Source organism: Gavia stellata, chromosome 6, assembly GCF_030936135.1.
Source record: "Gavia stellata isolate bGavSte3 chromosome 6, bGavSte3.hap2, whole genome shotgun sequence".
Taxonomy (NCBI): Eukaryota; Metazoa; Chordata; class Aves; order Gaviiformes; family Gaviidae; genus Gavia; species Gavia stellata.
Window position 1 is genome coordinate 2,270,745 of NC_082599.1, and position 143,204 is coordinate 2,413,948.

The 143,204-nt window shown below is 44.3% G+C and overlaps 3 protein-coding genes across 3 annotated transcripts; 2 read left to right on the forward strand and 1 right to left on the reverse strand.

Moving 5' to 3' along the window:
* The first annotated feature begins 24,501 nt into the window (after nt 1–24,501).
* Nucleotides 24,502–53,541, forward strand: ALS2CL (ALS2 C-terminal like). Its single transcript, XM_009806789.2, has 25 exons — nt 24,502–24,610; nt 25,501–25,693; nt 27,542–27,607; nt 28,464–28,629; nt 29,085–29,213; nt 29,538–29,657; nt 31,458–31,534; nt 31,940–32,006; nt 32,713–32,909; nt 35,358–35,423; nt 36,223–36,321; nt 38,074–38,232; nt 38,538–38,649; nt 40,168–40,245; nt 41,745–41,872; nt 43,005–43,178; nt 43,761–43,854; nt 44,436–44,593; nt 46,137–46,205; nt 47,233–47,406; nt 49,026–49,068; nt 49,786–49,847; nt 50,952–51,101; nt 52,097–52,193; nt 52,485–53,541. Exons 1-25 carry the CDS (start codon nt 24,505–24,507, stop codon nt 52,554–52,556), a joined length of 2,856 nt encoding a protein of 951 aa, XP_009805091.2. The 5' UTR covers nt 24,502–24,504; the 3' UTR covers nt 52,557–53,541.
* Nucleotides 53,542–56,262: 2,721 nt separating this feature from the next.
* On the reverse strand, nt 56,263–62,732 carry JMJD4 (jumonji domain containing 4). Its single transcript, XM_009806788.2, has 6 exons — nt 62,442–62,732; nt 61,633–61,798; nt 59,312–59,437; nt 58,325–58,592; nt 57,457–57,603; nt 56,263–56,582 (listed from the first exon to the last, which is right to left on the reverse strand). Exons 1-6 carry the CDS (start codon nt 62,704–62,706, stop codon nt 56,271–56,273), a joined length of 1,284 nt encoding a protein of 427 aa, XP_009805090.2. The 5' UTR covers nt 62,707–62,732; the 3' UTR covers nt 56,263–56,270.
* A 1,083-nt stretch (nt 62,733–63,815) lies between these two features.
* On the forward strand, nt 63,816–93,986 carry SNAP47 (synaptosome associated protein 47). Its single transcript, XM_059818714.1, has 5 exons — nt 63,816–63,820; nt 72,103–72,658; nt 78,171–78,655; nt 82,610–82,740; nt 93,437–93,986. Exons 2-5 carry the CDS (start codon nt 72,162–72,164, stop codon nt 93,581–93,583), a joined length of 1,260 nt encoding a protein of 419 aa, XP_059674697.1. The 5' UTR covers nt 63,816–63,820; nt 72,103–72,161; the 3' UTR covers nt 93,584–93,986.
* The last annotated feature ends 49,218 nt before the right edge of the window (nt 93,987–143,204 follow it).

Here is a 143,204-nt window from a genome sequence, read left to right on the forward strand (position 1 = left end):
CCTCATTTCCTCTAGTTCAGCCAAAATGTTAACTTTTGAGGTGATGTTCCTCACCCACAACTCAGTTTCAGAGCTTTCCCCCGAGGATGACTACATGTTCCCATGGCCCTAGCTCCTACAGCAAGGCTGGGATGAACGTTTAACTTGGGCAGGTACATCAGGATCACCTGGATCACGCCTGGTCCTTCTCTTCTTTCCCTGAGCCTTTGATGTGGGGCACTTGTTGGACACACAGGATCACCTGGATCACTCCTGGTCCTTCTCTTCTTTCCCTGAGCCTTTGATGTGGGGCACTTGTTGGACACACAGTACTGAGCTAGAAAATGCTGGGCTGTGACTTTGGCCCTCTGCACTGTGTCAAGCCCTCTTTGCGGCTTAAAGCAGCCCTTGAGTGCTGACTGTCCTCAGCAGCAACTATTGGCATTTTAAAAGCACCTTCCTTCTACTGCTGGGCCTGCAGAAAGCAACAAGCATCTCCCAAAGAAGCCTCTAACTCCTTGGAACCACCTTAAATTCCCTGCTGTCTGCCCTACCTGTCCTCCTGGGGAAAAAAACCCACGATTTCGGGACAGCCCTGACCATCCCCCCCCCCAGTCTGTAAAGCAAATTGCTCCTTACCTCGATTAACTGTGCCATGGCAGCTCTCGAGCAGGACAAGAAGAGGGAGGAAGACCTCACCCAGGAGAGAGGATGCTGCAAGGGTGGATCCCACGCCATCTTCTCTTCCCAGTGTATCTCCGACTTCTGCGCTGTAGCCCAAAGCAGGGGAGGTTATGAATAACCCAGCCAGCTCTCAGCAGTGTTCAGCATTTACCAGAAGCGATCGCATGCTGTCCTGGCCCTTCTTTACTGCCTTCCTTTCTAACCCAGCAGTCGCAGAGCTCATGCCGGGGAGTCATTAATTAATTAGACTGGTGTCGCTTACAGAGTGCTCTGCTGCTCCCAGCTTCGTGAAGGAGGGGACGCAAGGAGCAAAGTAGCACTCAGAGCTCTTGCTGATCCCCCAGAGGAAGGCGATTCACTCATTAAGACCCTGGCTTTGCTTTTCTTTTACAGCTGCCTGACTGATTCCAGCTCTCTTGCTCTTGTTTTTCTCCTGGCCTGTTGAGAGAATTCTCTTCCCCTAATGAAAAAGGGCTGTAAGCCAAGCTGATGCATCATCAGCATCATAGCTACCCTACGCTAGCAGAGTTCAGTGTTACTAGAGATGAGTATTTGACATCTCGGGATTTTAAAAGCATCTTTCACCCCTGAATGATCTTGTGGATGTGTTGCTACAGCCTGCAACTTCACCTGGAGTTGAGCTCTGAAGGGAGCTGAAGGCAACTGGGAAGAGCATGAGCATAGCAAGTTGTAGAAGCTAAAGCTGCAGGGCCACCATCTCCAGCTCAGCTCTGCTCAAGGGGCTCAAGAAAATTATCTGAATGAGATGGGTAGGGAAAACACAACCTGAGGGGTTTGAGGGGGCAGGGGACTCTCGGCCAGACTGTCCTTCCACCAAGGAGCAAACAAAACCTTGGGCCACAGAGTGAAAAAGAGAGTCAGAAGGAGAGTGACTGGATGAACCAGGTTTACTATATTATCCCATACTCATAATTTCTTTTAGTATTCTTTACTGGGAGAAGCCTGGGATTTTAAGCAAGAAAACAAGCAATGAGATCCAGGAGGATGTAGTCACTTCTGCTACTGTGTTCTAGCACTTTTAGACAACTAAGCGCAGCTTCAGGAAAAATAGCTCCATAGCAAATTAATATTTTACGAGCTCAAATAGGCAGGCCAGCTTTAAGGTTTGCATTACTGATTAGATTGTGAAGATTAGAGGAGGGTGGAATGATGCCAGCGTGTACATTGCCTTGGAAGAAAAGCAGCCCTTTGGTTCTCTGCTGCGTTTGAGCTCGCTGCAGATTTATATGGTGACTGTTAGCCACTGCGTTCCTGTGCATGAGATGATGGGAAACTGTGTGCTCGGAAAATGGGTATAAGAATTGGGTGCGGTGGAAAGGGAAGGCAGGATGCTGTGTTACGAGGTCTCATCAGCAGACAACAGACGGTGGCAGCATTGAGGCAGGGAATTATGCATCTGTCTCAGAAGTTGTGCAGCTTGGTCCTCCTTTCCCCGATGAAAATCCAGTCTGGGATTCTGAGATCCCAAGCAGTGTTTCACTGAGCTGGTTGTAATGTTTTTCAGCTTGATTTTTTTTTTTTTTTTTTTTTAAGGAAATGGGGTTTTTGGAGCTGATACTTTGCTCCTCTCCTCCTCCCTTCACCCTACCTTCCCTCCTCTGGGTTTCTAAAACTTTGTTGTTGTCTTAATTCAGCTGAAATCGGCCAAGGGATAAAGGTCTGGGAGGTACTGAGTTTCTGTGCATTTCATTTAAAAAGTATGCCAGTGAGTAAAAAGTTGAATCGGTTATAGGCCCATGGAAGGAACAAGGACCGTATGTGGACAATTCTTGCTGGACACCAGAGGATCCATGCTGGGCAGAGATGCTATGGCCAACCAAGCTGTGGGGAGCTTCGGTTTGTGCCTGCATCTTGCCAGACACCAGCGGATGCAACCGCAGGGCATTAACCCATAGCAAACTGGGCTGCCAGTCCTGCTGCTTATGGGACTGCTTCCTTTTAGAAAGCATTGTCTAAGGACTAGTCTGCTGAAGAGGAGCTTGTGGAATTGCACCTCCTGCGCCCTGGCTCAAGCCCTAAGCCTCTGGGTTGCTATTTCCAAAATGCAGTTTATTATTAGTGCCTTGCCCATGGGCCGGAGTTCAACGCTGCTCCCATCCTTTTATTTGTCAGTTCTCAAGAGGTGTAGTTTTTTGGTGGTTTATTTTGTTTTTTAATGCACTGAACAAGTTAGATTGTGACTTTCCTGTAGCTGGTGGGGAGTTATCTCCTCTCTCTGTGCTCATGAACCAGGCCTGCCGTGGCATCAAACCACTGCTGGAAAAAGTTTGTGCCAAGAGCTATGCAAAAATAGCCCAAACAAACCTCATCTTTTTTTTTTTTTTTTCCCCCTAGCCTCCAGATTTCTTATTCTATATATGGGTCATTGAAGTGGAATGCCTCCTTTCGTTTTCAGGGGAAAAAAAAATATGTGGATTTCTGCAGACTCCAGACCTTTCAGCACTTCGTAACTTTATTTCAGCTTCTTTCCTTGGGACAACTTGAAAATACTTGGAGTAGGTCTGAGCAGAATCGCCTGGTGGGATTTTAAACGATAAGATTTCATGTCAGCCTTCTATTCCTTTGAGCTTTCAGAGTTGTGGGGGTTTTTTTTGTTGGTTTTTTTTTTAATTTTCTTTCATACAAGGAGAACAAACAAACTTTTTATACGCAAGCATCTACTTCGAATTTGATGACCTGACCCCTCAAGCTGAATATTTTGTAGACAGAAAAAAAAAAAAAGTGTTGCAAAACTTCTGAATTTAGCAACAGTGAGGAAGCGGGCTTTGCAGAGAGAGAGGAAATAGTTGTCTTTTCCCATATACAGCCCTACCAGCAATGACCCTTCACCGGATAAAGTTACTCACAGCCCCAGTGCACATGCTGTTATGTACTCACCGATTAGTGGATGACCACCAATCTCTGAGTGAAACCACAGGCGCTGTTAAACTTGTCAGCTTCCTATTTATAGCTTGTGCCTTTTGCATCCTCTTGGGAAATAAATGAAATGTGGCTCTTGCTAAACATGTCACCTCGCCAATCACTGCGGCGCTGGCGTTGCTGCTACGCAAAAGCACGACAAAGCTGTTCAGGAATAAGTTGCGGTCCTGAACCGTGTGAGTTTGTTCAGCACGGCAGCAAAAGCCCCAGGGGTCAAACCACTGAAAGGGATGTGGCTCTTGCCTGCCTCATCTTCTCCCCCACCTTGGGGCTTCTTTGCTGTCTGTCTGCATTTGGGCTGATGGGCAAATGGACGAAGAGCCACAGGAGACTCGAGGTCTGGCCTGCCTGGAAATGCACCGAGCAGGTAAGAAGAGAGCAGGGAAGTCTCCTTGCTTTATTCTGGCTTTATTGATGTCGACATCCATCAAGTAGCTAGGATTTCTTAACAGCAATTTCTAACACAAACATCTTTTGTGAGAAGGCTCCTGAAGAGAGAAGTTGTGTGTACCGCGCGTGCTCACTTACATGTTGCAAAACTTTGCAGGCACTGTTGACGGAAATCCGAAACAGGACTGGTGGGTGACTTTTGTGCGTGTCACAGCTCTGTTACGCTGCTCATTCTACTGGGGGCATGTTGATTCCTTTCGTCCATGTGCTTCGAAGCACCTTGAAGCTGCGGTGATGGGCACTGTGCAGGGTTACAGCGTTTAGAGGGAAATGCCCCTTTGCCATGCAGAATACATGTTCCTGAATGAGTGGGAAGAAGGGATTTAGGGGAAGGTGGAGGGTCTTCTTTCCTGCCCAAGTGTGGGATTATCTCTGTTCAACCACCCCAGAGCCCCCATGCCCTCCAGCAATCAGTTCCAGGCTTTCTCTTCTCTCCTCGCTCTTCCCCTAGAGCAGAGAGGTCCCAAGCCCATGTACTTCCCTGCTCTCCCGGGTGTTTGGAGGTTTCCAGGGAGACCAGTCTCCCGGTTCCCCATCACCCTTCAGACCAACCATGAGCAAAGAGGAGGCAGCCCCAGGGCAGGGGAGGAGAGCTGGGAGCCAGGAGAGTGGAGAAGCCCGGAAAAGGGAGGAATAGATCTTCTTAAATGCCTTTAGCTGCAGCGTAATCCCCAGAGCATCATGAAATGTTTTTCCCTTCATCTTCGCAGCTCCTCTTTAGGTATTTGAAGGTTGCCCTCAGTCCCTGCAGACTGTGGCTAGGAAAGCTCCTTTGTGGAAGTGCGGAGGCTGCATTTGTTTTCAGCCGGCTCAGTCATAACTTGCCTGCCCTGTGCACCGCAGAAGCACGACAAGCTTCCCCACAGAGCTGAAGGCAAACTCGGGAACACCGTGAATGCTTGCCTACGGGGAGCGGCAGCCGTATCACCCATCCACGGCTGCTGTTTCCCTTTAAATTCTCTAAAAGCCATTCAAGTATTGAGTTGCTTGCTGAAACGTTAATGTGGAGACTGGCCAAGCGATGGCAGCCTGCCAGGGGTTTCCATGTCTACCAAGAATGTTCTGCAGTGCACCTTGGGAGAGGAACAGTACTTCCTCGATATTTTTTTTTTTTTTCTTTCCCCTCCCCTTAAAGTGAGTAAATAAAGCAGCTGAAAAGTTAGAGCAGGCAGCTTTCATCACCAGCTCCTCTTTCCATTCACATGGCTACATATCCTGGCTGACAGCTCAACGCATGGTAAGAGGGGCTTTTTGCTCAGGTGGTGTTCGGCTGCCAGGAGATGCTACTAAACTGCTGTTGAAGTGGTCTTGTGGGAGACTGTGGTCCTATTGCAAAAGATTTGGTTTTGTGACATGATGGGGGTGACAGCTCTGGAAACGGCATGGTGTTCAGTGTGTGACAGTGTCTTTCTCCAAAGTTTATTGCTTGGGTATTTTGTAGGGTTAGGAAAGGATGCATCCATGTTTAAGATGCAAGATGGTTTGGGAGGCTGTGAATTCAGCAAAATCCTACCATCTCTGCCTCCATAAAACAGGAATGCTGATCGTTTCCTGGCTGCATAGAGGCAAATATTCACAAAACCCCTCCTGGTGCTGATAGGGCGTGTGCCACAGGAGCAGGATATAATGGTGCGATTCACCGCAATCCTGTGGGACAAGGTGCCTTTTTTTCTCCGGCACCATGTCTCCGGGCAGTTGGACTTATTACGTAGCTGACGTGCCTCGCGGTTGCAGGTGGCTTCCAGCCCAGTGGGACAGGGCCTTGCTGTCCCCATTTAGCTGCTGAAGGGAGAAGTTGGATATGGCCAATGTGGTGCCATGGGAAGGTCAATCCAAGGCCAGGAGAGGGCCACCGATCTCATGTGGCCACAGAATGAAGGTCACCTCCTCCTGGTTGTCTCTGTCTCCAGGGTCCGTGTTGCAGTGACTTGTCATTGCTCTTACAGGAAAGGTGGGTTGCTGATGGGCTGTCTCGTCTATGCTGCTATCTCAATGGGGAATTTGGGAACTGGGAGGGGCAGAAATGGGGGGAAGACTGGGTCAAGACTTGCGCCACTCTTCAGAGTTGCTCATGTGCTGGCTGGCCATCGTCATCTTCTCCCACACTGCCTGTGTTTGAGTGTTTGAGGAGAGCCTTTGCCAGCCCTCTCAAATCAAATGGTGGCTTTCTCAGGAGGTACGCATAAACCCCATCTGGGTGATGTGGGGGGGGACTGGTCCTGCCCAGAAAAATGTCTCATGCATTAAGAAATAAAATCTAGTTAATTTCTGCTCTCCATCCTCCTTCAGTGAGTCTCTCGTCTATCTGTAGCTCTGCACCCTTGCTCCTCTTTCATGTCTCCATGTGGCAGATACCTCTGGCTATCGGATGCCTCTGATCCACCGACTGGATGCATCTGACATAGCTTGCCAAGGAGTGGGAAGAAGGAAGAAGCCCATTGCAGCTGGGGTTGTGCCACCCTACTCAGAGCGTTTGGAGGAGCCCTGGTAAAAGTCACTGTCCTCCTGCAGTCAAGCGCTATAGACCTCTGTGCCATTCCCCAGCTGGGCTGTTCTGCAGCCCAAAAGACTCATGCAATTAAGTACTTGCTTATCTCACTGGTACCACTTCTCTGCTCCAACTCAGACAAATTTTTATGTCATTTTCAGAGCTGGAAGGGTTGTGACCATTCTGCTACCATGAAAGAGCAATACAACACTCTCTTATTATTCCACAGTTTTCTGGAAACTTACCCATCCAACTAACTACGGAAGGGCTCATAGCTTCAGATAACTTTGCAGAGAGGAAGAAGCTGTTCTGACCTGAAAGATGACAGCTTGGTGCTGACACAGGAAAGTGGGGGGCTTTTGTCTGTTTTCCTGTTTTCTGGCTTTCTGCATGTATAGCAGCTCCTGTGGAATTAGGACTGACTGCCAGAGGCTAGTGTTTGCTTTCTTCTTTAGCAAGGCCTTTAGTTAGACAAGCTACCACAGAGCAATAAATAGTTTGGATTCATGAGTCATGTTTCATTCTTGTAAGTAAGTGGGCATCATGGATTTATTTAAAAAAGGCTTCTTTGTTTCTGTGTGTGTTGTTACAGAAAAGTAATGCTCAAGTAGAGTCCCTATGCCTCTCTTGGACTGGCCAGCTGTCACTGTTGAAGATAGAAATACCACTCTTTAGAGCAGCTATCTGTTTTGCTCTGTGGAGTGAGAATTAGAATTGCTTTACTGAGCAGTAAGCACATTAGTCATGTAATGCCATGTGGTATGGTGTCCCAAGTGAGCTTGTGTCTTTGGACTTGATGTGGGGCTGGGTGTGATTGCAGAGGTGCTTGGTATCTTCCCAAAGTGTCTGTAAACCATCTGGGCTTTCCAAAGTTCTGAGAGTAATGTAGCACCCTGACCTTTGGATGGCAGCTACGGCCAGATGGAAGGGCATCCTGACTGGCTCCTCTGCCCTCAGGGTAGAGGCAAGTACCACAGGTCATACGGAAGGGGGGACACCTTGAAATGGTGACCATCCCCACCATGACCATCTAGTTTTCCTGCCTTGGCAGCCTAATCTTCTGTGCTGTGTGGGACAGGGGAAGGATGGGACCAGTTAGTGCAGCGCATGATGCACAGTTTCAGCACCACCTCATTGCAGCTGGAGTTTGTCCAACAGGCTAAGGAACTGGTACAGCTTGACTAACAGGCACAAGGAGACATGTAACTCTTGGGTACTTCTTGGTCCTTGGATCAGGACCAATGTTTTGTCCCTTATGCTAACGGCCAGTGTGCTCCTGTCTGGTTTTGTCCCTTTCCAGCTCTTCCTTACTCTGAAGACAACCAGGTGCTACCTGGTGAAGGCCATCAGCCAACAGCTACTGCCTGTCCAGGGTCTTGTCAATGCCTTTTGGATGACCTTGCACTTCTACCAATTAAAGAAGTCATAGCAAGTCCCTGCCGGTGGTGGACCTTCGTCAATACTGGTGCTAAGAACTGGATCTGCCGTAGACCCGGCACTACGTGGATGTGTAATTAGGGACAGTACCAGGACCAACTCTAGTGTTAACAGAGGAGAGCGCAGGTGGGGTGGACTTGCTGAAGGTCATGTAAACAGCTAGGGAAATGGTATTTAGGTTATCTGGCTGCTCAGCTAAGGCTGAAATGTCTAGACTGTGCATACTTCCAGGGATTAACTCTAGACTCTTCAAGCTGAGAGCCTGTGTGGGGTCAATACTGTGACATTTAGTTTGCATCTGAGCTCTCTGTCTAGCAGACACTGAGACAGGAGGTTGTAGGAAGAGTCAGTCTGTTAACTTTGCACGGGGCTTTCCTACATAAGGAAATGAATGTGGTAAGGCAAGATGTTGAGTACATATCAATATATTTTTCATGCTTTCTCTCCTTATGCTTGTTCTGTGCCTGTCCTTCTCCTGGCCACTCTTGTGTTGCAGTCTGTCCCTAGTCTTCTCTGATTGTCATCTCTGTCTCTCGTGGACAGGAATACAGATGCAGACAGAGGACTATATGCAGTGCACATTACCTGAATTCTTCTGTGCATCCTGACAAGAGTCTGGAGAATTTCTGAAAGTGTTTGATTTCTATACTGGTTTACTGCTGAATGGTTGCTCAGATGTAGAAAACATTTCTGTACCCGCTGTTGATCCCAGTTTTTTCTTCCTTGTTTTCTAATCAATCCTGCCTTGCATGCCTCTCTTACCCTTTAGGGAAAAGCCTTGTGTTGCTTCAGTGAAAAGAACCGGGACAAGTTTGATTATCAAGAAGGTTGTGAAACTTCTTTTGCATGAGAGATGAATAATTGCACACTTGGCTCCTGTTTCCATGCATAGTTTCTCAATGGCATGCACAAAAACCGTGCTTCTGGGCTTGCAAGGCACACGAGTTAAAGAGTACGTGCTTGGATCAGACATCCACCTCTATGTTAGAGTCCCCTGAGTGAGTGAATTTGAGTAGTCCAGTTTGTTGCTCCTGTCTGGGGTGGGTGCTGTGTCAGATCCTTAGCTGGCTAAAGCATAACACATCCAACGAGGTCCCAGAACTATGACTGCCCTATTCCCTGCCAAAGCCTCAGACGGTCCTGCGGCATGCCTGCAGTAAGGCAGCAGAAATATCGGGTTGATGCTCACTGGGATTATAGGCCTGGTGCCATCTTAGATTTGCATTGCCTCCTCCATCTCCCAACTCAGTCCTCTTTTACATGACACCGATGTGCATCTGAAACATCTTGGGATGTCTTGGGGTAAATGAAACTGCTGAGTTTTTAAAACAACCTTTTAGAAGGGAAAAAAAAGCTATATGATACTGGGATTTATGCTAGGAGGAACTATCTTTTGTTGGGGAAAACAAAAATAGCTTATTCTTCTCACATCTTCAAACAGCCTCTACCCAGGGGTAAGCAGGAGCTGAGGTTTCATTGAGTGATGCTGTGGGAATGGGAGGCTGCAGGCTGTTTGCTGCTGCTCTGGGGCATGCTTCAGCAACCCCGTATTGGAGCTGGTATAGTCAAGGGTATTCTTTTAAGTGAGTGAGTCATAAAACAGCTATTTCCAGAATGGTTGGTTCTTGTAACATAGGGTGGTATTGCCCTGGTGATAGAAAGATGTGCTGGCCAACAGAGCTGACTCAGCATCACTGGCCCCAGAACTCAAGAATTTGCCTGGGACCTGGTTTCAGCAGAGGAAGCTGGACTATATATAGGCTTTTGTTAACAAAATGAAACAAAAACTGCTTGATGGAAAAGACAGCGTGTTTCAGGGAAGCTGTATTTGGAGAAAATTGCAAGAGTGGTGAGACACTGGAACAGGTTGCCCAGAGAAGTTGTAGATACCTCATCATCAGAAGTGTTCAAAGTCAGGTCAGGAGGGGCTTTGAGCAATCTGATCTAGCAAAAGATGTTCCAAGGGGTTGGACTAGATGATCTTTAAAGGTCCATTCCAACCCAAACCATTCTATGATTCTACAAGTTTCATAAGTGTCTCATAAGTTACAAATTGGGGTGAGATTTGTGGAGGATCCCATTCCCACGGCTAAAAACCCTAAGCAGTAAGAGTAAGGTGAACTCCTTCTCTCAGAGTTTTCTTGATCAAATCTAGTTTGGTATTTCTAGAGGGGTAAATGGTTTTAATTGTCATAGGTGGTTGAATGCCGATTTGCTGTGCTGTCTATTTAAGGGCAGACCTCTTGGAGACGGCATGTTTATCAGTTCCATTGCACTGCAACTGCCTCTCCCCCATCCCTTGAGTGAATGTTTCTAGTGACGGTGTTAAGCCCAGCTTTAAACCATGCTCCCCAGAGTGACACATGCAAGCACGGGAAACAAAGATTTAAAACTGAGGTCAAGCAGGAGAGCAAAATATAAAGCCTGAACTGCCTGATACTGCTTTCTGTAGACAAACGAATGTTAGTAGCATCCCCTAAGCTCCTGGCTAGAAATGATATCACGTGCTCTGTGTTTAAGATCTGTGGCTGCAGATAGCCAGCGACAATTTCATTAATAACGATCTGGTCAGATAATGGGAGAGAGACCTAGAGCTGATAGGATAGATTTCTAAAGACTTCCATGGAAAACTGCTGTGTTTATTTAATACTGTTCGTAGAAGCAGCTTAGTTCAGACAAAACTCCAGGCGTAGACCCCTTTTTTCAAAAAGAAAAGCTCCATCTGTCAATGTGTCCCTGATTTTTTTTTGTTTGTTTTTTTTTTTTGTTCTGTTTCTTTTTTACAACTAAAAGTCTCTTGGATCTACTTTATTTTTTTAATTCAAGTCCTGAAACCAGCAAGTTCCCAAGATCAAAAAAGGACTTTCTGTCTTCAGGTTGATCAGGACTAAAACTTGCCAATCTGCAAAATATGTCTTTGGGTATGTTTTTTCCCTTACTTTTCCCCCCCGAATCAAAGCAGGATGGGGAAGCAATTGCAGTATTACATTTACAAGATGAGAAGCATGTCTCATACACAACCTTAGATGCTCTTGAAATATCTGCGTCCTCATCGCTGTCCTGTCTACTGCGGAAATGTCCTGGACTGCAGAGCACTATTGACACTTACCCTGTATCAGTCTTTACCTTAAGAAACACTAACGTCTATACAATGTAGGTGATGGAACAAGCTGTGTCTCACTCTCCATATCCAGCCCAAACCTAATCTGGTCCTAAAGGCTGGATGTAGAGATGTCTGCAGTGTGTTGAAGGCTCCCATCATGGATGCAGCAGAGTCAGAGTGGTCCTAGCTCTAGGTTGGCTCAGTGGTCGCTCAAGTAGCAGCAAATCACTGTCATTTTTGGCCCAGATTTTTAAAGCAAAACATCAATTCATGCTGTAACCTGTGGCAATCCGGCAGCTGCTGCACAATCAGCTGAGCTGTCCATGCAATGGGGACAGGTTATCTGATGGCAGGAAATATCCTGGTCTGGAAGGTGGAGGTCTTATCTCAGTTGAGGACAGCGTGTAGGGGGCAGGAATGTGAAGAGGAAGATAAAGAAAATCCTGGCTGTCTGGCCTGTTGTTGGAGGCATCCTAAGAAGCAAGGATGATGAGGGCTGGGGAGAAGTGGGAGAAGAGAAAAAGCAGCAAATGAGTAGGAGCATACTGAGAACTGGGTTGCACAGATCATGACTTGCGTTGTCCACATCCAGTAAGGATGTCTCAGATCTGAAATGCAGAGGTGCAGACATCAGGACTTGGGGCTTCTGCTGCTGCTCTTTGGGGTTAAGGCTGAGAAGCAACTTGGAGGTCTCAGACTGAATATGACATTTGTGCAAATTCTGAGAATTTTGGGAAAACTAGCTGAGTGACTGGAAACAGAATTCTGCTGAGTAAACACAAGCAAAAGTAAAAGAGGTGTCCCAAACCAGACTGTTACACCCCTCCGTGTCAGCAGAGTTTCACCACAGCTTTACCAGACTGGAGTTAAAAAGAATAATGGGGGAAAAACATGAATCCAAAGCACGCACAACAAAACACTTGAGCAAAACTGTACAGAAACAAGCCACAAAGCTGAGCTTGAGGCCCAGACCCAAATGCACTCAGTGGGTTGAACCAGAAGACCTTAGATGTAAGGTGGGCTCTCCAGCGTCCATCTCCCCTGGCTGGAGCAGAGCTCCTGGGCCTTTCACGCCGTGCCACAGGGGAGCCGGAGATCCCCAAACCTTCGTGCTCAACGGGGAAAGGCTCAGCACTGGGACCTCTGAAACCCTCCCTGCTTTCTGGTGGGTAGGAACTATCATAAGGTCTGCCAGGGAGCAATCTCCATCCATACAGTGTCTGGAGGCTGGAAAGTCCTCCTGGGCTCGAGCACCTATGCAAAGACTTTGAAAGGACTTGAGGCGCCTGTCTGCCATCTAGTCCCTTGTGGGTGAAGCACTTCCTCAGGATGTGGAAAATCTGATTTCATTCCAAATTTTGGACTGGAAGAAAAAGGTACGTAGTAGCACTGAAGTCCTGATCGCTAGCTCTTTGACTTCACAGCTTACAGAGCAGGTAGGAGGCTGGCAGTGAGCTCATTGCTCACTCATCCTTTCCATTCCCCGGCTGCATCCTTCCCTGTTATTGTTCCCCGCTGCATACAAGGATTGCTGCTCTGAGGGTTGCTGCTCTGCCTGCCCGTGTGGTGTAAACCATTGTGTTGAGGCAGACAGTGAGTTATGGGCACATCCCGCTCTGAAAAGGCCCCAGGAGTCTGGGAAAATGGGAAGGAAGTCAACACCATAGAAGAATGTCTACGAACAAAAGGTGATTGAGGCACCTCTTGTCTCCTGTTACACCCTGAGCATCCTCGCTATAGAAACCGACTTGTCCTGATCCCTCAACCCGCAGTAAGTTCCAGTAGTTTGTAAAACTCCTTGAAATCATATAGCCGGGGAGGAGGCGAGCTGCTGAGTTGTAACATGTCGGAGTGGCTGGGAAAGAATAGGGCTTTGTTAGTGCTCTTCAGCACGCTCTGAAGCAGAAGGGGAGGGCACGGGGCTTTTGTCAGGCGGCATATCTACTTTTTCTGATGTGGAGAGTGAGTGCACAGTGGCGGCTGCTGCTTTGACAAACGCTTATGGGGATTTGCTGTAATTACGGATTGATCGGGAAAATGTTTTCGTGTTTTAGGAGGTGGGGTGGGGGCTGAGCTCAAATAGATGGGCTGGGGAGGACTCTGGGTCCTCCTCATAGATGGACATGGGGGTTTTGTGTTGGGTTTGGTTTTTTTTTTTTTTTTTAGAAGGAGGGGAAATAGTTACTGCTGGCTGAGGTGTAGCAGAGGACAGACTTTGCATGCATCACGTGCAGGCTGTCACACGCTCTCAGCAGCAGGCTCTGAATAGAAGGAAATGTCCCGTTTCCCAGGGTTTTCCGTCTGTGAGCTACAGCAAGCGCAGAAGTCGCATGAGGAGAGAGACTGGCAGAACAAGGAGAAAAAACACAGGAGCTTCGTTTGGCAAACTGCTGTGGGAATGCACTGTAGGTGAAAAGGGATAAGAGCTGAGAAACGCCACTGTGCAAAGAAAAACCCATCCTGTCCTTTTCCCTTTCAGTTTCCTGTATTTTAATTTTCCCCAACACATGAGCTGCAAGAGCATAGATCATAAAATACCTTGTCCTTTTAAAAAGGCAAAACCCAAGCAATTGCTTTAGAAACCCTATTTGCACAGGTTTCGTAACTGTCTCTCGGGGCTCTGTGGGTGTCTCATCTAATGAACAGGCCCAGATCTGTGTTTCAGCAAACGAGGCGGCTGGACGTGGGAGGGCGAGGTGGGAGGGGAGAGCGGCGGCTCTGGGAGCACCGAGTATTTCAGGACTCAGAAGCTCCAAGGAGCTGCTGCCGTAGCAGTTACCACGGGGGAATTTTAATTGGCCGCCTTATGCAAGGTACGTTGCTCTACACGCTGGTTATTTTTGGGTTTCATGACCAGTGCTCGATGGTTGGTTGTTTTCCCGTTGATCCTGAGGCTCAGTTTTATGTTTAGACATGTGCTGTAAGAGGGGTGTAAGATCAGCCTTAACAGGCTGAAGGGACTGTTGAAGGTAATGTGCTGTGAGTAAAAGTCCTGAGGCAGAGTAAAGTTTGGGGGTGTTTTCTACAGGTAGAAATTTTACCTGTGCAAGCAACCACAGGTGCGGTGTGCATTTTCCTGGAGTATAAAATGTACTTTCATGCACCCCTGTGCTTCATCTAGACAACACATTGGCCTTGCATAAAGAAGGTACATTGTCTTTAAGGTATTTAATTCCCAGTATGGTCCAGATTAAATCCTCCGCTTGCTCTCGCCTTGTGTTTTCCAGAAAGGGATGCTGGAGAAGCATGTGCACACGTGGTCCCTCGCCTGCAGGCAGCTGCCTGATCCTGCGTGTGTTCGGGCTTGCTCCTGTTTTGAGGGAGTGATTTTCCACCCGTGCCAGGCAAGCAGGCAGCCTCACCTGGCAATACAAGCCTGATGAAGTAAGGCTGGAAACCGTGTGTTCATGCTGGGGTTGCACAGCTTGCCTGGCAGAGTAAAGAAACCAATACCCAATTAATTAGTCAGGGCGAGAGAGGCTGATAAGTTCCCCTGGGTTTCTGCAAGGGAGGGAAGTGGTCAGAAGCTTGCAGGTGTCTTTCTTAGGTGTTAAGTGAAAAGTCTGGGTCAAAGGCCCAATTATAGGGGAACAGCAACACGCTTAAGACTTTTTAAAAGTAACAAACAGCTACGTGTTTAGAGCCAGAAGAGGAGGAGCTGCAGTTCACAGGAGGGACTGTTTTTAAACTTTAGCTTAGTTTAATTTGGACCAGAACCAAAGCTGTGTCTCTCTGTGGAAATTTCCTATGGCCTGGAAGCTTCCTGGACCTTGCGGCTGCTCCCTGAACTTGGTAGTTTCATTACTGCCACTGCAATGGCTTCAATTCCCAATGAGCTGCAAGACAAGATTTTTGAGGCTCTGCAAGGAAACCAGGCAGAATTGTCTATGAAGACCTTGCCTTCAATTTAGTAATGCATTTTGGAGGCAAACAATGTCAGCAAGCTCAAGAGGGGTAAGATAAATTCAGGAACAATAGGTCCATAGGCAGATACTAGGAATAGGGTTGCACCCTTTCAGAACTCTAATGCAACAGTTGGTTGTTGGGGGAATACAAGAGGAACAGACCTCAGAAAGTGGCCAAGCTTATGTTTGTTCTCTAAATAACAGCTCTTATTCTTACTGCCAGACTAGCTAGATCATTGGCCTGACCTAGTCGGGTATTGTTTACATTCCTGTTGAATTGGAAAGGGCTCATGCAAACTACCTTGGGCTCAACAAACAGGAATTTTCTTGTGAAACAGTTTTGTCAGAGCTTTGACCAGCTCTTCAGGTCATCAAAAGACCTGGGTTTTGGCACTCAAAGCACCTCAGTGAATTGTGGCGTCTTGGAATGATGATCAGAGGTTAGGAAGCACCAGTGACTCTTTGCAGGTTTGTCCTGCCTTCAGTGGCTTATAATTTGTCCTCCAAGAGCACCTCAAGGGTTTGATGAAACACTAGAAGCTTCCTACTACACTCAGTCTTTGGTAAAGGCCTTGGGCACTAGAGGAGAGAGGAAGAAAAATTTGGCAGCCCTTCAGTCAGGATTGTTGTTAATGTTCCTGGCCATGAGTGAGTTTAAGGGACTCAAACAGAAAGCAGAGAAAGGCTGCAGGGATTAAACTAATCTAAGCAAGTATTTTTTTTTTTCTTTTTCCTCTGTTCGTGTTCTTTTGTACGGACTTCAGCCCTGCCCTATTTCTGGCAGGTATTGGGGATGCTGTGAAGTGCTTTGCATGGGTCACTTGGTAGGGCAGATTTGGGAGGTTTTGTAAGCCACATTTTGCAGTGACATGTCATTAGCTTTTGGACATTGCCTCTAGCATAAGCAAACATCTGTGAGATGGGAGGAGAGGCAAGTAGTGGTGTCAAAAGGCAGGGCAGCCAGAGAATGGATCCAGAGCCTCACTTGTGAATATTTGGTGGAGCCAGCCATCTCAAAAGTTTCATGATGATTTTCTGTCTTTTAGCACAAGGGAAGTTCTGGAGGTCCTGAGTGGAGAGGATGGTTCAGGGGGGTGACATTACGGTACATTGAACTCCATCTCATCTGTGAAGCAGTTCTGCTACCAGCGCTCCCATCGTCCCAAGGGACACTCCTCTGATATTGTCTGTGCCTCTGGGTTGGTTTCCAGGCTGTAATTCAGACGATACTCAGGGTCTGACTCAAAACTGCTTCGATGTAAATGGTAACACATATTCTAAACCCCAGATGTGTAGCGCTCTGCCATTTTTCTTGCTTTTTGAGGCCACGCTGAAATTCCATTTGCTTCGGAAAAGCAAGGTAGGCATATTGAGAATATGAGGCCAAGGGAGAGGAGCTCCTGCTCCCAAAGCTGTTACCAGAGCTGTGACACAAAAATTGGCCCTAGCTGTTACCTTCTGTCTTTCCCGTATTTCCACTCCCATGGAGAATTATTGAGTTCTCTCTTCTCATGATCTCCTTCCCTTTGCTGCCTCCAGAGAACCTGTAGTAGTTTCAGGTTTGGCGTTTCATCCAGTAACCCCAAGTCATTCTGTGTTGCATATGAGTCTCTGGGTCAAAATAGTTATGCTTCTGCATGCATAAGCTGCTTGTAAGTGATAATGATAATTAATGGGAGGTAAAAGGCCATGGGGGATTAAACCACTAAGTAAACATCATCTCACCTGCAGGCCTTATCGTACTTGCCTTGCTATTTACAAAGGCTGAATGATATCCTTAATTGCGGTGAGAGTGATCTTCTCTATCTTAGCTGTCAACAAGTAAAGGGTCTTATTTGCGCTGTTTAATTCTGTAGCTAGTGGAGAGAGACCAGGTATGCCCAAAGGTCCACTCATCTCACTAAGGCTGGATTAAATTGAGCTTCTCATGTACCTCTTTTTGGTTACAAAGGGTGTCTGGGGTGGGTAGTTCAGCCTTCAGACACCCAGAAAGGGCAGATGGATTTTGTCCTTTTGAAGTCAGCTAGAGGTTTATGGTTCTTTTTATTGGGCTTAGAAGTGAACTTCCTAAAGAAGGGACATAAGCTTCCAATTTGGCTTTGGGGAAGAAAGAAAAAAAGTTGGGTCAGATAAGGTTTGTGTAAAGCTTTTGCATTCCCTGTTTTTGCAAAAAAAGAGAAAAACACACTCCCCTCTCCCACATATAGTTTCCTGGTTTTCCTGTTTTTTTCTGTTAAGGATGGAAGATGACAAAAGTCGGGGGGGGGGGGGGGGGGGGGGAAGGCTCTCCTTGGGCTGAAAAATCAATTATGCAGCTTCAGTGCTTTCTGAAGAGAGTACTGAATACTTGTTTGACCCTTTGTAAGCTCCTGGCCACACACTGGTGTCCTAAATTTACTGAGATTTTAACGTGGGCGATATTTTGACAACCTTGCATTGTCTCTTCTTTCAGTGCTTGAGGTCCTGCCATGCAGGTGACCAACACACAATTTTATGACTGATGCATAATATCAGCAGTAGCAAGCCAGGCTACCTCACCTCTCATAATGCAGAAGAACGTGCCTGGGAAGGGTTGTAGGAACACTTCCTCCGTATATGCTTCTTGCTTCCTCAGGAACTTCCTTAGCTGGAGAGTTGAGGCCTTTGTTTTTATTAGCTTTTAATTGATTTTTCCTCCATGGACTTGTCCAGCTGCTTTTGAATGCATGTATAGTATTCTCATAGCAATAACAGACTCTTGTGGCAGTGAGTTCCGTGGCTTTCTTAGACATGGTGAGGTTGGATGTCCTGCTGTTCGTCCTGAGCTGACCCCATCACTTGAGGGTAGAGGTGGTTGTGCTGTGCTCCAAATGTGTGGCCTTGTCTGTGTATTAACCTGGACCGACCAAAAGCCTGAGGGTCTTGTGTTCAGGGTGGGAGTCTTGATGGGTTTGTTCATTTTCTTGTGTTTTTAAAACATGCGGTGCACTGTGCCTATCTAATTTCATTGCTGTCCTGCTCAGCAATTTCCCCTGGTAAAGAAAATGTTGAACCAGATCTTGCCTACTTCCTTCACATGGCTGGCACCAGCACACTCCCTGCATCCCATGTTAAAGACTAATCCAAGTATCTGCTACTCTGTTGTTCTCTTCCTCCATTTTATGCTGCTAAGGGCTGTCTTGGGATTCAGGGTTTCATTGTCTTTCTGCCCTGTTTATTCCCAATTAGCTCTTAACTTGCACGTTGTGTGTTTCTGTCTGCTTATGAGGTGGCTCCAGTAAGTTAAACACTAATTCATCGCGAGTCATGACCATCTGAGGCTTGACAAGAGCAGAGTCCGAATGGGAGAATTTGCTCCAGCATGTTGCTGTTGGTTAAACAAAGCCTGGAATTGTTTTTCCACATGACAGAATGGTCTTTGTGCCAGCCTGAATGCAGACTCAGCTGGAGCGTGACACGTGAGGGGGGATGTCGTTTGGAAAGACAATTAGGATGCATGAGGATGCTTGGTCCCTAGAGAAAAGCAGCAAAGGTTGGGACAGAAAGAGGAGCAATGTCTTGACATCGGCCACCGGAGTTTGCCTCCATGGCTGAAGGGGCTCCTGAGTTTATGGACTCTGAGCTGGCTCTGCTGTTTGAATGAGGCCATCCCACCCTGCTCACGGGCATGTTTATGTGATGGTACATTAAACTATGTTGAGGAACAGATCTGGGATAAAAAGTAATCTGGCAAAGAAGGCTAGGGTCCATGGTCCAAGCTCAAATGCATCTTTCCTCTCCCCCTTCCTCCCCTTAAAACCAACCCTTAATGCTAATCCATTTTTTCCCCTTTTGGGGAAACCCCTATTTTTGGTCATATTAATCATGATTATACAGATATGGAGCTGACCGAGGGGAGGAAACAGCTAGTTAGGTGTATGTTCATTCTGGTTAAAGGTCCCAAGATTTGTCTGTTACGTCACACACTGCGATGTGACATAAAGTGCTGGCCTTAATTAACTGACTGAGTTAATAAACTCATTTAGTAAGTTTATCTGTTAATTTCTGAGGGAGAAACTCCCTACTGGCAGGTTTTGTGCAGAGCCATATATTATTCTGCCCTGGAATGTGCATTCTTTAGAGCTAGACACTGCTCGGGGAAAGACATAATTTGCTCATGCAAAGGGCGAGTGAGTGGTTAACGGCAAGGGAGGAATTCTGGGCGTCTAGAAGACAGCCTGGCAAGAGGAGAGTTTTAAATTTCAAATGTTTTACGCTGTATCCTGCTGCAAAGTGGAGGGGCATTTACCAGTCCAAGCGTAAGTGCCCATACTCTATGTTGCACTCTTAGATGGTTTTAGATGCTTCAGTTAGAAGCAATGCCATTACTGGCATGAGAGAAAGTGGCCTAGAGAGTGAAAAGCAGTATCTGAGGAAGAGTTTCAGGTTTACCCTGACAGAGAAGTATCTTTAGTACCTCCTGGCTTCAATTTGGAATGCTTTTATTTACTTCTGAACGAGAGCTTGAATTAAACCAGCTTTATCCCTGCCTCTGCAAAGATGATGTACTCACTTGGCACAGGCTGTAGGAGGAAGGTACCTCTTCAGCTGCACGGCAGCAGTCACCTGAGTGCCTCTCAAAGGGCAGGGCAGGGAAAACATGGCCTGTTTGAGGACTGTATGTGACAGAGTGGCGGACTGGCCTCATTTCTGAGGCAGTCGGTAGCAGAAAGATCACGAACTGCAAGGATTGATGAGGTTGGAAGGGCTGCAAAGGTGCAATGCCCTTTAGGCTGTCTGATGCAGGGAAGGAGAAGAGTTCAAGGAGAGAAGGGGCTACAGCAAACATGGTCGTGGCATTTACATCCCAGGTGGTTTAGTATTAGAATGCCCTAAGCACTTCCTAAACCTGGTACTGTTCACGATTGGTTTCTCCCATCTGAGCAGTGTTTTTGTTGATTGATAATCTTAACTTCAGCACAGAGGGGGATTCACAAGAGGAAGATGGAAAATGAATAGTCCTTCTGTGGATGTCCAGTTTGTTCCTTAATGTACAGGAGATGATAAGATTGACTAGATGTGTGTTTCCATGAGAAACTTTGTGTCACATCTGAAATCTATGGGGCTTTCCAGACGTTTTCCTTGTGGAACAGCTGCCTCAGAGCTACAGACTCCAAAGTAGAAAGGGGTTCTATGCAAAGCTGACAATGAGGCTCAGCATTTCACCAAGATGTCTCTTTGCTTTGTGTCCTATCTTTTCCACCTACCCTTCTGGCAATTTCCTGAAAATGGGTATAACAACCTGTTGTGGCTCCTCGAGACATGTATTTTCTTGCTGAAATGTGCATTTGGCAGCTTTGGACAGACCCTATTGAGGATGTATGTTCCTCCAGATGAGCCAGGCTGCTCCCGTCTATTGGATGCTCAGCAAATGCTTAGGTTGGTATTAGCTGCTACATCACCCTTTCTTCTGCTCCCATTGTCCTGCTCAGCAGACAGGCCAAGACCGTGATGAGCCACAGACATCCAGTGACTCCTACACAAGTTGTTTCTCAAGGTCTTTTCCTGTTTCTACAGGAACACTGTTATGTGTCCCTTCTCCAATTACAGACCTGTGCTGTACAGCTTTCTTGTAGCTTCTTTTAGGGACAAGAAACAGATGTGTCTCCTACTTTGGAAAATGTTCTGCTAGGGAGATCTCATTCTTCACGGGAGCCTGAAGCAGGCTGGTGGCTCTTTTGTTTTGCCAGCGGAAGTCTCCATCCTCAAAGGCTGTAGACTTTCTGATTTTGCACATAAAACCAGGCACCGTCATGCCACGTGCAGCTAGTGGACCCTTTTTTGGAGGTGCACGTCCTTCAGTTCTGGCCATCAGGACTGCACCGTCTTCAAAGGTCTTGACTCCCTAGCAGTAGAGCCATCCAAGAAGAGCAGACTAAAACCTTGTGAACAGGCTTCAGAGAGGCTCTGCTTAAGCTTGCCTTGCCCTTCGTGGAGCAATCACAGAATTACAAAACCACTGAGTCGTGTGAAAGCTGTGCCCAAGCCGGGGGAAGACAGCATGTGACAGCCCCAGGTTTCTGCTCCATGCTCCCATCACCCAGCAGCGCCCCAGTTTGCATTCAGTTTTTCACACGTGTGAATGCACAACGTGACGTCCGCATGCCCTTGAACGGTCCCGATTGTTTCCTTTGCCTTCTATGGCTGAGCCAGCATTGGTTTTGTTCACTAAGTGACGAACTTCAAATCTTCTTTGCCTGACTGAGCTAGAATAAGCGTGCAAATGCTGTTCTCACAGAACTGATGGGGAAAGCCTGGAAATGGTGGCTGAAACTGATGCTTTCCTTATTGGTGATGTGATGCGATGTGGCAACTTAGGTCTTTTTGTGGTGCCGGAAGGGCTGTTTTGAAAGCCAACTGGTGCTGCTCACCCATTCAGCAAATGACCCCTGACTGTCATGTTCAGGCTGGAAGTAGCCCACAAATTTTCCGGGGGGGGTGGGGGGGGTGGGGGGGTGAGAACATGATTGCTAAAAAGGAAAAAAACAACACCAAACTCAAAACAAAACACTGTGTAACTCTGTATCAGGTTATAATGGAAAAGAGTATCCAAATGCTTCTGGGTTTTGCCGAGTTAACTTGGGTGTCTGTACAGCGGTGCTACCACAGGGGTTTTTCAACCATGGGAATGCTTTGCGGTCATCCCCGTAAGGTCTGAGCTCAGGTCTTCACAGGTAGTAGACCCTCAGTGAACCAGGATTGCACATGGGCGGGAGGCAGAGTGTGGGACCAGATGATGGTTGGAAGGGATGATGCTGCATCCAGATCAGTAAGTCCACCTTGGACATACATAGTTCTTACCATTACAGAAGTAACTAAATAACACTTAGGCTGGGGCAGTGATGTTCCTGTGGTGTTGTGCATGTGTTCCTCAGCCCTGAGGAGGCTCCTCAGCCTCCTGTCTCTGCTTGTGGACTATCATAGTCCTGTGGAGCAAAGCTGTGGGTATTTGCACCCTTAGTTTGAGTTATTCAGTTTATATTAAGCCATCTGTATGTAATGAATGGGTGGTTTCTCTGGTTGTTTTGATAAGAGAAGAGTTTGGGGAAGACTTTCTGAGTTTGTCATCTAGCACCAATTCTTTTTGATTTGCACAGGATAAAACATTCTCTTGCAAAATTAAATAAGAACCGGATGGAGAACAAGCCCCTCTCATAGCAGAGCGGTCTGAAATGATGGAATTGTCTTCCCTTCTTCTCCAAAAACAGACAAAAGTGTCAGGCTTAAAAAAGATAAATAAATAAAACCCACCAGACTTACTCAGTGAGCCTAATTCGACCCCACTGACTACCTGCTGTTCTACTGAAGCATTTGAAAATTAAATGCTGTCACATATCCAGCCTGATTTTACTCCCTGATTAAGCAACTTATGCTTAGAAATTTCTAACAAGCTTGAGCACTCTCTAGGATCTGTGAGAAACAGCTTTATCTTTGTGTCTACAAGATAGAGGATTAAGTGATGGCAAAAAATAAACTTTTAGATCTGTCCTGTCCTCTTGGTGCTCTGGGGTGAGAGATGGCTGGCTGCTGTTTTGTTTTGCTTTTTTTCTGGCTCATTTGCCTTCCTTGGGAGGGGCCAGAAGGAGTTTGGATTCCAGCTTTTTGACCTGTTTGCATGTCTGGAGCTTTCCTCTGGGATGAATCACCAATGTTCATGCAAAGAATAGCCTTATGGTCATGCAAAAAATAGGTCATGCAGACCCTGATGTATGCAAACTTGCAAACTAATGAGATTATGGAATTTTTTAATGCTTCCCATTTTTCAGACAAATGAAATTTAAGAGGCAGTGGTTACTAAGGAGAAAACATTGTCGTTCATCTGTGCAGTCAGTTGTGTCTGGATCCAAACAACCACTTAAAACCAGGCCAGCTAACCTTTCAAACTGCAAAGCATCCCTTGTTCTATGACACCATTTCAGCCCAAGCTCCACGATGACCTGGAAAGGGAGTTCCTAAGCAAAGTTTGGTGACTTCAGGGAGCTCAAACTCTTATTTAGCAAGGAATCCATGCATGTGTGAAGCTTAAAAATGAGATGTTCCCACCTAACTTAGTCACCCTACCCGGGTGACCTTTTTATAGTCCATGCTGAGATACTTGAGGTGTTTCTTCCCATGATGTATAAAGTAGGGTTAGGCTTCTACATCTAACTTCCCGACATCTCAACACAAGGAGAACGAATCTCACCTATTGTTTGTAGCAATTAGGGCAGAGGTTCAGGACGTCTTAGAGTATGCTACCAGTAGATAGCCTGAGTTCAGCTCTTCCTGGAAACAGTGTAAAGACTCTAGTTACGTCTCCATTAGTAAATAAATTAGGTCTAGCCCCATAGCCAAGTGGTTATTGCATAATCTATACATAGCTAATTTCTCCTTACCACCCAAAACAGCACGACTATGTGCAAGCTACCCATTTCAAATGGACCATACTTGAGAATTGCCTGGGAGAGGCACTGGTTGGCACATATCAAAACTGTGCCAAAGTCTCTGCCACCAATTTAGCAATGTAAATCTTTGCAGCATAATGCCATACCCTCGTTTGCTTACTATTGTGAAGGTAGCATTTGAGTGTGTGCTACAACCAGGCTAAGGATAAATGTGGAGACACCATATTCAGTCCCTTCAGTTTGCTGCTTTGCTTCACGAAGTTAAAAGAACCTCAGAGTTTTGTATTTTTATCAGCATTAGTGATATCAGCTGATTCTGCCCATAGTATCTTCACCAGCTGGCCTTTTTCCGGAGCAGTTTCTTATGACATGCTATTAGCTGGCTGTGTTCATTTCCTCTGACACATTTCTTTTGGGACGTAAGGCTGGGAAGGAGGAAGCTACTGGAGATTGCTCACATGGCTTTGCTGCCCTTTTTTTTTTTAAGTGCTGCCCACTTCCACTTTAGGCAAGCTTTCCTTGTTGACGCAGCAGTTGTGACATATAACCAGCAGTGCAGTGTCCTACTTAGAAAGGAGTAACACCAGACCTCTGCTCCTCTGGATGCTTGGATGTTTGGGCATGGCTGGTGTGACTCTGCAGCTCCGTACAATAGCTTTTAATGCCAGAAGGTGCAGACTGAGGCACCCGGGCAGAAAACTGGTGAGAGATACGGGAAGAGATGCTCTGCTTCATCTTTTGCTGCCTTGTGCTTCAGGGATTTTCTTCTGGGAGAACAAATCTGGCACTAAGCAGGATTAGCACATATCAAGAAGTTTAGGGCCCTTTCAGTCATGTAGAAGAGGTATTATGGCCCACCTGAGAAGATCTTCAATTGGGGCATCAGGAAAATGGGCTGTAGCCTTGGTGGTCTTCTGTGACACGGGCTCGTGTTGAGCTATCGTGTTTCTGTTTCCTCTTCTGACATTTTCAAATGCTTTTTGGGGACAGCAGTTACACCTGTGTGTGCTGTCAAGAGCAAGAAAGGCTGATTCTTTGCAATGTGCACTGAAGCCACTGGTAGACAGATACTCTGGCAAGGGAGTTTATGCGTGCCTTCTGTGTTGTGTCCAGGACATGTGCACGGCTGAAGTAACTGCATCTCTGCTCCAAGTGGAAGAAACCTTCTCAGCATGCCTGGCACGGATAGATGCCCTCATCCTCAAGCCTCTGCTCCAGGCAGGTAAGTCAGAGCAGACTACTTTTTTGTCTCTAGTTCTAGCCTTGAGTCACAGGCACACCTATGAAGGGAATTATAATTGAAACTCCACGGCCGAGGACTTTGCTGGGGGCTGGTTTGCTGGACTAAGTGGTATGTAGAGTTGTTTCATTTAAGACAGTGAGCTCTTAAGGATGCCTATGGCCTTTCATTCAAGCCTAGGACTGTGGTTCCTGTTGGTTTTAGAGGTTAATCCAGATTCTAACCAGCGTCAGCCTGTACACCTGCTCTGAGGCTTGTTTCCAGCATGGTGCATGGAAATCCAAATTGTACCTTGCGTATACGCGACCCCTAAACTGTGGCCCTTCTGCCTCCCTGCTCTCGATCATGCCCGTCTTTGAAGGTAAAACTTGTGGGTGCAGTTTGTGAGCTGGCAGTAAATCAGAGCAGCTCCACTGAAATAACAAATCCATATAAATATTAACAAGCCTGTCTGGCCAAAAGTGGTGTGACTGGATTAGACCCATAGGGTGGTTCCCTCTCATGTCACCACCTTTTTGGTCTAGCCTCCAAGGAGACCAGGAACAGTCCTTCGAGCCTGGGGTAGAAAATTTTCCTCTGGTGCTCGTGTCTGAGCTGGGGCTGAGCCTTGCGGGCTGCCCTGACCACGTGCCCCACAAGAATGGGAAGGAAGGACAAAGCCTTAGCATGGATAGCCCATGCAATTACTCACAGGGACACAATCCTAAATAATCATCAGGTCCTTCTTCCCTGGCTTTGTTTTCATCTAAGAATATATGTGCTTTACACTGAAAAATTGGGCTGACTATTAAATATAGGCAATGTTTTCCACAAGATTTCTTAGAGTCAAGGTTTTCTGATAGCCTTTTTTCCCCCCCATCTTTTCCTCAAAGAGCCTAGTGACCAGAAGGGAAAGGAGAACTTTAAGCTCTTCCTGCTCCTGAATGATCGATTTCAAGCTCTCTGGAACCTCACAGAAGAAAATTACCGGATACTGAAACAAAAATGCAGCACCTCTGAGTCATTCTGCATCCAGGACATTTACACTGTCTGGAAAGGAGACCTGTTTCTAAGCCTCTACATCCAGTAAGTATGGGAGCATTTTGGAGTAGCGTAAGGGACCAGATTTATCAACTAACTGGTAGGTTGGTGCAATTAATTTGTGCATTTAATTTCTTCAGTCCTGTCCACTATGTTCGGTCATCAGGTCAGGGAAGTGATTGCATTGTGTGTTCACAACAAGTGCTGCAGAATATAGCGTCTGTGCAGACAGCATCGTATGTAGCCTTTTTGTAGCTGTGAGCATGCTTATACGAGGCAGAATTTTTTTTCTTGCAAGTATAGGGTTTTTTAATGCATCCTAAAAATGGGAAGAGAACGGGGGGTAGAATTTGTGCCTGGGTAATTTATGAGAGTGAAGCTTGAGCTGTCATCAGGAACAGAAAAGCATGCACAAGCAGGTTTAAAGGACTGATAGGGGTGAGGAGAGAAGATATCCCTAGACACAGTTCATATTACGTGTTTGTGCCACATTTTTATGCTTTTGGCAAGGGATGTGATAGCAAGTGATGGATGTAGCGTGATGTGAAGAACATACTGCCCCATTGCTGTTTCTCTAATTAATTACATCTGCTCCCCATTTGACTGCAATGCAAAATAAAATGTTTACCAAAAGCACTGTAGCGTGTGTAACCTGTGTGTTGACGTCCTAGCATGAAAAATGGTTTATGGACATCTGAGACGACATAAAGATCAGACAGTGTTCAATCCTTCATTCATCACATTGGCCATAAATGTGGCCAAGCCTTTGCCAGATGGGCTTGTACTGTCCGTGCAGCTTGGCACCCACACAGGAATGGGAGATGGGTACCCCGGCTCCTGGACTTTACTTTTCATCTAGTCTTAGTGTTGGTGGGTTTTATGCATGTGGACGGAGGAGGAAGGAAGGACTACTTTTTGTTTTGTTCTTATTTGGGCAGCATCATTTTAGAAAGTGATGCACAACAAGCGTTGCCTTTGTGTGAATGGGGTTTGGAGCAATGTATGTTGTTCATTTGGGAACCGATTCAGTGAATTAAAACTGGTATGCCTTAAAAAGGCATACAAAAGATGAAAACTTGTGCTGAGGTTTCAGATGACACAAAGGAGAAGTTTATCTTAAGATCTAATTTCCTCTCATCTTGAAATTAAAACCTGTTTTTGTTGGGCGTCACGCAAAAAAAAGAGCTGGTTCCTACCCACCTCTGCTGACTCACTCTGTGCAGTCCTGATCCTGCAATGTCTCATGCTTATTGGAGTGATTGATATAGGAGGAAGCAAAGCCACTGTTCAAGGGCCTGAAAATCAGCAGTAAATACATATCCCTGAAAGTGTAATAAATGATAATTAGTCTGGACATTATACATGACTTATCTGAGAACACTACTGGAAGAAAGTGTAGTATTTGCTGACAAAATATGGCTTGATCTCCCTCTAGTGTGAGATGAGTTACATTGGCGTGGGACACCTTGACTTGAATTTACCATCAGTAATACAGACCTGATACTTGTACTTCAACCAGCAGAAATTCATACATCGGAAACTGGTATCTTAAGCTCAGCTTATGTAGATTTGCTTTCCAGGACAGTTACGCAAGTTTACTTCTGCTTATGCTAAATGCCAGGATGATTTAAATTTCCTGTAACGATACTAGTGCAAAAGTCAACAAGGCAGTTAAACCAAGGAGCTGGCAAAGGGGACAAAAGGGGAGTGAGCCGAGGTGAGAGGTACAGTAGCTACGTCTCTCTCTGCCTCCCTTGGAAAGGTGGACCTGACCTGACATTTCAAATGAGCTTTCTTCCCTCTACTGCTTAAACCTCATAGCTAATGTGCGTCTGTAACTCAGCTCATGCTTGTATGTGGTTTTTTTTTTTTTCCTTCTTTTCTTGCCAACAGATATTTTGTCACTTTTGCAAACTACGTTGTAGTCCACGGCTTCGAACATGCCACCAAGAGCAAAAGGTCAGTGGGCTGAAAAATGCTTATTGAAGGGGCTGATAGGAACACAGTGATATTGCATGGGTTGAGACACTAAACCACAGTGAGCAGCACCGAGCGCTGCACCTTGCAGCGATCTCCGTTTCACGGTCCAACTGCCTCTCCTCTGAACCAGCCATACTGGCTGCTCTGCCATCTTCTGAGACCATGGCAGCAGCTGTTGAAAGGTTTCCTCTGCAGATCTCTCTCACAGAATCACTAAGGTTGGAAAAGACCTGTAAGATCATCAAGTCCAACCACCAACCCAACACTACCATGCCCATTAAACCATATCCTGCAATGCCATGTCCAGAACTCCATCTCTTTCTAGCCATGCCCAACTCCTTTTGTAGGAGAGGAAGCCTGTAAATTTGGAATTTGGGGGTTCAGGTAAGGGGTGGGACCTGAGAAAGGATTATGTGGGAATCTGGCAGGAAATTTCCACTGCTTGTCCCAGATGTTGGCAGAGTCTGATGGAAATAGCAAATTAAAAGACGAACACTAGATATGAGCAGGTTCACAGCCACTTTATCTGAGTCACCCTCTTGGTGTGCCAACCATCGTGAAAGTCATTCTATATTCCGTATATCTGTGGGTGTGGTTCTTATTTGCAAAGATCGCTGAGCCGGAGGCAGGATGGATGGAGCTCTTGTTTCCCTCATTGCCTTATTTCTGTGTGTTCGGTGTGCAAATATATTTGCACTATGTTATCTCCTGCTCTTTCAAGTCTTTCTATACCTTCTCTGGGAGTGAGGTAGCATACAAAGTTTGGAAGGCAGAAGAGTTGCAATTTGCAAAAAAACTAATTAATGAACCTTTGTCTTAATTCACCGTCTTGCAGTGAAGCCTGGAAGCACCATAAGACAGTGCTGAAACAATTCCTCACAGACTTCACCTCTGAGACCTCCATGTCACTGGCCTTATACACTGTTCTTCACAAACCTATCCGGGATCATATCGAGCAATATATACTGCTCCTTACCAAGCTGAATGAGGTTCTCAAAGAGGTAGGAAGCTTTATGTGATGTTACTTGACTGGTTTATGCTAAAATCTTATGCAGGTCTACTGGGGCTTTGTGGTAGTGTCATTGAATCCAAAGTTGGCTGGAGGGAAATGATTTCCAGTGGACAGCTGGGGTGGTAGTAACCAGCACCAGTGGAATGCAGCCCAGCTGATGGTCTCGAAGTGATGAACAGTGGCCTCTCCAGCATAGTATAAGCTACTCATCATATAGAGGATCTGCAAAGGGTCAAGTAACCGGCCTAAGGTTGCACACTTCTGCTGGTGGCAGAGATAATGCTAGGTTTGGGAGTCTTTCCTTGGAAATGGGGTTGGAGGTTTAACTCCATTAGCCCTTTGGATTCAGAACTGCTGAGGCTTTTTGGCAGCTCTACCCCAGAGAGAAGATGTCCTGCACAGCCATGCCTAAAGCATTGCTCAAGCCCCGCCTTCTTTTATCAGGGCTCTGAAAAGGACGTGGTTACCAGCGCCATCAAGGAATATGTGAAGCTGGAGTCTTTCATCAGCCAAGTCCTGGATGAAGCTTGTTTTACCAAGTCCTTATGGAAATCCTTGGGCTACAAATTCACAGTGAGTCATGGATGTAGAACGTGGCTTGATGGGAGATCTTTTGGGGGTCTTATGCTTCTGCTTACACATTTAATATGGATCAAGCATTTGAGGCTTGGTCTGGAAGCCAACAAAGCAGGGCAGTGTGGAAGCCTTGGAGAAACTATATGAACACTGGGTGCTTTAGAAGTTGAGCCCTGTGTCCAGTTCTGCTGTCACTGTCAGCTTGTGCCATGAGTTAGTCTCTGGAGGAACTGTTGGCTTGAGTTGTATGTCCTCTCCCAAATCCTGATGTTTCATGGTGCTTTTGATCTGCTGTCTTGACCTCTGTGGTTCCCTCTGCAGGACATGCTCTGTGTACCTGAAAGGAGGCTGCTGGAAGATAGCAAAAATCTTCCCATCTATGCCAGCACAAATCGATCAGACCGGATCTTGCTCTTCGATGATGTCCTTGTGCTAATTCAGGTGAGTCTTCAATCTTTCAGAGGGATCAAAAGGGCTGCACAGATAAATGACAGTAAAATTCAGGTCCCTTTGATGTTGAAAATGCAGCAGAGCTTTGCTGTTGGCAAAACCCTGTGTCGGATCCATGCACCTGTGGTTTGCACTGGAGAATAAAAGAAACCCTAGTGAAGAAGGAATAGAGGAGCATCCACATAACTTTTCCCCCTGTAAATATGTACTATCCAACCACCACAGGCACCTTTCTGGTAACCCAGGCCCATGCCTGCATATGAATCTGTTGATTTCTGCCCTTGCTTATTCAAAGGGGGCCTGATGGGTCAAAGATATGCATGAGTGTTTACAGTATAATAAGACTAAATACAATCTTTCATGGTTGACTCTGCTAGTGGCATGGGAGCAGAAGTTGCAGGTGTTCTTGGGGCTATTTCAGGTATTTAGGGCCTGGGTGTGGGACAGACAGGGAGTGTCTACAGCCATGGATAGCTTGATGAATAATACGTGTTCAAAGCTGTTCCACAGCATGTTAACTAAGTCCAGCTTGGCTTGCTCTGACTGACAGCTCCTGTAATCTAGCACGGCTCTCTTCATGTGCACCTCTTTCTGCTTGCTCTTTAGTCATGTGCCAGCCCCTCAGGTGTCCAAACACATGACTGCCTTGTGAGCTGATAGACCTTACGGGCTCTTCCAAACATGAGCCTTTATGATAACGCTGGGGAGTCCTACGCAGCTTGCAGGGTCTAGGCCTGAGGAAATAGGGTGGTGATTATCTCATCCAACTTGACATTGTAGACTTCTTAGCACGGCAGTGATCTTGCTGTGAGCAAGTGCCCCCAGGCTCCCTTTATAGTCAGGGGAGAGAAACATTCACTGTTGGGGTGTGGTTCATCTGACCTATTTCAGATGCCAAAATTAGGATGAGTTGAATCATGTCCTCAACTCCATTGACTGGGAGGAGAACACAGGGTAACCAGCTCACACAGAGATATCTACATTGTAGACATCTCTGTTCAGTCAACGGTTCCCACCCACTATGTCTCATCTGCTGCTATGACTGTTATTGAGGCTTGTGGAGATATAACTGGACTGGGATTGAACTGGTTAGCTTGGGCTGCTAACAGGGGTCTGCCGATAAGGACTCTGGTGCTGGGAATCTGAACCTCCCTCCCTTCCCTGTTCCCCCAAATCTGGTAGATGCATCAGTGATTAACTCATGGTGAACTCTATAGTGCTAGTACTTAACCTTGGTCAACTACATCCTTATAGACAGCAGCTCTGTAGTGTGGGCACCTGGACTTTAGACAGGGAAGGGAAACGTAATATTAAATGCAGTCTTTATCTAATATTTCAACTATTTCAGTTTCTTCTATTTGGTGTGCTTTTGATTAATGTAGTGACTCCTTAAGTGTTGTACTTGCGGGCTGCTATGTGGCTGTGTCATCTGGAGTCCAGATCCTAGATAGATCATAAGCAAAACTGGGGAGTGCTGCATGCCAGGGATGATTCGGGAGTGTTGCCATGTGATAGGGAAGAAACTCTTGTAGAGATAAGTGCTATGAAGGTCTGTTACTGTTAGTTGTAGCTATGGCATTACAGACCACCACTTAAGTAATAAACTAGGAACCTTCTACATTTCTTCAGTCTCCAAAGCCTGTCATTGTAGTGTGGGATAGATGTGTGGACCACAAAAGAGGGAATTTACAGTGCTGCCAATCTTGCTTTGCTGTTCAATGGATTGACAGAGTGGGGGCAAAGTGTAATGTTTACATCAATAACAGGAACATCATCTCCCTTTTGTTCCAGGGAAACAGCTTTCAGAGTTTTGATCTGAAGCTTGTGTGGGTAGATGAAAACTGCAAGGAGAAATCAGCTCCAGGACTGTAAGTGAAAAATTTCCACTTGGAGGTAAAAAAAAAAAAAAAAAAAAAAAGTGTTCAACTTGATTGTGAAACTGAGAAAATGATTCAAAACATTGTCCCATCTCCTTTACAACCAGTGGGGTTGGTTCTGGGCTACAGGTAATTGCAGCACTTCTCGGATGGGATCAGAGCAGCTTGGACTTGCATTGCTTGCCTTCGCTGAGATACTGAAATCAATCAGTAATAAAATGGTTTTGCTGCAGATCTAGAGAACAAAGATGAGTTGACTAGTTGAGTAACTCTTGAGAAGGAAAAACTGACTGCAAAAGCACCATTAGCTTCTCAAGAGGAATGGGAAGAGCGGGAACTGTTGTTTGACTGAGGAATGTGTTTTTCATAGTCTCTGTAATGTCTTTTGCTTCACAGGTATGGACTCCGCATTATAACCCCAGAAGAAACGTTCTTTCTCTCTGCCAAAGACCCACAGATGAAGGTTAGCAGTGGGCAGGGTGTTTCTGTTCCACCCGAAATACCATGTACCAAGCCTTGAAATAGGGGAATAGCATAGAGGGGATGGCAGCTCTGTAATGGGGGCAAAACACTGACCACTGAGTGGAAGCTGAAATCTCATTAAGCATCAGGATTTTACCTTTCTGATCAGAATACAGATGAGTGAGATCTGCACCGGCTTAAATAATGCAGCTGAGGCATTTCCTCTGCAATTTTTGCCATTTTTTTATTAAAGCAGAATAACAAGCAGTGTGGCGCTTTTTTTTGCCCCCTCTGTGGAGCCAATACTTCATTAGATGGCCAGAGGTGGCTTAGACAGCTGATGGTAGATGAAAAATATCTGTGTGCTGGAAGTGATCTGCCCTGGGCAGTAGCATATGCCGCAGAGCTTGGGACAGTACAGTCCCATCAGCGTGGTCCTGTGCCAAGGCCAATTAGTGGTGGTGAGAGTCAGGCTTAAATGACATGGACGTGTTGTGCATTGGTGCAATATCCAACTTGCAGGGCCCAAGATAATACCTCCTGTTGATGCTGTAGATGGGCCATAACTCACCAGCCCAGCCAGCTGAATGGCGCAGAATTAATGGGAACCCAGCAGCTTCTTGATGCTTCTCCTGAAGTATCTCTCTTTGGGAGCTATCTTGCTTTCTTCACTCGTTAGTCCAGCCCTCCTCTTCCTCTGCCCCCAGGCTGTTTGGCAGTGGAAGCTGAACCAGGCTGTCCGCCAGGCACTGAACGGGAAGCGAGATTTCCCATTGTGGGGCAAGACTGGTGAAGGCACTGAGCCCCCATCCTGCCGCTTCTTCACCTACGTCTTCAGGCTGGAGAGCAAGTTCAAGAACGCATCCTACGAGGGCGAGTGGAAATGGGGAAAGCCGCATGGCAAGTAAGGAGCCTTTTTTGTCCCTTTCCTAAGCAAGACCATGGGAGGATGGCCCTGCTGTCTTTGTGTAGCACTGTCTGGATCCAGTGGATGCACAGGTGGAGGTATAGACGCCACAGAGTGGCTGTGGACATGGGATGATCCATCCCGTGGTGAGGGCCTGGACCACAGACTCTGTGCTGGTGATCTCCCAGGGTGTGCCAGCATCTCTGCTTCCTGCCTCACTTGCTTCCAGAGGGAAATCTGGTCTTGAGGACAGATTCAGGGAGCAGTTGGGACACATTTGCTTGCTTTCAGGGCTTGGTCAAAGCACAAGTCCTGACATGTGATCTATTGTATTGTAGATGTCTCGCTGGTGATACTGGTTTATGTGCTGAATTGTAGAGGCTGCCCTAATAATGTGGTAATGATCACATTGAAGGCGCTGCATTGGCTTATGCCTGTAATTAGGACTGAGACTTGAACTAACATTTATTTTCAAGATCTCAGCCTGATGCATAAAATCTTACCATCACAATGACCAAAAAAACCCCAATAAAAAGCCTTTGCTTGCGAGTGAAGGAAAAGTTTTATCCTGTGCTATCAAAGTATATTTTAATATTCAAACTATTATCAAAGGAATAAAAAAAAAGACAAAAGAGAGGTCGATAAATACAAAAGATGCTCAGATGTGTTTCTTGGGAACATGAGAATTGTTCACTTAATCCACCCAAGGTGAAGAGTGAGCTCTGCCAAAAGGGAATGGTCTGTAAATCAAAGGCTAAATGGTCCCAACCAAAATCTCTTCGCAATGGCATAGATATGACCAACCTCCTCAGACACCAAAACAGGCTGATTTGGAAGTTTTATTATTCCTGAGTTTTACACAGTTTGTTTACAGTTGAAGCAAAAAGGATGTAGAGACTTGGTTTGAAAGAGCCTTAAAATAATGAGAATATCCAAAATCAAAAGCTTAATCCTGAATTTTCTGTGGAAGAGATTGTACCTTGCCTCAGAACAGCATTAAATAGGTGTATGGAGTAGAGCTATGCCTGAAGCAGTCCTCTATATCATCCCCACCTTCCCCAGCACCTGCACTCCTAACAGAGACTGGAAAACCACGATGTGCAGACACAGAGGGACAAGCACCTCCCCTTGCTCCTTGTTTCCTCCTGTCTTAGGGTTGGAGAAATGAGATGAATAAATGTCTCAGCTGCTTCAGATTAAATGACTTGCTGAGGCATCCCAGGAAATCTGTGGCAGAACTAAGTGACTTCAGGTGCTTTTAATGTCTGGACTTTTAATTGCTTAATTACTAGGTTTCCCTTCCCACTCCTGAAACTGCTCTTCTATATGACTTGCTACTAATACAAGGTTACAGAGCAGCAAAGCTCGCCTTGATGGCTTGTCCACCTCTGAGGGAGAGGCTGGCATGGCAAAGCACGTGAGCAGAAAGCTGCAGCAATGTGAATAGGAGCTCCTCAGGAAAAACTTCTGTGTTCTTCACTGTTCTGTCCCAGTACTTCTGACAACCTGGTGTCGGGGAAGGAGAGACTCCCACGGAGAAGGAGCTTAAACCATCCCCATGGCTGGAGCAGGTATTCTCTCTGGCTTGCTCTCCTTTGCTAGCATGCATACTAGCAAAGCAAAAGGAGTTGTATTTTAAATCCACTTAAAATTAATCTGACCACTTTCCTGTAAAGACCAGAAAAAGAGCCTGTCTTATGTAGGTGTTTAAAGCAACAACCTTGGTGAAAGTCAAACAAATGCGTCATGGTTTTGGTACTGCGCCATCTTCCATTGTCTCTGGTTGGGGCATGTGTACGGAGCTGGCTGTGTCCGGGATGATGCGAGAATTAAAACAGTGAGTGGGTGTGGGTGGAGTGGGAGACCAGGAGGGAAATGCATTCACAACTGGGTATGGCCGTGCAATAATTTGACAATCGCATTGACCGTTCCAGTCTCGTCGCTGCATTGTTAACTCGTGTAATCATTTCTACAACCCCCACGCAAAACAGATGGAAAGATATGATCCCTTTAGGCCAGTGCTTGTCTCTTTTGTTTTCATAGTGCCTGGCACAATGAAGTTCTGGACCGTGGTGTCATTACGTTGTCTACAGGGATGTGCCATGCTGGAACTTCAGCTGGCTTAATCACATGCTGTGCTGCAGTTACAAAAGGACCATGTGCAAGGTCCTAAATGGATGACCCAGCAACTCTACAAAATGCTTTTGAGATTAGGGAACTTGGAAGAGGATTCTTCCCGCTCATTCCAGGGCATGAAAACATTACGGTATTAAATCCTTACAGTGCAAACCAAGGTCCCAGAGGTGCCTGGAGAACTTCTGTGTCTCTGTTCCCTGAGGAAATGTTTTGATGTTAGCCATTTCTAGGTTGTGCCTTGATAGCTTCTGTTGCAGCTGTGAACATTGCTGGGGATCTCCCTGGTGTAACACTTGCTTTGAATTGCAGGGGCACGCTGAAGTGGCGCGACGGACGCAACCATGTTGGAGATTTCAAAGAGGGCTTGGAGCATGGGTAAGTCTTACAAAACAGGGTGTTTCTTGCTTTCAAAACAAGCTAAGAAATGGTTCCTCCTAGAGGTAGAGGGACTCTCTTTGCTGTTACAGCCCAATTCATCTGACCTATTTTAGACGCCTGGCTTAAGGTTGAGCAGATTGTAACCTAGAGTGAGTGGATAAGGGAGTGTGCGCAGATGACCGGTTCAGATGCAAACATCTCTTCAGCTGGATGAATCTGACACCAGATCTCTAAATCTAGGTGTATTTATTCATGTGAAATACCTTGAAAAAGTTATTTTTAGAAATCTTTAAAAACCTCTCTTAAATGAGGAGTTTTTAGGGGAAGGAAACCATACTGTGAAATGCAAACATTATTTTTCCAGAACTTTTTGAGAAGAAGACTTTTTGATTTCTCATTTCTACATGAGTTTCAGAACAGGTTAGGTTTTTAAAGGGAAAAAGTATCTCAAATACTTTTTGTCGAGATTAAGAAAACATTTCGTTTGTACCAAAGCAATTACTTTGATAGTCTAACTCAGCTCCTAAATTGGGGAAGGGGGAGAGACAGGGAAAAACCAGCAGCACTGAAAGTAGCTCTGTAGAAGAAGCAATGAGAAACTATGACTGCAGTTCACAAGGAGATGAGCTCTTCCTTGGAGCAAGTCCGTTGACACCTTGAAATAGTGTCAGAGGTAGAGCTGACCTCAACCATGTAAATCAGCTTGGGAGTCTGGAAGATCCTTAGTTTTTAAACTTCATCCAGTACAACTGAGTCACCTTTTGCCATGCTGACCTCTGCCTTATGCACCTTGTAGGTTTGGAATATGCCTTGTCCCACGCCGATCTGAAGACCGATATGACTGCTATAAGTGCCACTGGTGCGAGGGCAAGATGAGAGGCTATGGAATCTGTGAGTAAGTAAAATGCAAAGATGGACTTTGGGGAAAAAGGGAACTCCGCATATTTAATTTTCCAACCTCACTGTGGAAGGCTTAGTCACAGTGTAAAACCCAGGGTAATTCAGGTGCCAGAAGCTTTTCACAGAATCATGGAATCATTAAGGTTGCAAAAGACCTGTAAGATCATCAGGTCCAACCATCAACCCAACACCACCATGTCCACTAAACCGTGTCCCGAAGTGCTACATTGCTTTGGAGATGGGCGCTATGGCTTCTTCACAAGCCCTGAGTCTCCTGAGCATTAGAATAGTAAGAGCTTCTCTGCAAGCTATGACCATTGTAACTACCTGACATAGCATCCTCTGTGCCCTATTGGTGAGGATATAATTTTGCATTCACGCTCGTGGTTGCAGAGCGGAGAGCCCATGGCGTGTCATCAGCCCTGGACAGACTTGGTGGAGCACACAGCTCTGTCTCTCCTGGCCGTGCTATCTGGACTAAATCTTGTACAGAGTAGTTCCTTAGTGATGGATGGGATTGTTGGTCTGGGAGTCATAACTGTTACCCTGAACTGCTGAAGGGGGCTGGTTCCCCCAGTTGGCTTTTCTTGTTCACTCAAATTCTGAGCTTAAACCCAGATCTTAACTTAAGAAATGGAGTCTGAGGTTTTCTTACTTACTCATCAAAATGCTTCTGGAAACAGTCATTTGCACACCTGTGTCTGAAAGCGCTGCTGGGAATTTGGATGGCGTCTGGTCTGTAACATGCTGTATTGTGGGCATGTGGTGGTGTCCCAGCCTTACCCACCATCCACCTTCCATGTAGAAAGCCAGAAATGGCAGCGGAGGCCTGCTCAGCAGGTTGTAGGTATAAAACGGTTTCATTTGCAGCCTACGGCGTTAAGTGGACAGGGTCAGCTTGCTTTGTTTTTGTAGCAGTAAGCACAACAGCATCCTCATCTTTGCTTAAGTCACAGGTGGCTTGTGGCCAAATGGGTTGGCTGATGTGAAGACTGGGCTGCCCGTTGTCACTGCACGCACTTACCCCTGCTTTCTCTGAGCCAACTCTGGCAGAGGAAAGCACACAGTCCAACTTTCCAGCTGCTTTTTATGGGATAGGCCATCTTCCTTCCTACAACCTGCTTGTCATGCTCCTTATTTATGGATCAAACTCAGAGTAGAAGACGTGCAGAAATCTGTAGGGAACTTGGAGCCAACTGAGCAGTGCTGCGCTAGTGTCACCGGTGTCAAATGTGAGAGCATGTTGATAATCATAGATGATAACTCTGCTTAGCATAAGTGCTTTCTCTGTTGTAGCAGTGAAGATCTGCTGGCCAGCATGGGCAGAGCTAAGGGGAACTCTTCTCGGGGGGGTGGGGGGGGTGAGCCCAGGAGAAGGAGTGGTTGGCAAGCATAGAGAGGTGAAGGCAGATCTAGCTTCCTGCTTGATCTTATCTACTCCCATTTTGGATTAATCAGTGGTCACTGCAACCTGGCTGGTGAGAGGTCGAGGACTGAGTGGCCTCTCCCAGGACAATTGCAAGCCTAAGTGTTGTGTCCTTAGATAATGTTGAAAACTGCCTGTGGAGTGACTAGCCTGGGGGATGCATGTTCCTACTAGTGAACAACTACTAGCTCCAGAGCTATCAGTCAAATACTTGGAATATTTAGCAGGCAGATGGGCCCAATCTACTAATTTTCCTGGCTTCCTCCTCCAATAGCAGCTATCAGATAGGCCCAGTCTTAAATTCTGTCTTTCTCCCTGCAGGTATGGGAATGATATGGTCTACAAAGGTTACTTCAAAGACAATGTGCGTCAAGGGTTTGGGATACTGGAGAACCTCTCAGCTGAGCATCCATTTAAATACACAGGACAGTGGGAGAATGACAAGAAGAATGGATATGGAGTCTGGGAAGACAAAGATAGGTAAAGGTGGTATAGATCAGAGCTGGCTTTAGGTGCCTGACAGTTTTGCCCCTCTATTGGCAGGGGTAAAGCCTCATGTTTTCATGGGGAGACTTGGGAACGAAGGGGGGATGTGTTCAAGCTCTGCTATAAGGTATGAACACCTGGAAAAGCATTATATGAATTGAGTTCATGCAGTACATCTGGAACTTGTGCTGCATGGAGCATTATATCAGGTAAAACTAGCCTCAGTAAGCAATACATCAAATTGACTAAGATCTAATAAAACAGGGAAAAAACATCATTTGTTTTCTATTGCATTCCAGAGGGGAGAGATACATAGGGACATGGCTCGACGATCACAGACATGGACAAGGCATTGTAGTAACCCAGTCAGGTGTCTGCTATCAAAGGACATTTCATGCTGATAAAATGGTGGTGAGTACCCATTTTCAGTGGACTCTCTAGATTGATGGGACATAGAATTCCCATTCAAGGGCGAAATTATGATTTCACTTTTTTGAGAGGAAAATAGAAAGCAAGAAAACATAGGCACTGATATTTTACCATAAAAATGGTTTTGAAGAACAAGGCCTAGATTAAGTCTTGTTTCATACTGTCTTCCTGAGGTGCGGGTAGGAACTAGATGTGAGACTGTCACTTTTCCTTGCTCATGCTAAGACACCTTATAGGTCTGGCTGTTCGACTGACCATCATGTCACAAATATAGACAAGAACTCATATGTAAAGTGCTGTGCAGTTATATATGATATTACATCTATCTTAGAGATCATTAAGCCTTTACCTTCCCAATGTGAGCTTACCTATGACAAGTTGGCTGTCCAGTTCATTGAAAGTTTAGATGTTGTTGTGGAAAGCAAAAGGGATTGGTAATGCTAGAACTGGCTTGGAAATAAAAGCATTTCTTCTCATAAAAAAGTACGCACTTAAAAAAACAAACAACCCCTTCCCCACTCACCAAACTAGGACAAAATGTTTAGCATGGAAACTTTGTTGGAAGGGCTTTCCATAAAAATTCCATCTGCGGGGAACCAAAATAAAGCTGTCTTTTGGTCTGCCAGCTGCCAGAGGTTCCTTTAACTTCACAAGGCTTCCGGGTGGGGAGCAGTCACTTCAGCTTTCCTAGTGGAAAATTGGTATGGCCAAGAAGCTTCCCTTGGAAACCTTTTATTTTTGCCAGAAAGAGCGCTTTCCATCAAGAAAACCATTCCAGCGGAAAATGTGTTGCAGCTCTAAAAGCGACCACATTTTCTGGCTGGTATGGGTACATATAAACCTTCAGGCCCAAACCACGGGCTAAGCCCCAACAAGAAGAATCTTCCCTCATTGGTATAAATTATCTTGTGTCTGTTCTGCATCTTGGTGCTCCTTCTCAAAGGTCTTTTCCAACCTAAATGATTCTATGATTCTATGAAATGTGTGCTCCTGTCAGCAGCAGTGGGAGGTGGGAGGTAATGGAACGAGTCATTTTACAAATGCTTAGGAGCAGCTCATTAAAGCCCTGTTGACTGCACAGCAAGGGACAAAGCTAATTCTACACAGCAGCTGCCTTCCTCTTTTCTCTTAATTGTCTTGCAAAGAAAGACACAATTGGCTGCAGTCACCTAAAGGTCATAGGATTGGGAGGACCACGAGTTTGACCCATATGGCAATTCATGGTGACAGTTCTTGGAACAAAAGGCAGGCTCCTGTTCTTTCTTCTAGGGAAATGAATGTAGTAGTATTGTTTAAAACCTCCTGACTACCCAGTACTTCTCCTCTGTGCAGTGTTGCCTAATGGGTTATCTCTTGAGCACTGCAATGCTATGTTGGGCTTTCAAAAGGTTGTCAGAATTGGCAGCCCATAAATATTCCAAGCCAGTGGCTGTTTCTAGATGAACTTGAGTAGGTAGGGAGTTAATGTCATAAATTCACTACTACTGCTTTCATATGAAGGGTTCTGGGATTCTACTCTTGGAAGATGACTCTGTCTACGAAGGGAACTTCACGGAAGATCTAACGTTTGTTGGAAAGGTGAGCACTTCCTTCATCACAGCCTTTCTATACAGTTCGCTTGCTTTCCAGAAGGGCTGATGGATTCATCTTCAAAGTCCATACCCTCCTGCTCCACTTCCTCCAGTCCCCCAGAAGATAGTATTCTCCTGAGTTTTGTTTGGTTTTGGGTTTTTTCTATTATCAGTCTCATTCACAGAAGGAAGACTGCAGCTGAGAGACTTCAAGTAGCTGGGGGCTTTGTGCATTGTTTTGGTTTTGGTTTTTATTGTTTTGTTTACATTGAGGGGTTTGGGTTTTTTGTTTGTGGGATATTTTTGGCTGTGCTTCGCAGCTGCAGTTGGGATGCTTTTGTATTCTTAGAACAAATGTTTTAGCCTTTGTAGTGGTTGGGAATACAGGAAACGATGTATAAACCAAACGGAGTTGCAGTACTAGCACTACGTTAATGTAACTGAGATGTTAACATAGCTGAGGGATCTCGGAAGCTTAATTTTGCAATCTGGACACTGCACTGACATGTTCAACATTTTGTGGTTGATCTTTAACAGAAATACCTGTTCATAAAGTGCCCCGTTGCAGGGAAAACTAGTCCTCCAGCTTGTTACAGAAATCTGTGATGAGTCTGACAGGAAGTGTGTGGTTATATCAGACTGAGTGGATGCCAAAATAGACACTTGGTAATGATTGCAAATGAGCCCTGTCATTTACTGACTTGTCATGGGAGGAAGAGTTTGTCATCATCTTCTTCAGCCAGAAGACTCAGGGTGGATTTTGCAGAGACTACTGATTGTAGTGCTTAGATACTGCTTCCTCCAAAATTAACATTTAGTTTGCGTGGTTAGTCTAGAAAAATCTGTTCTTTATCTAAAGATGGAGTGCCTCCTGCTATTAGCAATGAGGATTTCAGGCTCATATTTGAAGCCAGACTGGTTACGATATTGTTTGGCTTTGGATTTGATTTAATTAAAACTTCTAAGTTTGAGTCAAGATACTGCATGTCTTCTGTATTTGCCTCAGAGGATTTAAGGTTTTTCTTGGTAACAGCAAACATTTTGAAAGTGTTTATGGTGAATATCATATGATTCCCCCTACCTGTGAGGCCAAACTTGCTTGTGGTTTTAACAAGCAGAGGAAAAACAGAGGAGAAATTGAAATTTCATGTGTTCGCTCCAGGTTAGAAATAACTATTGTAAAATTTAAGCCAGAAAATTTTATAACTCAAAGAAGATATTGGGTATTTGTAAAGCATAATGCAAACGTTTTACTCTGCGATTCTGGCGATCTTTCTGTCCCCTCCAGAATCCTATGTGTGTCATTCAATAGCAAGGACGTGTTGTCTCCAGTGACTGCCACCTTAACGACACATGCTGCAAATGTGCACCTCCGTGCTCGAAGTTGTTCTTAGTCCCCGTTTCAGGAGCTGGCTCTGTTGAAAAGAGAGTTTGAGATCTCGGTCCAGCTTGTTTCCTTTCTCTAATGAGATCTTGGCAGGATAACCCTTTATTTCTCCATTGCAGGGAAAGCTGTCATTTGCCAATGGCTTCATTTTGGAGGGAACCTTTACTAACAAGTCGGGCCAAGGCCTTCAGACGCACGGCATCCTGAACACATCGAATGAGCAGCTGGATGAGAGGATAACCAAAGCGTGAGCAACAAGAGCTGACTTCTTGGGTCATGGCTTGTATTTTGACTCTACCTAGAGGAGTACCGTATCAATCCCTACAGGGATCAAGGCAGTCCGTGCCTGAAAGTGTTGATCTGAAAACTGGTTTACATGCAAGGAGAGAAGGAGGAAAGGAGAGCACAGTTTGTCATTTAATCTTAATGTCAAGTAGGAAACAGAAAATAGATGTTCTACTCCCGTCCTGCCACTGTCCACCCAGAGATACTCCCATCCTCGGACTGGAGAGAATTTTGGAGGCTTAACATTTTCAGTGATTTGTGCATGTGTGTGCACACACATGTTTCTGTCTACACACACAAACACGGACAGTTCTGAAGCTCTACAGGCAAAACTGGGCTGCTAAAATGCATTGCTTGCTCCTTTCCTCTCCCTCTGTGCTACTATATGAATATTAGCAGCTGATATTGTAGAGGTAGGAAAGCTACCAAAAATCAAGAAGGGAAGCACAGCACATGAAGCTCTGAAGAGCCTCAATTGGGTAGTGCTCTGTGTGGAGGAAGGCTGTGGAGCCAGGATCAAAGCTTCACAGGACACTGATACTGCTTTGGCAGGCAATGGTGCGAATGCAGGACAGGAGTAACCACGCTGAAGCTATCAGGCCACATGCTTTGGTATAGACTCTTATCCTCAGGGCTGAACCCTGCAAAGGGATGCTCTGGTTGCCAGGCTGGAGGGCCTGGGTTCAGCCAGTTTAACCCAAATGAGGGTGTCCCAGTGGGAAAGACAGCTGCCTGTCCCCTGAGGGGAATTTGCTATCAGTGTTTTCTGCAGGCTTTCAGTTGAAATAAATAGTCTGTATTTAGAAACGTCCATAAGTGGATCAGAAAGCCTGTGATCAATTCACCAGCAAAGATTCAGATTATTTATGTTCCACATACCAGGAATTTTTCTTCACCCAAAGTACCTTGTTGTCAGGAGAATAGACTTGAGTTGCTTTTTATTGCATTACCAGTTAGACACTGCCATCTTTCTCTGCTCCCATCGTTCTTGTGTTGAGATCTGATTCTGGAGAACCTTCCACATTTGAAGGTGAAGTCTGAAATATAATTGAGGAGGGATGCAGAAAAACCTAATGCCATGTTGTGTTTTGCAGTCAGCTGGGCCTCAAGGAGTTCCCAGTGGAGAAGAGATGGAAGGGAATCTATGACCAGTTCCTGGAGTTCATCCATTCTGGCTGCAAAGAAGAAATGCAGGAGTCTTTCACGGGGTTCCACATACAAACAAGCAAGGAGCTGCGGAAATCTCAGGAGTACCTCTTCTGCCAAAGGTATGAGTATCGCGTGCCCTCATTGCAAGAGAGGAGCCCATTTGTGTAGCGAGGATAGTGGTTTACATTAGGGTCTGCCGCGTGTTAAAGTTACGAGCCCAAACATTGTCCAGTTGTTCCCGCTCATGAGACAGGAGGATGAATTTTAAGCCTGAATTTAAGATTGTGCTGTTGAGACTGACTCTTGTAAGTGAAAACTTGGATGGGATTCATTTGATTAAATGTAAGCATCTGCACATGACCCAGTCATCGCTGGCTCCTCTTGCATTTGAGGAAGACCTAGCTGACATCATCAGCTGATGCAGGGCAAACTCATCTCCCCTTAAGAAAATATCTAAAATAGATAGGACGAGCACGTGCAGGATGTGGCCCAGGCTGGTCGTAAGGGGAGCCAAAGGCGATGAATTTAGATAATCGCAGGTGTTGTAAGTCAGTGGGGCAATTCCATTGAAAAGGGTAGAGAAAAATTCATTTTTTCTTCTAATAGTCTTATTGCCCCCTTGGTATCCACCTGCAATACCACTTGGGATTTATCCCAGTGCTTCACTGTGTGGTTTTCCTTCCTCACCTCTCATTTTTCAGGGGGACTGAGGATGTATCCTGGAAGATAGAAGATATTCTTGAAGAGCTTGTCCAGCACCAGGGGCTGGAGTCACTACAGAGTTATTTAGAGAAGGTAAGTTTAAAACCATAATGATCCACATCTGTCCACCAGGCACGGACACAGGTTGTAGCAACTTTCTGTTGCTTTCTATTGGCATATATAACATTGTCAGTAACTTCAAGAGTCTTCTCTAATTTATGTTTGAATACCTATGCTTGTGAAGAAGAGGGTTATCCTTCATGCTTTTTGGATGCTCATTTTGCATATAGCTATACAGGCCAGGAAGTGATGATAAAGCTTCGCTCTTGGTTCTCAAACTGTGTCAGAGAATAACCAGCTGCTGGAAATTATTAATAAACTTCCATGCACTCTCAGTGGTTGCTTTTCACTCAGCCAGCCTTTCCCTGAAGCACCCTTTGCTCTCTCTCAAATGTCACAGCAAATCTCATCAGAACAGCAAGTTCTGCATATTTCTGCCTAATACTGGGAGGAGAATGGGCTTGTGGCAGCAAAATAGACCAAAATAATAGTTGATTCCCCCCAGGCTTGTTCTCCTTTGCTGAAAAGAGAAGAAGGTTGTTTGGCCTTTCAGTGTTATCCTCTACTAATGGCAAGGGCTGACTTGTAAAATTTAATTTTCCTCTATCATGCAGGCATTGAAGTCTTCCCTGCACCCACTGGGAAAGCTGCTGAAGGCCTTGATGATCGCTTTTCAGGCAACATATTCTGGGATTGGGGCCAACAGACACTTGCTGACTATGGCACAAGAGGAAGTCAAGTACTATGCAAAGAAAATATGGGAGTTTTACCAGTAAGTCAAGCATGCTGACTCCTTCCAGTGGGTATGAGCATAGAGGGATTGTGGAGTAGACCATTGGGATCGTTTTTTCAGGTGACAGGGCTGCTTTATTTCACAGCATATTTCTTGGGAGAGTTGCTTCAGAATGGTGCTAGATAAAGAGTTATTTGCGATAACTAAGGTCATACGGACCTAAGAAACCTTCATCATGCCCATTGCTCAGTACATGACTCAGGGGCTTTAACATGACTAAATCTCACTCAGTTATGGCAGCTCAGTGAGCTGTTGCCCATAACAGACTTCATTTAGACATGCACAAATATGAGCAAGAAACCTCACTAAGTAATGAGGACAGCAAAGTATATCAGAGCACACAACAGTGGTGTTCGATATCTATGTTTGAATGAAAAATAGCTTAAGGTTAACATACCCTAACTCAGCAGGAGTTAAGAACACGCAGGGTAAGCGCGTTGTTGAGGCTCGGCTGATGTGGGTAGTGACTCTAAAATGAGGTTGTTCAGTTGCATGGTTGTGCCCATGGGTAATTAAGGACTGGATCAAAGTCACGATTTGGGTCCTGTTGCTGTTTGAATATCTTATAGGAGAAGATACAAGAAATGCCACAGTAGGCAGAGGTGGGGAGCTCTGCCTCTGGCTGCACTTGGGGGAGATATTGCCTTGAAAACAAGAGGTTGGATAAAAGCTCTGTTGATATCAGCATAGCCATGTGTGCTTGAGGAAGGCTGCCAGCTCCATGATGAGGGGTTGTTTATCCCAGAGCAGTCTGAGAACAGCAGTAGAGCTGATGGGAACAAGTCAGATTTGATTCAGTTCATCTGCAGTGTGTCTTCGTCACGAAACTTGGTGTAACAGAGGGATCTGAGCTCTGTTCATGAATAGCACAACAGGGCTGATGACCTGGGCTTTGGTTCATGTGAAGGTGATTCTGAGCTCAGCGCATACCTGGGAAAGCTTGCTGCATGTCTCCAGACCTGTCGGGTGCAGTGTGGGGAGGGAGACCCACCTTGCTCTTCTGTGCCCCTGGCTAAGTTTCCTAGGCTGATACTTCTACACCAAAAAAAGGCAACCTCTCCCTAATCCCCATTTTAAGATTATGAAGTTTTGGCTTGGAAGTATCAAGACAACCCCAAGCAACTTTTTCGGAGTAGAGTATGAACATCCTCTACTGTTCATAGATAGATTAGAGCATTGGTTGGTATGACAGGTCCTGAAACCTCATGTCCCTTGAGTGGGAATACAAGGAGATGGTGTTCAATGCAGACCACAGTTAGGATCTCCAGAGTGACCACCCTACTCTTCAGAAGCTATGGACATTTTTGAAACACCTTATTCTTTCCTGGTGGCTTCTCCTGGTAATGGAGAAAGCCCTCAAATAGTGAAACTTGAATACAGAAACAGCACTGCAAGGATTACAGAGAGCTTTACTGATACCCCACTTGGTGCTGGGGCAGTTGAGCTCCTCACTTTTGAATAACAAATTACCCTTAAAAAAAGGAGGGAGGGGAACTAAACCTTGTTTCTGCTCCTCTTCTAGGGGTTTGCTCCATCTGGCACTGGAACAGAAAGGCCAACTGCTCGCAAAGTGTGTAGATGGAGAGACAAGGTATGTGTCACCACTGGTTATTTAATTTTAAGCTGCTTGGATGTATGGGTTGTCTTCTAAAATACATTAAGTGCTGAACTGATTGTATGTATCTATGTGAGTCAGGTTTAGTGCCCACACTTCTCTCTGAGTGAAAAGCTTTCAGTAGTTCTGCTTGAAGCATGAGAGCAACTTCTAATCACGTTCTGTAGCAGAATAGAGTGGTGAGTTGGAGGTGTGTGGGGCACAGCCTTGCAAGAGTACCCACGCCAGCCACTGTGCAGTAGCAGGGTTGTGTGAGAGAGAGCAGTCCCAGAGCTACCATGTGCTTTGCAGTAGTCACAGGAACTTGTTCATTGCGGGAGTGGTGACTTCCATACCAGCGTTGAGAGAAAGGCAGGCCTGGAAATAGGGAGTACAATGTGGGAAATGTAGAAGGGAATGTGGGAAGAGGTAGAAGACATTGATGTTCCTAGAATAAGAAGGTAGGAATAATTGTGGGAGACCCAGGTTTAGGGTTTATCGGGGTGGGAAAAAGCATCTTTATTCAGCTGTCCCTGTTCGGACTGGATTCCTCTCTGCTGTAATCCGCAGCCATCCCCATGTGGGCTGCATGAAGCCAAGAGGTTGGTGGAATGGTAAGCAGCTGGAAAAGGGCTTTATCTGAATTTATTTGGTCTTTGTCCCTTAAGAAATAACAAATGTGCTACTGAAACAGATCAGAAAGAACAGCTGGAGATAGGTCTCTGGTGCTCCAGGTTTCTCTCAGTGACTAAGGAGATCTTGTGGAGAAACAGTTACCCTGTCCTGTCCTACAGCGTAAGATGCACTTGCCTCTTCAGCTTGTAGGGACATGCAGGAGAGTGTTATACAGGTCACTACTGTCCAACTGTGACATTGAACTCAAAGGTGGAGGAAGGAGGGGAGAACAAGGAGAACACCTTGCAGTCTCAGAAGCTGCCTCTTCCATCGTGTGCTGTGTGGCTCTTGGTAGTATCAAGGTTATAGGTCTCACTGTAGGACTCTGCTTTGCTTTTCTCTGCCATAGTGACCAGAAGGCATGCAGTGTGGTCCTGCCGCTGATCTTGCCCTGCTTCTACCCCGAGCTTTTCATGCTCTACATGCTCTATCATGAAAGAGAAGATGACCTCTACTGCCAAGGGATTGTGGACCTAAGTCTGTTTCCTGACATCAAGCTGCTAGAGTTTCTGGATGTGCAGAAGTAAGTGACATTTTTTCATCCCAGGATGCAACCCCATGATACCAGTTGGGAAGGTAGCAGCCAGGGAAAGCTCTGATGGCACTGGAGGAAAGGACATATAACCTGTTCCTGGGTCCATCACTGGCGGTAGCGCTGAGGTTTTTCCTAGGCTGCCAGAGGAAGTCCTGTCATGGAGTGTCTGGAAGGACAACATTGACTAGTGGAAAGCTGCTATTATCTAGATCAATTTTCATTTTCATGTAGCAAAAAATTTTCTTTTCTAGGTCACCAAACAAATGGTTTGCTCCAACTTAGGACCAAACAGACAGAGTTTATAAATGTGTCTTAGAAAGGGCTATAGTCCATCCAAAGGTATCTCCTGTAATAATGTAGGCACACAGTCTCAAGACAGGGGAAAGGCTGGAGAGCCAGATGTTTCCTTCATCCATTCCTGCAGCTAGATCCATCTTTGGGAGCGGTATATGAAGACCAATGGCTCAGACTCAACAGGCATGTGAGCAAAGAGCCCCTTGTCGGCCTTTTTCACCTCGATTCCCTTCCCCAGTGCAGACCTACTTGCAGTGGAGCTGGTCTCCTCAGAGACTGACCATTGGCATGTTTGCGGCTCGTTTAGAACAGGATGACCATGAGCCAGCAATGTGTCCTTTTGGCCAAGAAGGCCAATGGCATCCTGGGGTGCATCAAGAAGAGTGTGGCCAGCAGGTCGAGGGAGGTTATTCTCCCCCTCTACTCTGCCCTGGTGAGACCACATCCGGAGTACTGTGTCCAGTTCTGGGCTCCCCGGTTCAAGAAGGACAGGGAGCTGCTGGAGAGGGTACAGCAAAGGGCTATGAAGATGAGTAGGGGACTGGAACATCTTTCTTATGAGGAAAGGCTGAGGGACTTGGGGCTTTTTAGTCTGGAGAAGAGAAGACTGAGGGGGGATCTTATTAATGCTTATAAATACTTAAGGGGTGGGTGCCAGAAGGATGGGGCCAGTCTTTTTTCAGTGGTGCCCAGTGTCAGGACAAGAGGTACCGGGCACAAACTTGCTCACAGGAAGTTCCATCTAAACATAAGGAGGAACTTCTTTCCTTTGAGGGTGGTAGAGCACTGGAACAAGCTGCTCAGAGAGGTTGTGGAGTCTCATTCTCTGGAGATATTCAGAATTCGCCTGGACGCATTCCTGTGCAACCTGCTGTAGGTGAACCTGCTCTGGCGGGGGGGTTGGACTGGATGATCTCCAGAGGTCCCTTCCAACCCCTATCATTCTGTGATTCTGTGAACATCATCTGCAGCTCAAGGACTTAAGCAGGGTAGCAGGAGACCCAGAGTCTCAATTTGGCAATTTGATTCAGTCTAGACTCAGTGAGAGGAATTGAATCTGAAAGTGCCAAAACTCTCCACGGATTATTACAGGAGCATCTGTGAGTAAAATGAACCCTACACTCAGGTCAATGAGTCTAAGCTATTAATTCTTCCTGTAGCAGTGTGATGAGAGGACCAAACGCAGCTTCATGCACCTAGAAGACTTTATGTCCTTGTTCAAGGTGATGCTAAAAACAGTCAAGACTGACTTAGGGTGGAGGTAAGACATGGATATCTGCCTCCTAAATCTTCTCTCTGTAATCTCCTTTCAGACACCTCTGGCCTCTGAAAGATCTCACCCTGACAACCAACCAGGTAAGAAATAACCCTAAGTAGCAGCTTTGGTGTGTTAGTGAGATGGCATTGGGGCTACATGTTGGTGCTGGCTAATGATGGAGCTTCACCTAAGTAACTACAGGGCAGACTGCACTCAGAAATCAGAGCTACATGATATCATAGAATCGCAGAATCATTAAGGTTGGAAAAGACCTGCAAGATCATCAAGTCGAACCATCAACCCAACCCCACCATGCCCACTAAACCATGTCCCACAGTGCCACATCTACACGTTCTTTGAACACCTCCAGGGATGGTGACTCCACCACCTCCCTGGGCAGCCTGTTCCAGTGTTTCACCACTCTCTCAGTAAAGAAATTTTTCTTAATATCCAGCTTAAACCTCCCCTGGTACAACTTGAGGCCATTTCCTCTCGTTCTATTGCTAGTTACATGGGAGAATGTGTTGGTTAGTTATGATCTGTAGCTACTGCATATGAATTTCCATGGATGGGAATATGAGCCCTGCATAGGATTGCTTTGTAATGCTCTGCTTGGTGGCATTTCAAAGACATCTTTTTTCAGAGTGGCACTGTAGACATCTAAGTGTGTTCAGAGTGACAATGTCTACAACAGCTTTATTTTGCCCTCTTTATGGGCAGCAAATATGCTTATTTTGGGTCCAGCGCTGAGGAGCCATGTGGAGGCTGTCGGAGAGATGCTCTTATAGAGGCACAACCCTTTGTCTCCCTTTCAGAGGCGGTCCCTTATCAAAGACAAGTGTTTCCTGTCCGCCACAGAGTGTTTGCAGAAGCTGATGTAAGTCACCATCCATAACCTCTGACTGACAACCAGAGCTGATGGGGATGGGATTTTCTGTATTTTGGGAAATGCTGTAAATTTGCACCTGTTTACAAAAGCGTATCTGGGTCAGCCTGCAAGATAGTTTAAAGAAAAGTTGTTTGTGATATTATTTCAGTTAAAAAGAAAAAGTAACTTCTTTAGAATTTTTTTTTTTCCCCAAAAAAAAGTCAAAGCCAATATCTAGTGTGTTTAAATGCAGCCCTCCCCTGGCAAATATCTCCCCTTAATTTTGCGGAGACATTCCTGCACGAAATCTGACTTCGATGAAATGAGTTCACTCAAGTCAGCGTGCGTAGCAAATTGGGCCTGGCTGTGACTGCCTGGTCATGATAGAGCCCATTGCTCTGGACACATGGAGCTACATGAGGGTTATCCATCCAGTGTGGCATCCCAAGATGTTAATGTAGCAAAGCAGAATTCAATTTAGTAAGATCAGCTTGATTTCTTGGCTTGAAGTCCAGCCTAGGGGATGGTGTGGCAGTAACGAGTGGGAAGGAAGATAAAGGGGAGCAGGGAAGTGTTGTGGGATCCATCAGACAGGAGTTCTCAGGTCCATAAGTACGCTAGTCCTGGTGAGAGCCTCCCTATGAAAGCCAACGTGACTTCTCTTCTGAGGAAGGCAGCACAGGCTATGTGTACTTTGGCAGAGCGTTATAGGCAGAAAAAACAACCTTATAGATGTGACAATTGTATTAGTCCCTCGCAAGAGCAGTATCCTGATAGAGCTACCCGAAGTGATTCATCTCATACTTTGGCTTTTATTTGAGGAACTGTGGCTCAGGTTAGTCCTGTCTAAAATGAAAGACTGACACTAAGGCGAGCAGGTCATACTCAGGACTTGGGAAGATTCAAGGTCCATCTCAATACTGTTACACCCTGGTGATGCCTCCTAGCACAACCATGTTGACCCCTTTTTGGTGCAGCCATTTGAAATGATTGACAGACTTTTTTGTAGCATGACGGTCTGCTCTGACTCTTTTTTTTTTTTTAGTTCTGCTGCTTTATCTCTTTAGCTGTGTAGTGGAAGCATCTTTGACATGGCTGTTTTCACACTGACAGCACCACGGTGGATCCCCGGGAAAAGCTCGTCGTTCTCCAGAAGACATATGAGGAGATAGAAAGCACAGTGTCCCGGGTGGTGGAGAAGGACTACAAGCTCCCCATGGATGACCTGTTGCCCCTACTGATGTATGTTGTATCCCGAGCAAAGTAAGTGGAAGCTTTTCATTTCCCAGTCCTGTTGTTGTGCGATAACCCCAATCAGGGAAAGGACAGCCACGTTTTCAGGCCAAATAGTTTAAATGAAAAACTGGGGTTTGTGTTATAACATGCGTTTTCCTGAGTTGTATTTGGGTTTCTGTGTGCTACTGTCTGCCAGCTGTGGTGTGATGATGTTGGCCGTGATATAAAGTGTCTAGGGACTTTCGGAGTGTCCATCTCTTACCCAAGAGGATAGCTCAGGGTTGTCATGGGAAATGCGCTCTTACCTGCATCTCAGATTACTGTAGAAATAGAAACATGAAGCCTTTGAAGGCCAATTGTTGATGCCTTCAAGGCATCATCTATACATCATACATCTTCTATTTTCCATTCTCAGTGGGGCACTGTGATTCAGTTTGGGGACTAGGAAGGTCTTGAACACTGACCATCTAGTAAGTAGACTTTCCTGTGTAGGAATGACTGTAAATGTAACACGTTTCTGCCAAGGAGGCTCTGCCTGTGCTTGCTTTCACTGGAACTGCAGGAACCTGCTTACATCCAGTGTAATGAAACTGTACTTTTTTTTTTTTCCCCTGGCAAATTTGAGTCAAAATCCTTGACTGACTTCCTGGATATGCTTGGGCTCCAAAAAAAGTTGAAATGTTTAAACTTGGGGCCATGAAATCCAGAAGCTTTTTTTTTCTTGTTGGATGGTACAGGTTTGTTTGTTAGGCAGCTTTCTCGACTGTAGATGAGAGAGGAGGGGAATAATCGAGACTGTATAAAATGGAAGACTTTAAATTTTCTTATGATCAAGCAGCTTTGCTGAGATCTAGTCATGCCAGATACCTCAAGGACTCAGTCACCAAAAGATCAAGGTGATGTACAAGGAATCAGCAATGGACTACCAGATCTGTGATTCTCTCCATAATCTAATTTCAAACATACGCCCACAAACACCGGTGCCCAGAGATTTTTTCTAGTTGTGACTTTTTTTTTCCTAGAATACAGCACCTGGGAGCTGAAATCCATCTGATCAGAGACTTGATGGACCCCACCAATCAAGGAGGACTGTACGACTTTCTGTTAACAGCACTGGAGGTAAGGAAATGTTTTCAACGGTGACAGTTGCAAGCTGCGTTAGCCTTTCTTGAGTAGCAGAGACACTGATGTGTTACACTATCCTGTAATTTTGGAGGGCTGTTTATATGCCTAGCACAGGTTATTTTCCTTCTAGGCTAGAGAATATGCTTATCTTTCATTTATAATGTGCAGATGTAATCTTTTGTCTAGCCTGTGGGGCAGCATGGCTTCCCTTTGTGGGCAAGAGACCAGATTTTGGCCCGAAGTTCCAAAACTTCTCCATAATGGTTTGCTGTTTTCCTTGCCCAGTCATGCTATGAACACATACAGAGGATGAGACTCCACCAAAGAGAGAACTGCCACGTGACTCACAGCTCCTGAGCCCGAGGACCTGAAGGGAGCCTCCTCGCTGCTGCACTTTCTTGACCAAACACTGTTGGATGAAGAAGCAATCAAACCACAGCTCTTCCAGCTGCCTTTAAAAAAGGAAGAACAGTTATTTATCAGATGAGGGTTTCTTGCTGGGTTTTCCCTTGGACTAGCTATGATCGTAAAGCACAGACTTACAGATGCTGTGGGCTAAAAGCCTTCAATACGCAACCTCAGTTTGCGTTTGGGAATCTCTTTGCGGAAAGTGGCCAAGGTTTCTTTTGCCCCGTAGTTTTATTTCACTTTCCTGCAAATAGCAATTTGCCTTGAAACCTCGTTTAACTGTTCTCTCAGATGCTGTGTTTGTTTTGCACTGGTGAACTGACATAAGGGAGGTTATTTTATAGAAAGCAGTTAAATGAAACCACAAGAACTGTTTTGGTGGGACTATTTCTGGTTGGCAGAAATGTGGCGTGGACAGGGGAGGCCAACTCCATGCTCCTGAACAACCTGTTCCTGGAGTGAGGTGGCTTCTCTTGTATCCCTTAAGAGGAAGGTTTTTCCATTCCTCTTCCTACCTATGCAAAACTCGTACCTCTGTTGCATTGTAAAGCTGCTATTGACTAACTTCCTTGTTTTATGACACTTACAAGAGTATATTTATACTCTGCAGACTCCTGTTAAATCTCAGGGATATCACACTTGCATCTTGAACATGCTAGTGCTGCTTTCTAATTCTGCAGGGGTTCCCGCGTGCCTAATAGAAAGGACTTACATTGTCCTCGGGTGAGAAATTTCAAATCCTGGTGAGACAAAACATAAAACCACCTGGCTTTCTGCACTGACAGAGCTGCAAAAACACTGGTTTTCCTAGGTGCACAGCTTTGTGCTGACAGATCACCCACTGACACCAGTGGGGTACAAATCAGATTAGAATTGGGCTGGGTTTTACGCTGCCTTTATAAAAGGCAAATGTATATTTGGTATCCTGTTCCTATCAGACAAAAATAGTAATGTCTGAGTTGCATATTTAGAGCAAAAGCTCTTTTGAACTAGATTTTAACCTGGGTGGTTTTTTTTTTTTTTTTTACAGTTTGACTTTAAATTGTCCAGGTCTGTGACTTCAGGAAAACAAAACAAAACTCTACAGACTGTTTCCTTCTGTTTATCACAAGTATTATGCTTTAATAAATAGTACACTGATTACAATAGTTAATATATTGGTATGAGAGTATCCTAATGTATGTTTTACAGTAACTTTGTATTTAAATAAAGCTGTTTAATTTTTAAGAGAGATTCCAGACTTGCATACTTCTTATTCCAATCTTTTTGCTGTCTTCAGGCATTTGAGAATTTGCTTTCCTCTCTTTAACTTTAGAAAATATATGGCTCCCTTACTGCCTTGATCATTCATAGGAATGGAGAATTTGAACTATAAATCAGTATCCTAATGCAGTTTTATTGATTCAGTCTCTCTTACAATTAATTTTTGTGCTTCTGGTCCCTGCCGAATCAGTAAGGAAAACATGGCTTAAACTTTAAGATAATTTCCTGCAGTTAAACCATTATTTCTTACCCCATTGTCTTGCACTGATCATGCTAAGCCTTAGCAGGCCTTAAGAAGGACAGCTGTTACATATCTTCAGAGCTGAAGATGCTGTGGTGTAGAGACAGCTCAGGTGAAGAGAAAGTGAGTGAGGAGTTGAGACCCACCTTCCTTTACTTGAACACCTCTTCAGCCATCCTACCGTGCTGGTCTATCTATCTTCTTCCTTACCAGTGTTCCACAGGGAAGAGGAACTAACTGCAGAAATGATGCCTCTTCCCTGAGAACCGCTGCCTGAATTTTTGCATCACAGCAAACTCAAGCCATCCATCCAAATGAGGATGTAGTCTGCTGGAGAGTAGAGTGCCTAAACTGGTCCTGGGTACATTGAGATACTGGGTTCTCGGTGTAAAAGCTAGACTTGTGTTTTTGCTGTTTTCACACAGCAAAGCCAAGCCGTTCCAGCTTCATGGGACATGAAATGAAAAGTACTGTTCATCTAAGCAAAAGCCTTTATAAAATTGTCGTGTCTAAAGGGGTTGGTGCCAATACCAGTTACACAGCATGCGGTGAGACTGGGGAATACAAGACCAAAACCATGCTTTCCTACCAATACACTGATCGTCAGCTTTAAACCATTGTGTCTTACCTCTATGAAATCTCACCTTATTCATATAAAGAAGAAAGCTCCAGCTGCCTGTCTTTGAGAATGTAAACAGCTGTAAGTAACAGCTGTGAACTTTTAATTTCTGAGTTGCTTAAAACTGGCAGTTTTCCAGTCTAAAGAAACACCCTGCCAGAAGATTGAATCACTGAGATGTAGTCACAGCTGTTACAAAAAAAAAAAATCTGTTTCCTCCATACTGCATTCTTCCATGCTCTGGGTATTGATTTTAATTTAAGGTACGATTTATGCAGAAATTCTACTAGAAATTAGGACATGCAAAGTGCATGCATGTACAAACTCCACAGGATTATCTAGAAAACAATGAGATTTTGCAGCCTACTGAAGATATCTACTATTGCACTTTCTAAACATATGGTTATTAGTTGCTCTTACTGGTCATCTCGTTGAAAATTGAGGAAGTTCTTGAGCTATAATTCAAGTGAGCCCTAAAGGGGCAACTAAGGTAACAGTGTGCAGCCATTTGTGCTTCTGGGCTTTCTCACCAACCAGTAAACGCAAGAGGGGTACTTCACTGGAAATGGTCTTTTAGCCCAAGGGTAGCATTCAGGTTGCAAATTGTGCTATGTAACCATGCAGTAGTGCTATTTGGTGTGTTAACAGCATGGCTTTTTTAGGAGATAATACGAGGCTACCTGCTAGCTTCCCTGATTAATTAAACCTCTGCTTGACAAAATACTGTGCCTTGAAATAGCATGTAGAAATGTGAGAGTACATTCAAGTCCCTCCTTCTGAGCTTGGGTGGATCACATGCTTGAACTATTAGTGGCAGATTCTCTATCAGGACTCCAGCTTCCTGACATGTTCAATTTAATCCTGCAGGCCCTGCAGCAGTACGAATGCTGACCCTAATCGAGATCTTCAGCTTTAGAGAGATGCCATTGTACAGGAAAATAGTACAGTCAGCTCTTCCACATCCAGGCTACAGCTGTTGAGCCTGCTCAGGCTTCAAGGGAAGCTAAGTAACTAGGGTCCTTTAATATTAAAAAAAAAAAAAAAAAAGGCTGAGCTGCACCTGGAAGCAGGACAGGTCTTAAAGCAATTTAGGTGTGACCAGACAGAGCAGAGCTTAACTGCCAGAGCCTGCAGTGCAGGTTTGCTGTCTGTATACAATGCTCTCAGAAGCTGAGGGAGTAAGGTGCAGACCACTGCAATCTCAGTGTTTAGCCCTGACAGACCTAGACTTGATCCACTGAGAATTTCTCTTCCCCTTCCCTGAATGCACACTCGCCAGCAGGGCTCATGATCTAATACTAACATGATTTGGGTTTTTCCTTTATCTGAGATTTTTTTTTTCCTGTCCAATTACTCTAGATGCTCAAATGCTGTCAACTTAAGTAGTATTCAGTCTTCTTATGAATGTACTCTCTCCCCACTCTATATTAAGGCTCTTTGTACTTAAACTGCAACAGCTATTAAACAGGGAGGAGTCAGTCTTCTACAACCACCCGTTTTGCAAAAGGTTCATTTTACAGAGAACTGAATAAATAGGAAGTTAGAGTAGCGCTGTATCTATTGCTGCTTTCAAGTGGTGGAGTAATGCCTCCGGAGGTGGAGAAAGTGACGTCAGGTCTAGTTTCTTGAAATCTTCATTAGCACTCAATGATGTTAACACCTTCACAGTCCTCTTTAAATCAAACACTGCATGGAGCATGCCCAAAGTGGAAATGGCAGCTTTTGGAGTGTTCTTTGCCGAAGCTTCGTCATCGAGGCCCTTTTCCAAGACAGAAATCCTGTTCTCTGCAATAATTTTGAGGAAGTTGTAGAACTCCTTGTAGTCTATACCTGTGCAAGACTTCATGATCAACTAGGGGAAGAAAAAAAAAACCAGCATTGAAATGGAAACAACACTCTCTTACTTACAGTAAGAATTACAAAAACGTATTTTATCAAGCTAGTAACTATCTGGAATCATAAGTAACCATGTTTAATCGTATTTTTTTTTTTAATTCTCCACTGGCACTAAAATTCTTTATCTTCCTTGAAATGCCACTAGCCCCAAAAGCAACAGTCTGTTTCTTCTAAGTAAGTACTAAATGGCTGTGTTTTATGAAACTATTTTTGAAGGATATCAACCTAGCAGCAGTAACAGCCTCCAGAAATAAACTTTACATTTGTTTCATGCTCAAGATTTTTGAAGCGTACAAGATAGAACACTGCTCTATATATTTACGTGTTCTGAAAGCATCACTTTACAGACACAAACCTGCTGCCACCTTCACCCTAATTTTGCTTGTTTCATATTCACTGTTTCATCATGAATGGTCTTCAAACCAGTTCTTCTGTGTGGGGTCTGTCTTATCAGTTCTTCTGTTTACATGAAAAAGCACTTCTATTTTATAAGGGGAACATAAATACTACATAAAGGATTGGTCTTGTTGTGAATACTAACATTGATGGTTGAAGAAGAGCAGTCGAAGCATTAGTTTTTCAGACAACATCCTAAACTCCTTGACATAGCAAATATGCACTGGCACAAGCCTTTTCCTATATCGCTAAAGTAATGTTTGATCTGCAAAATGAACCTGTCACCAGTTCCTACTTTTGTACGAAACATGTACTAATTCCAGGTATGAGGTTAAGGACTTGTGTGTCTTAGAACTCATAAGGTGGTGCAGTGCACCCTGGAAATACATGATCCTCTAACTGAGAGTCAGGCAGCCAGCATCCTGTTGTTATACCTGGCATTGTAGGTGCCAATCATCCATAGGGTCCTTCCATTCATTGATTTCCCGCTGGACAGCTGCTAATTCATCCTGCAGGAAGCACCACATTATAGCCACATTGCAGCCATTCACCCAGTTGTGGTTAATGGAAATGGTATCCTCCTGAAGGAATAATTTAAATGGTTACTACACTCTGCATAGGAAAGAGTCAGAAAACAGCTGTAACACCACTGATGCTGCAAAATGTAAAATCATATTCCTTGGCACAGGAAATGCTTCTTTGGCACCAATACCCGCACTGCGCTGAAAGGCTGTCTCTTTCTAATGTCCTTGAACAGTCAAATCTTGTTTCACTCTGTAAACTGGCAAATGTCTCTAGTTCCTGTGTCTGAGCATACCTTTTAAGGGCACAAATGTGGAAGAAGGTGGTGGGGAGAAAGGAACAAGGTTGTTAATTTTGGTTTGTAATCACGAAGACCAATTTGTTAGCATTTTCCATCATTAAATTACAATTTAGAGTTGGAAACCAAGACTAACAGCCTCACCATAAGTCCACCTCACCTAGCATCCTATTTCTCAGTGACTAGTAGCATCTAACGAGGAAAAGCAAAAAAAAAGAGGGTACAGACAGCTTCTTCAATTGTACACTTTCCCAGCTTTCAGTGGTCAATGACTCAAGGAGCTTATGAGTTTGGGCTTGCTTTTAGCCACTATCTTGAGCAGCCACTGATAGACCTTTCCTCCGTGAATCTCTAAACTTTTTTGCAGCCCAGTTACTTTTTGGCATCCTCAACACGCTGCGGCAATAAAAGTTTGATCTGATTCAAGCCTGCTGCCTGATTATCTCTCTGTGTTATGAAAAGGTTGGTATCAGTTATCTTACCAGATTGTAAACTTGATGATGCCATCCACTGGGGATGAAGACTATCTCCCCTGCTTCCTGCACAATTTCAACAGGGGGTTGACTTTGGTCGTAGCGAGGGTAAACACTCCTGTCCTGAAGACTAGGTGCAGTCACATCAAAGGGCAAGTTGCCATGGCGGTCTTTCAGATACTCCTCCTGTCCTGCGGGGTACAACAGCCATTTCTTTCTCCCACATATATTGGCTGACCAGCTATAGGAACGGAAGACATCAGCATGGAATGGGGTCCTGTGAGGCAAATCAGAGGTTTAAGTAAACACAACACCTAAATGCTGTAAGATGAATTAAAGTCTGTGAGGATCAGAAACACACACGAAAATCAACCTTTATTATGCAAACCTGATCCCAAACTGTCATCCTCTTAATTTAATTTTGACTGCTTTAAGTATTAAAACGCCACTATATCTACACAGTATTGCAGTATTTTATATCCCTGTGCTTCTCTATCAGTTAGTTTTGAATCTGTCCCACAAATACCTCAATGGCAGGAGATTCTGTGATGTGAACTGATGAGAATAGTGTAAATGCCACTTTATCACCAATGCTAGACTTCATTTTTCACCTGCAAAGTATTTGACCAACTCATCAGCACCCCTCTGAGGCTTCTGTTGACTCTGCAAATCACAAGCAGCTGATGATCCTCAGGGAGTTTCTGCTCCAAAACCTTATACAAGCTAGCTGACAACTTTTGCAGATTTTGTGCACACAGTTCAGGGCTTTTTGAAATGCAAGAGCACTTTAGCTGACTGCATAAGGACAGCTCACATCCAAAACCAAATGAGCTGCTTGAGAAACAAGACTGGCTGGGTTCAGGTACAACGCTATACCGTATGGCCACACTCTGCCTCTGCAGCATGATGCTATCCTGGAGTACAATGAGATAATCCCCTGTAACACTAAATCTTAAAAATGAGTATGTAAGAATGACAGAAACCACACTGCCTTACCATGAACCTTTAGGTCCCATGTAGACAAACCGGTAATCATCCACAGCTATAGCATCCCAGTATTCATTCAGCCAGTCGGATGAGAAATACACAGGGGTTGTATAAACATCTTGCTCGGGGAAAGCTCTTAGAAAGATAATATGTTGGAAATCGGTCTCAGAAAAATGCAGCATTGCTCCTTCTACTTCAGTTCCCAAAACCCAGATACAGTGACCAATCAGGTCTCTAGCAGGCCATGAACACTTAGCTGCTATCTCCTTTATATTATTGGGAACTCTGAGTTGTATGTAAAATGCACGCAACAGTGCTTTTCTGCCTCCCAGGAAAGCCGTGAAGGTTAACTACTATTTGGGAGACTCCTAATTATGGCAAAGACAGCTCCTAATAAACACATTCTCTTTAGATGAGACACCTGCAAGACAGGTTGTCCAACTGGATGACAGGTTGGGGGTGTGAGGGTTACGAGGAAAGCCTGGCTGTGGGATTTTGACAAGTGTGTGGCCTCCTCCCAGAGGATATGCTGCCCCTTTCCCATCCTAGGCTGCATGTGCAGACCTTCTGTAGCAAGCCACAGCACCGCTATCAGGGAAAGCAGACAAACAGGGAGGCAAAGACTGACGAACTTCCTCTGTTATAAGGTACTGGCACACTCAAAAACAAAAATGAGGTATCACACGAAAGTTGGATTAAGAGCAGGATATGTTTAAGGAAGAAGAGATTTGAGTGAAAAGACATAAAAGTCCTACACAGACATGGGGAACGAACAATGCATCCACTTGCAAGCAGCAGGCCGGAGGAGAAGGAAAGCCAGAACAGGGTGAAGAGAACTATAATGACTGGGAAGGTTAACAGAAAAGAAAATGGATAATAAAGGATTATAACTCACACGTGCTCAATGAATTAAATATGGTTAGAATCACAGAATCACAGAATCAGTACGGTTGGAAAAGACCTGTAAGATCATCGAGTCCAACCTGGGGGGGGGGGGGGGGGGGGGGGGGAACCACAAAAAAAAAACAAAAAAACACAACACAACCACAAAACCCACGCCACACAACAACAATAACAAGCCACAACCCACCCAACACCACACAGCACCATGTCCATCAAGCTACATCCCACAATGCCACATCCACACGCTCCTTGAATACCTCCAGGGAGGGTGACTCTACCACCTCCCTGGGCAGCCTATTCCAGTGTTTCACCACTCTCTCAGTGAAGAACTTTTTCCTAATGTCTAGCCTGAACCTCCCCTGTCGCAACTTGAGGCCATTTCCTCTAGTCCTGTCACTAGTCACTTGGGAGAAGAGACCAACACCCACCTCTCTGCAACCCCCTTTCAGGTAGTTGTAGAGAGCGATAAGGTCTCCCCTCAGCCTCCTCTTCTCCAGGCTAAACAACCCCAGCTCGCTCAGCCGCTCCTCATAAGACTTGTGTTCCAGACCCCTCACCAGCTTCGTTGCCCTTCTCTGGACACGCTCCAGCACCTCAATGTCCTTCTTGTAGTGAGGGGCCCAAAACTGAACACAGTATTCGAGGTGCGGCCTCACCAGAGCCGAGTACAGAGGCATGATCACCTCCCTGCTCCTGCTGGCCACACCATTTCTGATGCAAGCCAGGATGCCGTTGGCCTTCTTGGCCACCTGGGCACACTGCTGGCTCATATTCAGCCGGGTGTCGATCAACACCCCCAGGTCCTTTTCTGCAGGGGAACTTTCCAGCCACTCATCCCCAAGCCTGTAGCGTTGCCTGGGGTTGTTGTGGCCGAAGTGTAGAACCCGGCACTTGGCCTTATTGAACTTCATCCGGTTGGCCTCAGCCCATCGATCCAGCCTGTCCAGATCCCTCTGCAGAGCCTTCCTACCCTCAAGCAGATCAACACTCCCTCCCAACTTGGTGTCATCTGCAAACTTGCTGAGGGAGCACTCTATCCCCTCATCCAGATCATCAATGAAGATATTAAACAAGACCGGTCCCCCTTCTTTGTAAGAAGTAAGGTTTGCACTGTAGCAGTCAAACATATATGCCAAATGTTACAGCCACACAGTTTCCACAGGGATAACAGAGTCATGTACAATATAGATGAAAAGGAAAGCGCTCAAGAATGTCAGCCTCTTTGGGAAACAATGACCTGTCTAAGGATCTTGCCGTGTGAAGTATGCCAAGAACTATGCAGTATAAGACTGATATTTTGGTGGGCAGGTGCTAACAAACAGCACTGCCGGCATTTAAATGCTCAGGCATTAGAAGATGAGCATTAAGGGTCCGCGGCAGCTCTCTGCTGTGCACGGTATGCAGGGGTTTCCACAGTGCTCTCTTACCTGCTCAGGTGCCAGTCCTTTAGATACAGGCACCCTCGGGATGAACGGTAGTCATTTTTAATATACTCTTTCCAGTACTTTATATACTCCTTGAAGGGGAGCTGCTCCTTTGGGTTAGAATTGTACTCCTTGACATCACAGTTGGCAACAGGTACTACAGCCTCTCCTGAAATATAAACTCTTTGAGCCCAAATGGGGACAGAATAACTGATGCTGAAACAAAACTCCCTTAACCTTATCCACTGCAGCACCCTCTAATATCTGGGCCCTATCATGCTAAGGACAGTACAAAAACGTAAAGCAACAATCCCTAGCCAAGCTCTCACTCTCAACACCATCATTCAAGGCAAACATAATTCAGACCAGAAGTTATTTATTTAATGTAACATGAATTTTCCTCTTAAACTACATTAGGAGTGGGGTATTGTTTCCTATTAAATATTTTAAATATATTAAAAACATTAAATATAAAATTTTACAGCCTGAAGATATTTCACTGTAACTACAGAATACTTTCCCCTTGCCTGGGGAAAGTGTCAGGCTGCTCCTCTGGTTAACGTTAAGCAGCTACATAAATTGGTATGGTTAAATTATACAACATTTTTTATTTTATTTCACTGTGGGAATAAATTTGAGATTGGAATCCGTGAAACATAGTGTAAGTAAGTATAGCAAATGAATGTATTAACTTGGAAAAAAGTCTGGAGAATTGCTTGGTTTTGTCTAGCGGTTCTAGTCCTAAGACTAAAAAAGAGCTGTGTCATTTAGCATACGTGTTTTAATTAGGTATTAAAAATGCCATGACTTACCAAAGTTCTGCAGCAGATGATCAAAGTTAGGCTTTCCATCCCAAGTAACCCAATTTCTCCTGCTGCCCCAGTCTTCAGTGAATTTAGCAGAGAAAATACAGGGATGGTTGGGAATCAAATAATCCCGGAAAAAGTCCGAGTAAGTGAATGATTCCACTTTTTCTATAAAGTCAACGTGTCCTCCGGGGAGGCAGAATGCACCCTGAGATGAACTGTTGTAGTCACGAAAAAAGGCAGTGGAACAGGCGAATGTTGCCCTGTCCATGCAGGCTGGATACCCTTCCTGGCTTAGCCAAGACAGCGTTGACCAGATGCTATCCCGTTATGCTATGGCAAAAAAACTGCTTTAAAATGTTACTTGAATCTCTAAATCCATGAAAACTCACAGGAAAATGTAAACAGCCAGAGGTAAACCAAGAAGTCATGCAGGAGCATCCCACCACGTTGGGCTAATTAGGATCTTCCATAGTTCATAGAAGTTTAATGCCGGTGGGACAACAAAGTCACCCTATGGATGGTGAAGATGTTGCTTTTCCCTCGTCACCTTCTTGCCAGGGCAACCACTCTCTCTGGGGAGGACCAGCAAAGCCTGGTTACTTCCTAAAACAGCAGAAACATTAATTTCAGTGGGCTATCCCTGCTAAATCAATTAATTGCAGGGGTGGAGGGAAGGAAACCCCCTAAATATTTGGGGCCCTTGGATCCTGCTGCAGCCCAGTGACTGTTGGGGCTCACCCTTTTGTCAGGAGAATATATAAGCTCTGACACCCCCCACCCTCCCCAGACCTTTCTCTATGGGTCAGGCAGCAATTATAGTTTAAAAAAAAAGGTAAATAATAGTGAATAAAAGGGAAGTGTCTGGGGAGGTGGGGAAACTGGGCACAGAGGGGGAGGGAGGAGGCCCGAAGGTAAATGAGGCCACATACCCTGCAGGGATGGGCTTCAGGAGAGGGGAGACGGGGAGAGCAGGGTGCTCGGGGGGGAAAGGGGCCGCCATGAGGCAGTTCCCCCCTCACGGAGCTCCAGGGGCGGACCCGGACGCCACAGGGCGTCGCACACGCCGTCCCCGCGTTGGGCTCTCGGTCCGCCCTCGCGTCCGCAGCCCGCGGGAGCGGAGAGGACAGCGGGGGACGGATACTCACCCCCGCTCCCCCGCGGGACAGGATCCCGGGGCGAGCGGCGGCGGCGGCGGCGGCGGCGGCGGAGGGGACAGACTCCCGCGGCCGCTCACGGAACCTCGGCGCTCCGCGGGCGGGGCCCGGGGGGGGGTGAGTAGGGGAGAGCACCGGCGCGCGGCTCAGCCAATAGCAGCGGGCGGCGGGCGCAGGCGCAGATCGTCGATGCAGGGGTTGGTGGCGGAGTGCGCTGCGCTGAGGGAGGTGGGTGCGGAGCCGGGCCTGGAGCGGGGGGCGGGCTGGGGCTGGGGGAAAGCGGGGAGGTTGGGGGGATTTAGCCGAGGTTCGGGGGAAAGGTGGAGGTTGGTAGTATCTGGGTGGGGGTGAAGGAAGGGTGGTTTGGCCTAAGCCTGAGAGGAGGATGAGGATGGAGACTTTGGGGGTTGGCCTAGGGGCAGGAATGGGGATGGGGGTCTGGCCTAGAGTTGAGGGGAAGTTATGGGAACGGGGATTTGGGTATTTAAGGTCCCTTCCAACCAAAACCGTTCTATGATTCTGTATCTGACTTGTAGATAGGTGAAGGATAGACATGAAAGGGGGAGGTGGGTCTGGCCTTGAGGAACGTGTGGGGGTTTGAATAGAATAGAATAGACTATTTCAGTTGGAAGGGGCCTACAACAGTCATCTAGTCCAACTGCCTGACCAATTCAGGGCTGACCAAGTTAAAGCATGTTATTAAGGGCATTGTCCAAATGCATCTTAAACACTGACAGGTTTGGGGCATCGACCACCTCTCTAGGAAGCCCGGTCCAGGGTTTGACCACCTTCTCAGTAAATAAATGCTTCCTAATGTCCAGTCTAAACCTCCCCTAACGCAGCCTTGAATCATTCCCACACGTCCTGTCCTTGGATCCCAGGAAGAAGAGATCAGAGAGGTCTAGAGATGAGTTTGTGCTAGAGTTGTGGCAGAGGGAGAGATGAGGATTTTGGTGGAGCCCAGCCTAGCAGTGAAGGAGACAAGAGGATTTTGGGTTACTGACCTATGGCTTTCTTTAGTAGGACTAGGGAAAAAATGGTGTCTCTTCTAGTATTGGGAAAAGGACGGAGAGTGGGGAAAGTTCTGGTGTAGCAGGTGACTGTGTTGTGTTTGGGGTGAGGAGAAGGAAGACTCTCTTTGTACTGGGAAAAAGGAAGAGAAAGGGATGGGAATATTTTTTGGAAGGGAGGAGTTCTAGCTTGGGGTAAGGAAATAGTGAGTCTTGGGGATGGCATTGGGGAAGGAGGAGGGAGCAAGCTGTGGGAGGAAGGAAGGGGGACAGAGAAGGGTTCACCCCTCAGGTGGGGCAGGGCACTGTGGGAGGGCAGGGGAGCAAGGTTTGGGAAGTGTAGATGTGTCTGTGTTTTGGGTTGGAGAGGTTGAGACAGGGTCAAGGTTGAAAGGAAGGCTGATGAGGTTTAACCTGGATGTTGTAGGGGCTGGTGTGGCTTAAAGGATGGGAACTGAGACAGTCCAATACTTAAATGTATTTGGGAGAGGTTGGTGGGACTTCGGTCTTCTATAAAGTTGCTTTGTGTCGGAAATGGAGTGGGATCAAAGTGTTTTTTCTATAGAAGGATGGAAATGTGTTCATGTGCAGAAGCCTCTCAGTCTAGAGCTGTTCTTTAGTGGGAATCTGTTGATCTTTTGAGATGAGGGGAGCTGAATTTCTCTGTGTGCCATAGTAGAGAGGCACTGTGTGTCTTTGCGTGCTGCACCTTTTGGAGGGTCACCCCTGAGTACTTTTCATCTTGTAGCATCATTTGGAGAATTGTAGAGTTAGAAACCTGGTGGAACTGCGTCTTAGACCTTTAGTTAAAGAGGGGGGGAGAGTCACTTGATAGGCCTTACAAACATTTTTATTGTGAGGGTTGTTGGGCTCATAGGAATGTTAAGCTCATCATTTGCCAGATAGTAGCTTTGGGAATAAACCACTAAAGATGATGATCCTATGGAAACTTGGAGGAGGAGAAAAAGTAAACAAACACCAACACATTAGAAGCGTGTGCAGAAATGTTCTGCACATAATTAGCAACGGCAGATGAGAAGAATCTGTGATGAAGTTCTGGAGGCTCTGAGGTAGACACATTGCAAAGGGATGGTGTTCTGCTCGTGAGCTGACAGCACCTTCTCCCAGTGTATGTAGTATCTCCTCACACCTAGGGTAATTAGTAATGCTTATGTTTTATTGAATGGTCTCGAAGTACTTCACAAGAGAAGGTGAGTCACCTCCTTTTTATAGAAGCAGCCACCGAGTTATGTGTTAGCTAAAGAATTTGTTGTGGTGACGCTGCCGGAAGTGTAATCCACGTCTCTTTCCTGCTAATCCAAGTTCTTGTTCTGTGCTGCTGTGTGTAGCTGTGTATGATACCACGCTTGATTTGGGGGGCAGCTCTGCCAAAAAGACAAACTGTTTGCTAAAAAAAGAGGTGATTTACAGGATGTGGATAATGTGTTGATGTTGGAGAGCCCAGATTGGGAGAGACTGCATGTGTCATCCGGTCTGTAGATAAATGTGTAGGCAAACATAGGTTTCTTTAAAAAACACGAAGGAATTTGCACCTCGAATCCTGTGTTCAGTTTTGGGCCCCTCACTCCCAGAAGGACACTGAGGTGCTGGAGCGTGTCCAGAGAAGGGCGATGAAGCTGGTGAGGGGTCTGGAGCACAAGTCTGATGAGGAGCGGCTGAGGGAGCTGGGGTTGTTCAGTCTGGAGAAGAGGAGGCTGAGGGGAGACCTCATCGCTCTCTGTAACTCCCTGAAAGGGGGTTGCAGAGGGGTGGGTGTTGGTCTCTTCTCCCAAGTGGCTAGCAACAGGACAAGAGAAGTGACTAGCAACAGGACAAGAGGAGATGGCCTCAAGTTGTGCCAGGGGAGGTTCAGGCTGGATATTAGGAAGAATTTCTTTCCTGAGAGAGTGGTGAAGCACTGGACCAGGCTGCATGGGGAGGTGCTGGAGTCACCATCCCTGGAGGCGTTCAAGGAACGTGTAGACGTGGCATTGTGGGACATGGTTTAGTGGGCATGGTGGGGTTGGGATGATGGTTGGACTTCATGATCTTACAGGTCTTTTCCAACCTTAGTGATTCTGTGAATTTATTGTGAAATCATTGAAATCATGTCTCTTCCTCTTCCACTGCATACAGGGAAGTGGTTTAAGGATTGTAACCCTCTCAAGTTTATGAACCTCTTCTTGACTGTATTTACAAGTAATTTAAAGCCATTTTTTTTAATTTTTTTTCTGCCAGCCTAGTGCTTTGCATGGTATTCTGAAGGACTTGCATCTGTTTGTTGTTGGGACTTTTTTTGTTTGTTGTGTTTGTGGGTTTTTTTCATTTCTGGGTGGGAATACTGAAATGGTATGTTTTTTTGCAGGTGAGGCTTTTTTCAGTGTGTTTTACAGAACCACGACTATACCGTGTCTTGCAATATAAGGAATTTCTAGCCATGTTTTAGGAGGAATAGAACGGGAGTGACATAATGCTGATCTTCAAGAGGTGGGGTCAAAACAAAGCCATGGGAGGAGGATAGGAGAGAGATCCTGAATTTTGAGTAATAGTTCCTTGTAGTAAACCAGCTGTGTAAGTGGCAGAAGGCCTCTAGCTCAGCATTTCTGAAATGGGATTTTCAAAACTTTAGGAAATATGGGGGGAAAAAGATCTTTTCATTTTGAAGGACAGTAGCTGAGCTATTTGGTCTTTAGCGGTGAGCTCACTGTTTACGTCAGAGATGAAGTTGATATATTTAACATTGCTTTTCATTGCACAGCTCAAGTATGATGAGGCGTCCTCCGTGTAGGTGCTGTACAAGCTAACAAAAGAGAAGCAGAGGCAAGGTTCTGTTTTATAAAAGGCAAAGTGCTGCCAGTAGATGAAACCAATAAGTTTCTTTAATATTAGACTTTAGGAGAATGGAGTTACAAAAGTAACAGCATAACAATGGTTTTTAGCTGCTCAAAAACCGTAATCACAGGTTAATGCCCGACATGATACGACACAATGCGTGAGTGTCATAGGTGAAGTACATTTATATGACCTTTTCCAGCGAACTTCAAATGGTTGTGACTATTTCTCCTTTTGTTTGGTTAACATTGGTAAAATTTCTTGTGTGTTTTAATGTGACTACTTGAAGTCTTGTGTTAAATTATAGTATCCTGTTGAATGTTCATAAATAGTAGCTATGATCTGTACTGTTGACTATTGTTTTCATTGTTGAATAAAATCAATCCTAGTTATCCTTAGGTACATCTATATTTCTGCTTGGTTTAAATTTCTTCTCTGAGAAGGGTGAGAGAGAAGGAAAAAAAAAAAGTTGCGCAGATCTGATGCTAATTAAAACGTCATTATATTGGGGAAAAACGTGCTAGAACAATGAATGGATTTAATTACCAAATAGGTTTTTGCTTGGAAATTCTGGCCTGAGGCACAGAAAGGAGCTGACTATCAAGCAAAGCCTTTAAGCTCTCAGGTGAGTCAAAAGTCATATGACCCAAGGCATGTGCACATATATATACACAGGTCAAGTGACTGCTTCGTTTCTTCTCCTGGACTGAGAGGACTTGTTTTACTCTTAGATCCAAGGTTAAATATCCATTCTCTATTCTTTATATATTTTTGGTAACGGTCATAGTAGGATTTTTACTTTAGGTTTGGGGTTTTTTTACCTGCTCTTTTGGACTTTGAAGAGAAAAAAATACTCAGGAAAAAAAAATCTACCTACGGATGGACAGTTCTGTACAGGCAGCAGCCCCCAAAAGGCTGCCTGAGAGTGCTGTGTCTACAGATAGAGGTAAGGAGCTTGAGATATGGTTTAGGAAGATCTTTTTTCATGGCACAGTTGTGAGACTGCATCAGACATTAGTATTTTCACAACCTTAATGGTGGGGAGCAGGCTCGAGAGAAAATACTGCCTTGATGGGGAGCTAGTGGTGGTTGGAGAGAGTTTGAGGAGCTCTTAGCGTGTGAAAATGGGCTCTAGGCTGAGATTTTACAAAAGTTTAAGAGTCATTTGCTTGTTTACAATTTCTCCTTGCCTCCCTAGTACGGCTGTGCCTGGCTGAAGGTGGCTGTTGCTCTTAGCAAGGTCTAGGAGTTGTTTTTCAGATGATGTTCTGTGGTGCCTGTCCTAGCAGTGAGCATTGAGAAACCTGCATTTGGTTCCAGGTTTCCCTTGTGATCTTCTGTGAGGTGTATAATCTTTCGATGTCTTGGTTTCATCATTATTTATAGATACTATTTCTAAAATAACATCTTGGGGCAACGGGATGTTGTGAGCAGTGTGCTGATCTTGGTGAGATTTTCAGAAATTGGTATAAGTAGCAAAGACATGCACAGGGTGGGGCAAGGGGATGTGAGCTACTTCGTAGGAGCTGAGATCTGTTGCGTTCCTGAATTTGATACACTGTTTTGATAGACGGGGAGGCTGCTGATGGATTTTTTTAAACTATTATTTTTTCCTGGGTCTGATGGGAGCTCTTTCAGCACATTTCATTTGCCTTTGCAGTATATTTAGGGTATGAGGAGTTTGAGGATGTAATACAAGATATTTATTTTTGTTTATTGTCTGTTTACTATTGTATTTACTTTAAACCTAGGCAGTTTCAAACAGTTAAGCCTAATCGGGATTTGTAATTTGTCAATCCTGATTAATAAAGCTGTAACATGATTTAGTTTCAACTGTCATTGATTTCAACACTAATGTAACTTCCGCTGTTGTTTAACCTGACATAGTTGTCAGTTATGGTGGCAGACAATATATCGTTATTAGCACATGATTGTGTATCCGTATTAGAAACATTTTCCACTTAAAGTATCCTGTAAAAGCCTGCTTGGGAAGCCCACTGCTGATGTTTGTTTCTTTGCAGTCACATTTGACTGCTTGTTAAAAAGTATTTTTTTTCTTCTCTGTTTCTTTGTGAATAACTTACTTTCTTTCTATCATACAGAAGAAGAAAAACCACTTTTAAATAGAAATTAGAATTGTTGGCTACTCACAAAGCCCAGTCAGTCTGGAAAAAAACATTCTCTTTATCAGATCTGTCTGATCTAACCTCGCTGCATTAAAGGAGTTAGCTTCCTTTTCTAGATGGAGGAAATGAGGCTGGAGCTTTTACCTCTTTCATCAAATTATTAATTTATATAGCAAATGATTGATAAAGCTGTTAGAAATAATTTTTCCTAGAACTTGCTGTTGTTTTGTGGGCTCTAGCTACTCACTTAAATCAGGTTTCTGTGGCCTTTTTCCCCCCTCTCTTTGGTCAATAAAAAATTGCAGAGAGATGACTTCTCACTGGATTGCAGTTTTATTACGGCTAAAGAGCTTGCAAATTTTCACGTTAAACTCCAGTTGCTTTGTAAACTTATTTTTTCTCCATTTGCATCAGTAAAACTCATAATGCCATGGAAATAAGGTATGAAAACCAAAGTAAAGATTTGTGTGGAATATGACATACCATGAGTAGTCCTTATCTCAGTAATACTGAAGTTTTGAATATATTTAATAAACGAAGTCATTGGAACTGGATGCAGAGTTAGAGAGCTCTCTTTAATGGTTATTAATGATGCAGCAGTCTGAAGGTGCTGGGAGATCTTCGGCTTGTGTTATAGGAATTCACACCAGTGCTACCTGAAAAAGGACTATTAGCTTTTTTATTTGCATTAGGATTCCTAGACATCTCCTTAAAGGGAACAGATTGTACTGAAGTAAAAAGGTGTAATTAGTGTCAGTGTCAACTGGGGATTTTGTGGTGGAGCTTTCTTCATTTATTGCGCCATACAAGTAGCAGAACACCTTGAGATAATGTTACAGCACTAATCTGTAAATTGTGCTATGATACATCAAAGGCTTTGAGAAGATAATGAGTATGTGAGCAATTAAATCATAATGGGTGTTCACAAAGAAGTTAGTTGTGGAATGTAATTGGTCTTCAGTGTTCATGCTGAAAACAGTAGCATTATGAAGGAGACGTTACAGGAAACAATCTGACCTACAAGAAGCCTTTTTGGAAGTGTGGAGAGATGCCACTCCAGATAGGTTTCATTTAATTTACCGTTCCAAATTTGAGATTGTTTTGATGTAAGCAAGCCAGGCCCAAGGTGTATGACAGCTCCGTGTTTTCTCACTGGGATTCCAGATACCGGTGAGCAAGTCTTCTAGGATTAATATTATGTTGTCAAATAGCATCACGGGCTCCCAGGAACACATGGCCTGTCACAGAGGTGCAATGAAATCACCATTGCCCTGGACGTTGTGTCCTTTCATGCTGAGTGAACAGAGTCAGTTCTGCTGTTCTTTTAAGCCTCTGTCACTCCTGCTGCTGCTTGCTCCGCTGTCACGTGTGTGGAGTTACTCTGCGTGCCATGCCAGCAGCACCTCTTCCAATACCACTATGGCATCTATTTCATCTTAACTTCCACTTGGGTCGGTCAGGGTTTTCTCAGCAGCACTGCTGAGTGGTTTCAGTTCTTCCCAAACTCCTATTTCCAAACATTTTTGGTAGTAACTGAGAAACAAAGAATATTCCACAGAAGAAATACTACAGATTTGGGGCGTTTATTTTGGCTGCATTGTTCTACCAGAAGTTCTGTTATCCACTTGAGTTTTGTAAGGTAGGTATTTTTGCAAGTCTCCTGAGACCAAGAGTGATGGTCTGAGACAGTGACGATTTCTGAAGAATATTTATCCATTTGTGGCTGGGTGTTTCTGCTCTTTTAATGATTGTGAGTTCTGGTCAGAGGTGGTTTTGGTTTCAGCTGCACTGTTGAATGCATTGGATAGACATTCTGTGTGTGTTCTTAACATACCTGGATGTTGAGATACCAGAGTGGAAGAACCAGTTATTTATTGTGATTGTTGTAGCTATATATTGATGAGCTTGTGTTTTGGTATATTCTGGATTTTCTTCAGTGCTTGTTGGTCTATGGGAAGCTGCTTCTGATGATGAGGTAGGGAATGGAAAACTTTTTACATGATCGCTTCCCAGTAAAAAGGGGTATGTGATAGACTCAGAAAAGTTAGTAAAATTTTTTCATGATTCTGTTTTTGGTAGATACCCCTCCACCCAAAAATATGAACATATGCCTGGGAACATGTAGACTAATCTAATTATAAAGCACCTCCCCTGTCCAAAACAGCCCAGCAGGTATTAAATATCCAGGGCGTTAATGCAATAGTCATTTGAAGTTTGTGCTGTTGTAAATCATGTGCTGGAACATGATGAGAACATTATAAAAAGGGGAGTCAGTGCTGTTATGGAGGGGGCAATAAGATTAATAGTCCTCCTCAGAAAGGGTGAGCCATTCTGAGGGAAATATTTGGATGGTTAGGAATGGTTACCAAATTTTGTAACCCATCTGTACCTATTTCCAAATCTGTCTTGGGTGTGCACCTGAAAGGTTATAGTGAAACTGCTGGAAGCCAGCTGTGGATGGGATTAATTACTTATGGGTGTTTGTAACATCAGCTTTTATACGTTGCTAAGGATTCTTGCATTTTTTCCTCTTTTATTCTAGTTTCTCCTTCTGGCTTTGAGAGTGTTGCTCTTGTAGAAGAGGATCTGAACGGCGAGCTGATGAACGAAGACATACGTATCCATAGCTGGCCTTGTTCTTACTATTTGGACACCAGCAAACAATGGGTCTCTGGCAGACTCTCGCTGACTCCTGTTGCGATCAAATTTACAGCTGACAAGACTGGAGAGCTTTTGGTCAACTTCCATCTTTCTAGTATCAGTGAGATCAAGAAGGAATCTTCAAATTTAATCTTCAGCTCCCTTACCATCTTAGAGAAGAACACCAAGCACTGGTTCAGTTCTCTGCAACCCAACAGAAATGTGGTGTTCAACATCCTTGAGCACTTCTGGAGGGAGCAGTTGCTGTCAAGCCAAGGTGCAGGAGCAGAAGCAGCAGCTTTGCAGTCAACAAAGGGAAAAGAACTCACTGGGTTATTGAGTGGATCACAGAAACGACTGGAGGACACAGCAAAAGTGCTGCATTATCAGGGCGAGCAGTTTGATAACATTATGAGAGGACTCAACAAGATTGAAGGGGATATGGATGTAGCAGACAGGTATGGTACTGTAGCATCCTCTGAGCTAAGCAGTGGTTGTGAGATTGTATTGTTTATGTCTGAAATTTATGGGACAGATCCACAGAGGTCTTTAGGAAATTAAACTGTTGACTTTCACTGAAAGTTTAAGCCCCTGATGGTCTTTTTTGGATCTCGTTCTTGTTAGAAGATGTTTCTGTATTTCTGTCCTCCCTTCTGTGCGACATTTTTTCACCCAGGTGAAGTTTGTTTGTATATATATACCTGTCCTCTCTCCTTCAAATAACTTTTCAAGCCCTTATGAGTTTCAACCAGAACTGGCAGAAATGGTAGAGATCTCCAAAATATTAACAACCTATAAGTTTTGAGAGAATAGGCAACTAGTTAGGGGAAAGAGATGCAAATTAACGTCCCCACTGAAGGATAAAGTATGGCATTCACATTTTTATTAGATGTCCTAGAATATGCATAAATGAAAAATACTGGAAGTTGGCTTTGGTTAATTTGGCAGTTCTGGACCAGGCTGTTTTGCTGTTCCACAGCAAACACAGCCACAGTTCTGCTTTTCTGGTCCTTTGCAAAGGACACGTTGAATACAGCAGATGGGCTGCTGAGTTTGAGACAGTTTCCTAGAGTTATCAGGAGACAGCTGCCCATTAATCTTTAGTTCAAGTAGATTGTACTCCTTTCTCTGTGCATCAAAGTCAGCTCTTAAGGCTGCTTTTTGCATACAAAGTGCATGTGGTTGAGGGCTTTATATTTGCCCTTTCCTTCACAAGAACTTACTTCCCAGCTACACACAGCAGTGAGGATTGGGTTTGTAGTACAGATGTAGTCAGGGAAATGGCTGTACAAGCAGTGCTCCCTTATTTGTGCTATAAAACTGCACTGCTTTTAACTTTACATGGAATACTCCCTGCCTTTAGGTCTAGGTGGAATAAATATATTTTTAAGGAAAAATGAGCAGTGTTGAGCAACACTGAACTGCTGAGGTTTGTCTGCAGAGTGTGGTGGTGCAAGAACTGGAGAGATAGTACTAGACTATTTGTGGTAATCTCAATCAGGCACTTAAACCGGTGTATTCCAAAAAAATTAGCCACCAAGTGCTGCCTTTAAACGACTGAAATAAGAGATCTGGAACACATCTGAGATGTTGCTTAACTTTTGCTGTTGCAGAACTCAATGTGAATAGTAAATGATTGGTGTCTTAATCAGAACATTATGACTTTACTATTTAATGATTAACATCCAAAGTGAACTATTCTATGCTATTTTGTATGCTGCAGGTTGGATTCGATAGCAGTCCAAAATAGACAGTAAGGTTAAGAGTAGTATTGTAATGTCTGAAGACCTATAGCTGTGAGTGTCTTTGTGGAAGCTCCGACACCTGCGTGAAGAAACAAACACAATAAAGTTCAAACTAGTTGTTTTTGGAAGAAGAATCTGTTTTTAGATGGATATCGTGTCTAAAGGAAAGTGTTGATTTCACAATGATTCTGGTGATATTCTCCATACCCTTTAATGAAAAGCCAAGATAACTGAAAGCTTCAGCAATAGCTTTTAAAGTTCTCTAGCAATAAACAATGAGTAGGAAAGTAAATACCTGCTCATTGTTTTTGGAAGAGAGTTTTGTTTTGGGTTAAGATACACTGGGAGGTATTATTTTATCCTCATGAATCTGAAGAGCTAGATGCTTTGATTTAAAAATGGAAAAATAAAGGAAGGCATTGACCAAATGTTAGCTGAGATTCCGTTTTATCTACAGTATGAAGAGTTTGGCCAGCTTGCTCGCAGGCTAAAATGCAGCCCAGAAGCCATTAGCGAAACTGTGTTTTAATTGCACTGTGCTTTTTGAGAAGTTCTAATGCTTAGTTTCCTAGCATAGTTTGTGCATGTTTTTTCTCATAAACTTACTTCCCCCCCCACCCAAAGTCTTCTCTTAAACTGATGACATCTTTCTTCGTGGCCCTAACTAATATAGAAAATGCGAAAGACGGTGATTGAAGCTCATTTGATTGTTATGTTATCAGTTAATTCAGACTGTTAATATAGATAAATATGCTAATGTCTATTAAGGCTCTTTGACTCTTGTTTTCTTTAGAAACTTGATGGGAAGTAACTACATGGATAATATCCTGCAGGACTATTTTGCATGTGGAGCAGATTTTGTGCAGAAGGAAACAAACTTTTGTGTCTGTTAGTTCAAGGATTTATAAGTGACATGAGTTTGATGGTGGTGTCTTTCATAAAAAGAACCAGGCCCCTTCATCTACTTCCATACGTTTAAAGCTTTGATTAACTTTATCTTGCCTGTATGTGTGGGCTTTTTTTGATTATTAATTCTGTTCTTGTGTATGCCTGGGTATATACAGCTGCTTTCAGTGGACCTGTGTGCAGATAAGCAGCGCTGAGTCTGACATGCTAGCAGATGTTCAAAGACCAAAAATAAACAGAAAGCTGGATTCACTGGATCCTTTTTAATATATTACTGTTAGAGGACAAGGTATTCTGGTTGCAAATTTTCATTTGTGTATAAGGATCAGTCATACAGTTTGTTGATACAGAGGGGTAACTCCTCCATGGAAGACCAGAGAAGTTGTCTGGAGCCTTTGTTAGGGCTGTGCAGCAGAAAAGTCTTGATTGTAAATCAGACATCGCACAGCCAGGATGTCAGTCCCTGGGGAAAGAGGGGAGGAGATGGGTGAAGGGATAAAGTGATAAAAATTAAGGCTCAAAGCTATCCAGAATAAGTTACCACAATGTAAACAGAGGTTTAGACTTGTCACATTGCAGCTGCGTTTCAGTAAGTGAACGCACATGCTTTTCTCACGGTGAATGTGATGAAGCAAACCCATACTGCCGTAGGAATTTAATGGCTTTTTGTAGGTTAAGGCACAGGCATAAGCTGTCGTTGCCCTGAAGTACCTTGTTGTAAGTCTTTCATACACCAAGAGGACAGAAAACATGCTCTGCATTCTGTAAAAATGAGATCAGGTCATTTGTTTCTGTTTAGTTACAGCAGGTAGGTTAGAGTATGGCTTTTAATGTGGAAGATGGTGTGTGCTAGCAGAGCCTAGGGCTTTTTCAGTCATGCTCTGTGTTGAACTTAAGTTGAACCCCACAGTTTCAGAATTCAGCCCTAAATCTATGGTACTGTGCCATTTCAAATTCTGTTGTTGTAGAACTTTCTGTTACATCTCCTTTGGTGTTTTTCTGGGTTTTTTTTCCTTTTTTAAGGAGTGTCGCAGCATTTTCAGAGGGCAGCGGAGAGCTCCAGACCCATTACTCATCTTGCATGCTATCTACATAAATATCTGATGTTCATGCTTTAGTTGGGAGTAGATTCTTGGAACAATTCATTCTGCTTCTGCTATCCATGAATTCAGTGGTTGACTCCCAACATGACTTTTTCGGCTTTTCCTAGCAGATGAATTTCTTTAAGTAGGTCTGTTTTGAAGCCAGTGCAGAACTTTGATGGCTAGTAAACAAAGTATGTTCAGTTAGAGCTTCCTTTTTCAGAGTAGACTTTGTCTGCAGCCAAATTAAACAGGATTTTAAAATTGCAAAGTCTTCTGTAGTCACACTCTGATTCTCTCATGGGAAATAGATCATTACAAAAAGTATCTTGAGAGCAGCACTGCTGTGATGTATGTTTTATCAGGCAGTACCTTGTTAGAGGAAACTTAAAAGCAAATTATATCAAGCTGACTCTCCAAAATAGCAATGAAGCAGTAGCATTTTGTATTTTGGTCTTACAAGGCTTGCATCTCTAGGATTTAAATCAGTAAACAGTCTTTTGTAGCATCACTAAGATCAGTGTTTCATTAAAGGTTTTATTGCATGTGGTCTGGCTTCATTAGAAGCATCAATGGCAACTGCTGTGCCCAGGGCACATGCCTAATCACTGGGTAGTCTTTAAGGTATTTATGGAGTGTGTGGGACACAATTCTGATCTGGGTTGAACTTCCTTTGTTTGGTTGAAACAGAGCTTCTTCCCTCCCTTTAGTTAATTGAGAAGCCATTTGTGCCTCCAGAGATGGCTTTCCTGTTCTGCTCAGCGACTGACGGGTGGGCTGAGAAATCTCCATTTAAAACATCCTCATGGGGCTAGCAGCCTGCAGGCTGGTTTGGTTTGTGGGATGCTTCCAGTCAGTTCACTGCTGTTTTCCAGTGGGGACTGGGTAGGGTTGTTTGAGCAGTGGATGCATCCCAGAGGGTTGACTTGCCTCTTCCTATGCCTGCCTGCACCTGGAGACGAGCCATTGCAGCTCAGATGTGAGATGGGTACCAGAGGCTGCTGGTGGGTGAGAGAGGAGGTGGCTGGTTGCACAGTGGGAGGGAGAGAGGGGGATATGAAGCTACTGCTGGCTGTGCAGGGAGAAGTAGTTTGGCCCCAAAATTTCTTTCCAGCCACTGAGGTTGAGTCATCCTGAAACACGGGATCCGCTGCTAGCAGCATGGGTTTGGGTGACAGGCAGGGGATGAGAGGAGAGTGGGAGAAACAGAGCATCGCAGGTGCTGACTGTGTCTCTGCCTCTTAACTCCTGTCTAGACCTGGAGAGGAATGCTAACAGATAGGCAGCACAGCACATGGAAAATCAAACCAAAACCACCACCTTTCCTCCCATTGCCCTTTTTTTCTTTTGGTGGAAAGGGTACTGGTGAGGCTTAGACCCAAAGAAAACTGTGATTGTGATCCTTCCTTGGGAGAGGACCCCAGAAAAGGGGAATAGGCTATGCTGGTAGAAAATACGACAGAAGGATCGTGTCCTACATATCATTGATTCTTCCTAACAGCGTGTTACATCTTTCTTGCCTGCAGCTGATAAACTTAGGTGCCTGCTTCGGTGCATCTTCTTGCTTAGAAATTCGGGGCTTGACTCCCTGTGTTAGTTCTGGCTATACAGTCGTCTTCCTTGGGAGCAGTTGCTTAATTCCTCCATAAAGTGAGTCCGGTTATCTTTAAGCTAAGGCATGAGTTTGCCAGCAAGGAGGCCTGTCTCCTTCAGGAGCTACAATACCACTGATGGTGAGGCAGACTCAGTGCCAGTGGGCAGTCTCTGCTGGGCTTTTCGGCCTCAACCTTGCACTCAGTGTTTTAACTGGCAGTGGGAATTTGGGAGTGGGGGCAAAGCAAAAGGTGACATCAGACTATGGGGCTGAAGTATAAAGGAGTAGAAAAAGGCAGTAATGGTGATGGCCAAGTGTGGAAACATTGAGGTAAAAGGCAGTGTTAGCTGAAGAACAGATGGGTGTAAATTGGCCTGAATAAATCCAGTTGGAAGTTGGATTTCTCACATCAGAACAGTGAGATTCTGGGATTGCTTTCCAGCGTGTTAGCAAATGAAGAAAAGCTGGTTTTTAAAATGGATCAATCCTGGTAAGCTGTGAATGGGTTTGAGGAGTGAAATAACAGAGGGCTGGATTCAGTATTAAGAAATCTTTGTGTCTGTGGTAATTTGCTTTGAACTGGTGGGGTAGCACGACCCTCTTACTGGCTTTCACTCTTCTAACACTCTCTTTTCTCCTCTAGGTTGTTGACTGAGCTGGAATCTCCTTCTTGGTGGCCGTTTAGCAGCAAGCTCTGGAAAGCGCCGTTGGAAACCAAGCCAAAGGAAACTGCCACAGTTTCCGATTCGAAGAACCAGGAAGGAATCATAATTAGAATTCCAGTTATTATCACCCACAGAACAGACTCAAATGTCAAGCCAGGAAAACTCACGCTCTTTGCTTCTGGCCTGGAAATCAGTGACTGCAATTCTCAGGTCATTCACCGGTTTGAATCAAAAGATGTAGATGATATCAGAGTTCATACGCCATATGAAATCAGTGTCCGTCAGAGATTTATTGGGAAGCCTGACACCTCTTACCGACTCTTGTCAGCAAAGATGCCAGAAGCAATCCCCATCTTGGAGATGCAGTTTAGCAAGAAGATACAGTTTTTAGAAGATGCCCTAGGATTTGTTGGTGCCAGGAAGTCTCCTCAGGTAGATTTGGGGACCTCCATTTGGCAAGCAGGTACGTGGCAGACAAAGCAATCCATCTGTAAGCAGTAACACTAGCACCAAAAGTTTCCAAGTGATTTTCAAACTGAGAATAGCGTATAATATTGACAAAGCAAATCCTCTCTCCCCTGCCCCAACAGTGAGACCATGCTGATGATAAAATGCAACAACTAACTAGGTGACTTTAGGCCCTCTGGCCAAGAGGGAGAGGGTGCAGATGACAGAAGTGTGTGCTCTGTTTTAGTCTAGTTGGATTTACTTTCTCCCAACTACATTAGCAAAACCTGTGACTGTAGGTGCTGAAGCTGAGTGTCCTTCAGGAGCCTGAAAGCTGGAACATTCCAAGCCCTCGTTAACATCATGCTCTCAGCTGGTGTTGTCACTAAGTCCACAGCACTTTTGTGAAAGGATTAGCTTAATTTGAGTTTCAACTACTGGTCTGTGTTTTAACTACAATGTCATCCTTTTTCCGGTGGTCACCAATTCAGTATTGTGCCACTCTGTGGGGAAGGGTCATTAGAAATCCATTCTTCTCTCCTGACTGCATGCTTCAGAGTCCTCTGTCATTGCTGTTTTTTCCTTTGGGTGTTTGTATCTGGAAACGTATGTATATTAAACCTGTCGTTCAGTTAATCATAGAAAGTTTAAAACAAGTTTCCAGTCCAGCAAGTTTTTTAAAAAGCATATGGGATAAACATCATGTTAATTTTCATATCTTAAAAAATAGAATTTTATTATTTGAAAAGTTCAGGTGTTTGGATTGAGGAGATTTTAGGTCTCCTAGATTAGGTGAATGCATATTTTAATCGTTTTAAGAAAACACAGTGGAGGCTGAAACCCTTTCACAACAATAAGAATGACATTCCTTACCACTATTGCTTCTTCTAAAATTCCGGGGAGGGTTGTTTTTTTGTTTTTGTAATCCAACCCTGGATTCATTTGGAGAGCTGGTGTATTTTTGCCTGTTAGGAATTTGTTTCTAGCAACACGCCTGAATCCTCTTTTTTCCTAATTGTTAGTGACAAAAGAGCAAATCGGTGGATGGATTTATTGCCAGTATATGAAAAACGAGTAGAAAAATGATACAATAAACCAACAGATGAACCTATTTCTGTGCACCACGCTAAAACTGGACTTAAGCAGGGAGGATAATGTCCTCTTGTTGACAAGTTGTCAAGGGCCATAGCTTGGAAAAGCTTGTTAATTTTTAAGGAAGTAAGTCTCGGGCATCTGGCACTAAAATTTCAGCACAACAACTTAGAGGAAAAACAACCTGCTGGTTTCTTAAGCACTGAGTTATTCCAGCAAATTGGTGTTCAGTTCCTGATGGTCTTAAGGCTGGTTACATAAAATAATTGGTTATACAGCCCTACTGTGCTTAATTTCCCACTGCTGTGCTCTGTTTGCATCTGAGTCAGTGAGTCAAGGATATTGCTCTCCTACCCCCACCTGCATTTTGACTGTTTAATTTGGAAATGTCAGTAAAGAAAACTGGAGGTTATGGAAATCCTGACTTCTCCAGCTCCACCAAAACCCTTGTTTGTTCCTTCTCCGGAGTCTGTCACCCACTGTCTTCTGTCACAAGATGGCAGTCACGGACTGCCTTTTAACCTCTGTGTTTTTTCCATGGCTGCTCACATGGTGGAAATACTGATTTTTAATTTTGTTTCTTTTTTTTTTTTTTCCTAAAAGCAGGGTGGGGAAAAGTCCGTGTTATGCATGCCTGCCTCTGTGTACACATAAAATATATGTGTGTATTTTCAGATAGTGAATGTTGATTCAGAGACTTAGAGGAGAAGTATCCTTGCAGTGGAGGTACATCTGTCTCAGTAAACTGGCTTGTGGCATTCTTTGCCCTCGGTGGTGCAGCTCAGACACGTGAACGTTTCCACAACTGTTGTAGTCTCATCTGGATCCTGTCTGTTTATACTAGTCCTGCCTTAAAGTTGTGCATATTGTACATTTGTATAAGTAAATACAAAAAACCTCATCTTTTCTAAGACTTTTGGCTTGATTCCACCTACAAGAGAAATTTGTGAAGAGTTTTAGACACACCAGATTATCTGAAAGTATTTTTAGCTGCTTTGCATGTCTCTTCTGAGTATTTTTTTGGACCAAGCCACACGGGTGTTTAAATGCTCAGGACAGAGCAGTGAGGTTTGTTTCGTAACAGAGGTGGTTCTGTGCTGGATCAAGCCAATACTTTCCTAGCCAATAGCGTCCTCATTAATGGCTGATAACAGCTACCCAGGATTAAAAAGCGCAAGAAATCCTACAGTGCGTCTGCAGTATAACAATTTAGGGCAGTGCTGTCTCAGTCCTATAGCTGGAGACTGGTATTCACAGGTTTTTTTATCCCTTTCGAGGCTGCTGAATTTTTCCTGCTTGCCCCTGTGACCAAGTGTTCTCATCATTATGAGTTTCTAGCATTTTGTTCAAAGGTTTAGTAGCTTCTCATCCTCACGTGGTGGCAGCGAGTCTCACAGTTCAACGGGGTGTAACAAAAATGAAACAAAATTGCTTTTTAAATGTTTCTGCCTTTCTATTTCATTCTCCCCCTTTTTTAAACTAGAAAATTGCTGGGAAATGCCAGATCTCCTTCCTCATCCCATTCTTCTTGTGCGCCTTTGTCATAACCCCCTCTTGTTCTTCTCCTCAGTGAGATTAATGGAGTGAAATGGATAGATTTCTTGTTTTTAATGAAATAATTAGCGTATGGTGACACTCAGCTGATAAGAAACGCAAAGAATCTCGTCTGGCTATTTGCTGCCATAGGAAGGTCTGTCATTCCCTCCCCAATTTGTCTTCTGAGGAAGACCACGACAGTAATTTATCAAAAGTAGCGTTTTTCAGTGCCTGGTTCTTGGCCCCTCCGAATACAAGGAGCATTTGCACAGGGTAACACTAGTACAGTGAATGACTTACTTGTCTTAAGTCTTGACAGTGTCTGAGTTCAGTGACTCTCAGGCTGATAACCAAATAATTCCAGGGATTATGAGTTTGCAATAATTACTTGAGAGGGATTTAGGGTTTGGTACTTTCGGTTTAGCTTTTGTCTCCCTTTTCACGGGGAAGTAATGCTATCCAAAGCGGTTAGGTGCATGCCGTCAGTTGGCCAGCCAGCTGGGCACCAGCTCTTCGACCTGGCAGTGAGCTCTGGCATCCGACGTGCTTTCTGTCCTGATGTACATAAGAGCTGCTGTCATTCTGTGCTGGGTCAGGCCACGTGCTCATAGGTGGCAGCGGTAGCATTGGCTTCCTTCTTGGTAGTGGGAGAGCTTCGGAGATGTTTGAAGCGCCTCTAGGAGCCAAGATGTATGTCTCGGGTGTTTAGCACCCATCTGCATCAAAAATAACAACCTTTCCTTGCAGCATGTCCCTGCTACCCTACGGGGTAGTATCGGATACTGCAATAAGAGCTGATGCTTTAAATAAAGGACAGCTGGCATGTTACATGAGGGATTGCATCCATGCTGCTTAGCTGGGGGTGGCTGTTAGCGTCAGTGTTGCCCTTCTGTTTTAGGGGTTTGCTGACTTGGCTTCTAGGCTCTGTCCCTTATCCATCACTTTAAAATTCTTTAATTAAAAAGATTAAAGAGAAAAGAAGCAGCAGGTGGAGAATCATCATTTATCTGATTGGGAGTGTGTTGCTGCTGCTTCGCTCTCTGTTCAGATGAATCCCCACAGCCCAAAATGAACCCATTCTCCAAATGTTGCCTTTAATAACAAGTCACCTCTCAGCAGCCTGGTCACCTCCAGGTTAGGTGTTGTACAAAATACAGCTGGAATCCTTTCTAGAAGAACATAGCTTAATTGGCGAGATGAGGTTAGGCTTCTCTAAGTGCGCTTGTCCCCTTGCAAACTGCTATGGAACAAAGCAAAAGTCAACCAGTTTGATGCTAGCACTAGTCCTCCCCGTTGGTACAGGAGATGGCAGTCTGACCATGGATGGGGATTTCTCTTGCAGCCACAGGACTCCTGGGAGGAGTGGTGCAGCCCAGCTCTCCGGTGGGAGGCAGAGAAGGGATGGACAACGACCAGGTTCAGCTGCAGAAGCAAGAGAAGATCTCCCAGGAAGAAGCAAAAGAGCTTAAACAGGTATAAGTTGAGATAACTTTGATAAGAGTTGTTTCACTCCCTCTTCTTCCTTAGTAACATGTATTTTCATCATCAGAAACATAGTCATTGTCCTTAACAAATTATTCCTCTCCCTAAATTTAGATGGACATATTTTAAAAATTAGTTGGTTGAGCCTGTGATTAAAAGACGCCGTTAGTTTATATTTGTTTTCAACTATTTTGAACAAATATCGTATTATTAGCAAAATATATTAAGTGATAGGATTATAACCCAAGGAAAATCCTTAACAGTAACCTGTTTTTTCTGAAGATTAAGAAGGTCAACAATTAAATAATTTTCAGCTTTTTTGTGTTTTCCCTATGCTATCTTATTCTTTTTAGAAAGGAGTAGCAGTTCTATTTCAGAAACATCCACAAAGCTGAACAAAGTGTTTTGTAAACACAGAGAGAGAACTTGTAGTTAGGAAATAAGTATTCAGTCCAGAAAACTAATAAAGGGGAAATAGATTGGAGATTTTACTGGAAAAAAAATATTTATTTGAAGTAATCCAGTCTGATATTGTTCCTCTAAATGGCTCTTTGAGGAATTTCTTTCATAGCTGATGTTCAGAACTTTGTAGTATGTGGTTGATCTGAAACAGTGAAATAACTGGAAAAGCAATGGAGTATGGTTTTAGTGGTGTTTCCATTAAAATAGGTTTACTGGTGATGATCACAGCCACACCAGAAGATGTGGTTGAAGATTAAACTTTATGCTTTTTTTTTGGTGGGTTTTTTTCCCCCTCTAGCATCTTACTCTTTTTGATATTCTGTCTGTAGCTTCGTGATAGCATCATGTGAAATCTTTGCTAATTCTATGGCCTCTTAACCAAGCCTGCAGTTTTCATAGAATCATTTGGGTTGGAAAAGACCTTTAAGATCAAGTCCAACCGTAAACCTAACGTTGCTAAGTCTACCATTAAACCATGTCCCTAGGTGTCACATCTACACGTCTTTAAATGCCTCCAGGGATGGTGACTCAACCACCTCCGTGGGCAGCCTGTTCCAGTGCCTCACAACCCTTTTGGTGAAGAAATTTTTCCTAACATCCTAAACCTCCCCTGGCTCAACTTGGGGCCGTTTCTTCTTGTCCTGTCACTTGGGAGAAGAGACCAACACCCACCTCTCTGCAACCCGCTTTCAGGTAGTTGTAGAGAGTGATAAGGTCTCCCCTTAGCCTCCTCTTCTCCAGACTGAACAACCCCAGCTCCCTCAGCCGCTCCTCATCAGACTTGTGCTCCTGACCCCTCACCAGCTTCGTCGCCCTTCTCTGGACACGCTCCAGCACCTCAGTGTCTTTCTTGTAGTGGGGGATCCAAAACTGAACACAGAATTCGAGGTGCGGCCTCACCAGTGCTGACTACAAGGGCTGAGTCCAACCCCCTTCTTTTATTTTATAGTTGGGCATTAGAATATGGCAACTTCTGTTAGCTTGAGTACATTTAAGAGTCACAGTCACTTAGTAGTGACCTGAGTGGCTAAAGATGAAAACTTCTTGCAGGGAAAAAATCTATCTATTAAAATTAACCAAAAGACAGTTGGGTACGTGAGAGTTTAACCTTTGCAGAAGGTTAATTTCAGAAATTTCTGAAATTCTCTATGCTAGATGGTGGACTAGAAACAGTGTTAAATGGCCAGTGTTATTTAAAACAAAACACTTTCAAGATTAACTAGAGCTCAAAAGACAATTCTGGTATTTCTTTATACCACACCAAGCCAAGAATTTTTAAGCCAGGTAGTGATTTGGGGTGAGCTTGTGGGGTGGTGTGGGTGGGGAGAGGATCTGAATGCCAAACTGACAAGCTATGAATTGGCCTGCTTTTTTCCCAAAAATTGCTGAGCACCTGTTCCCTGAGAGTCAGGCCTTTTTAATCATCATTCCAGTCACTAATAATTTTAAGGTGCATGCCGTAATTCCTATAAAACTCCTGTTCCTTTTCCTTATTAGGAGTCACCGCATAAATATACAGTTTTAGACCAAAACTTGCTTCTGTAACCAAAATATAGTCAAGATCTTTTGACTGAAATATTTTACTTGGGCTTTTTCAAAAGCAAAATGGACTATTCACCATTTAATCATTCTCCCTTCTTCCCATCTTTTAAAGAGCTTATCTCCATGACCTATCATTTTATCAAAAAAATAAGCATTTTCTGAAGCAACGTTGACCTTTTGGAAGATTTTAAGGGAGACTATGTCTCAATCGTGGTTGTACAAATAGCAGCAATCTATTATTCATGCATACACTTTGTACAGCTGTTAAGTATTCAGAAGGGCTAGTTGTTCCTTCCTTAAATGTCAGCTTTTCAGCACTATAATTCTGATTTGTAGCCAGACCCAAAAAAGCTAAATATGGTATGAAGGGTTGTTGGTCATGGACTACTATTGAAGACACCTTTTGCTATACCTCACAAAAAAAGGCTCACTAGGAATTGCTTTTCCATGGTCAGTTCTTGAGAATTGAACACCAACCTTTGTGGGTGCTTGGTATTATCAAAGCAGTTGGCTGTGACTGCAGAAGCAGAGGAAACGTAGTATGGGCAGTTCAGCATCTTTCAATAAGTCTTGTGAATTGGGTATGAAGCCTCTCATCTTGTACAGACTGGTGTCTCTGCAGCTGCTCCCAGGGGTTGTCCAAGCACTGCTTTTTCTCGCCGCTCTAAAGTGCAAAGCAGAGTGAAATAGCTCAGGATCTTCCGTTTCTGTTAGGAGAGAATGTGTTGAGGTTTAGAGGGGAGGTGTAAAGATGTGGAAGTGAAGGAAAGCGTGATTGAAGGGGGGAGTTCCTACCAGTAAAAGCAGATTTGAAAGGTCGCATGGTCATTTTAGCCTGCAGCAAGGGCTTGTCTTTCATTGATGCGGTTGCTCCCAGAGACCTTCTTTGCACTGCTTCAGTTCAGCTCCCACTTTGGGAATGAGCAGGATGATGGTTAATCACATTTGCAAGGCACTTAGAGAGTAAAGGGGGAAAACAGTTACAAGTGCAAAGCATTAGCTTGCATTGAAGACAATGATAGTTGTGGCATCAGACTTCCATGAATGAATTAAAGGTATTTGAGGTCCTTATGTTGATAACTACAGTGTTTTTGTGAAGTCTCCTCTCTCGAGGATTATGATCTTATTCTTTGATTATCTGTAATGCAAGCACTTGTTTTTAAAAAAGACAAAACAAAATCACAGAGCCCAGAAGCGCTCAGCTCTGTCCCCCTCATTACTTGTGATGTGGGTAAGTCCAGCAGAACTTTTGAAGTTGGAGAAGAGGAATTTGTGATGAACAGATAGTTGTCGCTCTTCCTTTCTTCTCAAAAACAAAGTACTTGCAATAATAACAATAGATGTTTTGCAACAGGAATTGTTGAATGATACTAAATTCCTTCATTAGAGCTGGAAGCCCTGAGCATCTGCGGTTGTGATTGGGTGCTTGAGTAAAGGACCTCACCAGGACTTCATGAAGGGACATTTATCTTAAAAAAACAGTTTGTGGCAGCGTGAGCTGTGTTCCTTAGCTGTGCTACAGAGATGGAGAAAAAAGCCTACGAAGTTCCTGCGGTCTCTGGCTGAGCCTCTGGCTGAGCCTCTGCCTACCGCCTCGCTGTGGCTGACATAATGGCACCACATGTGGGAGGGGATATGATAATATTAGCTTAAGGGCTGTGGCCGAGGCGGGGGGAATTCACTAAATTTGAATTTATTTTACCAAACCAGTGCTTTCTGATTTCTGAAACCATTCCTGCCAAAGAACTGTTGCCCTGATATTTACTGTCTGCAGATTGTGTATGCCATGAAGACAGAGATAGTATTAAAGAAGTTAATTCAGTAACATCTGGGAAAAAAACACATCTCAGTGCATATCTTTGTGATGTTTGCTTCCTCCATGTCTTTTTGGGTCTAGATGGTTCCATCTGGCAGTATGCCCAGGTGGCCAAGAAGGCCAACGGCATCCTGGCCTATATCAGGAACAGTGTGGCCAGCGGGAGTAGGGAGGTGATCGTGCCCCTGTACTCGGCACTGGTGAGGCACCACCTCGAATCCTGTGTTCAGTTTTGGGCCCCTCACTCCAAGAAGGACATTGAGGTGCTGGAGCATGTCCAGAGAAGGGCGACGGAGCTGGTGAGGGGTCTGGAGCACAAGTCTGATGAGGAGCGGCTGAGGGAGCTGGGCTTGTTCAGTCTGGAGAAGAGGAGGCTGAGGGGAGACCTCATTGCTCTCTACCACTGCCTGAAAGGGGGTTGTGGTGAGGTGGGTGTTGGTCTCTTCTCCCAAGTGACAAGTGACAGGACAAGAGGGAATGGCCTCAAGTTGCGCCAGGGGAGGTTTAGGCTGGATATTAGGAAAAACTTCTTTACTGGGAGAGTCGTGAGACACTGGAACAGGCTGCTCAGGGAGGTGGTGGAGTCACCATCCCTGGAGGTGTTCAAGGAACGTGTGGACGAGGCATTGTGGGACATGGTTTAGTGGGCATGGTGGTGTTGGGTTGATGGTTGGACTTGATGATGTTACAGGTCTTTTCCAACTTCAGTGATTCTGTGTGTGTGTGATCACTCTCTGCAACTACCTGAAAGGGGGTTGTGGTGAGGTGGGTGTTGGTCTCATCTCCCAAGTGACAAGTGACAGGACAAGAGGAAATGGTCTCAAGTTGCACCAGGGGAGGTTCAGGCTGAATATTAGGCAAAATTTCTTTACTGAGGGAGTGGTGAAGCACTGGAACAGGTTGCCCAGGGAGGTGGTGGAGTCACCATCCCTGGAGGCGCTCAAGGAACATGTGGACGTGGCACTGTGGGACATGGTTTAGTGGGCATGGTGGTGTTGGGTTGATGGTTGGACTTGATGATGTTACAGGTCTTTTCCAACCTTAGTGATTCTGTGATATTCTGTGATTCATTTCAGTCCTTTGCTACTTTCAGAGTCTCTTCAGTGTTTATTTACCCTTTTATCATGCCCTCATCTCAGGAAATCACAACTGTTAGGTTAGAGAAAAAGCGTTTTGTTGAGGAGCCGTTCATTCCAACTGCTAAATACCAAATTTGCTCATAGGATGGCCTTGTTCCATGGTCTGTAGTGATCAACAGACAACTGATCTTAACAGACGTGTGTAATGACCATCCCCAGATTTATTTTTTGGAAGGCACAATGCAGGGAGCAAACTGAGTTCCTCACAACTAACACTTTATATTTGCTTGTGTGTAACTTAAGTATTTAGTGGTACCAAAATTAAAGGTGGTAGTTAAGCATGTGGAGCTGCTTGAGTATTTTTTCCAGACAAGGTCAGTGGTATGTTAGTGGCACCATGAGTGCTTAGTACTCCCTGAGAAAGTAAATAAAATCAGACTTCTTTATCAGTCCAAGAATAAATAATGGGACAAATCAGCCATTAAGAATGTAAACAGTGACCCTTCCATACAGTCTGAATAGCCACTGGCTCAAAAGAGCTGATGCTTTATAATTTGTCTGATTTTTGTATGCTTCAGATACAAGGGACCTGATGTCCTGTCAGACTTGCCTATTCCAGTGTTTTCTGTGCTCAGAAGCTTTGTGCTACAAGAGACAGCTTGTGCTTCTGCCTGCTCTAGAAAATCTTTTCCTAGTGGCTGGTGTAGAGCTTGGGTATTCATACACCAAATGCAACTCTGGGTCAAGCAGAAGGAACATCTGTGCTTTGCACAGCTACAGGCAAGTGGCAATCCCAAACAGGAAGCATGTTCAAGCAACATAAATCTATAGATTTTTGTTGTGGCAAGTTGCACTTGTCTCATGAGGCATTGACAAATGTCCTCTAATAAATTGTGTTGCAGTGGTTTAAGATGTTTCTGCTCTCAACCGTCTCCCTGCCCATTTCCAGGTGCAGCAGGAGATGATGTGGACAGGCCGCTTATTATTGCCGGTGCAAGATTACTCAACTTAATCCCTATTGTGGGTTTGAGTTTATAATGGGACTATGAATTGAAATATTTTAGGTGTTGTCCCCTGTTCTTGCTCACCTGCAATATGTTCAGCACAGAGGTGAAGCACCATATTAAATTGTGACAAGTTACCAGTGTCAAAACCTCTGTTTGCACCCTAGTTCAGAGTACTGCAAATGACAGTTCTTTTGTTCCCTAACAACAGGTGAATTTGGCTGGGGAAGCTGCATTCAAGTGCCATGTCTGGTTATATGTGCTCTGCTTTAGTGTTCAGACTGCAGTTGCACAGTAATAATGGAGTAGATCTCGGGGAGGATTTCAGGGAGTTCAAACTACAATTGGCAATACTTCCTGCACAGTGACACTTGCTGTGTCTTATTTTTACTGCTGGATACTCTGTGTTGAGATGGTAGATCATATTTCACAAGCTTTAGCTACATTGCATTAATATGATGGCATCTCAGGACCCAAATCAAACTGAGGTCTCCACTGTAAGATCAACTTCTTTTTGTACAGTGCCTGACACTTTGAGTTTAGGTCTTCAGGTGGTGTGGCAAATTGATAAAGTAGTAGTACTGCTGAGTACTGAGCAGGTTCATGGGCTTGGAGTCCTCTCCCATCATTCCATTTTTGTCTGTTGTGACTGTCTCCAACTAAGCTGGTTACTTGGCTCTCGCCTGAGCCAAAGCAGAGAGGAGTGGGCAGTGCTTGAACTCCTCCTTTACCAGGTACCTAAAATAGAGCAGGTGAATCATGACCTAAACTTCACTGCATTGTCTAGGTCCCCATAGTCTATAGAAGAGCTTGGGCTACATAGCTTGGATGGACACCTCTTTTCCCAGCAAGGCTGAAGTCTCTGTAGTTGAAACACTTGATGCAGGGGGGATTTGGGGAGCAGTGACAAATTTGCTTCCTTGGTTTTTTACAGTGAGAACTCCGTGCGTGGGAATATTAGGTAATTTGCCTGAAGTTGCACAGAAGATCTGTGGCAGAGCCACAAGGATAAATCAGACTTTCCAAATTATAATCCGGTGGCATAAATCTGAGCCTGTCTCAATACGAGATTGGCCATTGCCTGAGGAAATGCGCCTTTAAAATGTGTCTTTGATGGGTTCATACCTGCTGTTTGGCTTTGTGTAACAGGTAGAGAGCTTCACGCTGAGTTTTCATGTCTTGGTTCACCGTCCAAATTATGTGCTGGCACAGAAGGCACTGCTGCTCTGAGCAGCTGACAGAACTGGAGCAGTGATAACTAGACATCTTGCCATCATTTTGCTTTGCAAAAATAGTGACCAGCTTTGGCCAGACTTCAGATTCCAGTAACTCTTTCCAGCAAGCTCTGTGGGCTGTGCTGGAAATGCATCTTAACTGTTTCAGGTCCCATTGGATTGAGTAGCAGCACTCAGCTTGAACGCTTGAAGATGCTGACAGACAAAGGGTTAAGGGATTTATTACCAGACTCTCTTAGGCAAAGAGAATTAACAGATGAAAGTGAGCCGCTTGCCTTTTATTTTTGTGTGTGAGTAGCCATATCGTCATCGCCCGCTGCATTTCAAGGCAGAGCCTAATTGGCAGGTGAACTGAGCAGAGCCCTGTAGCAGACTGAGTTTCCATTTTACTGCTTTCGTACTTTAAAAGCTTTTCTGTTCTCCACAATTGTGTCTTTTTCTATATTTGAAATGCTAAGTATGCTCTAGTGAATGCGAAGCCTATCGAAAGTAATCTGGTTTGAAACTAAAAATAAACTGTTTTTCATGGCAAACCTGGGCCTTTTTTGGCACAATTTTGATTTACGAATAAATTGGGTGCCTCTTGGAGAGGTGAGGAAGGAGGAGTGTCTCTGGTTCCTTCCCGCATCCTCTCGTGCCAGCCCGTGCTTTGCTGCATAGCTCTCTGAGGCTTGCACTGCGTGTCATCGCATTTACCTTTTGTGCTCGCCTCAACACATTTCGCAAACTGAGGTGTGCTGCGTGAGGACATGGCTCAGGAAAGCTGAACTTACCACACTGCTAAGGGTGCTTGGTGATAAACCTCCAAAAGTGCATGCCTTGCTGCGGCAGAAGGTGGAAGTATTGAATGGCCAGAGGGGCTGTTCTGGAGCATGTGTCAAGCCATGATCTAGAAAGCATCGTCAGCTGCTGCTGCTTTTGTTCTGCTGTGCTGGAAAATAAAGTTTAGGATGCTCTTGGGTAAAACTTTTTAGTAAACTTGCTGGAAAAAAAGTCAACATGGACCATCTTTAAATCATCTGCAGATAACGAAGCACATGTCTTCCACTGCCTTCCTTTAGGATATATTGAAGGAGTGATGTCTCTTCTCTCTTAAACTAGTATAAAGAATTAAAAGTTTATTGGAGTGGAGGCTGAAACCCTGTAATCTTCTCTCAGCTGAATGTTGAAGCTGGCCCTGCTCTTAGTTGGGTGGAGTGGACCAGAAGACCTTCAGCAGTCTTGTCCAATCTTAATTGTACTGTGACTTTATGAATGGTAGGAGGCATTTCATGTAGCACTGGCTACTTTATTTTCTGTATTTATGTGTATATAAAATACATGCAGAAGAAGATCAAAGGAAGGGCTGAGGGAGAGCCACCTCTGAACTTCACACTTCCAAGTAGTAAAGTTACTTCCTCAGGAGAGGCAAGACCTTATTTCAGACCCATGTCCTGAATCATACGCATGATAGATCTGATCATGTCTTTTTTTTTTTTTTTGGTGCATATACTACACACATCTACCACCTCCAGTTTGGGGAATTCAGCCTCGCTTCCCTGTTACAGTGAAAGAACCTGAAGTGTTTCATTTGGGATAGAAACAGAGGTTTTTAGATTGTAGTTTTGGTAAGAACAGAATAAGGTAGATTAAGCTTGATCCATGGTTTGTTTTGTATTTTTGCTTTGGCAGCCAAATTGCAAAACCAGTTATTCACACAGCCGTATTTCTAGCTGCTTGTGATTTATGGAAGGAGCTGAGAGATATTTTACGAGATAAATCTCACTACTGTGGCTGACGTCCAGCTTTAGTCAAAGCTTTTTGTCTGCGTAAAATTCCCCTGCCATTCCAGCTAGATATGATATTCCTCGCTGCTTTTCTCAAACCGGGAACTTGCATAGCTGCAAATGATGGGACTGCAGTGGAATTCAGCCCCACATGTGGATAAAGGGGCTGCTTATGTTTCCAAGCAACTTTCTGGGGGCCGATTATATGTATTCTAAAAGAAAAACAAGAAAACAGTTTGCTGGTTGTTATGAAAAAAAAAAATTGAACCTGTATAGAGTACAATTCTTTTTCCCCTATTTTACTAAAAGTCACAGATCTGTTTTGTTAGACAGGCTGCAGTTCCGCTATCTTCGGTAGCGTTACCTGGATGCTCATGTACCATAGCAGTTGATGTTGTGGCATAGTGCTGTGATAATTTGCTTTCTTGGAGGCTATTATTGCAATTGATCGGATAAACTGCTCTGATTAAGCAGGCAGCATGAGGATATCCTCACGGACCCATCTGTGGATACCTAAGGAAGCAGATCACGTAGGCTAGCAGTGACAGCAGGGATAAGCCCTTTCTGATCTGAAGCGACTGAGAAGCTGGAGTTCTGGTCAGTATGATATGGTGCTTCCAAATCTCCCTGTGATGCATCCGAGGGAAGGCAGCTAAGGCTCGCCTATCAGGCAGGTGCTTTCAATTCATGCAACCAGGCTTCGTAAAGGAGTAGCCACAAGAGGGAAGAAAAGGCAATGATATAACTCATGCCTTGGGCTGCTGGTAAAAGGAACCAGTGGTACAGGGTGAGGAATTAAGACAGATTTTTCTTGCATTGTTTGGATCTCTGCTTTTGGACTTGGTTGTGTGAACTGATGAAAATTAAAGTGGAGTAGGCCCCATAAGTCAGTGTGGGGTATTGTTATGTATGTCTTCTAGCCTTAAGAATGCATCAACCTGGCTTTCTCCTTTCACTTTAGAGGCTTCTGCCCTGTTTGGACCAGTATCTATAGACTTTTTCAGACAACAGGGTCTCCACACAATCTTGGAGTAGCTCAGGGTGTTTGCTTACAGTCCCTCATGCAAATGGTAATTTGCTAAGTGTAGTGTAAAGTGGTTGGTGTGTAATATAATGCTTGCAGCCTGGGATAGAGCTATAGCTGGTGCATCTGTTGTTTCTCATCTCAGGTACAGCCTCAGCCTCTTGGCCGCCTTGATGTCTGTTCATACCACTCCACCCTCTAGTCCCTTGAAAATTGTTTGATTGCCCAAGCCTCACTTTTTCCCTTCTGCTCCATCCAATGACACTTCTTTCTTTAGTGGTTTGTAGTAAAACAACGTTTTCTGTCCTTTGACCTGGTCCCTGCCTAACCTTGCTTCAGCCGGGCCATCCCCTTCTGGCTTTGCACCAGCCGTGCTCTTTGTGTGCATCAGCTCCCAACGTGCGCAACATCTCAGGACAAGCTACTGCTCTGAGATGCAGATGTACCAAGGAGATAATAACAGAGCCAGCAAAAAGCTGATATTTATGCTGATTTTTACCTCTAATTCATTCCCCAAGCCCCATATAACCCTAACATTTCAGATTCGATTTTTCTGGTCTTTAGTGCATTTTTTAGTTCATCTCAATTCAGCTTTTTGGAGCAAGACCTGTGTCTTTTTACCGGCATGCTTCAGGGCAGACTCCAACAAATGATTTAGTCATTTAAAGCAATGAAATAACTAATTGCCATGGATCGATTCCATTTCTCAAAGAACCGGCTGGTCAATCCCTGAAAGCTCTCAGTCTTTTCTTCTGACAGATACTACAGAAACTGAAGGGCCTTGCCTTGGAGACAGAAGCCGAGCTGGAGAGACAGGATGAAGCTCTCGATTCCATCACTACCTCCGTAGACCGTGCGACGCTGAATATTGACAAGCAGAACCGCAGAATAAAGAAACTAACGTAGCGCCCGGAGGAGCCAGTGGGGATGGTATCGTGAGGAAGAGGAGTTTCGGGGAACTGTATTTTTCAAGACTGTTTCTTTAATAGACACTTTGATTGCATGGGAGGTGTTTGCAATATTGTCTGGAATACGATGCTGCTGTTGTCGAATTCCTGAGGGTTTTGAAAATGTTTCCAGACTTGGATGATGTTTGAAAGCTGTTTTAGGGTTAAAAAGGCCAAGACTTTTAATTGCGGTGAAACAATGATAGTGGATTCTTTACTACAGAAAATCTGTAAATATGAAGGGAGGTGATATAATCTGAATCAACTTTTATGTGCTTTTTTTATGTTGCTGCTTTTGAAAGTTGGGGTTTCTTTTTACTGCAACGAAGAAGTGAAGGAGAAATGAACTGCATATGAGACTACTTTAGATGATTACAGCCTATTAATTCTCTCTCAAGGTCTTTCTTTAAAGTAGTTAATAGCTGAACTAAGGGCCAGATGTCCAACTACAAATCATTGAGACTTTTTTTGTAAGTTAATGCTGAGGTGAGCAAATGATGGTGATAAAACCTTGTTTTTCCCTGAGCAAATAGTTTTAATAGGTTTCAATCATGCTTTTTATGTACCCAGAAATTTTATAAGAGTAATAAAGACTTAGTAGCCACAGCTGTCTGTTGCCATGTCCTGGGAAATCAAGAGAAGAAGGTTAGTTAATGTGCATGTATTGGTAGAGACATCTACTTACTGAGCAGATATTTTTTTGCCAGTTGATAAATGTTTTGCTTACTTAAGTCACTTATGAAAAGTAAGTGTCGAAGTTAAATACATGCTTCCGCTTTCAGAAAAGGGACTGCTGATCTTCGATGATCATCTGCACTTTTTTGTGTGTTTTATTTTTCCCTTTTAAACTGCATGCGTAGTGACGGAATTGATTTTGGAGTGGAGAAAGTGATTTTCTTCACGGTGAAATTTACTCAGTTCTTGCAGTTGCCTGTTTGTATCCCTCATCTGCACACAGTGGTTTTATATTTTTGGTAATAGTCTGGTATGGGATGCAGTGTCCTCAGAGCATCATGAACGTAGCGTTTACTTAGTGTCGTGCCTAAATACCATGTAGGATCTGGGCTGCCACATCTCTCATGGATGTTAGTGGAAGGTCTCTTGTCCCTTTGCTTCTCTCTCCTTCATTTTCCAAGGATCTCCGACCCTCTAAGCGGGAACTTTGAGTTGTGTGGAGCATCATGTGGTTTTTGTGTGTCTACTCAGATTCACAGGCTGGTCGGAACTGTAGACACTTGTATAACATTTGACAGCCGTGGTACATCCATCTACCTTGTGGCTTTTATTTATTTGCACTAACTGGTGGTGAAGCATTTCAAGTCTTCTTGTAGACCTGTATTTCTAAATTAAAAGGGAATATTATCAATTATTGTCTAACGGGTTTTGTTGAGTTTACAGTTGGCTTCGAGACTACAGGACAGTGGAGACCTTTTCCCCTTGTAACTTACTTGATACTATGTAGGAGAGATTCCAGGTAATCCATGTATCTATCGCCTGTGGCAGAGAACTCACATTTCATCAATTCCTACAGTTTACCAGCTATTTTAGTTCAAAGTAGCTGTTGTAATAGGTCTTTTATTTTTTTAAGTGTTTTTATATGAAAAAATTCTTCTTGTATTGCTTTCAAATACAACACTTTCGGTGCAATATTTTTAGCTCGTGAAGCTTTGAACTGTTTATTCCACTGACAGTTGATGTGAAATTTTCCTGTTTCAGAGTAATTCAGCTTACCTTTTAAAGACACGTACAGTAAATCACGAGGAGTATGTTGTTTTCAAGATCTTACTCTACCTTGTTTTGTCTTACTTCATATTAGTTTGTTATACTGGAGTAAAGTGTACTTCTGCACTGCAAGTTCTTCATTTACAGTTCAAGTTGTTGCTGGCATGCACTTTACCTACTTGCTGAATATGGTGATTATATATACATACACTATGTACTGTGAAATAAATATTGTTTGGGGTTCTCTTGTTTGTTTCTGATACCCAAACCACTGTTGTTTTACTGTGAAAGGAAGGTATGTTTACACAACTAATTATTTTGTGAATTTAAAAGTACACTTTGCACAAAATGTTATGTTAACTGAACCTGGTGCTGACTGGGAACAAGTCTCTACACTGCATTAGTCCAAAACAGGATTGCCAAAAGTAAATACTAATTACACGTTGTTTAGTTTAGCATTCTTTGTGCCATACTTTTTACTGCTGTGGTTTTTAGCACTAGCTGTTGCATCTGATTCAGAATTGTGTGGTTTGTGTTAGTCCAATGTGTCCACGCTAAAGCAAAAAATGGTAATATTGTTTGTAAGAAGTGACCCATTCTAGAGCTGTGCATTAGCTAAATTTCATGTACCCAGAGGACTTTCAGTCTGTAATTTCTTCTTATTAAATATCTTAATAGTGATCTTCTTTCTTGTGTTCACTTGGCTAAGAAGTTGCAGTAAAAAATACTCTATCCACCCCCATGTCATACTGTGGGACAGAATTTAATGTAGCACTTCTTGTAGGATTGGCTTTGAGAATAGGCTTTTTTTTTTTTTCATTTAAAAAAAAGGAAAAATATTAACTGGTGGAATATCATTGATGTGAAAGTCAGCTATCCTCAGCTGGACAATGAAGCGGGTGAATGTCAGCACGGTGTACGCGGCGGCTGGTACTCTGTCCTGTGGCACAGGAGCTGCTCCAGCTCTTAGAGAGTGGACTAAGAACTGTTTGGACATGTCGCAATTTGAACAGCCTCTTCGTACACAGGTATAAAGATTTTACTCTGATCAAGACTTCTCTTATTATGTAATAATACAGCTTCTGTTATTGCCAGAAGTGCTTAGAGCCTCCTCAGTTCCCTTCTACCTTAAACCCAAGCACCGTTATTTTCCAAATAACACAGATCTGGACCAATGCTCCATGGGGGAAGATGCAGCAGGTAGCATGTGCCAAACAGTATTCATGTGCTTTATTCTTCACTGACATAATTTTTGTCTATGTGAGGCTTTGAGACATACTCCTAGGATAACTTTTGCCTTTTGTATGCACAGTTTGTTTGTTCTTTGCAGGTCTTTCACTACAACGTGAAAAGTGGGGGCCTTTGTCATTAAGAGACATAAGGAAAAAACCTAATAAAAGAGATTCTAACCTGAAAAATAGAAAGGTTTTACTTGGGAAGTCTTTTCAGCTCCTGCAAAACAGAACTAGGTTGTACTGTATCATGTGGTAGGTTTATAATCTGATGTGTGTTCACGGCAGTGATGAGTGAGCCTGAAATGACTGGAGCTTAACTGTACTTCTGCATAGGAGTTTGAATGTCTCCAGTGGAATCACTGAAGTGCTGATAATAAGCACGGCACTTTGCAGTCCTCAGACAAGTGGTGTAAGGAGCTTTTTTCAGGCAATTAATTAATTTAACCAAAACCTCATAATAGCTGTCTGTGTTTCCAAAGCCAGTGCTTTGAAACCACTGGTATGCTCTTCACAGAAGGAAATGGAGCAAAGCTGCTTGCACGTGTTGAAGCCTTGCCTCTGGGAAGAGTGTTCGGGAGAGAAAGTGGCTGTATTTACTTCTTTGATACGACAAACCACGGCAGCAGTATCCCTTCCCTCTGCTCGCTGTGTGTGAGCGATGTCAAACTTCAGCCTGGTAGAGGGAACAATTAATTTTGTAATGGTCCTAGTCATTGATTTAACAGCTAGGTTTTGCAGAGTAAACAGCGCTTATCTCACCTACCACCCCAGGCTCGCGTGTTTGCGACTCGCAGCTCAGCACGAGGCTTCTAATGGGGCTGCTTGGGCTGTCCATCATGGACCTGGTGGGAAGTGTGCTGGCTTGGGCTTTGCCCAGCGGCCTTTTCCGTCTGGCAGCAGTGCATCATGCACTTGCTCATCCCAGCCCAGTCAGCCTGTGCTGTCACTGTTGAGCATTTTGCCTCATCAAGGTAAATACAGTGCGTGGGGCCAGCTGCGTGCGAGCCAGGGCACACTGAAGACAAAACAAGCACCCTGGATTCAAGCTGCCTTCTGTTCCAAGTGGAAAAGTGTTTGCTTAATGGTTTAAAAGCCCACCCTGGCTTCTGCCACGTGGTTTAATTTTAAACCAGTGCATTTTAACCCTTTTATGGTTTGGCAGCAGAGGGGTTAAAGTAGTTCAACACCAAAATTAAGAAGCCTGAGTTCAGGATTCTGGCATTTTTTTGTTGTTTCCTAAGAGTTTAATTGGATCCTAGATCATTCAGGCTGGGGGGAATAAGAACTGAAGAGAGCCAAAGGGATAATGGTATCATAAGCTATTGCCTTACAGAAGGCAGTGTGCTTTGACCATAGCAGCCTGATGCAGCTCCTAGTATGTAGTTAAGCCTCAAGCTGTCTGGTTTCCAAAAGGTGCCTGCCGGGGTGTTAGGTGTGTGCTCTGCTCAGCTTTCCTGCTTAGCACTGTGGATTTGGTGCAGCTTAGAGAAAAACGCATGGATCTAGAACTGCCCTAGCTTTTTATGTGACAGCTAAACCACTGAACTGTAAGGATGCTCCTGGGAGTAAGTCAGTAGTAAGGAAGAGGGAGAGCAATGGGGCTTTTGCCTCTCAAAAGGATGGTGTAGATTTGGGTGTAGATTCTGGTTTCACTGGTTGAGAATTTGTTCAGGAGCTGGCAGCAAAGGGCAAGCTTTGGAGGGCTGGGTTATTTCAGGATGGAGCGGGGGAAACAGTGCTTCAGATTTCTGGAGGAGGAAATTTGCTCTGCTGGGTGGGATGGGACTGCTTCAGAGAGGAGAAGGAAACTCGAGGTGGAAGATCTGCCCTTAGTTTAACGGGCTGTCAGCCATGGGATTTAATTCAGATCCTCTCTCGGGGTTCATGCTCACTTTGTAGCAGCTGAAAATGAGGATCTTTCCTCTTGGTATTTCCATTGCTTATCTGTAACATGGCAATATCACTGTTTCTCATCTCTTCAGTACCCTAAAACTGCTAATAATCTATGTTAAAAGTGCCCATCCTAGTGTGGAGCTGCTTTTGTAATTAGGGGAGCAAATCCAGTGAATGAATGTTGAACTCACTGGAACCTCCCTCTGAGTGAATTACTGGTCTCCCCCATTTCACAGGTGGTGGAATCAGAGACAGCAGACCGTTGACCGATTTAAGGATCGGCCTGCAAGGAGGACTAAGCCACAAACTGCACTTAAGCCTCTGAAGCGTAGGGTTAGGAGCAGGACCATCTTCTAACACTCGGTGAGGCTCATGAGGCCTTTCATCATCGTGTAGTGTTCATCGTAGGCTTGTAAAACACTTGCTGCTTAACATTTTGCTTCTAGTTTAGACAATGAGCATGAATTTCGGCAAGCTTCAGTGCATAACGTCTGCGAGGACTGCTGTAGTCCTTTTGAGAAAGAAAGACCTACCCAGAAATGTTGCGGTTTCTTCCATATGGCACATGTTTTTAATACGATGCTTTGTACGGCGGTGAACGTTGTTTACAGCCATAAAGGTATGGCTTGAGGGTAGGAAGGCTCTGCAGAGGGATCTGGACAGGGAGGTGGTGGAGTCACCATCATTGGAGGTGTTCAAGGAATGTGTGGACATGGCATTGTGGGACATGGTTTAGTGGGCATGGTGGTGTTGGGTTGATGGTTGGACTTGATGATGTTACAGGTCTTTTCCAACCTTAGTGATTCTGTAAGGACACAGAGACAGGAGAGGGTAATTGCAGGAATGCAGCAATGCCAAGGGCTCCCTTCCATGTCGGCATCTCCATTCAGCCCTCCCTGTGTTGTCAAGCTGCTGAACACCACAGGCTGGAAAAGGAATCCGTGTTCGGTGAAAAGGATTTCCAGGACTTGAATTCTCCTTTAGGAAATTAACCTCTTGGGCTGCCTCCATTCTTTTCCTTGTAACTTCTGTGTAAGAAGCAAACCATGCTGCAGGCTTGCATTTTTTTCTCTAATACAGTTTTAATCATGGGTTTGGGCAGAGTTTTTGACTGGGCTTGCTGGGTATGCTACATGGTGAATACTGGCGGCTGTATGAGCTTTAAGTCATCTCATGGCATTCATAAAGTTGTATAAAAATCACTGCCTGCATTGTACAGAGGTGATAACAGGTATAGAAATTGGTATGTACCATAGTAAGGCCTCAAAATTCGTATTCACTTAAATAGACCAAATGATTTCTAATACAACTGTTTGCCAAGCCTTTGCCTTTAGCTAAAACAGTTTTGAACTGGAAATGATGTTTTATAGGAAGAAAGAATCAAGGTATCAAAGTGCCATCGAGTGATGATTGATGCACCAAACTTCTTGGTCTTTTCTCCTGCCTGTGGTTTCAGAGGACTTGCAGCTCTGACGGGTTTCACATGAAGCTGCCTAATTCTGGACACTCTTGGCCAAGCCAATATTTGCAGCTCTGTCATTGATAATCCTACAGCATATCCATGCCAACCAGAATTGGAGCATCATCTTCCTGGTTAGAAAGCCCATATCCCATCCCATAGACCAGAAGGAGAACAGTGTTCCTTCTGTTCCTTGGTCATGTTAGACTGACTTTAAATGTAATAGATCTCTTATTGCTTGCTAGTCAGTACGCTGTCTGAATGCAACCTTTTCAGGAGACTGCGTTTGTAATGCGTGTATCTCTGTGCTTTCATAACTGCTAGCAGTGATACTGTGGTGAATTTTTTTTCCCATACACATCAAGTGTTCAGCTTGACAACTGGATCCTGTTCAATTTTGAACTACTTAATAGATTCCAGCCTTTTCCTGCTGCACTGTGGGTGGAAATAAATGACAATCAGACCCTGGGTTTCATGCCACGTTTTTCTGTCCGGATTCCCCTTCTTCCTCCTGAGATGAAAGAGCCAGATCTTGCAGCCTGGTGGTAAAGCAAGCCAAGGAGCTATCTGAGGGTGTTACGCCGTGAGCTCTCAACAGGTCAGCTGCTCTGATCATCCGTTTTTATATTCAAATCCTGTGGTAAATGTTTATATGTTTATGCCTCTTGATGAAGAGTAAGATACTTGCATTTGATGGGATAAGCAAGCACGTACAACTACCTTGGAGCTGCAGATGCTCCCTGGCTCATCTTATCTTGTGTGGAAGGTGTCGAGCCCCAGCCAAATCCTTGATGTATCAGGTAAGGATCAGTTTCTTAATCTAGTGCCTCTTTTTCTATTCACGGCAAGGATTCCTAGAAGGAAGTACAGGGGGGAGGAAAGAAGAGGACTGGAGGAAGGAAAAGATGGACGTGGATGTTGGAGGGACCGTTCGTTCAGAATCTTCCCATAGGCTGAAGGACTCTTGCTGAATTCAGTGCTGCCTGTTTGTAAACTCAAGCCTCTGGTGCCATCAATGCTCCTACCGTTTTGAACATGACAGGGTAATGATTTTCACTCTTCTTTAAAGTGTGTGAATAATTTGGGATTTGGATTTTTTTTTTTTCTATTTTAATCCTCAAGCCCTGTTTCCTAACCAATGGAAAAGGTGTGCCATTCCACACCTGCTTTTGTTGAAGGCTAGTAGCTATGCACAGTTTACAGCACAAATTATCTTTAAAGTACTCAATAGCTTAATCCCCTTTTCTCGTTTATAATTTCAGGCTGTGGCTTCATACATTGGGAATTTTATATAGAACATCTCCCATCCAGTGCTCTCACTCCATCAAGCTAATCTTCATAAACAGCCTGATGAGAAGTGTTTGTTCCCAGGACAAGAAGGGATTTCTGGGTGTAAAGTTGATAATTAAGAGAAATTTATATCCGGTCACAGCTTGATCAGAAATATCCCATGGGATATTCCCTCTGTATTAAAAAGCTCTCTGCCTCAATTCTCCCACAGTCAACTGGATCTTATAATTCATCCTTAGCCTGTCTTTAAATTGCTTAATGGTAAACCTTTAGGACGTAAAATCACCTGTTCATTTGTAAACACCTAGCACAGTGGGGCTTTGGATGACACTGTAGTAAGAACAACAATAATCTTAGATGAGCTATTAGTAAGCTGGTGAAGGCAGGCCCTGGAGCAGCTGCCCACGTCTCGGTGTAGCGCCTTATCCAGAAGTTCCTTCTTTTGTTCTTGACCGTATTAGCATAGTGCTAATATTTGTCTTCAAATTATTCACTGCTCCTGTGTGAGCTGTCTTTACCTGTTCAGATGTTCAGTGGTCACGTTGGTGTTTGTATGGATGCAGGTGTGGAAGAGGTGAGAGTTTATTTCACTGGGCTCTCAAGAGATATTTTAAAGAGGGAGAATTTTTCCTTGGACACTAGATGTTCCTATTCCACTGGGATTCAAGGATGAAAGGATCATGGTACTTTACGGTACTGCTAAGCTGTCTTTCAAGACTGGTATATAGCCAGGTTTCCTCCCGTTTGGTCTTAGGAACCAAGGTGCCTGGATTGTCATCCTGTATTTCTTCTATAGTCGTTGGGGAGAGAGTCATGGAGAGAGACTGGCACTAAAAGGCCATCCTTCTGGATCAGACTCAGCTCCCTGCCAGGACTGCTGCCCTCCACTTCCACGCCTGCTTCTTGCAAAATCCTCTGCATGATATTCAGATCCCGTTCCTCTTCCTGTCCCACCTCGGGGCAGGGAGTGGAGATGCCCTACTGTTTCCCCAGCTCCCTTGTTCTCATCTCCCCCATTTCCATTCGGCCTCCTCCAAACATCTACAGTCATCTCCTCCTTGGTTGTCAGTAGGTGCAAGGAGTAACAGTCTCAGGGTCTAAGGCAGTTTGGATAAATGTTTGCAGCTCTGTGCAATGAAACCACACATACGTGTATAAATTGGACACAGTTATCTGAGAATAAAGCCAGGCTCTCATCATGGTGTTCCCATGTGCTGGAACATGCTGGAGCATGTTTGGGTTTATTTCACAGGGCTTCTCTCTCCTTCAGCATGACCCGTCTGTCTTGCTTAGGACAGGGCCACAGGTTATTTCAGATTTGTCTTTTGACAGTTCAGCTTCCTAATTCCACTCCAAAATAGGATGTGTCCTTCCATGTCGAGTCCTTGCTCAACTGTCCTGCCCATGCTGCTCTGTGCATTCCATCCGATGCACTCATGGGGGAAGAGATGCTCTGTTTGGCAGATTCGAAACTGTGATGGTCCCAGAGGCTGGATACAGTTGAAGAGACTATGGAAACACCAGCTGATTCTGATCTCTCTACTTGAACACCTTCAGACTTCAACAAGGATATTTAGAGGGAAGAGTCTTGTTTGTTGCATGCTTTGGTAGCAGACTCATCCCTTCTGTATCAAGAGAAGCTTCTTCTTGGGTCCAGTGCAGGAAGGCCATCCAGAACCCTTCTGATTTCAATGGGAAGCAGTTATGCCATTGGAAAATCCATTCTTGGGACTGTTTTTTACAATTAACGGGAAATTTTTGTGGCATCTGATTTTTTTTTAAAAACGGGATGATGCAAATTCAGATGCAAAGGAGGGATTTTGGCAGATCAGAGAAAGTTGTCCAGCCTACTGAATATTGTATAGGCTGGGGTTTTAGTATCCTGCTTTTGTCTTCATATATATTTTTTTGGGGGGAGGGGGAAATGGAGCATTGCCGTTTTGCAGTCTAGAATGAAACATTTTAGAAAGAGCAAACTGCTACATCCTCTGTGCAAGGCAGGGTGCAAAGTCAACCTGCTGTCTCCATAGTCCTTGCTAAGTAATGGCACTGTCAAATGCTTCCATGCATTTATTTATTGAATTTCTTTCTTTTTGAGACACAAATATATATAAAAATAGACCAAAGTTTAATGTAAAAATTCCTCTTTTGCTTTCATTTCTTCAGCTGTTCAAGGTGACTCTTCTTATTTGGTGTAAAGGTGAATTTGCACTGAAAGCACTTCAGTTTAACTTGTTGCTCTTATATCATTAAAGGCCAATTTTTTTTAATGCTTTGGGGCCAAACCCTGCACGCTGATTTGCATGACCAGACCCTTGTTGCCTGATTTCATTGTGCTGCAGGGATCTGCTCAGGATCTCTGAAACAAATGATTCAAACAAATACTCAAATGGATGGATTAAAAAAAACAAAGCAACAAAATAAAATCAGTCTTTGACACAAGTGCCAGAGCCTGGACTACCCTTTCCCGGACAGATTGATGCTGGAAGATTGTAGAGCGCTCAGGTATTTTGTTCAGTGGGAATCTCGTCCTTATGTAAGTACACAGACGTATTTCTTTTATGCATTCATAAAAATATAAATTAAAGCAGCATGCTGTTTGAATGCAAGCATAAAATGGATCAGCTCCCAATATAGACTGCTTTAGAAATAATCTTTAGCAAGAACAGACATTTCAAAAATTATTATAAGCAAGAGACTTCTACACCATCCAGCTGTGAAGTTTTTCAGGCTATATGAGTTACTGTGTTCTCAAATCTGTCAATTTTACCATAAATACCATGCAATTTAATTTTTTTCCCTTCCAACTCCAGCTGCCAAATTTTGATGATTAAGTGAGAATCTGATTTTTTAATCCATTTGCAGTTATTGAGGTTGCAGAGAAGCTTTGGCTTCAGAACAACATTACAAACTTTTCAAGACCAAAAAGGCAGGTTTGGGCATTGATTTCTTTTAAAATTAAGATTTTTCTGCCACTTCTCTAACTCCAAGACCGCTTCAAAGTTAGGAAGCTGATGGTCCTGTGCTCCTTCCATAATAAATTGATGGAGAGAATCTCCTCCAAAGAACTTGGAGCAAATGCCTCCTTTAAAGCTTAGAGGACTTTCTGCCTGTCTGCCACTGAGCTTGGCTTTCTCCTTGCTCCTTGGGGTCAGCTGGGAGGAATTGTACTTGCCCTGTCCTTTAGTGGTAAAATCTCCCTGCTGAGGAGGACAGCGGTGATTTTAGGATCGGGCTGCAGGTGGGCACTTCAGTGCCAAGTCCCCCCTGCAGAGCATCTCGGCAGTGAAATCCGGCTTTCTTCCAGGTTGCACGTCGTTAATGTAAAAGCATTAAGTGCAATAGGTGACCCAGGAGTGTGTTACCTCTGCTCAGCAATCCCTCTTGCTTCGGCACGACACTTAATCAGGCATTTGAGTCCCAATGCGCTTTAAGCTTACCCTAAATCTTAAGCACATGTTTAAGTGTTTTGCTGACTAAGGGTGAGATTTAATAATGCCTGGCTTTTATATAGCACCTTCCATAAATGTCACATCTTGGGGATTTTAGAGCAAGTAGATGGGCTGGATGAGCAGACAGTGAGGTGGATTGAGAACTCAGAATGGCCAGGCCCAGAGGGTGGTCATCGGCAGCATGAGGTCTAGTAGGAGGCCAGTAACTAGCAGTGTAGCCCAGGGGTTGATGTTGGGTCCAGTCTTGTTTAACATCTTCATTAATCACCTGGATGCCAGGGCAGAGCGTACCCTCAGCAAGTTTGCAGATGGCACCAAACTGGGAGGAGTGGCTGATACTCCAGAGAGGTGTGTTGCCATCCAGGGGCACCTCAAAAGCCTGGAGAAATGGGCTGACAGGAACCTCATGAAGTTCAACAAGAAGTGCAAAGTCCTGCCCCTGGGGGGGAACAACCCCAGGCACCGGGACATGCTGGGGGACACCCAGCTGGAAAGCACCTTGGCAGAAAAGGACCTGGGGGTCCTGGTGGGCACCAAGTTGCACATGAGCCTGCAACGGGCCCTTGCAGCAAGGAAGGTGAATAGTATCCTGGGCAGCATTGCCGGCAGGTTGAAGGAGGTGGTCCTTCCCCTCTCTTCAGTGCTGGTGAGGCCACACCTGCAGTATTGTGTCCAGTTTTGGGCTCCCCAGTACAAGAGAAACATGGACATACTGGAGAGAGTCCAGCAAAGGACCACAAAAATGTTGAAGGGACTGAGGCACCTCACATATGAGGGAAGGCTGAGAGAGCTGGGACTGTTCAGCCAGGAGAAGAGAAGGCTTGGGGAGATCTTACTAATGAGTGTAAATACCTGAAGGGAGGGTGGAAAGAGGACCGAGCCAGGCTCTTTTTAGAGGTGCCCCCTGACAGGACCATCGGCAATGGGCACAAACTGAAACACAGGAGGTTCCCCCTGAATATTGGGAAACGGTTTGTCACTGTGTGGGTGACGGAGCACTGGCACAAGTTGCCCAGGGAGGTTGTGGAGTCTCCATCCTTGGAGATACTCAAAAGCCATCTGGCCATGGTCCTGGGCAACTAGCTGTAGGTAGCCCTGCTTGAGCAGGGGGCTCGGACCAGGTGACCTCCAGCAGTCCCTTCCAACCTCAACCGTTCTGTGATTCTGAGCATTACCAGCCGATGAATTGTACATGGGAAAAACCTGAGGCACGAGATGGTACAATAGCTTGTGTGGCAGCGTACAGCAGTGTCGTGGCCAAACCAAAAATGAATTCCTTGCTTCTATCGCGGCGGATTAGTCACCGTGACAGATGACTAACCTAAGTATGCAGGTGTGCTTGCGTGTTCCCCAGAGGCAGTTTGGCCCTGGGCTCCCCTTCCTGCTACAGTCAGGGCTCTGGGACTGGTGCAGGGACCAGTGCGTAGTGCTCAGGACTGGAAATAGACACTAAGGTCTTGGTACCACTTGCTGCTGCTACTCCCACCACTGCACGGCACAGAGGCAGCAGTTAGGGGAAGGCTGCAGCCAGAATTTGGCTGTCAACAAATCCTACCAGCCCTTGGGGCGGGATCCGAGGAAAGGATCCCAGGACCTTTTGTCCACTTAATACCAGCCACCCAATTTTACTTCAAGGGCATGGGAGACAGGGAGAAGGTACCAGATGAGCTGAGAAAGGATCACTTGCAGGACATGGCAACCTGCAGCCTGGGTAGTTTTTACAGTGATGCCACTGAACTTGAAGTCCCAGCCGAAGGCTACAACCAAAGGCACCATCGATGCTGTTTTTATCTCTGATTACTTGACCAATTTAAGGAGTCCTTCCTGAACCGTCCCCTTCCACTGCCTCCACCATCCAGCAGAAACAGGCATGGGAACCTGACCTCCCAGCCTAAGATAGGGGCTCTTTTGGGTGCTCTACATCTGCATAAGAGATAGTCCCAGTTTGGGAATTAAATAGCAAAAACAAGGACAGGAGAAAATAACAGGGCACATGGAAGAGATTAGTGGCTGACCCAGCATGACTGTGCAGAGGGACTCATCCTGCAGAACTGTACTGTACCTGAGCACATGCTACGGCAGGCTGAGAGACCTCCGTTTGCCCTGCTTTCTTGATTTTTGCCCTCAGAATGGTTTCTGGAGGACTTCAGAGATGCAGGCTCTATTTCCAGCTTTCTTGGGCAATGCGCATGCAGCATCGTGTGCCTCAGCTACCCTGCACATCACATGGTGCTAACATCATTGACCTTCAGAAATGGCTTTAAGGCTTGTGGAAGGCAAGGGACATGATAGGATCTTGATATTATGATTTATTGTTGTATTTATGTTCTTAGCTTGCTGGTGCTATCCAAAGGCTGTGTTCATCTCTTCTCTTTTGTATCAAGCTTTTTGCTTCCTATAGTGGCTGCAATTGCCCGGGTAAGTGATTTTCTAGCCTGCTTCTATATATCTGTAGAAATACAAACTGTTAAAGTTTCTGCTCAGGAAATGAAAGTATTCCATCATTCTTCACACTAGCCGGGAAATGCAAGCTGGTCAGCTGGACCAGCATCCCCAGGTGCCTCCTTGACACCGGCTGATGGCAGGGCCCGAAATAGCATCCACGCAGGCCATGGTGGAAAGCCACTTAATGAAGTTTACAGCGTCCTTTAGACCGGCGGCTCAAGTGTTCGGCAGAAAATGAAGGGGTTTTGACTTTTTGCCTGTGGCAGGTGGAAAGAATTTGCACTCAGATGTTAGTAACAGATGCCATTCTCCCTTATGATTTTCTTTGCATGCTCAGGAAGGTGTTTTCAGCTAATGTTTGGTATGTTGTCCTCCTGGGATTCCAGTTACTTTTACTATAATAGGATTTTAATTTTAGCTTCTAATATGAAATTATGCTGGTCTCCAGGTACATGAGAAAATAATTTCCACACCAGGTCTCCTCCATGGCTTCATAACTGTGAGCTGCAGCTGGGTGGGATGGGGGGAGATGGGAGGCCAAGAGCAAAGAATATGGAGCCTGAGGTGAAAAAGTGCAAAAGGTGAAATGCGTGGCTGATGGTGCTTCAGCGTGACTTTCTGAGACCTCCGTCTCCAGAGGTATTAATTCCTGCTTTTAGTAAAAGTGTTCACTCTTTCTGCAGGCCTGAAGGTCTTACACTGCCAGGTTCTGCCTGAAGGGGAATGATCCTTGAATCACAGAATCACAGAATCACTAAGGTTGGAAAAGACCTGTAAGATCATCAAGTCCAACCATCATCCCAACACCACCATGCTCATTAAACCATGTCCCACAATGCGTTGCAAATGGCTGTGCCTTACACCTGCGGTCATCCCACCTCACTGTAGACACATATTTGAGGCATCTACATGATAGCTGTGGTCACGTTAGGGTTACTGCATAGTCAGTGGATAGAGGTGAAGAGCTCCAGAGGGCAATTCAGCCTGCCCTGCAGAAGGAAGACTTGCCCTCTGGTCACAGCTATGTATACCCATTGACTACAGAAGAGTAGAGGACGCCTACGGTCCTAAACCTAGGTCTTAGGTGAGATAATCAGACCCTGCACATCTAAATACTGCAGAATCAGGCTTCTGAGCTAAAACAGAGGAGCTCAGCATCACTGCAGAAAGGATAGATGTTGCAAATGTCCCCCAAGGGATCCAGATCTAGTCAAAGTTCAGTGCACTCAGTATTTCAGACTTGGCCTCAAAGTCAAAAGGGAGCTCAGAATTCTGAAAAATTAATATTTCAGGCTGATGTAATACACTCAGACTAATTCCCAGCTATTATTGCAAATGCAATATACATTTACACTCACTTTTAAATTTCTCACTCTTATTAAAAAAAATAAAAATCTAAGGGTTTACTAAAATATTAAAACCACATCAAATGGCTTGAAGCTCACTGTTACTATTGTTTACACTGGCCAGAAAGTCACTTCTGATGCCTTGAATGAATCCAGTAAAGCCGAAAAGGATTGTATACACTTGGATTGATCAGAGTAAACACTGTAATAGAGCAAGCCACAGAAGGAGTGACAGAGAGCTCAGTCAGACACGAAAACAGACTGTCCAGTTATTTCAGCATAACTAATACACAACTATTCCTATAATTTTATTTTGTTCTCTCCTGACAGTCAAATATGTGACCTGAAATTAAAATGTACAACTGTGCTATCAGAACATTTATTATAAAGGATTTTACAAAAAAAAATCCTGAATGATTTTCCAAAATTGGGTGGCATTTGGGTTTTAGTACTCTTTTCAAAGGCTTCATTCACTCAAAGTTGACATGTTCAACAGTGATGAAACACAACTCTGTATTTCTTCTAGTCTTTTAAGAAGCATTTTCATAGTACTGGTTGGTTGAGGTTTTCTGTTAAGGAAAATAGATATATTCCACTAACAATTTTCAGACCGGGGAATTTTAAATAAAACCCAGTCATTTAGAAAACATGGCCTATTTTTTTCCTCATACTCCTAGTCTGTGTACTCCCTAATTTCTAAGGTCCTAGATCTGTAGATTCTAGTCCCAAATTATACTGCATTTCTCCCGGCCTTGCTTTTTTAAGAGACTGGGAGGGGAAAGCAATGCATTATCCTGCTTCATGGACACCTGCAGGTCTGTAGACTTGTTTGGACCTGTCTTCCAGGCATTTCTGGGCGTTGAGGTTCTTCAGACATCACCTTGGAGGTCATGGACTCATCATATTCCAGACAGGGAAATTTAGGAGTCACAGACATATTTTGCCCAGGTTCTTCCAGTTAACCTGGACTAACTCCAGATCTATTGTATGTACTAAGATCTGTCTCCTCACATCTTTTTTTCTTTATTTTATTTTATTTTATTTTATTTATTTTATTTTATTTTATTTATTTTATTTTATTTTATTTAATTTCATTTTATTTCATTTTATTTCATTTTAAATTCGCGAAGCAAGAAGGGGTACCAGCTCCCCCCGTAGCATTCTTCAAACGCCACTCCTATCAGCCACAGATCTCTGTGACTGTGTTTGACCTGCATTCTTTATGCATCCCATGAATTTTGATATATTTAAAGTAACTTGGCTTGACGTGAGCTGGAACACGCAGCTGAACCAGAATGTTTCAATCATCCTGCGGTTTGGAGCTGGCTGGTTTAATGTTATAACTGAGGGCGCAATATGGAATCCATTGAAAAGCCTGTAATAACGTTGGAGCTAAACAGATGAGAATATCATTATTTTTGTCTGAATGACCAAAAAAAAAAGAAATCTAACCTAGTTCAGCTTGAATCAAGGGGACGCCACTCCCAGAATAGTCTGGCATCCAGTTCAGCCAGGGTGGTGGACACGTTGGAGGAGGATAGGCTGAATAAAAGGTGGTGCCACCTTGGCAGATGGCATCAAGTGGTCCTGTGCTCCAAGTGCCCTTCAGCAGATGTGAAGAGGGGTAGAGGAAGGAGCCTGGTCCAAAAACAGCCAACAGACACGAGGGCATACAATGAAGCATGTTTCACCTCATGCCTCGATTGTGCAAGGACTTGAGCTCCTTCACACTGGTGTCCTCCCATCCCCGTTTTCTCCCCACAGTGGGTGCATCGCTGGCTGCTTCCATGCAGAGCAGCCTTCCCAAGCAGTCCCTGCTGAGGGTTGTTGCCTGCACATCGCAGCTCTGCTGCAAATCCACCTGCCTTCTCCATTTGCTTCTTTAAACATCCCGTTTGGCCCACCTGAAACCACAAAATTCTTTGACTGTACTTCGGCAGTTGGTTTGCTGTGTCAGTCTCTGTGCTGTGCTGCCCTCCTCTGTCCTCCAGATCTGCTTATCTGCAAACCAGTTGGCGTGCGTCTTGGGGCACAGTTTGGGAAGAGGGTTAAAAGCATTGTATCTGTCCCACCTGTAAAATTGGTGGTCTTCCTCTCCCTCTGCAGCTCCCAACCGCTGCACCTTGCTTACTTGTGGGGGGAGCCAGATGAGGGAACTGACCTGGCTGCAACCTTAGCCAGGAAAAAAAAAAAATAATAATATCTCCCATCAACATCAAGAACCTGATCCAGTGCATCCTGCAGCCATTTGAGTGTTAGTGTTGGCACAGGAAAGTTGCTAGAATTAAGAGGGGAAGGGGGGAAGAAGCACCCCCGCAGCCTTAGACCATTTAAACCATTGTAAAACCAGAGGTTTCACGTCACACTTAATCTGGCGATGGAGGGAATGGCCTGTTCTCTCCTCCCCGCGGCCCCAGCCACATGTTCCCTTTCTCTCCCTTGTGCTGGACCTACTAATTGCACAGCCAAGAGGTGAATGCGATCGATGAACTGATCTGATGTGAACCTCCTCAGTTTTCTGTCCAATCTGCCAGTTACTCTGATTTACCATGTGGCTGCACAATTGCTGGAGTATCAAAATCAAGAGTGTCAAAACCACATAGCTGGAGAAGGAGAAGGGGGATGGTTGCTGCTCACAGGAGCAATTTACACCGGATTCAGTGTAACATCAACCCATGTCCCACGCTGTAGCCACGAGGACAGGAAATGTGTATCGGCTGGCTCATGCAGTGATGAAGCAAGACAGCTTGACAGCACAGAGCTCACCATGGGCAGAAAGTGAGACCAAGTCAGCTGAGGCTGTGGTTCCAGTTGCTACCAAGGGATCCCCCATGGCCAGATGCCCCAGCAACACAATGCTGACCCGAGTTAGGAGATACTTGGGTTAGGCATTTGCTAACCTGGGTCATTGCATGCGTTACATTAGCAATCAGCTGGGACCCACGGCTTGCTCTGCCTCTTGGCCCTTAGGTCGGTTCTCCACCAACTGCAAAGGGCCAGACAACATGAAAAAATTAGCCTGTGCACTGTTAACCCACCCAAATGTTTTTGATCCAGGCCAGTTCACTTATATTGATTTGGTGCTTTGTGCCACGGGGCTGTGGTGGTTTAGACTCACCGGGGGGGCTGCTGCCTTGCACCGTCAAACCATGGCCTCAGGTGTGTTAGCCCATGTTTTATTGGGTGCTGCAGCAGGAGGAGATCCACTATGCAGCTCATCAGTTCAGAGCTATCTCTGTAGCTTGGCGTTGCGACCATGCTTTTGCTTTCTTTTAGTAGCTTTACATTTCTATACATCATCTTGCACAGATATTCCATGAAGGGAGTCTCCATGCTCTGCAATTAAGATGCTCAGCCCCTAAGCTGTCTGGAGCCATCCAGGACAATTCATGCAGCCTGTGTCCCACCTTCCAACAATCTTCTTTCTCAAGGACATTGTGGTCACAAGCTGTGGGCTGGATGGATCCTTTTGGAGGTGGGAGCATTTGGTGTTCAGCTTCCACAGTGCTTGCTGATGCCACAGCCTCTCCCTTGGGTTTGGGATTACCTGGACTGGGAAATGGCTCCTGAAGCCCTTGGGAAAGATGATAGCTACAAGCAGCCACCACTTCACCCAACTCTGACTTGCTGATTCCCAGTTTGCCCTTGAGAAAGATGGTGAACAGGAACAGCTGAATGAATTACGCTGGCAGTGTGAGCTGCAGCAAAATACCAGTTTCTGGAGATCCCTTGGGACTGGGAGGCTGTTACCTGGGAAAATATGCAATGCACTCAACTGGCATATGCACAGAAATTGCACTGCTTCTGGGAAGCATTGGCTCCAGCATTCAGCAGTCCATGTCTTAGGAGCATGTCCTGTAGTGAAGGAAGAAAAGGTACAAACCAAGGTACTCCCAGAACAGTCAGCAATGTGACACTTAATAGCAGAAACGCTCTTGACCCTTTCACTATTTTGGTTTCTTGGATCTCCCCAGAAAGCCGAACCCAAGGGCAGCAAGACACGAGAGAACCAGAAGTCCTCGCCAGAGCTGCAACAAAACAAGAGTTTTAAGAGTGTGCGAAGCTGATTTACTGTGATGCAGCAGGCTGCACAGCCAAGTAGGAGACCTTCCACGTCAGCTCCAGGTCCCGTGCGTAACCGTACATTTATGGCTGGGATTCCCTATATCAGGATGGGGCTCAAAATGCCTGTGTTATATTCCCAGATTTTCCTCATCATGGGTAATGACAGACAAATAATTTGGCTTCACCAGAAATTGGACTGGGCTCTACACTTCCCTATGCTTCAATTTCCTCATCTGCAAACTGGGGATAATATTACTTCATTATGGGGTTGGGATCATATAGCATTATTACATCTGTAAATCGCTCGCTGATCCATCTGTTCTCAGTACATTACAAGCAACCATATGGCGATTTGTTGCATTGGGCTCAGCCCCTCGTCTCCCATTCATCTCAGCTAACACCACAGAAATCAGCACTTGGGGGTCCCTTTATGGTCGATGGGGAGGAATAGCAACTTTTAGGGCATGATTCATCTGAGCCTGTTTATACGGTTGCTACTGGATGAGGTGAAGTCCGCAACTCATTGTATGAATCCCACCCTTGGTATCACCGCGGGGTGGAGTTAGAGCAGGTCACGACTGCTAATGAATGGGGTAAAGCTGGAACAAGGAAAGACACGCGCCTTTCTGTCTGCACGTGGAGCTGGTTTTCATTTTTTGCTAATAACTCCTCCTGTTTAAGAAAATACATGATTTTACTTATACTGACAATGCTATTCATCAGGACAGTGTTGGTTAGAAACATGTTTGCTCAGATTTTATGGCTGATTGCCTCCCTTGATTGAAATTAATGTAGAGCTGAGTAGGCCAAAAGTGGGGTTTTTGATTAAAATTGCTGAAAGAAAAGAATACTTTTTCTTTTTTCCTAATTCTTTCTTTTTTTCTTTTTCATAGAAAATTCTAAAATATTTTTCTTTCCATGAAACAACCCTTTTATTATAGTGGCAGAAGTCTGGTGTTGGATTTCTTGTATTATTTCTTTCCAGAATAAAGGAGAAAAGGCAGTGTGTTGCGGGTAAAAAGCTTTTTTTCCTTATTTTTGTCATTTAAAAAGTGAAAAAAAAATCAACAAATAAAATTTCATTGAAACTAGCTTTTCACAAAAGCTTTAATACTTTAATTTCAGAAAATATTTTCTGTTGGAGAAAAGAGCTATTTAAATTTTTGACCTTTCTAACTGTAAATTATAGTCATCCAAAAAAGCCGCATACTTTATCATCTCAAATATCTTCGTCCAAATAAAATGATTGATTATACCACCTCAAACCTCCATTTGATTTATGGGTGGAGACCTGACTCAACAATGGATGCAGTGTCCCATTTCTGAGTGAAATTCATCCGTAATATCCATTCTCCAAAAAGTAATGACCTGAACATGCCTAAGGAGTATAGTAGCCTCCTCACCTAATTTTATTTTTGACCTTTTTTTTTTTTTAATGTAAAGTTAGATCTCTAACTCCAGGGTATTCTTCTGGGGCTTATGCTATGATCGAGTTGTTTCTCACCATTGACATTACAGAGGCACAGGTAGTTATTTCTGCCTTTGAAGATCAATCCCACCTTCTGTCTCACTGAGGCATAACTGACAAAAATTTTGTGTTTTGACAAAGGTATGTTTGATAGAATTGTGTATAACAGCATTACCAAATCATCAAGAAATATTTCATTGGCATGTACCATGTTCTTGACCCCTAATGCTGGCGTAGAGAAAAACAGTCAAAGAAAGACTGGAGACATATTGTACTGAGAGAAAAACTGTCCTATTGATTTAACCAATATCTTGATATTGTTTCTGATCTGCCTCTTATATGGGCATCTCCATCAGTAGGCTGAGTGCCATCCGTACAGCACCTTGCACGAGAGGACGTCTGAAATCCAGGTCCATGCTTCCAGTCCTATCTATCTGTCTATCTATCTGTCTAACTACCTATCTGATTTGGCTACATCCTTACACAACTTTCACCAGCCTTCTTTTCTTTTTTTTTTTTTTTTTTTGTTTTGTTTAAAGTAATTTGGCCCAAGGTATTTCTTTGTAAGTTTTAACAGAATTATTTTTTCCTATGATTTACATGTGTTTAAAAAGAGGTGAAAAAACCCCAGTGGTCAAAGCCAAAGAGAGGGGGAAAAAAATCACCCTGTTGTCAATGGGTGTTTATTAGCTCAGGTTCTCTCCGCCATTTGTTTTTATGGCAAGGTGAAAAATGATGCATTTCAGAAGCTTTGCGCCTTTTCCCCTGGCCCCCCTTCAGCCCACTGCCCCCCTCTACTTGGACTCCTTTCCCTAATGGCTCTCCGAAATAATAACCCGTGGGCATTTGCTGTAATAAAGTACAAAGACCTTGTTCCAAATGAGTCCAACTGCAAGAGAGAAGCCAAAACCAACTCAAAATGAGATTTTTCTCACTCTGTGAATTTGCTATACTTGGAACTGGCAAATAATAAATTGAACAGTATGTGGAAAAACATGCAGCCCTGAGGATATAGGAGAATGGCTGGCATTGGGTGGGGCCATAGGACTTTTACTCTTTAGGTTACAACACACTGTGGCTCCCAGGCCCAATCCATTTCCTCTCCTTTTGGGTTGCATTTTGCAAGCTTGACTCACCCTGAGAAGTGCTTGCCCACCTCAGAGGGGTGGAAAGGCTTTGAAGAGGACATGTGGAGGCTAAGCGGAAGGAGGAGATACACGTGTCCTGAATTCAGGACTCTCTAGACTTCCTTTATAAGTCATGGTCAAAGACAAAGGCGGTGCAGCTCCCCTATGTCAGGACCTGAACTGGAGAGTGTCCCCTGAGGAGACCAAATAGCTCTGGGCCTTATTTCTATGTTAGTCCAACTGAGACACTGAATTGCCTTTTGGCCAGCAAGGAACCCTTCAAAACCAGCAGGATGTGGAATATCTGGGGCTCCTTTGTGTAGTTTCTACACATGTGAGAGCAGATATCTCAACCTGGTATGGGGTTCACCTGCTCTGTGTTGGCCTTCTACAAAGTTAAACATCTACAGCCAATGAAGAGAAGCTGGGCAATGCCAGAGGGTGATTCATCTCATCTTAAAAGAGCTTTCGGAGGCATATAGCATGATTTGTCTCCTGGGAGAGTAAGCATCTCTGTATGTGCTTCAGGGAAGGCCTGTGCTGTTAATGAGCCTGGCCACCTCATCTGGAGATGGCTGAAGCTGGGTGAGATGGATCCCACCAGGGATATCCCCTCTGTGGTCCCATCAGCAGTACGCCCAGGGATGTAGCAGGGATTGCTCTGTGTTGGGTGCCAAAGGAGGAGCCCTCCACCCCATGTACCAAAGGAGGGGCTTTGGCAGTAAGTTAGCGGGGAAGGAGTTTGTCCTCTAGCAGAGCTTTCTTCAGGGTGAAAGAAGTCCCTATAACACAGAGCAGACTAATTCCCATTTGCTTTCTCAAGCCCTGTTGAGATAGGATCTATCTGGTGAGAGGCAGTCACTGTCTCAGAGCAAGTGCAGCCTGAGTAGACATCATAAGCAGGAGATCATCTTCCTCACTAGACATCACAAGCATCAGAAGATGTCACGTTCCTCACTTTACAATTGGGAACCAAGGCAAAGAATCATAAAAAGACCAGCATTTGGGTACCAAACTCCACATTGAACATCTAATCCTCATGGAAATCAATACAGATTAGGTAGTTATCCAATAGTAGAGACTGGTTTAGACATCTTCAACAGGCAAGAGCAGTGAGAATAAATGAGTTGGCCAAGGGTGCATGAGGACAGGCAATAGCTCAGAACCAGAACTGCGGCCAGGTTGGCTGTGAGCACTTTCTCTCTGCAGAGGTTTCCTGAGCTTTTCACTTCATTGCCCACAAACACAAAACCCACTCTCTTTTGCATTGAATATTTCTCCCCGCTGAGGGGAGCTGGCCCACCCTGGGGGTAGTCTAGAAAAGCATGAGGTGTGCTTTCACACCAGCTGGTAGATTCCTGTATTGTGGTGAGGACACAAACCAGACCACTCAAGTCCTGCTAATCCTCCAAATACCTTCCCACCTGTGAAACCAGATGGACAGATCCATTCTCCACAGTGAAGAGGTTGTGTGACAGCCCCTGGCAGTGGTGGTTTCATACACCACTAGCAAAGGTAAGTGTGACATGTCCCGGGACAGCAGTACTAGATGTAGTGAAGGTACTTGAGAAAGTGAGACCTGCCGGGACAGCGTTAGATGACAGTGTGAGCTGCAGGAAGGCAAACATGGTGCAATCTTGTCCAAACCGCTTATGGGGAGGGATTCCTGCAGTCAACTATTCCTAGCAAGCACTCAGGTTTCATCTCAAAAGGAGTAAGCTGGTTCTTCCCCCAGGAGGTCTGGGGACAAACTAACACCCGTGCAAAGTGGACAATTAGGGGGCCAAAACCTGGGAGTAAGCTGGGGGTCTAAGCTATTTGGTAATTTATCCTTATCTTCAGATTCTGTAGTAGGATGGGATGAATTGCTTTGTGGATTTTCCTCTCTCTGTAAGCCGTGAAGGAGCCTAGGTGACTCACCTGGCCCGGTGGAGTGGGCCAGAAAGTCTGCACTAGGCGCTGAACACAGGTCTAAGACCCTTAGCCAACTCCATCCACATGAGCGCACTGCCATATGCAGACTTCAACATAAGCCTTGGTGTCCTCCGCTGTGGGAGGATTTGCAAGACCATGACATTAACTTAGACTGGCAACCTTGTTGATGTGAAAGATTTGGGCAGGATAACGACCCAGTCCATCTGAAGCTGTTGTCGTGATGGTGCTGTGGATACTTTCAGCCCCAGGGCAAACAGTTAGCAGCGTCAAAAAGCCCTTCTTTTTGCAGTACTAGTATACTCTGAATTTCTAGGAAGTTCCCACCATAAGCACAACAAGGGAAATTTTGAAGGAAAGAAGAGTCAGGAAAGGTGATGTGTAATATTCTAACAAATGGTGTCACTGAACAGAATCGTAAGCTATTTAACATCAGATCTGTCTTATGAATGTGGACAATACTGAGCATAAAGAGTGTCTCTGAGCTCTACCTTACTTTAGTTCAGGTCCTTCCAACTACTCTCCCGAGAATCCCAGAAGGACTGAGAAGTTTTTCCACAGTTCATTGACACAATATGGGAGGGTGGCTGCTGAGCATACAGGCACGGTGCACTAGTTATCTACATCAAATCACAGCTTGAAGGATTTTGTGCCCCATTATATTATAATTCACAAATAAGTCCTGGATTAGGGTAATGTAGAGGCTCCAGTTCAGTTTAGTAGAGGGCTCAGTAGCACTGGCTAACCACTGATGCAGTGTGAACCCATGATGTTGGGAAATCGCTGTAAATCAGCATGTCCTTGGATTTAATTCTGGCACCTTGGGATACTCCAACCCCAAGGTCACCAGCCAATATAGTGGCTGCATTGCCAGCAAAGAAAGCGCAGTGCTACAGGCAAACAGCACAACGACTGAAGACTCTCCCTTGCTTCATTCATGCCCTCACTCTTTTGGGTTTTTTTCAGCTGCATGACTTGTTTTTCCTGCTCTGAAGCAAGGCACGGGTATGCATGGCCCATGATGGGCAGTCCTTCAATTCCCCCCCGGACATGTGTGTGTTTCGGGAAATAGCAGCCAGTCTTCATTCAGGAGGAATTCTCCTTTTTATGATGTGATAATCAGGTGTAGTTGGGTCAGCAAGCGCATAGCTGATGCCCAGGGTAATGACTTCACGGCAGCACCATATTAAAGGCATCCTTGTATGAAGTATTAAAAAAAAAGAAAGAAAATAAAGGCAGTTACCTTGTTTCGGGTGTTTGTATACTGAGAGCATCACTCCTGCCAATGCAAACTTGAGGGACCAAGCTGAGGTCGATGTAGAGATATGGTGTAAAGCAACTAAAAAGGCCAAGTCGCACCATGTTTTTAAGAACCTATGGAAAAAAAGGTGGATCTCTGCCCACGTCCTCTCTTCTCCTTTTTCTTCAGATGATCTGTTCTTTCCTCCCTCCCTCTCTTTGTCTCATACCACTCCAGCCACCGACTGGCAGGCAATTTTGGGTGTCTACACTCTTCATCCATTGTTTGTCCCTGTGGTTGTCTCCGGGATGAACAAGTAGGATTATTGACAGACTGTTTCTCTCACTCGTTGCCCTCTGGCCAAAATGAGATTCCCACACCTGTAGACATGCCTGATATACCTCAGCTGGGATCTGCAAACTCTTGCCACAATTAATAAGCAATTTTTCACACCCTCAGTACTTCCACATTATTAATGAAGTCATAGTCAAGAAAAGTAAGGAAAGGCATTTTATCAGCAAGATGACAGCCCGTTTTTCACAATAAAGATGTGTACAGTACCGAATACAGCCAGAACAGAATCCATCATGTTGCAGCAATGATCACCTTGAGCTGTATATGACTTACAAAAGAGAAGAACAAGGGGAAAGGGTCTGGAGCACATGTCTTATAAGGAGCGGTTGAGAGAGCTGGGGTGGTTTAGTCTGGAGAGGAGAAGGCTGAGGGGAGACCTTACCGCTCTCTACAATTGCCTGAAAGGGGGTTGCAGAGAGGTGGGTGTTGGTCTCTTCTTCCAGGTGACAAGTGATAGGACAAGAGGAAATGGCCTCAAGTTGCGCCAGGGGAGGTTTAGACTGAATATTAGGAAAAACTTCACTGAAAGGGTTGTCAGACATTGGAACAGGCTGCCCAGGGAGGTGGTTGAGTCACCATCCCTGGAGGCATTTAAAAGATGAGGTGCTTAGGGACACGGTTTAGTGGTGGGGTTGGCAGGGTTAGGTTAATAGTTGGACTTGATGATCTTAAAGGTCTTTTCCAATCTAAATGATTCTATGATTCTATGATTCTATGAAAGTTTCAGAATAGTCACAGCTTGTTTGGTCTTGCCCCCATATTTAACACTGAACTACATAAAGGGATTTAGGCAATGAGAAATTGCTGTAACTGCTCAGTGAGAATTGCATCAGATCTGGTGCAAAAGGTGTAAGTAACATGGTGTTCAGAACAACCTGTCATCAGTCAGCAGGACTGGTCAATGTTTATCTAAAGAAAAATGCTCCCACCGTGAAGTATATTTTCTTCCAAATAGCAATGTTCTTTGGAAAAGGGCAATTTTGGTGTTTTTCTATTGCGGAAAATTGAAAGGAATATATGTTTTTGAACTGTTCTTTACTTAAAACTCTCAACTAATGACATTTTCAGCTAAAATCTTAATTAGATGGGAAAAGGTTTCTTTGACTAGATATTGTGAAGCAAGTTTTGTTTTCAACAACCCAGAAACATTAATTCGTTTCTCTTTCAAATATTTCCACATTTTTTTTTTTTTAAACCAGTTTGCCATTCGGAAACTAAAGCTTTTCTCAGAATGTTTTTCCACAATTTTCAGTAGATGTTTTGTAATTTCTTTCTTCGATTAGGGAAAAAAAAAAAAGTTAAAATGTTGCAATTTCCAAACAGCTCCCACCACTTGGCATCTAGTGTGTTGTTACTTGAGGATCTAATGCAGACGTACCCTGCCCAGGCACTTCTTAGAGATTACGAGTGCCTAAATCAGGGCTCTGCATCCCACTCTGGACCCACATGTCCAAACCTTAGGCATCACAACTCACTGACACATGAAGGACATGCTCATCTCAATCTAGCCAGGGTGGTTTGACAACCGGTCAGGCAGGGAACAGACCAACTGAGCACTCTTAAATCTGCTTCAGTGCAAAGTTACTTGACTTAGTTCAAGCTATCAGGCATGGTAGTTGCAACAATAACTTTCACTGGAAGGTTATAGTTCATAGCTAGATGAAATAGCTTTTAAAACTGGTGCAGCTAGATTTGAAAGAGGTTCTCTGACTGGCTCCTAAATCCATATGTACCTCTGGACTGAAATCCCATGTACTCTTTTGTTTGATGAAAAATTGTCCTTAGTTTCTTGGGAGCAACTCGTTGTCGTTGCTTTTGAAATCAGAGAGGCTTTATCATAGGGAATGAGCTTTTATTGCTCAACAAACATAAAACTTCCCACTGAACACAGAACATGGTCAAATATACTGTTTGCAGACAGTGAAAACGCCCAATCCAACAAAAAGGATACATTTCAAAAAAGCTCCTGAGCCAAAACCATCCCAGTCATATAACTCCATCACTTCGAAGCTCTGCACCCCACAAAATTGCCCTATAAAAAATGTCAAGCAATTTGCAGAAGCAACTTGGGAGGTTTAGGCCCTGTTTGATTGTAAACACCTGCTAAGATTTTTAGTAGTTTTCCTTCTATTAATATTCCATTGTCTTTTCTCTTTCTCTGTCTTTTTAATTTTTTTTATTCTTTTCTGGCAGCCTCAAAATGGTGATAGAAAAAATAAACACTAGGAAAGTAAGAGAACCTTGGGTAGACTGCGGAAGATGTTAAAAGCTGCAAAGTAGTCATTTGCTGCATGTAAGAATTTTATTGGTCCTGTATAACTCTGATACACTTAAGTCTCACCCACTGGAACCCCAGCTATTAACAACAGCTTTCCTGCATGGATAACTAACTGCTAGGAACTTCCTAAAACCAAAGTCATTTTGAAAAAAAGTCTGATACGAGGTTCTGAGGAGACAATCCCATGAACACCACTAAACTGGATCCACTTCAAAAAGGTCCTGAGATATGTATCCTATTGTTCCTTAGGAACATAGACCAGAACAGTGTTCTTCATGTGTCCCAGCCCCACCCTGTGCAGTCATTTCGTACAAACCTTTCCATAAACTGATCCCATTCCAGCTCAGAAATCTTCAGTATAAGCTACGGTGCCCTTTTCACCATTCCTGTTTACCATGCAGCTCTTCTGCAGCCCCAGAGAGTGCAGATACGTATTCTGTCAAAGAGCTGTGACCTTGCCCTCCAGTCTCCTATGGTCTATTCGGTGTTGCATGATTTCAAGTGGGCTGAGCTTCAGACCAATCTTTCCTTCCCAGTTTGCACCACCTCACTGGGGCAGATCTTATTTCCATTCTGTTAGTGACTTCATTCTGCTGGTGTCCTCAGGCTTTTGCTCACCTACATAAATTTCTTCTGACTCTCCAATATGAGACTTCTCTAGGTCATCAAGCCCTTTATGAGATTATTAGTTAATTGCCTCATAATTTTAATCTCCCTTTAGCATGGTTTTCTCCCAGATTTCTTGTTGTGCCTCTGTAATTAACTCACAGAATCACAGAATCACAGAATCACAGAATCACAGAATCACTAAGGCTGGAAAAGACCTGTAACATCATCAAGTCCAACCATCAACCCAACACCACCATGCCCACAAAACCATGTTCCACAATGCCTCGTCCACACGTTCCTTGAACACCTCCAGTAATGATGACTCCACCACTTCCCTGGGCAGCTTATTCCAGTGTCTCACCACTCCCTCAGTAAAGAAATTTTTCCTAATATCCAGCCTGACTCTCCTCCACTTTTTGCCCGGGATAAACCTAGTGCAGGACTTTGCATCCCTCATTTGGCCCAGCATGACGTGAAATCACGATAGGATATGATGATATGTATGTAATTCCTTGGTTAGCTGAAGCTGAAGTAGATTGCCACTCTGACCTGATCTGGCAAGTCCCAAGTCCCTCAGGCTGTGCACCAGAGTTGTAAAACCTATTAAAGGCAGAGATTAAAAGTTCGGCACCAAATCCAATATATCACTAAAGTTTAGCACTGGTCAAAGCCAGAATTGTGATCCAGCCTCATATCTCCCTCTCTGTTAAGGTTACTGAGGAAAAGATGAAAAATTAGGATTTTTTTTTTTGTGCCCCCCCCCCCCCCTTATGCTGATACTAGAGATCAACCACGGTTTCATATTTGACAAAGAAATTCCCTTCCATTTCATTCGTCTCTGGTCTTTTGAAACTTACCACATTATTCTACATAGCTTTAAATCACATTGTTTTCTGTTCTTGACCTTGAGCTGTCATTCCACTTAACTGTGAACAGGAAAGAATAAAGAAGGTCACCATGGGATTATTGGCAGAGCGCAGGAAGGGAAAAAAAAGTGATTTTTTAAGAGTCCTTTGCATGAGTCAGAATTTCATCTTAAAGAACATAATTGTTCCATTGCTCAACTGTGGCTTGGGGTCTTATTAGCAGAGGAAAAAAATGTGCTTCTTCACCAGTCAGCGCTCCTCCAGACTGCAGCAGCTGTGCCAGCTTCTCGGGGATACATCTGCAGAGGGGAACGTTAATTCCTCGGTGCCTGTTTGTTATTAACACCCTGCTCTGATTGTTTACTGTGCTGGATGCAGTAAAGCTGCATTTATGTCCCCCCATGGTGGGGACAGAGGTGGAAGGCAGGAGAGGGAAACGAGGGACAGACATGCTTGAGAAAATTCACTGCAGCGAGTGGAACCAGGCCACTGCTTAAACACGGCAGTTCTCAGTACTTAATACATACCAAAGCTGCTGATGCGAACAAAACCCCCTTGAATGGTTACATTTGCTCCCGGTACCTTCTCCAACGTGATCCTGGAAGAGCAAAATGTGAAAGCCAACGGGCAAATGCTGCATCCCTTCATTACTCTTCTATAGGTTAAAAAGTTTGCTAAGCAAATAATACACTGTGAGACGAATCATAGTTTTGCTCTAATTTTGGTCACTGCAGTGATGCCTTACCGTGGCCTCAAACAATGCCTACCCACATTATTCCATGTTGGTAATATATTTCCCATAGGCCCTGAGCTGAGGCCCAGTGTGCTGGGAGCAGTGCTACATGCATAAAAGTGGTCTTGGATTGGTTTTCTTAGAATACTTTATTTGTCCTCTTTCTGACCCCTCCCTTTCCCCAATTAGTTTTGTCCAACTCAGAACATATCATGACATCAGTTTGGGTCAAACCCAACCGATCTTTTTGGTGCGAAGTGAAAAAATAATAAATGAAAGAAAAAAAAGGAGCAAGTCTTGAAAAAAAATAATTATTTGAGCATTTCCAAAATGAAATGTTTTGACTGAGGGGCTAGAGGCAGGAAGAAACTTACACAGCGTTTGCAAAAACAAAACCCAAACTACCTTATCTATACCTTAAATCATCAGGACACACAGCGAAGAGGCAACAGCGCTGCTACAGCGCAGTGTGCTGATGTCAGCTTGTACATCTGTCGAGGGTCTACCGAAGGTAGAGGTTCATGCTGCAGAGGATCTACCCCAGGACGTGCTTGAACTCTTCAGCTATTGAAGGAGTTGAACTTTCTTTCCCTGTCCCAGTGGATATTTAAACATGACACAAAATGTAATAGTTTTTATAAGGGAGAACCCACGTTCAGCAGATAAGATGTGTTCCTTGGTAGCAAAATAACAGGAATTTAGAACAGGCAAAGGAGTTTTCCACAGCCAAAGCAAACATTTCAAACACCCAGCTATAAGAGGCTTCATGCTGGCAATCTCTCTTTTGCCTGGTTAGGGTTGGACACCCAGGGCTCAATTCAGCTGCTTATGCATGAGTATTCAGGGCCATTTCAGGAGCCCTGGGGCTGTAGCTGCTTTTCCAGGAGGTCACCACAGTTTCCCATAGGTTCCATCTCTCATGGACCTGCCCTGTGTCGACCTCTCAGATACCCCAGGGTGTCGCAAGAGCCCTAGACGTTTAGCTTGAGTAATCACACTGAGCCTCAATACAGTGAGTGGAGTCCAACATATGGTTCAGTTGTCTAAATACAGGTGTCCAGAGCCACCTGAAGCACCAAGGGGTATCTAAGATATCCACAGAAGCTGTATGGCAGAGCCATGCTCCTGTCTAGAGGCAGTGGGAGAGCCAGTGGAATATCCCAGGCCACCTCAAGTAGGCACCTGGGTCCAAACAACTGAGCAGATCTGTACCACGTTGGCTGAGCAGCTCTTCTGTGGTCCTTAGATCTCTTCAAAATCTTCTGCAACTTTAGCCCCGTGGCTGTCCTACCAATTATATGAAGGAACTCCTTTAGGTCACAGCAAAGATATTGTTCCATGAGGACATCTTTTTTTTGTTATTTTAGTTTTCTGAAAACAGAGTCACCAGTATTAAAATGATCTCCTCAGCCAGCACACTACAGAATTTGGGATATTTGTCCTGTAAAGGTATTCCTTGCCCCACAGAAGAAGCAATGTACCTAACGAAGGTAAAACTAGTGAGCCCATTGTGTAAATGGGGAGGAAAAGATGGGGGTTTTTTGTCTGCACGGATCTGCATGATCTGGAATGAGGCAGTATAAATAGTAAGTGATATGATTAGTTGAATATCCAGCAAAAAAATCTGTAGCAGAGCAAAGTTTCCTAATCACCATATTCCCTTTCCAGCACTTTAGTCATAAGGCCATCTTTCCTTTTATTCTTGTCTAATTCTGACAGATTTATACCAGTGTATATTTAGTAACTGGAGTAAATCAGACTTGTACAGAAGTGAGAATGCTTTTTGGTAATTCCTATGACTATAAGCTCTGTCCTAGGGGAAAATATTTTGTTCTGAAGTGAAGCAGCTAACATGGTTTTATTTATGTCACCTTTGTAGTAGGACCCTCATTACTCTGCAGCACGCTATGTTAATGCGAGTGATCAATTTTGGACCTTATACATGGCAGCTCTCCCTTCCCCTCCCCCTGTATAAACAGCTCCATTTCCAGACATGTAAGGATGCCAAGTTCTCTCCCTTCTGCACTGGACTTGCCAATTTTGCTGTCATTGCGCTCTCTGGTCCCAAAGGTCATGATTTTCAAACAAGGGCGGGAGAGCAGATTTGCATGATGGAGGAGCCAATCCAGCTCGTCACCCTGGCTTGGAGTCAACCAGATAGAACATTTCTGGAGGCGTAGAAGTGCCCAAGTCATCTCCCTGCCAATTCTTGTCCATCACTGAGACCTGAAGTCCAGTCTACGGTAAAAGGAACGGTCAGCCTTGAGCAGAGGGTTAAGACTGGGTTGAAGCACCACTTCAGGCAGTATGGTTCACCTCTTGGTCCACCTCTGCCCTACAGACTGATTTCACCAGATTCCCCACTGCAGCAGAAGGGGTGGTGGAGGACATCTCTGTGTTCCCCAGAAATGAGAGCTGGAGGTCACCTGGGTATCTGAGGGCATCTCCAATGGTTCTACACACCTATGCTTTCCCAGCTGAATTGTACCATGGCTGTCTATCTTGTCAGGGCTGGGAGCTGAGACATCCAGCACTCACTGATACCTGCATGGAGGCATCTACATTTACATACTGTATTCTGTGAGCTGGATCACAGCCCTCCACCGTCTCATGTACCAGGTGCAGGCTGAGTCTTCTTCTGTACCTAACATGCCTTTTTTCCTTGGAGGGTTTCTTTAGGGGTGGCATAATTTTAAAAGTAGTGCAGGAGACACTGGGATTTGCAGGGTGTTTCTTTCCAGAAGCACTTATAAAACCTTTTGCAGAAACCTCTTCACACGAGGGTAGAATAAAACAGCTATTCAACACTGCACAGGGACAGTGCTGGCCTCAGACAAGAAATGACACCGACTGACATTTCGAGTAGGTGGAGGCAGCGCATGGATGATGCAGGCTGCGGCTGTGGACAGACCTTCAAGCCCAGCTGTGTAAGCCATGACTACTAGGACCTTTGCAACCTGTTGTAGCACATGCCCATCACTTTCTAGGGATGTCCGCTTGCCCCTTTGCATCCTTGTCCTTCAGCTTAACAGTGAGGCCCAAGACTGACTTCCAGCTCATTTGTTTTCCATGGCTTGGTGTTTGTCAGCTGGATTGGGGACAAATCTGTCCTTGATGCTCAAAATTCCTGTGACATCTACCCAAGAAGCCCACGCACCTGGCACTTTTCAGCTTCAGCACTGAATAAGAACATGTGCATTCAGGTTATCAGGGCTGGTGTCTTTAGAAGACACAGAAAACCTCCCTTTGCTGACATGAATAACAGAGGTCCATCAGGAAACTAATGCCTACCACCCTGCACTTGAAGTGCAGGCTGGAGAGCAGAACATTGTGAACTCCGCTGCTCCCGGGAGGAAATGGAGAGGAAGAAAAGAGGAGAGAGGAGTGTTTGGTTGTTTTCCTTATCTCTCTGTTCTCCCACTTTTTCTTATCTCCAGGTGCTGTTTGTTTTTCCCAGGTGCATGCAGGTAGCTCCCCCAGTTTGTCATTTTTCCCACTGGGCTCTCCAGACGTGAATGGAAAATGTGAACACTCTGATGAACTCACTGGCAAAAAGGAAGCAACGAGGGGAGCTTATCTCAATTTTGCAAAAGCTTTTTCAACAGTCCTCATTATACTTCTGTGATGTGGTTAATTGAGGACTTCATCTGGCTCTCAGGGATGCTTTTCCTTTGGTTTTAGAGGTGCAGAAGGAGGTCTCAGCTCCTCAAATGGGTCAGTACCCAGGGCCATGACCAGGGCAGTGGCAAGGCAGGGACAAGTTTGGACTTTTTGCTCAAGTTCAAAGTGATGGAGGCAACAAACCTCCATGATCACAGGAAGCAGATCAGCTTTCATCAGAGTTGTCTGAAGGGGCAAATCTGCACTGGAGAGGTTCCTGCAACTAGGAAAAATATTCTAGACAATCAAGTGCAAGTCCGTTGTGTGGATGCTCTTAACTCTTCTTTAATATTTTTGCTTAATTTGATCACTTCTACCTATTTCCACACAGTCTCAACTGGGATGGTCACCATTTGATTGATTTGACCTTGGTTTTGTCAGCAACCTTTTTCACAGAATCACAGAATCATTAAGGTTGGAAAAGACCTGTAAGATCATCAGGTCCAACCACCAACCCAACACCACCATGCCCACTAAACCATGTCCCGCAGTGCCACGTCCACATGTTTTTTGAACACCTCCAGTGACGGTGACTCCACCACCTCCCTGGGCAGCCTCTTCCAGTGCTTCACCACTCTCTCAGTAAAGAAATTTTTCCTAATATCCAGTCTTTTTGATCCAGATAAAACTTATATTTGATGAACTCCAAAGCTCTGGATGGAATGACAGTGAAATTTAAAGATGAGTTGTTCTTCCTTCCACCCTGCCATTCTTCTTTCCCAGTGTTTCCACTATTATGATACTTAATCACTGTTTTCATTACAAAATCCTTTTTTTTTTTTTTTTAATTACTGAAATCTCACCAGTCCTTGGAGCAGTTTCGTCTGAGCTGTGCTGGCTAACCTGGGCACTCGCTCACCTTGTAAAAAGCAGGGTGTTCATACTGAGGGAGCCAAGGGATCCCTTCTCCTTCCTGAGACGTGACCGAGGCCAGGCCCCGGGCATCTGAAATGCTGTCCCAAGGAGTTTCAGATACACAGACTGGAAGTGAAAATCCTGAGTGGATGCAGTAGGGTATCTTTTGGGGCAGAGTGGGAAGGGCACTCCTCTAGCCCACCTTGTGCCTTTTATTGTGCCACGTATTTCATGGTTATGGCCAGGAGGGGCTACGACAGGGCTGAGAGCAGCTACAGAGAGAAATGCTACCCCCAGCAAAAAGGCAAGGAGTTGAAGAAAGCCTAACACCCCTGGAAGAGAAATCCTCATCTGGCTTTTCAGGGTCATTGGACAAGCTGTGTGCTGTTCTGAGTGCTTTACTCCAATTTCCCCTCTCCTTTCCCAGCCCAAAGGGATCTTTCGTGTCACTGCCTCTCCCCTGGGCTACAACGCCCGGTGATGAAGAGCCAGCAGTATCTCTGTGCCAGAGCTACCTTCTTTTTGCACACAAGCAGGCTGACGTGAAGTGCCCTGGCAATTATTTGCTCTGTCCTCCGCACCAGATTAACCTTTCCGCTCCACAGGCAAGCACTTCCCCCTTGAGCTCTAATGTCCCTCCTTCCCTCGGGACAGGGACCTGTCACTGGGCCAGCACCGCCTGCAACGGGCAGTGAGTGTGCAGCATGGAAAGGCGATAGAGCTGCCATTCGGCTGTCATTTGGGGGGACAGACACCTCTGAAAATCAAGGTACAGGTCCTCTGCTCTGCACTCACTCTGCCCCTTGAACAGAGCCAGGAAAAGTGCAAAGGGCTTTTTAATGGTGAGTTTTAGGGCTCCTCGAAGTGATGCCAGGTGGGAAGGGGGTCTTGAAACCCAGCTGTTTCTATTTCCCAGCTTTTTTGGCTAGCTGGGTTTTCTGTGGCCTTAGTCTGCTCTGAAATCTCATCGCTTGAGATCCGATGGGCTGTTCTCAGGGGAAGATTCTCGATCACCCAAGAAGACATTGCTGTACTGCATGATACTGGCCTGGCAGAAAGGAGCTAAAGGACTCCCTGTTCCCAGAGCAATGTTGACCTCCTCTTCTACACACAACCTGCCAAGGAACATCTCCTAATGCAATGCTCTTTGTTGGTAAAATTAGAAGAGAGATAGACAGATGACTTGAATTGAGGAGGGTACGCAGCAGAGTTTGGACAGCATTAACCCTGCAGGGTCATGAAGTCTGATGAAGTCTGGGCAGTAGGAAGTGTGAGATAAGGCAGCCTTGACAAAGACAAACCCTATAGTAGGGTCAGTCAAGGCTAGTCTGAGGTGGTGAAGGGCAGGAGGCTCTGTTAGAGGGACAGGAGGACTGGACAGGGTGAAGAACCAGAAAAAGGAAGGAGGATGGCTGGAGCTGGGAGACACTGCAGCTTACTTCCAGGCACCTTTTTGATAGGAAAGTTCAGAAAAAGACAGGGTATTTAATCTGTTCCTTCCCGTATCATATATCCTACAGCCATTCTCTCATGTCCTTTTCAAAAGCCTGTTGAGACTGGACCTATTTATGCTCCTCTGTAGTGTTGTGGGGACTATCATTGAGGACACTGTCTACTGGTTTCTTTGGATCATAAACACTTCCATTTCTTTTAAATTTGTCTGGAAAAGGAAAATCTCTTTACTTTTACTGTAAAAGCATGGATTACTGCTATATTAGCAAATTAAGGGGGCAAGGGGTCATCTGGCTCTAAGTACTATGACACCTTGTTGTTTCCATCCGCATGCCCAAACAGAAGAGGCACATCCATACGGCCTGTTAGGAACAAGTCCTGGCTCAGGGTGACATGTCCCGGCTGAGGGTAACATGTCTTTGGGAGAGTGCTGGTTGGCATGGGCAGAAGAGGGATGGTGACACTCTTTGTGGGAGAGCTGAAACACAAAGGCAAAATGTCCTGCCTCAGGTTGGAGAGAAAAGGGCTGAACAGAGAGCTGCTGAGCTGCAGGTCTTGAGTTTGAGACCGAGTGGGATCCTCCTTTCTCTGCTCTAACAAAACACTAGCAAGATTGCCTTAAACCCTCCTAAGATCTTCTCTAATAACAAGTTTGAGGTTGTCTTATTTTCTTTCTGGTTTTGGAGCTTTTAAAGCTTTGTGCTTTCAAGTGTTTCTCCTTGACCATCAAGACTAGGGCACCTCTCCTTTTTTTCACAGGAGCTGGGATTGCCACATCATTGTATGATTTCACCAATAATACCAACCCTACATCACTGAGAGCTTCCAACCCCTTAAGGCTCAGCCCATCCTGGAGGCAGTGCAGTAAACTGAGAGAGACACAAAGTGTTATCCTGGTCACTCTTGGAGGACAGGGACCAAATTTCAGGTGTTGCCTGGACTCTGACCCTCTTTGGGACCCAGGAAGGTGCATATTCAAACACAGGACAGGAGGGAAACCCAGCCAATTCCCAGCTTCTCCAGTGCCAAGGAGTTTGGCACTAAGCAGCTTTTTGCTGCGTGGTGTCTGGCAGTGCTGGGTCTTATTTTCAACAAGCCCTGTTAAAGGATTACAAGAGCCTAGTTAAAATAATGCCCTTCGAGCTTATTCATTATTGGAAAGAAAACAAGAATAAACAGAAAGGGTTCTATCATCCACAGTGTTATTGCTTGTAGTGCTTTGAAAGAAGAAAAAAGAGCAGAACTGGCAAGTATTAGAGAAATATATAAACACACACTTGTCTACAAATATAAAGTAAGTTTTGTTTTATTTCTGGTTTATAGCTCTCAAAAAAAATCAACAGCTCCCCCCCCCTACTTAATCTAATTACTCCTGATATTTTGCCATTGCATTAAAAGTTTTACCTCTAAGAAATAATCAATTAAAAAAGAAAAGAAAAGGAAGAAATTCCAAAAGGGAGTTGCTATATTTACCCTTTTAATAGAGATTATTAAACCTGCATTATAAAGCCAAGGAGTTTCACATCAGCCGGAACAACAACAACAAGAAGTTAAATTGTAAAAACTGTTTGCCACAAGTGGTCACGTTTTCCAAATAAAACAGCCTTTCATGGAAGGCTGGATCGCTCAATGGAGAGCTAATGGGGTAGGGAGCCTTCCCCCTTAAGGCTGCCAAGGTGAACCTCATCCATACTGGGACAGCAGCAAACACAAAAGGTCCCAATTTTGGGGGCCCTGCTGAGGTCTCCTGTGCTTTTCAGCAGATAAGATGCACTCTATCCCTTCTGCAGATGGAGAAATTGAGGACCTCAGGTGAACGGGAACTGAGCAGGGTTCTCCGAGAAGCCACCCCAAGAGTCTCAAGCCACTCAGAAGACTCTGGACAACCTGAGAACTTCAGCTTGGGTTCATTGCCACATCCCTTCGTCTCCAGAGCAGGGATAGCATCATGCCAGGCCACGTATCTGGTGCACATGAGCAGTGATGCACCTAGTGCCCTGTGTCACTTAACAGGGGAAAGGCCCTCATGGTGCCATGTGGTGAGGGCAGGGTTGGTGATGGGTTTGGTGTAAGTGCCATGCTGAGCTACGATGAGGTGGGGTCCTCTGAGGGAGGACCCTGCTAGATGATTTATCAGCAGCAGATTTCACTTACCAGGTCAGTTGCTGGAGGTTTCCCTCCCCAAACCCCTGCCTGACCACAGGAATGGCCACACTGGGCCAACCCAAAGACCCACCTTGCCTAGGACATCAGCTGATTCTTTATAGGGAGGAATGTAACAACAGGGCAAGTATGAGGTGCTCTTCTCCCAGGTAGTGCCTCAGCTTCCAATAATCCATGGCCAGAGGTAGTATCCTGCTTTAAAAGCCATAGATAAATCTGCTTTTTGAATCATGCTGGCTGTAGGCATCCACAGATTCTTGTGGCAAGGAATTTCAAAGTTTGTTCAAGTACTGGACATGCCACATGCTGATTTAATTTGATCCCCTCTGGTTCTTGCACTGGAGGAAACCAGTAGCAGTCAATCCCTTTTCACTTTTTCTTTTCCCTTCACAATTTCATAGCCCTCTATCATCTCCCAGCAATCCACACCGAATAGTTCTATTCTTTTTAATGATTCCTCACAAGTACATCGTTTCTTCCTTTTGGTCTTTCATGTTGCCTTTATCCAAATGTATATTTTAATCTACTTTATTCAGTTTTTCAGATCTCATTTAGCTTTATGACCTGCAGTGAGCAGAAAAGCTTGGCAGAAATGTACTAGTCTGAGGCAGAGAGGGAAGGAGATGTTTTCTTCAGCCCAGTGGCCTGTTCCAATATGTCTGCATCACACAGTCACACCTGCACTGGCATCTATTCCCACCAATTTCAGCAGCCTACTTTAATCAGATTAACAGAACAGGCAGAAAGGCTCACCCTTTAATTAAATTATGGATATTATGTTATGATCAGGTCCATTGTTTTCTGTGCCATACACAAGCCCAAATCCCCTGGAGACAGGAGTTCTGCCATGACAATCCCAGCCAGGCTGCCAGGTCTGCTCTCTGGCCCTGAGGCCATGGTATAAAAAGTTCCGCATTTGTACTATTAAGCTTTTTTACCTCCAGAAGATGGTAGCCACATCTCAATTGCCTTTGGGTTCTGTCCCTGCAACATTCAAATTCCCAAAGAGTATCCAGGAATGGTTTGGGAAGGTGGTAGTTGACCAAGACTAAAACTGTGCCAGGGATTGTTCTAACAGTTCAGTAGTATTTAGGCGGGGTTGAGTGCCTGGGAACATTCCTTGGCACAATCAATTTACTAAAATTGGTACAACTATCCATCCTTGTGGCTGAAGAAGGAAAAGATCAGGCTCCTCTTCAGATCCATCAAGTTTCGTTTCGCAAGTATGAGAATCATAACTGTTCTTGCCTCAAGCTTCCCCAAAGCTAGATCAGTGAGCCCTTGGTGAAGGGGCGAAAGCCTGACTATGCCCCAAATCACTAATATTTGAGATATTTAATCTGATATAATCTCAGATGCAGCCAGCTAGTGGAGATTTTAATCTGCTCATCACCTGTACCTCATTTCCTTCTCCAGCTTTGTGGCTGCAGAGTCGATCTCTGGCCATGTAGAGGTTAGCTTCCAAGTTTTAAGACTATGTTTACACATTAAATTTCCTCTGTACCTGAGAAGAGCCACTCATTTTCATTCTTGTTGCATACCTTCCTAAATTCCCGAGGCCAAACTTTCTGTCTTCTTATCCTGCCAGAATATGCTAAATCAGAGTCCCTTGTCTGAAGAAGATGCAGTGAGGTGTAAGACCTCTGTTCTTCTATCCTTTTGCCCAACATGGGTCAGAGGTATGAAGACGTAGGTCATAACATGGAGGAAGATGGAGGTGCATCTTCACAAAGAGTGGAGTTCACCAGGCATATGCACACAACATCTGAAACAGCAGCCCAATGCTTTTTATTGCTCAGAATGGAAGAAAGCAGCCCTTTAGCCAAGCAGTATACAGCGCTGCTAAATTTATAATCAACAGTATATGTGTTTACCAAAAGACCTTTCGAATGCTTGCAGTTAAAGGAGAAAAAAATCTGCAGGCCAAGCAAACCATTGTGTAAGGGAAGGACAATATTTCTGAAAAGACAGCCTTTGGCTTAGTGTCAGATTCCTGCTTTACACATTCAACAGGCATCCAAAGTCAATCCGCCCGCAAGTAGGATTGAAAAATGAGCAAGCTCCTGAGATCCTGAACTGCAAAGAAGTCGGGGTGACTGTGTCCTGTAATCTTGATTTAGCAACTTCACCAGCTAGTAGAAACATGATTGTCACCAAGGATTGGGCCTAATCCAAACCCCTCTGCAGCCAGTTGAAAGGGGACCATTATTTCTGAGAGATTTTTTGCATCAACTTCCTTAGAACGAAAAGGTAGGAAGGATGCTCCTGAAGTCAGGACTTTATCTATAAAACCTCCTGAAGTTTAAGCCTGTCAAAAATAAAAAAAAAAAATAATAAAAAAAAATAAAAATAAATAAATAAACAAATAAAAAGTAAACAAAAATGGGACAAAAGCAGAAGGAAAATTTTCTTGAAATTTGGCAGAGGAAAAAGTGAATCGAAAGTGGAAAATGCTAATAAAAATTTTACTTTCAATGGACATGTGGGTGGCATGGAGTGGATGGTTCTGCAGTCCTTTACAGGCAGCAGAGTTTATACTCAAGTTTTTTCCTTTATCTTTGTTCCAACAAAGCATTTCTAAGCATATGCATAACTTTGTGAGTGCATCGGCGTTCTCATAGAAGTCAGCGGTACCATATGTTCCAAGATAAGCAAGTGTTTAAGCACTTCAAACATTCAGGATTCAAAACAGATCAGAGACAGCAAAGCAAGCATGCAATAAACACAATTGCTCGCTCCTAAAAGGAAGTTTTGTAATATTTTATGTTTCTTTTTGTTCTTTTATGAGAAAATCCCAAGTCCTGGACTCTGGCGATTTGGGGAAAACCTTTGATTCACTGGGAGCCAGAAGCATATTCCTAGCTCGTGTAATTGCCAAGCAAGTCTCAAAAAGGCTGCCATCAAAGTCCAAAGTCTTGACTTTTCGTTGATGAAACTGCTAATGGTTTTAAAGACAATCTTGTGACATTTTAAACATGAGGGGTAAAACAGTGTAATTGCAGAACACAGAAAACTGCAGTCGCAGCTTTGCAGGAGCAAAGCACAATGAGTTTCTTCTCATTGAGGCAAGGAAGGAATGGGAGAGATGAGGAAGACAGCAGGACATCCAGGTATTAGCAGTATGAATCTCTCAGGCTCAGTCATTTTCTCTAATGGCTAAATTATGTCAGTCATTGTCATAGGATTTAGGCTTAAAATATTTTTAGGGAAGCGTACCAATCTTTTAGGATAAATGCAAAAGAATATCCATTAAATTTCTTTACAGAATAAAGTATGGAATTATTACAGCCTACTTGTAAAGCTAGAAGTTTAGCTACAGCAATGGTAGGGTTTGTTTGGGACTAGTTATAAATGGAGGTGTGTATTCAGGAATGCCAAGGAAACAGAGAAAAGCCCCATGCTGATCATATGAACTTGAGAAAAAAATCTAAATGAGAGAACATTTTTGCTATGGAGAGAGAGATTTTGTATTGTGAGGAAAGAACCTTTTGCTGCCACGTTCTGGGAAATGGAATCTTAGTTGCAGTCACTGTAAATTCACAGAGTCATCCTTGCAATACCTGACACTCATTTGTCAAAATCCTAAATATCGGCTAATTTCTCAGCATGAAAAATGCCAGTGTTGGCACTGGCAGTGGGTTCTGCTGTACAAAAAGGGAAACTGTGGCTTGTTCTTCAAGGAGGAAATAATGGTGCAGCTCACAGAATGTGAAAGCATCCAAGACTTTATAAAAGAGGATTTAAAAGTACAAGACAAAGACCCTCAAGCTTTGCAGAAAGAAAAACAATTATAACATGAGCCAGCCAGGAAGAACCAAGAAAAAAAATACATATTTAGCCTGCAAATTGAGGGAGCTTGAAAATAATAACAACTTAACAAAAGCATTTCTGTTAATGTCTGGGAATATTCAGAAAACTGGCTACCAAAAGAAGACTTTTTTTTCCCTTTGAAAAAAAGTTTAAGCTTGCCAAGACTGACCAGCTGTGTCTAGTGTGTTTATGCAAAAGCATTCACCCAGTTTGGGAAAGAGACATATATATGTAAACTGAAAAAGGTTAGATGGAAAAGTTGCAATCGAAAGTTTGGAGGAACAAGGGTTAACTGCAACTTCTTATTTGGGCTTGAGCATAGAAGTCAATATTGAGGGAACATAGGCTACTCAATATTTAATAGACATGTGCAAGGGCAGATAAGCATTGATGCTAGCTTAAATCTGGCAAACTTTGGAATAGGCAGAGAACTCACTGAGTCACAAAACTGAACCTCCTGATTTATCGCTAATGGAGATAGTCACTGGGGAATGTGTACAACTCCAGAAGTGGGAAAAACTGAGTCTGAAAGTTAGACGTTTGCAATACGAGATAGCCCGGCGAGGTGGTGAGCTCATAATCAGTCTGGATTTGCAGATGGCTAATAACCTTGCGATTGGTGCCCAGAAAAGCTGTGGAAATTCCTTTCAGAGATGTGGTCCATTTGAAGCCAATGATTTGTAGGCAATCTCTTCACAGTACATAAGTGCTCTTGCTGCCAGAAGCAGAAACTGTTACACCAGGCATGTTCAGGGGTACTTGTCCAGAAGACCTGGGAAATGCCAGAAGACCTCAGATTTTTGATTTTTAACTGTTGATGTTCTCGGTGGCTGGAGGCAAGTGGAAAGTCCTGTCTCCAACCCGATGGATATCACTGGTCATGTTAGCACATCTTTAGCTGCTCCTGAGAAGTGAGCCAAGAGTAGCTGCATAAATTAACCCAATTCATTTGGACTGAAATGAGTTAGAAAATCCTTGTATGAGCACCTAAACCAGCATTTTCAAGAAGGAAAATGTATCTTTCAGCCACGATAGCTGGGGAATGTAGAATGTGAAGTGTCTGCAAACAACTCCTGACTCAGAGTAGCTATAACCTCCTGGCTGCTTCATACCACCTAACTTTTCTTCCCTGAGTTCTTTACTTTTGTATTAGGTAAATATTAATTTTATATAAGGTGAAATTAACCAAGTCATAATTAATTTTAACAATTCGACATCTTCTGGAGCATATGAGTAGCCCCAATTTACAGCGAGGGACACTGAGGCACAGAGAAAGGACATGAGTTGCTCCAGCTCATACAGTAACCCACCGTTAGGACCTGTCAGGGGACTCATTGCATGTAGAGGTCATCCCAGCCTTGGGTTTCGTACCTGGATTACCACAGGTCAGATCAGTATTTTGGTACCATAAGAACACCCGGTCTTCTGTCCTCTCTGAAATACTCAGATGTATACAAAAAGGAAAGAAAATAGCTGTGGACAAGCTCGGGGATTTTACATACAGAACTCCAGGCTCTGCTCTGAGAGGTGTAAATCCCTGGAAACCCGTGCAGTTCCTCAAGGTTCATACCAAAGCCATTTGGACTAGATTTTGACTTTTCAGCCTTCCCATCACTGCACGTAATTCCCATGCGAGAACGGGTAGTTTCACCCATTTCAGGAGGATCAGGTCACTCAGGTCCTGGAGTGAGGGTCCCCCACCTCTTCTCTTGATGTCATGAAGAGATTAAAGTAAGGCTGCTGGCCGAATACACCCGCATCACCACTGCCCGTAATGGAGAGATTTACAGCTCTCATTACATACCAGAGGAGTTAAAGGCCATGCACCTCATCAGGACCTGTTCCCAGTTTATAGCTGCTGCCCACCAGCTCCACTAATGATCCCAGATAATCGCTCCTTGAATGTTCCCAGTCACCTTGACTTACTGCTCTCTCCCCGTGAGTCATGCTATGAGTCTACAACATGGTATGCAGCAAAAAAAAAATGCTTTCTTGCATCTGGCTTTAATTACCTTCATTTTTAATTAAGTTCTGTGGTTTTAATATCTATAATGCTGGCCTGGAAAGAGTTGCTTTGCTTGGATGTTTGTTCTCCACACAGGCAAATATTGCTGGTCATTTATCCTATCCCATCCCCTGTGACCTCTGAGGGTCTTTCTCAAATGCTACTGGAATTCACTGAGCTCCTGGAGGGCATGGATCATGCAGACTAGAGTGGGCAGTTCAGTATCCTCTTATTCACTTTGAGTCAACTGCAAAGTCCTCTCTCTCTATGCCTTTTGGTTTCAGTGGGTGATAATTCCTCATGTAGCAAAAAATATTGATTGAAGCTAATGGTTGTCTCAATGGATTTGAGAGCTGAAGGGGACAGCTGGAGTAATGAGTGAGCTCCTGTGGGCAGGACCATGTTTTGGCCTGTATGTATATACGTACACACTACTAGCACCTTGACCCATGGCAAAGGCACTTTGGTGATACTGTCAGCATAAATAAAAGATGGGAAAATTAAAACCTGATAAAAGGAAATGCTTTTCCACACATTATACAAGTAGACCATGCAGAGCACTGACACAGGAATGTTACAAGATTCAAGGACTGGACTTTTACCTGGCTAGAAAAAACAGGCACTCCATCACTAAACATGAATAGATTAAAAGGTTTTATTAAACCTCAAGTTTGAGGCAATCTTTATCTATGTTAGACCTAGGACAAGCCTTAGCAGGTCACAGATTTTTCCAAAGTTTCCTCTGCAAGAGCTGGCATTGCTTACTGTACAAGAGGGAGTGCACGCCAGGACCAGATTCTTATGTCCCTGCGTAGTTTGTTTTCAAGAGGGACAATGAAACAGAGTAGACATGTCAAAGCTGGGCTTTTAAAGTCGTTGAAGTGTAAAGAATCTTCTAAGCTATGACTGAGAATTTACATAGCACTTTGGAAAGTTACTGTTCATTATATTGGAGTGCAAAAATCAGGTGGTTCTGCAAGCTCAGGGGACACTTTAATTTTCAGACGACCTTCTAATGCTTGGTAGTGTTAGATTAACAGTTGGACTTGATGGTTTTAAGGGTCTTTTCCAACCTAAAATATTCTATGATTCTGGTGGCCAGGCCTGTAAAATTAGATCTGCAAAGAGACTGCATCTCTCCTAAAAGTCCCTGCTTAGATTTTCATCCTCCATATGACACATGTTTCAAGGCCATGAATGCACCAATGGACCTTAATTGCCCTGACCATCTGCACACCCTCCACCCATTAGCCGAGGAGCTGGATATGAGATCAAGCTCCTGGTCAGCCTGATCTGGGGTGGATGTCCCAGATGTGGCTGGTAAGGACAATTAATAGCCATTGGTGTGGCCAGGGCCCTGATGACATAGACTCAGACTAGATTTAAGGAAGAAATTCTTTTACGATGAGGGTGGTGAAACACTGGCACAGGTTGCCCAGAGAGGTGGTAGATGCCCCATCCCTGGAAATGTTCAAGGTCAGGCTGGATGGGGCTCTGAGCAACCTGATGTAGTTGAAGATGTCCCTGCTCACTGCAGAGGGGTTGGACTAGATGACCGTGAAAGGTCCTTTCCAACCCAAACTATTCTATGATTCTGTGAGTCTATGATTCTATGACATACACACAAAAACCACAGAATCCCCCAGCCATACGCCAGCTCAGGCTGTCCTGGTGACTGGCACATCTTGGGAACATGAGAAAACATCATGGGGCATGTAGCCCCAGCTGGCCAGCTTCATCCAGGCATCCTTGGCAGGACTGGCACCTCCGGGGCTGAAGCAGAACTCTGTATTTTGGGAGGTGCCAAATGTTAGCGCTGCTGATATCAAACTATGGGAAGGTGCTCCAACATGAATGTGCTGAGGAAAGCACAGCACCTTACAGAAGGGATTGTCGGCAGCTCGATGTGTTACCTCTTAATTAGCAGATTGCTTGTTGGCGTTGTACCCTTAAGCTACAATGAAGACGGTTTCCTGACCATCTGAATCCTTCTACAAATGCTTGGGAGGGTTGCTGTGCCCAGTGTTACCTGGAGAAGAGATGCAATGGCTCAGGGTACCAGGGAATAAATAAATAAAATGGAGATCTCACTGTACGGCACAGTGCAGCTCTCCACCCAAGCAAAAAGACCAACACACCTATTAACTATACCATTGTATTTATATTATTTCAAGGACCTGTGTTTACACTTTGGTGCAGCTCTGGGTGATGTAGATGCAATTACCGCAAAGATCTCTCAAAAGTCAGAGGCAATAAAATGTCAACCTGCTAAAGGGACTGATCGTTTTAATGGAAACACCTATGACTTTGGGATTATGACCAATGCTAAGCACCAGAAAAAGGGCTGAAATATTAGGGAAGAAGCAGAAAGGAGAAGCTGGAGGATGATACAGAGTTGAATGGGTTGAGAAAACCTAGCTGAACTTAAAAATAAGCATGAGGGACGTGAGGAAGAATATAAAATTAGTTAGTGTAAGCCCACAACACTTTGGGACTTAAACAGCCAGCAAGCAGAAAGCATCTTTGAGAAAGCATCTCTAGAAAAATCATTGAAAAAGTTTAGCAGCCAATGCCAAGAGTTTGCTGCCCAAACTGCCCGGGGGAAATTCCAGGGCACAATGGCTGGTTTCAGGTTCCCTGAGCGGCTGCATTTCGGCTTCCCAGAAGAGGTCAGTCTTTCCCAAGGATTTGTGGTGAGTTGCCCACCTCTTCCAAGGGAAAGCACTACACTGAACAATGCCTGGGTGGATAAAAATAGGCAATAGCAAGGGCCTGCCCGGACCCCAGCTGCAGCCTCAGGTGAAAGGGAGCTCATTGCAAGTGTGAACTCACCTGGGTAATTTGACAAACAATTGACCTAATGTTCCCAGGATGTGGGAATTAGCATTGCCTTGGAGCGAGTTGGGGGACGAGGTGGGAACAACATGCTCAGAAAAATGCTCAAAATTCACACTTTCTTTCAGCAAAATCTACTCTCACATGCACACACAATAAAAATCCTTTCCCCTCCCTTAATGTGCTGGCACAGACCTGGAAGTGACTTACTCTAACAGCAAAGATGGGTCTTAAGCAAATATAATGAAGCCATGCTCCCTGCGTAGCAGTTGCAATTACTAGGTCTGAATTATGTATCGAACCCAGGGAAATGTCCTAGCACCCTGGTCCTCCAGCTGTAAAAACACAGGGCCCTTCCACCTGCACTATCAGGTAACACCTTTACCTTGTCCCATTCATGTGTTTTTGTAGTCCTCCTGGGGGCCTAAGCTTTCACTGGGGGCTGTCACAAGTCCCATAGAGTAGATCCATCCTTCTGGGTTTATATTTTTATAGTCTGTGGCTGCTGTGGTAAACTTCTCAACAAACTGATACTGTGATGATTGCCTAAAATTGGAGAGACCCTGAAACCTTTTCTCTGAAAGATCACCCCTCCTCTTTTCCACTAGTGCCTTATCCGTATTTTAGCTTGAAAGCCCTGGAAGGTCACGCTGGTGTTAACTTTCAACACTGGTGATTCTGGCGGATGTAATGGCTGTAAAGGTGGGCATGAAACCCATGTAGACCTTGTACTTACTGCAAGGAGCGAGGTATAAAAAGAAGGTCCAACATAAGAAACAAAGAGAAGAGAGGAGGGTGAGGAAACAAGAGACACTCAGAGGTACTTTAGTTGGTCACAGCAAGAACAGGCTTCTGTGCTGCATGGTGAACGGAGCTATAAATCACTGGGTAAATAATAGTTAAGAGCCATATTTGAAAAGATATTTCAGTCTTTAAAAGCTGGTACTAAATATTTCACCTCATAAAGGCTAATGCTTTCTCCTTGATCTCCAAATCTCCCGTTGACTCTGGACTACTTGCAGAATACAGCCCTTATTTGTACCCAAAGCCATTTCGAATGCAGGATCCTGCTTGCTTCCTTGTATGGGTTGGCATTGCTGGGCAACCCGATACTCACGTCACAACAGCAGCTCGTCAAAATCATTCAAATCGGGTCAAAATGTTCCATTAGGATATTTACAAAAAACAGAGGGGAAACTATTTCCTTTCATTTCAATGCTGTTCTCTTTTCTTCACATGTCAAAATGGCAGTCAAGAAAAGAAAATGTTTCAAATCTTGTTTCAGCTATTTTTTCTCCCTTGTTATTCAAGCACATTTCTTTACTGTCAGAAGGACAATATCTTGGTTTTCAAAGCTTTATACATGGTTATCAGAACTGCATGAGCAAAAGTAGCTGTGTGATTTATGACTATGGCCTGATCATGTCTTCTTCTATTTCTCTGTGTATATCATGTGACGATCTTAAGTACATCTTGCCTGTATGCAGCTGTGAAGATCAGGCTTCTACCATGAAATTTATCTGATTCAATACAGACACATATATCTGCCCTGATAACATGTTTCCTTCCATGTCAATGGAGCTCCAGGATGAGCTAGAGTCCGTGAATGCTGCCCATCCCATCCTACAATAGGAATAGGAACTGGTGGGTGTTGGTCCCTTCTCCCAAGTGACTAGCGACAGGACAAGAGGAAATGGCCTCAAGTTGCACCAGGGGAGGTTTAGGCTGGATATTAGGAAAAATTTCTTTACTGAGAGCGTGGTGAAGCACTGGAACAGGCTGCCCAGGGAGGTGGTGGAGTCACCGTCACTGGAGGCATTCAAGGAACGTGTGGACGAGGCACTTTGGGACACGGTTTAGTGGGCATGGTGGTGTTGGGTTGATGGTTGGACTTACAGGTCTTACAGGTCTTTTCCAACCTTAGTGATTCTGTGATTCTGTGATTCCTCATTGCTCATTTGTCTTTGTAGGTTATTAAGGGAATCTGTATGGAGTAGCTTATCTATAGACAACTGAATTTAAACTTAGATGAGGTTAATTCCCTCTCAAATGTTCATCAAAGCTCCATCATTAGAGGAAGTCCAGACTAAACAGTAGTGATCAGAGCAGCACTGTTGCAATAATCTGGAGAAGGTTTTATTTATATAGAACTTCTCTGGGACAAAAATTGCTACAACTCCCTGAAATGTCCCAGATTTTGTTCTTACAGAAACTTTCTTACATTTCTTACTTCCAACTTAGGGTGAAAGAGAAATGTCTTTTCCTCATAAATGTTCATCCCTATCTTCTGTGTGGTGTGCATCTTTTGACTAAAAGGTTGACATTTCAGCTCAGACCCGCTTTTCCAATTATATTTCTCCTAATCTGAATTAGATATGTCTCCTGTCTCTTCCACAAACTTTCTCATAGGGAAAAAAGTTGCTTGTCTCATGTTTCTGTTTTCCTTGTGAAATGGGAAGGTAACAAGACTCCTTTTGTCTGTCTGTTTGAAAAATAACATTTTTATTTACATATATAATATCCTATTCTGATTTGAATGGCTAGGTACTAGACTGAGAGAAATCACAAACTCAACAGTGCGTATTTCAGATTGTGAGAAAGAAAATTCAAAGAGTGAGATCAGTCTCATCACATTTTAGATATCTGTTCTGTCAAGGTCTCTGTCTAAGCTAGTTACCCCTGGTTCATTTTATAGTCAGTGGGAAGAATTATCACTTGTAGGTTGCAATTAGACCTCTTTTGAATGAGATAAAATGCTCCCCTCAAATATCAATCTTATTCCATTTAGGAACGTCATCCAGATGGCAACATCTACATTGCAGGAATCTATATCTGGTCAGAGAAACCCCTTCAGCAATAGGAGGATAAAGAAAAGAGATTGGAGGGTGGGCAGGAATCCTTTACATAAAAACAAAGTTAACAAATATGTTTAGAGTTTGAAAGCAATGAAAATACAATGACAGGGAGGATAGTTTGATGGGGGAAGAATTTAACAGGTAGCCTGGGAAACAGCTGTGATTTAACCATATATTCCACACTGCCTCCAAAGTTGTTCTGGGTATTTTCCAGTAGATTAAGTAGTGATTAAGACTGTGATCAAGTATGCTGAGCGATGCTAGATAGCAAAGAGGTGAATTTCAGGCCCAGCTGGGAAAGGGAGCAAGCTGGAACTGTAGGACTGAAATAAAAGGAAAGGAAAATAATCTTTTGTTTGTGTTGAGAAAGGACAGCATGAACTAGTGGTGTGTTACTCCAGAGCTCCACGTTTAAGTCCTAACTTTCTCTA

Coding starts and splice junctions, on each gene's coding strand:
- SNAP47 (XM_059818714.1), top strand. CDS start 72,162: ATGAACGAAGACATACGTATCCATAGCTGGCCTTGTTCTTACTATTTG. Junction 72,659..78,170: donor GATATGGATGTAGCAGACAG/GTATGGTACTGT, acceptor TTTCTCCTCTAG/GTTGTTGACTGAGCTGGAAT. Junction 82,741..93,436: donor AAGCAAAAGAGCTTAAACAG/GTATAAGTTGAG, acceptor TTCTTCTGACAG/ATACTACAGAAACTGAAGGG.
- ALS2CL (XM_009806789.2), top strand. CDS start 24,505: ATGTGCACGGCTGAAGTAACTGCATCTCTGCTCCAAGTGGAAGAAACC. Junction 28,630..29,084: donor TGAATGAGGTTCTCAAAGAG/GTAGGAAGCTTT, acceptor TTCTTTTATCAG/GGCTCTGAAAAGGACGTGGT. Junction 29,214..29,537: donor CCTTGGGCTACAAATTCACA/GTGAGTCATGGA, acceptor TTCCCTCTGCAG/GACATGCTCTGTGTACCTGA.
- JMJD4 (XM_009806788.2), bottom strand. CDS start 62,706: ATGGACAGGGCAACATTCGCCTGTTCCACTGCCTTTTTTCGTGACTAC. Junction 57,604..58,324: donor ATCATCAAGTTTACAATCTG/GTAAGATAACTG, acceptor TTATTCCTTCAG/GAGGATACCATTTCCATTAA. Junction 56,583..57,456: donor ATTGGCACCTACAATGCCAG/GTATAACAACAG, acceptor TTCTTCCCCTAG/TTGATCATGAAGTCTTGCAC.